At 42.5% G+C, this 144,179-nt stretch overlaps 4 protein-coding genes and 2 pseudogenes across 9 annotated transcripts in view; 3 read left to right on the forward strand and 3 right to left on the reverse strand.

Annotated features, from left to right (window-relative positions):
• LOC118142811 (thiamine transporter 2-like) overlaps positions 1-12,075 on the reverse strand; it is a 21,457-nt gene extending 9,382 nt beyond the window's left edge. Inside the window, 3 exon segments of the mRNA XM_078375641.1 lie at positions 7,102-7,291; positions 11,596-11,662; positions 11,874-12,075. Coding sequence (XP_078231767.1) covers positions 7,102-7,291; positions 11,596-11,662; positions 11,874-12,075 — 459 coding nt within the window.
• A 36,299-nt stretch (positions 12,076-48,374) lies between these two features.
• Positions 48,375-78,764, reverse strand: SLC19A3 (solute carrier family 19 member 3). Of its 5 annotated transcripts, XM_054257999.2 has the most exons (7): positions 75,051-78,764; positions 73,079-73,277; positions 61,017-61,168; positions 57,574-58,402; positions 55,158-55,350; positions 49,741-49,882; positions 48,375-49,169 (listed from the first exon to the last, which is right to left on the reverse strand). In XM_054257999.2, exons 3-7 carry the CDS (start codon positions 61,164-61,166, stop codon positions 48,996-48,998), a joined length of 1,488 nt encoding a protein of 495 aa, XP_054113974.1. In that variant the 5' UTR covers positions 61,167-61,168; positions 73,079-73,277; positions 75,051-78,764; the 3' UTR covers positions 48,375-48,995. The 5 variants fall into 5 exon arrangements, 4 of the variants coding, with proteins under 4 accessions (XP_054113974.1, XP_002749907.3, XP_008997887.4 ...); XM_002749861.7 differs by lacking the exon at positions 73,079-73,277 and having other exon boundaries at positions 78,676-78,764; XM_008999639.5 differs by lacking the exon at positions 73,079-73,277.
• Positions 78,765-78,849: 85 nt separating this feature from the next.
• On the forward strand, positions 78,850-82,212 carry LOC118154817 (ADP/ATP translocase 3-like; annotated as a pseudogene). Its single transcript, XR_008482304.2, has 4 exons — positions 78,850-79,067; positions 79,545-79,662; positions 80,938-81,519; positions 81,551-82,212. The product of XR_008482304.2 is annotated as an ADP/ATP translocase 3-like (transcript).
• Positions 82,213-89,014: 6,802 nt separating this feature from the next.
• Positions 89,015-90,551, forward strand: LOC128932437 (small cysteine and glycine repeat-containing protein 9). The gene has a single exon (XM_054258001.2). The coding sequence runs from the start codon at positions 89,852-89,854 to the stop codon at positions 90,170-90,172; it is 321 nt and encodes a 106-aa protein (XP_054113976.2). The 5' UTR covers positions 89,015-89,851; the 3' UTR covers positions 90,173-90,551.
• Positions 90,552-108,959: 18,408 nt separating this feature from the next.
• On the forward strand, positions 108,960-109,728 carry LOC128932515 (small cysteine and glycine repeat-containing protein 9-like). Its single transcript, XM_054258391.2, has one exon. The coding sequence runs from the start codon at positions 109,026-109,028 to the stop codon at positions 109,371-109,373; it is 348 nt and encodes a 115-aa protein (XP_054114366.2). The 5' UTR covers positions 108,960-109,025; the 3' UTR covers positions 109,374-109,728.
• A 28,687-nt stretch (positions 109,729-138,415) lies between these two features.
• LOC108592089 (high mobility group protein B3 pseudogene) lies at positions 138,416-139,083 on the reverse strand (annotated as a pseudogene).
• Between the last annotated feature and the right edge of the window lie 5,096 nt (positions 139,084-144,179).

The following is a 144,179-nucleotide window of genomic DNA, read 5'->3' on the forward strand; positions in this document are numbered from 1 at the left end:
CACTACAACCTCTGCCTCCTGGATTCAAGAGATTCACCAGACTCAGCCTCCCAAGTAGATGGGATTACAGGCAACCACCACCATGCCCAGCTAATTTTTGTATTTTTAGTAGAGACGGGGGTTTCACCAAGTTGGCCAGGCTGGTCTTGAACTCCTGACCTCAGGTCAGGAGATCTGCCCGCTTCTCCTAAAGTGCTGGGATTACTGGCATAAGCCACTGCACCTACAATGTTGTTTTTTAAACTGGATACTATATGAAATGCAGACGTGATAAAGGGGTTCTTAACCCTCTTAGGTGACCTTTTTAAGAAATTTGCAACTTTCATGTAAAAATGTATAAATGTTTAACTAGCTTAGTCATTACTTGATTTGTAATGTATTTCATATTGATTTTCCTCTCTTATATTCAAATGTTTGTAACCATTGCTGTCTTTTTTACAGGTCTCTCTTTATCAAGTCATCATGTTTGGGAACAAGTGTAACACGGTAGGAATGAAGATGCCTCTTGTGTGGGAGGCTGATGCTCCAAAGGATTCATGCTTTCAGCTAACAGAGGCTTCATCCACCCTCAGTGCTCAGGCAGCATTTGGAAGAGAAGGATGACTGGAAGGAAGAAAGCTACAGTTTTCTTATTGTAGTTATGGGGAAATTGCACTGATCCGTGCATGCACTTTTACCCAGTCTCCCCGGTCACAAACCTGCCAGAACAAGCACTTGAGCTGAAAATACTAATCTGTATATGTGTTAGGCACAGGTTAGCTTTACGGAATTTTCATCTCTACTTCTCAATACAAAACTTGTTTTTCACAACTAGCATTACCCCGCCCGCAGAAATTTTCAAAGAAAAGATGACTCGGTCTATTCTAGAACCTTTTGTTATTCCTGGCAGTGCTACAGTGAAATTGGGTCTAGCGTAATTTATTGTTGGGGTGGATGTAAGTCCTATTGAGTCTGAAAGCACAGCATCAAGTGAAAACTGTTGAACAAATGCTAAGCATAGAAACTCTTCTGTTTATGAACTTGTTGGTTTTCAATAGGCTGCCCTGAGTCTGCTTTTTTCTTCTCAATTGAACACAGCATGGCACAAAAGCCAGCTGTGGCACAGCATACCCCTTGCTGGGCGTGGCGGCTCATGCCTTTAATCCTAGCACTTTGGGAGGCCAAGGCAGGTGAATGATGAGGTCAGGAGTTCGAGACCAGCCTGGCCAATATGGTGAAACCCCATCTCTACTAAAAAATACAAAAATTAGCCAGGCGTGGTGCCACATGCCTGTAGTCCCAGCTACTCAGAAGGCTGAGGCAGGAGAATTGCTTGAGCCTGGGAGGTGGAGGTTGCAGTGAGCCAAGATCATCACACCATTGCACTCCAGCCTAGGTGAGAGAGTGAGACTCCATTTCAAAAAAAAAAAAAAAAGTACTACCCCTACCTGGGGGTGCTGGGCTGAACCGTGACTTTGTTCCTCATTTGAAGGGATTAAGGACTGCTTGGCTAAGCCCATTCCCAGTTATTGACTCAGTGGGACTTGTGGGGAGGGTTTGAAACCCAACTTTTTTGTTTCAAACAAATTCCCAGGTGTTGCTGCTGCTGCTGATTGTGGATCTCATCTTGAGAGCCACTGCGTAGCTTACAGCTGTCTTGGCCAGCTCTTAGGCTGAAGGTTTGAAAGAGGTTTCTGTGGTCGTTTTAGCTGTACTTCCTCCGAGGGTTACAGTAGAGGGCGCTGTGATTATGGCTACTATGATGGAGCGCTGATCAACTCCATACTGAATCCAGATGGAGGTTTTTATTTCGTTTACAAATGTTTCATGTAGGCATTAGTAGATAAAAAAGATTCTCCCACTAAAGAGAAGTTTAAAGTTTTCTCTCTCTCTCTCCTTTTTTATTTTATTTACTTTTTTTTTTTTTTTTTTTTTTTTTTGAGACAGAGTTTCACTCTTTTTGTCCAAGCTGGAGTGCAATGGCACGATCTTGGCTTACTGCAACCTCTGGCTCCCAGGTTCAAGTGGTTCTCTTGCCTCAGCCTCGTAAATAGCTGGGATTACAGGCATGTGCCACCACACCCGGCTAATTTTGTATTTTTAGTAGAGATGGGGTTTCACCTTGTTGGTCAGGGTGGTCTCAAACTCCTGACCTCAGGTGATCTGTCCACCTTGGCCTCCCAAAGTGCTAGGATTGCAGCCTTGAGCCACTGCTCCGGCCTGTCTTTTTATTTTAAAGTTATATATACTTATTAGATGGAGAGCTGAGGCTGTTGAGGTGCACAATTTTATTTCTCATTATTCAGAGGACATTAGAATGAGATAAATTTGCTCTTTGAGCCCACTGTTTCTAAATGTGTTTTCAGTGACTCCAGTTTTGTTAATAACAGAAATAGGGTTTGAGACCAAATAAAACTGGAAACACAGAGTTTAAGTTACACAGACTCCTTTATGGAATGTTCTTCAGAGCCTGTATTTGTACATTGGAAACCACTGGGAGGAGGATGTGGAAGGCAGGACCGCTGTGGGAGGAATGCCTTTCGGGTATTTTGGATAGGAAACATCTACCTTGTCCTGATTCTTCATCTTTTCCATAAGGAATTAAAAACTGGAAGAGAAAATGTGGTGACAGGACTTGTCTCTGGACTGTAGCCCAGGGTACTTTCTGCAGGACCAAAATATTATTATCTGCAGTTCTGTGTGCAATGACAATGTCAAGGTGAGTCAAATGCACATCCTCCTTGGGCCTTGGGTCTTTCTGTTCCACCTGCTGGAATGCTCTTACTCCAGGCACCTGCAGTCATGCCTCATCACTGCACGCAGAGTGCTCAAATACCACCTTATCAAAGAGGACCTCCCAGACCACTCTCCAAAATGGGCCTCCTTGAGTCAGTCTATATTTTTGTAGCTTGCTGTGTCACCACCTGTTATACGCTTAATTATTTTTGTTTGTTTCTTCTCTTTAAAATAGAAGAGCTAGAACAGAAGGGACCTTATCCATCTTGGTGTCTGCTGTATTCCTAGTACTTTGTAGGTGCTCAGTGAACATATACTGGATGAAATAATAGTTTCAAAGCATATAACATAAGATTGATTATTCTATCAGCCAGAGTTCTCCCAATAAATGGAACCAATAGATTGATATATAAGTATACATAACACATTATATATATAATAATGTTAAATATGTTAAAATGGTAAAAACTGGTATATTTTATTAAGTGGTTCTAATGGTACCCAGATAATCTGAACATTATATACATTTATAGAAAAATTTTGTAGGATACAATAAATTCCCGTTCAAACTTTAGCCTGTAAACTTCCTTTAAAAATCTAAGAGGGGAAAATTGTTAAGTACGAGTTCTGAGTTCCTCTTCAAAGAACGAATGTCAGTATGTTCCGTTTGCCTGTTCTTTGTTCTCCATTTTTTTTTTTTTTTTTTTTTTGAGACCAAGTTTCGCTCTTGTTACCCAGGCTGGAGTGCAATGGTGCAATCTCGGCTCACTGCAACCTCCGCCCCCTGGGTTCAGGCAATTCTCCTGCCTCAGCCTCCTGAGTAGCCGGGATTACAGGCACGCGCCACCATGCCCAGCTAATTTTTTGTAATTTTTAGTAGAGACGGGGTTTCACCTTGTTGACCAGGATGGTCTCGATCGCCGACCTCGTGACCCACCCGCCTCGGCCTCCCAAAGTGCTGGGATTACAGGCGTGAGCCACCGCGCCCGGCCTGTTCTCCGTTTTAAAGTTTAACTTCCTTGTTCTTTATGCCTTCTTGTCCCTAGTTTCAATAAACAGCCCCTTCTTAGCTTCTATACTCACACAGAGTCCTTAGTCATCCTCAGTCACCTGCTCTGTCCTCAGTCATCCTTAATCACCTGCTCTGTAACCTTCCTACACGCCGAAACTGCTCACCCCACCACTCCGGCTCTGACCCCTGCTGTATTCATAGCAGCCAGTTGGAATTAGCTTAGACTGTGTTGTCCAACCCTAGCCTATAGGGGAATGACACAGCAGTAGGAACTAGCTGTGTTAGAATAAGAACCCCTTCCCTCCTCTGTTCAGTGGGCTCGCTGTTGCCCCATCCAGGAGTTGCACCCTTCTATAGAGGTAAATTTGCTTTGCTGAGAAAATTTATGTTTGAGTGCTGTTTCTTTTGCAGCACTAAAAATTTGTTTCTAACAATATCCACTTGCACTTCTGGGTGTAAAAGTGCAATATCTGACCAGGCGCAGTGGCTCATACTTATAATCCTAGCACTTAGGGAGGTTCAGGGGGTGGATTTTTTGAGCCAGGAGTTCGAGACCAGCCTGGGCAACATGGTAAAACGTTCTCTCTACAAAATATACAAAAATTAGCCAGATGTAGTGGTGGGTGCCTGTGGTCCCAGCTACAGGACTAGGACTATACCTAGTCCTACACTATACTGAGAACTACATTGTACCTCGTCCTACACTAGACCTACACTGAGGTGGGAGGATCACCTGAGCCTGGGAAGTTAAGGCTGCAGTGATAGCCATAATTTTGCCATTGCACTCTAGCCTAGGTGACAGAGTGAGACCCTGTCTCAAAAAAAAAAAAAAAAATAATAATGAAAGTGCAACATCTAATACTTTCTATAGTTGTTTAAATGTAATGATATTGTATACTCTGGTTTCTCTTCAGATTGTGTAAATCTTTTGCCTTTTAAATGTAATGGTATTTTATTTTTATATACTCTGGTTATGTTAGAGAATATCCTTCTAGGCTTCAGTGACTTTGAATTTCAATATTATTAAGATAGGGGATATTTATACTTATCTGAAGGCCTCTCTGAGAAGGAATTCTGCACTGGGTTTGACTGTAATTAAGGTAACTAACTGCCTTGGAGAATACTGGCCATTTTTATTTTCCATTATCCAAATTTCACAGAAGTGCTTCTCATCATCAGACTGACCTACAGTCATACAGGGAAGGGAATCCAGGCAACATCATCCCAGGTTGCTTCCATAAAGGAAGGAGAAGACTCTAGAAAGTGGTGGTGGTGGTGGTGATGCCAACAGACATGAAGCACAGGACCTTTCAAAGGAGTTTTTGAAGTTCGCACACCTTCCATAAGGCCCACCTTCCCCTCCCCCACTGAGCATCACAGGGTTTCATTGTCTCTCTGGGAGTCACAAGGCCCCTCCTCCCCTGCTGACCTCGAGGCAGTGGGGATGGGGAGTGGAGTGTATGTGGTCTTACATATAAAAGAAAGCCTAAAAAGAAATGTAATGTGCTAAACAACTGATGTGTTAAAACACCTGCCTTCTGATATCCTTAAATGGGAGTCAATCCTGTCTACAGTGAGGGATAAATGTGTTTTGATAAATGCATTTACACTCACTCTCTAGCCACAATCAGCTAGTCCTCTGGGTAATGTCACTTTGAAGGAAGGCTGGATGCTTATTGGGAGAGAGTGAGTGGCCCTGGGTGGAATCCAGCTCTGGGGCGGGGGTGGGCGGCAGCTTTAGGGGGTGACCTTCCAGATCACACTACATTGGATGCCACCATCTCTGCCCTGCACAAGGTGGATCCAGATGAAGGCAGCCCTTTCTGGAGACCCATTAGATGAATTGTTGTGTTCCTTGAAGTAAAGTTATTACTGTTCCAATTTATATCAACCAAACTCTCACTTAAATGGAGTAGGTCGCAATGACAGTCAGAAACTGAATTACACCCACAAAGAACAATGCTGACAAGGAGAAAAATCTGTCAGTGGTTGAATTGGCATTGGCCTCTTCCCATCTACTTTGACTTCAGAGAAAGTGGGGAGATGCTCTTTTCTGTGGGACGTTTCTGAGGTTTCCTAGGTCTTTCCTGTGCAAATAAATGATGAAATGACTGTCTGCAGAGTCACTTACGAGCCTTACAGGAGGTCAGCCGTTTTCTGTGCTCAGAAAGCCCACCCCCTTTTTTCTTCCGTTATATTTCTGTCTTGTCTGACCACGTGTTGTTGCACAACTCTAAGGCTGAACTTGGAACTGAACTTCCAGTCTTTCTTCCTCATGCTTTTCGGAGATGCAGTACCATTTTTGCTGACCTGCAGATGTTGAAATTCCTCTGACTTTTCTCCCCTCTTTGCTTACTTTAGCACATCTGTCCTCTAAATCTGGTGGGAGAAAGTCAGAAGAAATAAGCCTCATAGAATAAACAGAATCTCCCACCTGATGGGGATTTGAAAAGACAACAGGCTTCTTAGAGGCAGAAGGTGACTAAGAGGAAAACATACGTGGAGGTAGATGGTCTTAAAGGAGAAGGGAGATGGAATCAAGTCCCCACACTAACAAGGAGAGTGATAATGCTGCCTTTTCAGATTCTTTTTTTTTCTTTTTTTGAGACAGGGTCTTGCTCTGTTGCACAGGCTAGAGTGCAGTGATGTGTTCACAGCTCACTGCAGCCTTGACCTCCCCAGGCTCAAGCAATCTTCCTACCTCAAACTCCCAAGTAGCTGGAACTCTAGGCACGAGCCACCATGCCTGGCTAAGTTTTGTATTTTCTGTAGTAGAAACAGGGTTTCTCCATGTTTCCCAGGCTGGTGTCAAACTCCTGGGCTCAAGCAACCCACCTGCCTCAGCCTTGCAAAGTACTGGGATTGCAGGTGTGAGCCACTGTACCCAGCCTCTTTTTCAGTTCTTGAGTTCAAATGTCAGCATCATCATTTTCTAGCTATGATCCTGGGAACTTAGATGTGGTACTTGATATTGTCCTTGCTTCTCATTGCTGCCTCCAGATAATTATTCCCAACTCCTTGGGAGAAAATGAAAACTTTTTTCTAATTTGAAACTCAGTCATCTAGAGCACTGTCTCCTCAGTGCTGACATTCACTGACTCCCTGGTCTGTCTTCCTCAGTCATCAAACTCTTTGGCATCAATTCTCCATCCTAGGCCCTGCCGTTATCTTGCAGTTTTAAAATATCCATATGTGACACATCTTGTCTTTCTCGTTCCTCAATCCCCTCATTTCTAGACTCCTTTTCCACTCTACTTCTTTTCCATAGCTCCCTATTCTTGTGGTCACGTCCTGTCCTCCCTCCAGTGTAAGGAAGTGTGTCACCTGGCTCTGTCGACAGGGATCTCGTCTTCTTGCTTACTTGATCATCTTACTTCCACGGGACCATGCTTCAGTGTTATCAGGACATTCTTATTCTCCTCCCAACCTCCCGCCTGTCCTTTCTTCACTTCTCTTATTTCCTCTACAGCAGCCACACTAATGCCCAAAGCTTCGGGGCCTGCCCATGTTTCAGTCACATCCGCATGGAAAAAAAAATTCCAGGTAAAATCTTTGATCGGTTTGCTAAAGAAAGTCACAAAAAAAGCAAAAATAATTATTTTATAAGCTCACAATCACCAGCCTCAAGTGGGATTTAACCAGGCAGACCTGCAAGGTTTCTCTAGGTGTTTAGTTGCTACTCTCCACCTGGACCATATCACACTCTGTCTGGATTTCTTGGTCCTCTAATTCCTCCACTCCACCTTCATTCCCAGAGATTATAAACTACTTTATAGAGAAAAAGGAAGCCACCAAATGCCATCTCTCTCAAGCTTCCAGCAAAATGCAAACTACTGAGACGTCAACCACTATGCGCGGAGGTCTGGTCTGCAGACCCTCACTCAACTACGGATGAATAAATACGCTCTCTCACCATTACAGGGATTCAAGTGGGCTAGGGATGGTTGTCGGCTGCTTTCAGAGGGTGAACTGCAGCCAATCGACCAAGACTCCCTCTCCGTTGTTACATTTATCCAGTGTGAATTTTACAACAGGGGTTCTAAGTCAACATACTTGTGGATAATTAACATGGTTAAAAGAGTGGTTTTATGAATGACAAAAGCTTTAGGTTCTGGGCCCAGAGTAAACACTATTAATGGGTAATTCCCCTTTGATCTCTCCCTGAAAGGGCCACACAGCACAAAGTTTACATGAGTAAACAGCAGAGACAAAGGGATGTGGGGTAAACAGACTTAACTGGGAAAGCCTCTTATCGTCTCTATCTTCCCCCTAACTTAATGGACGTGCTGCCTTTGGCATGTCCCAATAAAACCTTTCAGCCTTCCAAAAAGTCTGAGACTAATCTATAATTTTTCCTGTATTTCTTTAATATTTTGCCAGCCAGCCTGAGTGAATCTCAACAAACTACTCTCCATCTGCCTTCCCTCACCACTTCACCACTCTGTGATACAAGGCAGCTGTCCCTTCTCACTAGGGCCAGACCCTTCATCGGGATCTGGCATTCCTGCTCCTTCCTTCTCTGGGCACACTGGTGCTACATTTTTTTTTTATTTTTACAAAAATAAATATTTCACTTCTTTTACTTAAATTGACCCTCCTTATTTAAAAATTTATTCAACATCTCCCATTTTAGAAAATCCTCTGTTGACCCGGCAACCCTCTTCAATGATAGTCCGACCTCTCTTCCCTTCACCAAAGACAAACCTCCTGAGCAAGTTTTCTGGGTTGATGGTCTGTCTTCTTGCCTCCCTCTCATTTTTTTTTCTTTTTTTTTGAGACGGAGTTTCGCTGCTGTTACCCAGGCTGGAGTGCAATGGCGCAATCTCGGCTCACCGCAACCTCCGCCTCCTGGGTTCAGGCAATTCTCCTACCTCAGCCTCCCGAGTAGCTGGGATTACAAGCATGCGCCACCATGCCCAGCTAATTTTTTATATTTTTAGTAGAGACGGGGTTTCACCATGTTGACCAGGATGGTCTCGATCTCCTGACCTCGTGATCTACCCGCCTCGGCCTCCCAAAGTGCTGGGACTACAGGCTTGAGCCACCGCGCCCGGCCCGCCTCCCTCTCATTTTAAAACTCACCTGAAGGTATCCTATCTCCTAAATAGAAACATTTCTTGCTGAGGTAAAAAAATAACCTCCATGTTTGCAAGGGCAGGGAAAATATTCCAGTAGCCTGTTACTTGATTTCTCATTGGCTACTACTGATCACTTCTTTTTGCTTCAAGCATTCTCTTCCCTGGGCAGCGAAACCCTTTCTGTTTTCCTGCTTTCTGTCTGCCCTTGCCTTATACCGCTGTGCATGCTCATTCTTTTCTAAATAACTGTACTTCAAAAGTCTATCCTTGAGCCGTGTGCAGTGGCTCATTCCTGTAATCCCAGTACTTTGGGAGGCCGAGGTGGGTGGATCACCTGAGGTCAGGAGTTTGAGACCAGCCTGGCCAACATGGTGAAACCCCGTTTCTACTAAAAATTCAAAAATTAGTGAGGTGTGGTGGTGGGCACCTGTAGTCTCAGCTACTTGGAAGACTGAAGCAGGAGAATCTTTTGAATCCAGCAGGTAGAGATTGCAGTGAGCCGAGACTGTGCCACTGCACTCTAGCCTGGGTGACAGAGTGAGACTCCATCTCAAAACAAAACAAAAAAATCCTTGATTCTCTCCTCTCCTCTTTTCATTTTATACCCTCTTTCTAGGTGGTTTCATCACTGTTCTGGCTTCACTTACCATCTATATGGTACTGACACTTTTTTTTTTTGAGGCGTGGTCTCATTCTGTTACCCAGGCTGAGCATGGTGGCATGATCTTGGCTTCCTGCAACCTCTGATTCCTGGCTTCAAATGATTTTCCTGCCTCAACCTCCTGAGTAACTGGGACTACAGGCCTATGCCACCACATCTGGCTAATTTTTGTATTTTTAATAGAGACAGAGTTTCACCATGTTGGCCAGGCTGGTCTCGAACTCCTGGCCTCTAGTGATCTGCCCATCTCAACCTCCCAAAGTGCTGGGATTACAGAAGTGAGTCACCATACCTGGCTTTGTGCTAAGTATTCTTTTTTATTTTTTATTTTTATTTATTTTTGAGACGGAGTTTCGCTCTTGTTACCCAGGCTGGAGTGCAATGGCGTGATCTCAGCTCACCGCAATCTCCGCCTCCTGGGTTCAGGCAATTCTCCTGCCTCAGCCTCCTTAGTAGTTGGGATTACAGGCACGCGCCACCATGCCCAGCTAATTTTTTGTATTTTTAGTAGAGACGGGGTTTCACCATGTTGGTCAGGATGGTCTCGATCTCTTGACCTCGTGATCCACCCGCCTCAGCCTCCCAAAGTGCTGGGATTACAGGCGTGAGCCACCGTGCCCAGCCTGCTAAGTATTCTTTTAATCTTCACGATGATCCCGGGAAGTAGGACCACCCATTTTATAGGCCAGAAAACTGAGGTACAAGGATGTTAAGTAACTTTCCTGAAGTTAGGCAGGGAGAGTCATGCAGGGTGCAGGGATTTGAGGCAGGAAAGGCTGACAGGAGAGCTGGCTGTCTGAACCACTAGTCTGTACCTCTTAAATAAGAGGCACGGACAGAACACATCCATCTGCAGCTCCAACAAAATACTGTGTCAAACCGTCCCATTCCCTCTTTAGTCAGTGAGGAAACAGGAGGCTGGTAAATTGAACAAACAACTCTTTCTGATTACTCCTTGTTTTTATTCCTTTCTGGGTCCTCTTTCTTTCTTTCTTTCTTTCTTTCTTTCTTTCTTTCTTTCTTTCTTTCTTTCTTTCTTTCTCTCTCTCTCTCTCTCTCTCTTTCTTTCCCTTCCTTCCTTCCTTCCTTCCTTCCTTCCTTCCTTCCTTCCTTCCTTCTTTCTTTCCTTTCTTTCTTTCTTTCTTTCTTTTCTTTCTCTCTCTTTCTTTCTTCTTTCTTGCTTTCTCTTTCTTTCTTTCTTCTTTCTTTCCTTTCTTTGTGTGTGAAAAGATTTTAAGCTTCTGATTTGATTTCTTTAATAGTTACAGAACAATTAATGCTTTCTGTTTCTTCCCATCAATTTCATTTAGTTATTTGCTAAATTTTTGGTAGAGTTGGGATCTTGCTACTTCTCCCAGGCTGGTCTCAAACCCTGACTTCAAGCGATCCTCCTGCCTCAGCCTCCCAGAGTGCTGGGATTCCTGGCGTGAGCCAATGGCCAGGCACGGTTAACTATTAAAGTCCGAAGTTAGTCAGTGTACTTATTCTCCTCCCAAATAATTTCAAGATCTTAGTCTGCTTTAGCTCAGGCCGCCGCCTTTCTAACTTAAATGCACTGGTTGTCCTGTATTTTAGTGCTGTTTTTTCTTTCCCCCATGGATGAGAAATTACTGTGGTTGTTTTGTGGTCATTTGACCTCCAGATGACCATGTTTACTCGTTCCTTTGTTCAACACCTTCCTTCTCCAGGTCTCAGACCTTCCCTGTGAGATCATTTCCTTGTTCCTGAAGTACATCTTTTGATGGAAATTCCTTCAGAGAAGGTCTGTTAGTGTTAAATGCTCCATTTTTGTTTTTCTGAAAGCATTTTTATTTCCCCAAAACCTTTGAAAGAGCCTTTCTTTTAGATACAATCCTAGGTTGACATTTATATCCCGCCGTCTTCTGACTTCCACTGGGTTGAGACATCTACTTTTGGTTTCACGCTCATTCCTTTGTAATCGTCCTTTTCTTTCTGGCTATTTTTAGATTTTTGTTATCGTTATTGTTGCTCTTTAGTTTTACCAGGAGGTGTGTAGTTGGAATTTCTTTGATTTTTATGTAACTTGAGTTTTGTTGAGACATTTGAATTTGAGCATTGGCATCTTATATCACTTCAAAAAATTACTGATCATTATCTTTGAATATTACCTCTCCATTTTATCCTCTTCTTCTGTAGTTTCAGTTAGACACTTGTTAACGTTCCTCCACAGAAGCACTATTGCAAATTTCAATGGAAAAATCATTTATTGTGGAGACTATTTCTTACATTACAGGACAATTTATATTCCTGGGTCCCAGATACTAACTGTCATTCAGACGAAAGTGATTTCATACTTTTCCAAATGCCTCCTAAGATAAGGAGCGACATCTCTTCTTGAGACCACTGTGAATAATCTTCCCTTTTTCAACTATGTTTTTTTTTTTACTTTTCATATTTTTAAACCTCTTTGCGTCTCTGTGCTGAATTCTGAGTAATTTATTGAGCTGTTTTCCATCACCAAATTTCTCTTCAGCTGTGTCTAGCAAACTTTTTAACCTGTACATTGAGTTTTTATCTTTAGTTGTTTCATTTTTTATTTCTTCGCCTTCTGGAAATTTGGTCCTTTTGCAAATTTTCTTGGTCACCATTGATAGTCTTGTGTTCCTTTGTCATATTTACATTATCTTCTTTTATTTCTTTGAACCCAATATGTCACTGACTATATAAGAAACTTCGTAGGCTGGGCATAGTGGCTGATGCCTGTAATCCCAGCACTTTGGGAGGCTGAGGTGGGAAAATTATGAGGTCAGGAGTTTGAGACCCACCTGGCCAAACATTTATATCTCGCCGTCTTCTGACCAACCTGGTGAAACCCCGTCTCTACTAGAAATACAAAAAAAAAAAAAAAAAAAAAAAAAAAAAAAAAATTAGCTAGGTGTAGTGGTACGTGTCTGTAATCCCAGCTGCTCAGGAGACAAAGGCAGGAGAATCACTTGAACCTGGAAGGCAGAGGTTGTAGTGAGCCGAGATCACATCATTGCACTCCAGCCTGGGCAATAGAGCAAGATTGTCTCAAAAGAAAAAAAAAGAATAAAAAAAGGAAAAGGAAAAAAGAAACTTCACTCTCATGTGTCACTAAGAAAGATACCCGGATCTCTTTTTTAACAGACAATTGTTCTTATAGTCTCATTCTGTCAAGTAATATATACTTTTTCATTCAATACCTTGAGGGCACAGACAAAGACTTGTTCATCTTCAGAAACTGATGAAAGATCTAATACTTGTTCTTGAGATTTCCCTGTAATCTGAATTGAGGCTTAAACTTTAGGACTGTAGTGGGAGACACCAGGAAGACAGTATGTTAGCTTGGACTGCTGTAACAAAATAACAACCGATGGGGTGGCTTAAACAACAGAAATTCATTTTCTCAAAGTTCTGGAAACTAAGTCCAAGATCAAGATGGCATCAGGAGTAGGTTCTGGTGAGACTTCTCTTCCAGTCTTGCAGATAGCTGCCTTCTGACTGTGTCTTCACATGACCTTTTCTCTGTCAGACAGTAACAGCTCTGGAATCTTTTTCTCTTTTTATAGGAACATGAGCCCTGTAGGACTAGGGCACCACGCTTGTGGCGTTATTTAACCTTCATTATGTCCTTAAGGGCCCTGTCTCCAAATACAATCACATCGGGAGTTGGGGCTTTCATATATGAGTTTTGGAAGGACACAATTCAGTCCATAACAGATGGTAACTCTAACATAATTCAAAATTCAAAGGAAAGTCTAGTTGGTACATCACATAATGTATTTCAACTACACAAGTTATTTCTGTAATTTCTAGAATTCTATTTTATCCATCCATGGCACCATCTTCTTCTTTGCAAGTTAAATACCTTGAGTATGGGTTACACAATGTACCATGAATGATGTTTCCATGTTATTGCTTATCAGAAGGACATGTACTTTCAATTGTGTGTCTAAAGATGGTGATAGTTTGCCTTGAGTAATACACATTTCCCTATCCAGTCAATCTGCCAACCAATGGTGCAGAAGACAACAGGAATATTTAGATACAATCTGTGGATATGATAATGGAATATAGCTAAGTGGCCCACAGATCTCTTCTCTGACCCCAGTCAAGACGTCATGGCCCTTCCTTGAGAACACAGTCTCTATCTGGTTCTCGCTGGTGCTGCCAATAGCCTGGAAGATGGGCTGCCTTCTCCACTGACCCTAGTCCTGCCTGGCTTCCCTGGGGCCCTTGGTTCCCTGATAATTTCACTCCTGCTGTGGTGACACCCTGGTACCTCATCAGCCAGCTCCCTCAGCTGTCCTCTCTGTTCCATTTTGCAGGGAGATGTTCTGGGTCTCTTCCATTCCACATGGGATCTGGGGGAGGCTCGGGGGTCACTCTCTCTAATTGAGCAGGCTATCCCAGAAAGAGGATAAGATACACATCAACATATTTCTCCTACCTCTATTTTCCTTTTTCTTCTTCTCCCCATCTCCTACTGAGTCAGAAGGCATTCATATCCCCTTTTCTTGTATATCACACCTTCTGAGTTTTTTTTTTTAATCTTTGAAACCCGGTTCCTAATTTGTAAATAGGAGCTTTAAAATTTTAGAACATTTTCTTCTAAAAAGTAACTAATGTTTCCAGAGTGGATATAGTGAGAAAGGATTCTAGATTCTTTTACACACACTGAAATAAATAGTAACAAGGAAGTAGCTATTTGTCATGTGCCCCGGGTCACTCCATCATCATCCTCCTCAGGATGGTACATAAAGGCCTCCCCTAGTGGAAGGAGGCATCAGACAGCCACACCTCTCCTGAGTCCTCCCTCCTCACTTCACCTGAGACCTCTCTACTGACACCATGGGTTGCTGTGGCTGTGGTGGCTGCGGTGGTGGCCGTGGTGGTGGCTGTGGCTGTGGTGGTGGCTGCAGTGGCTGTGGTGGTGGCTGCGGTGGCTGTGGTGGTGGCTGCGGTGGCTGTGGTGGCTGTGGTGGCTGTGGCAGCTGCACCACCTGCAGGTGCTACCGGGTGGGCTGCTGCTCCAGCTGCTGCCCCTGCTGCCGCGGCTGCTGTGGGGGCTGCTGCAGCACACCTGTGATCTGCTGCTGCCGCCGCACCTGCAGCTCGTGTGGCTGTGGCTGTGGGAAGGGCTGTGGCAAGGGCTGTTGCCAGCAGAAGTGCTGCTGCCAGAAGCAATGCTGCTGCTAGAAGGCCGGCCTGACTCTGCTTCTAGATTGAAGTGCTGGGTCCTTTCTCCAGGTAATGAGACTTTCCCCCATACCCCTGTCTGCTTCTCTCTCAGACCTCCCTATTTGGTATCACCTGGGTGTCCAGGGACTTGCTCTTTTGGATTCTATAACCCCCTCTTTGAACCCAGTGGTTTAAAATATTTTTATTAAAAAAATCCATATAGAAAATGGCCATTATCAAAATACAACCCCAGACTCATCCTTAAGGATCAGTCCATTTGGCTCGCTGAGCCAGCCAAGAGGGTGATGATACCAAGCATTCTGTTTCCTGGGTATTCACATGGCTTCCATCTTTGTGTTTCTACTTGTCTGCACCTGTGTGGGTACCATTTCCCATCTTTTCTATGAGTTTTGTTTCCAGTCCCCACACAGCTACTGTTTATTTCCCTAATAAAACAATGTCAACAACTCTGAGTGCTTCTGTGTTTATTCTGCCACATCAACAGGGGGCACGAAAGAGATTTCTCTCTTGCCGGGTGTGATGACTCACCCCTGTAATCCCAGCACTTTGGGAGGCTGAGGTGGGCAGATCACTTGAGGTCACGAGTTTGAGACCAGCCTGGGCAACATGGTGAGACCCAATCTCTACTAAAAATACAAAAATTAGTCAGACATTGTGGGGTGTATGTGTAATCCCAGCTATTGGGAGGCTGAGGCACAAGAAGTGCTTGAACCTGCAGTGAACCAAGATTGCACCACTGCACTCCAGCATGGGCAACAGAGTGAGACTCTGTCTCATAACACATAACATAACATAACATAACATAACATAACATAACATAACATAACATAACATAACATAACATAACATAACATAACATACATCATCATAACATAACATAACATAACATAACATAACATAACATAACATAACATAACATAACATAACAACATAACATAACATAAATAGTGGCTTTCCAGGTGGTGGTTACTGCCCCTGTGGGGCGCTTGGCAATTTGTAGAGGTGGTTTTTGGTTGTGCACTACTGGTTCTATTAGACAGGGGCAAGGATAGGAGATCCTGCCATCCACAGGATATCCCCACAGCAAAGACCTGTTATATGACATACATGATTTTCAAAAATCTCTTGGGCATTCAAATAAATGAAGTCCCTGTATGTAATTATTGGAACCTATAATTAACTCCACTCTACATATAAACAGAGTATTGATCACATTAGCTTAGTGTACAATGAAGTTTCTAGGAAAGCAATAGCTGTGTAAATTAAGAGAAGATTGCATTCTGGTTGGTTGGAAATTTCACCGAGCGTGGTCCTTAATTTCAGCAAATCATGTCATTGATTGCCCTCCAGAAAACAGAATTCATTTGCATGTTGATAGACAAGAATCAATTGCATTATTATCATTTCTTGGTATCGTTATTAGTTCTCTGCCTTGTTTTCCATTCTCTATAACAGAGTTATGAAATAGCTCAAAGGCAGTGGAAGGCTAACATCAGAAAACCCGGAAGGATGTACTATAAACAATGCGTAGTCCTCTGCTGGAGACACCCAGAAATATCTTTGCTTATTCCAAATGTCCTTGGGGATTTGAATTAATTACAGTAGATTAGCTTCAGGGATTCTACTAATAGTATGCTACATTGATCTTTCTATGTATATTTTATGCCAGGGCACGCTGCCTTCATTATTTTAGCTTTGTAATAGGCTTTTATACCTAGTTGCAGAAAGTCCTCTCTCCTTCCTTCCTTCCTTCCTTCCTTCCTTCCTTCCTTCCTTCCTTCCTTCCTTCTTTCTTTCTTTCTTTCTTTCTTTCTTTCTTTCTTTCTTTCTTTCTTCCTTTCTTTCTTTCTTTCTTTTTCTTTCTTTCTTTCTTTCGTCTTTCTCTTTCTTCTTTTCCCCAAATTATCCATCTAGTTTTCCTCTGTATCCACATAAGCTTTATGTTCAGAGTTCTGGAGTGCAGTGGTTAGCTTGTTCACCTTACACATACATAAGCTCCTAGGACTATTTCATCACAGGAAAACAGCATCTTTAGACTTTGAAATTATAGAGGAACTCCTAGATTGATGAGTAAAGAATCAACATTTTTACAATAATCAGTGTTGTTATCCAAGGGATGTAAGTATATAATGATAGTTATTCTTAAAGGTTTTGGAATTTTCAAGCTTAAGCAAAAAGCTTTTGCTTCTTTAAATGATTTGATTCTTAGATTAATCTAGTTCAGAGAAAACCATTGTTGGTTTTCATTTTTATAGCTGAGGAAAGCAAAGGTCACAGAAGTTAAATCTCAGTGAGTTGTGCTCATTGAGATTTGCACAATTAGAATGTGGCAAGTGTAGGATTTGACCTTCCACACCAAGGTCTGTGTTCTGTGTCATTACATCAGCAAGTACCAAAGGGTGGTTGCAGATTTATCTGATACTCACGTTTGCTACATTTTAGATTTTGGAGAAAGACTGATTTGAATCACAGTCATCATAAGAGCATCTTTCATTGTGTCTTGCGGTCCTCTAAGAAAATGTGCATTTTTAATATGAACAATACAGAGAGACACAAGACTTCCCCCTGACAGCATTCAAATGAAGACAGGAATCATGATTTTTAATATTTGTTAATATGACTTACTACAAAATGCTGACACTTCAAACTTTGACTTTAATCCCATAGTCTTCTTACCTAGACAGGCATCCAGTAATCTTATAAAAATACTTAAAGAGGCCGGGCGCGGTGGCTCAAGCCTGTAATCCCAGCACTTTGGGAGCCCGAGGCGGGTGGATCACGAGGTCAACTGATCGAGACCATCCTGCTCAACATGGTGAAACCCCGTCTCTACTAAAAATACAAAAAATTAGCTGGGCATGGTGGTGCGTGCCTGTAGTCCCAGCAACTCAGGAGGCTGAGGTAGGAGAATTGCCTGAACCCAGGAGACGGAGGTTGCAGTGAGCTGAGATCGCGCCATTGCACTCCAGCCTGGGTAACAAGAGTGAAACTCCGCCTAAAAAAAAAAAAAAAATACTTAACGAACATGGGTCATTTGGTTTAAAAGGAAATACTTAATGCATTTATACCATAGTCAGCAATAATAATGCTACCATCATTTACATAATCACAAATGTCTTAATTTTTATGTTGTTTTTTCTGTCTGTCACAATCGGAAAATTTACAAAAGAAGAGATAATTGTTTTCCCAAGGCCCTCAAGGATGAAAAAGAATTTGATGCCTGAAGAATAGAAGTGTTTTTTTATTCTTTTTTATTTCTATTTTTTCTATTCTTATTTTTTGATGGTGAGAACAAAGATCTGCTTTACTTCCAATTCCTATTCTTATTTTCTAATAGATAATATTGCTATGTTGCTGTGTTAATAGGTAATCTTGCTGTGTTGCCCAGGCTAGTTTCAAACTCCTGAGCTCAAGCAGTCCTCCTGCCTTAGCCTCCCAAACTGCTGGGATTGCAGGTGCCAGCCACCATGCCCGGCCAAGCATAGGGTTTTGAAATCTACTTCTAGGTTGGGGCCTTCAGAAAACACAGCTTGATAAATTAGATAATGATAAATTATAATGAGATATCAAATGACCAACTGATAATATTTCAGCACTTCAAGGTTGAAAAAAATTTCCTTGGAAAAGATATTTAAAAATTGGAAGAGAAGTAGATATACTTTTGATCAAGCTTCTCCAACCATGGCCCAGGATGGCTTTGAACATGGCCCAACACAAAACTTTCTGAAAACATTATGAGGTTTTCTTTATGTCTGTGTGTGCATCAGCTATGGTTAGTGTTAGGCTATTTTATGTGTGGCCCAAGACAATTCTTTCAATGTGGCACAAGAAAGCCAAATTTGATACCCCTGCTCTACATAATGAAAAATGGTTTAGAGTAGAAAGAAAAATCTGTTCTTTTGATAACACCTATAAACTGTCTTAACATTGGTCATTCCATATGGCATTTTTCTTGGATAAAGAGAGCTACTGGTGAGTACTTGGAGTATGTTGATGGATTGTGCCCATATCGGTCAGAGAATCCTGCGTGCCCTGGTTTGCTGAGTCATGTTGGCATGTCTTTGGGAGTGGTGACAGTGGTGTTATGGATCCTGGTAAACAGACCACTTTAATGTGGGTAACAGACTTTTTGATGAGGTTCGTTGGAATCCATATTTTAAAAGTATCAGATTAACATGAAATATAAAAATGCATCTTGGTACTATAACGTTTCTACTAGAATGTCTGTGTGACATGCCAAAGAGATGCACATGGACCAGAAAGAATCAGCAAATAACCTGGAACTTTGCTTCTTTCTTGTGTCTGATGTTTCCTCTAGTCCTGGCCCACATGAATTCTGACCAGCGATGAGGTGCCCTCTTCCTTTTTTGACTTTGTTTAAGAGGTTATGTATACGCTTCCTATCAGAAAAACTCTATTAATGAGTACAACCTAACCTCTGTAAACGATATAACTGGAAAAACTCAAAATTCATTACACAAAAATTAATTCTAAAGACAGATGAAGTACTATTTGCTTGCTTAACTGATGAGGTTACAAAGACCCAGGATCTGATATTGGTCCATTAGGTTTGAGAACATTATTTCTACAACTCGGCATGCAGTATGCACATATTTTTTTATCCAGGGAAAGAATATTTTTTATATAGAGAATTCAACTCTTCGTATTATGTTGGTGGAAAAGTAATTGTGATTTTTTTCCCATTACTTTTATTTTTTTATTTTTATTTTTTAAAATTTTTTATTGGATTTTAGGTTTTGGGGTACATGAGCAGAGCATGCAAGACGGTTGCGTAGGTACACACATGGCAGTGTGCTTTGCTTTCCTTCTCCCCTTCATCCACATTTGGCATTTCTCCCCAGGCTATCCCTCCCCACCTCCCCCTCCCACTGGCCCTCCCCTTTTCCCCCCAATAGACCCCAGTGTTTAGTACTCCCCTTTCTGTGTCCATCTGTTCTCATTTTTCATCACCCGCCTATGAGTGAGAATATGCGGTGTTTCATTTTCTGTTCTTGTGTCAGTTTGCTGAGGATGACGTTCTCCAGATTCATCCATGTCCCTACAAACGACACAAACTCATCATTTCTGATTGCTGCATAATATTCCATGGTGTATATGTGCCACATTTTTCCAATCCAGTCTATTATCAATGGGCATTTGGGTTGATTCCAGGTCTTTGCTATTGTAAACAGTGCTGCAATGAACATTCGTGTACATGTGTCCTTATAGTAGAACGATTTATAGTCCTTTGGATATATACCCAGTAATGGGATTGCTGGGTCAAATGGAATTTCTATTTCTAGATCCTTGAGGAATCGCCACACTGTCTTCCACAATGGTTGAACTAATTTACACTCCCACCAACAGTGTAAAAGTGTTCCTTTTTCTCCACATCCTCTCCAGCATCTGTTGTCTCCAGATTTTTTAATGATCGCCATTCTAACTGGCGTGAGATGGTATCTCAATGTGGTTTTGATTTGCATCTCTCTGATGACCAGTGACGATGAGCATTTTTTCATATGACTGTTGGCCTCATGTATGTCTTCTTTCGTAAAGTGTCTGTTCATATCCTTTGCCCACTTTTGAATGGGCTTGTTTGTTTTTTTCCTGTAAATCTGTTTGAGTTCTTTGTAAATTCTGGATATCAGCCCTTTGTCAGATGGGTAAACTGCAAAAATTTTTTCCCATTCTGTTGGTTGCCGATCCACTCTAGTGACTGTTTCTTTTGTCATGCAGAAGCTGTGGAGTTTCATTAGGTCCCATTTGTCTATTTTGGCTTTTGTTGCCAATGCTTTTGGTGTTTTGTTCATGAAGTCCTTGCCTACTCCTATGTCCTGGATAGTTTTGCCTAGATTTCCTTCTAGGGTTTTTATGGTGCCAGGTCTTATGTTTAAGTCTTTAATCCATCTGGAGTTAATTTTAGTGTAAGGTGTCAGGAGGGGGTCCAGTTTCTGCTTTCTGCACATGGCTAGCCAGTTTTCCCAACACCATTTGTTAAACAGGGAATCCTTTCCCAATTGCTTGTTTTTGTCAGGTTTATCAAAGATTGTATAGTTTTAGACATGTTGTGTTCCCTCCGGTACCTCTGTTTTGTTCCATTGGTCTATATCTCTGTTTTGGTACCAGTACCATGCTGTTTTGATTACTGTAGCCTTGTAGTATAGTTTGAAATCCGGTAGTGTGATGCCCCCCGCTGTGTTCTTTTTGCTTAGAATTGACTTGGCTATGCGGGCTCTCTTTTGGTTCCATATGAAGTTCATGGTGGTTTTTTCCAGTTCTGTGAAGAAAGTCAATGGTAGCTTGATGGGAATAGCGTTGATTCTGTAAATTACTTTGGGCAGTATAGCCATTTTCACGATATTAATTCTTCCTAACCATGAACATGGAATGTTTCTCCATCTGTTTGTGTCCTCTCTGATTTCGTTGAGCAGTGGTTTGTAGTTTTCCTTGAAGAGGTCCCTTACGTTCCTTGTGAGTTGTATTCCAAGGTATTTTATTCTTTTTGTAGCAATTGTGAATGGCAGTTCGTTCTTGATTTGGCTCTCTTTAAGTCTGTTATTGGTGTAGACGAATGCTTGTGATTTTTGCACATTGATTTTATATCCTGAGACTTTGCTGAAGTTGCTTATCAGTTTCAGGAGTTTTTGGGCTGAGGCGATGGGGTCTTCTAGGTATACTATCATGTCGTCTGCAAATAGAGACAATTTGGCTTCCACCTTTCCTATTTGAATACCCTTTATTTCTTTTTCTTGCCTGATTGCTCTGGCTAGAACTTCCAGTACTATACTGAATAGGAGTGGTGAAAGAGGGCATCCTTGTCTAGTGCCAGATTTCAAAGGGAATGCTTCCAGTTTTTGCCCATTCAGTATGATATTGGCTGTTGGTTTGTCATAAATAGCTTTTATTACTTTGAGATACGTTCCATCGATACCGAGTTTTTTTAGGGTTTTTAGCATAAAGGGCTGTTGAATTTTGTCAAATGCCTTCTCTGCATCAATTGAGATAATCATGTGGTTTTTGTTTCTGGTTCTGTTTATGTGGTGAATTACGTTGATAGACTTGCATATGTTGAACCAGCCTTGCATCCCCGGGATGAATCCTACTTGATCATGATGAATACGTTTTTTGATTTGCTGTTGCATTCGGCTTGCCAATATTTTATTGAAGATTTTTACATCTATGTTCATCATTGATATTGGCCTGAAGTTTTCTTTTCTTGTTGGGTCTCTGCCGGGTTTTGTTATCAGAATGATGTTGGTGTCGTAAAATGATTTGGGAAGGCTTCCCTCTTTTTGGATTGTTTGAAATAGTTTTAGAAGGAATGGTACCAGCTCCTCTTTGTGTGTCTGGTAGAATTTGGCTGTGAATCCGTCTGGACCTGGGCTTTTTTTGTGTGGTAGGCTCTTAATTGCTGCCTCGACTTCTGACCTTGTTATTGGTCTATTCATAGTTTCAGCTTCCTCCTGGTTTAGGCTTGGGAGGACACAGGAGTCCAGGAATTTATCCATTTCTTCCAGGTTTACTAGTTTATGTGCATAGAGTTATTTGTAACATTCTCTGATGATGGTTTGAATTTCTGTGGAATCTGTGGTGATTTCCCCTTTATCATTTTTTATTGCATCTATTTGGTTGTTCTCTCTTTTCTCTTTAATCAGTCTGGCTAGTGGTCTGTCTATTTTGTTGATCTTTTCAAAAAACCAGCTCTTGGATTTATTGATTTTTTGAAGGGCTTTTCGTGTCTCGATCTCCTTCAGTTCAGCTCTGATCTTAGTTATTTCTTGTCTTCTGCTGGGTTTTGAGTTTTTTCAATCTTGCTCCTCTAGCTCTTTCAATTTTGACGATAGGGTGTCAATTTTGGATCTCTCCATTCTCCTCATATGGGCACTTATTGCTATATACTTTCCTCTAGAGACTGCTTTAAATGTGTCCCAGAGGTTCTGGCATGTTGTCTCTTTGTTCTCATTGGTTTCGAAGAACTTCTTTATTTCTGCCATCATTTCATTGTTTACCCAGTCAACATTCAAGAGCCAGTTGTTCAGTTTCCATGAAGCTGTGCGGTCTGGGTTCGTTTCTGAATTCTTCGTTCTAACTTGATTGCACTATGGTCTGAGAGACTGTTATTATGTCAGTTGCTTTGCATTTGCTGAGGAGTGCTTTACTTCCAATTATGTGGTCAATTTTAGAGTAGGTGTGATGTGGTGCTGAGAAGAATGTGTATTCTGTGGATTTGGGGTGGAGAGTTCTGTAAATGTCTATCAGGTTTGCTTGCTCCAGGTCTGAGTTCAAGCCCTGGATATCCTTGTTGATTTTCTGTCTGGTTGATCTGTCTAATATTGACAGTGGAGTGTTAAAGTCTCCTACTATTATTGTGTGGGAGTCTAAGTCTCTTTGTAAGTCATTAAGAACTTGCCTTATGTATCTGGGTGCTCCTACATTGGGTCCATATATGTTTAGGATCGTTAGCTCTTCTTGTTGTATCAATCCTTTTACCATTATGTAATGGCCTTCTTTGTCTCTTTTGATCTTTGTTGCTTTAAAGTCTATTTTATCAGAGATGAGAATTGCAACTCCTGCTTTTTTTTGCTCTCCATTTGCTTGGTAAATCTTCCTCCATCCCTTTATTTTGAGCCTTTGTGTATCCTTGCATGTGAGATGGGTTTCCTGGATACAGCACACTGATGGGTTTTGGATTTTTGTCCAATTTGCCAGTCTGTGTCTTTTGATTGGTGCATTTAGTCAATTTACATTTAGGGTTAATATTGTTATGTGTGAATTTGATACTGCCATTTTGATGCTAAGTGGCTGTTTTGCCCGTTAGTTGTTGTAGATTCTTCATTATGTTGATGCTCTTTAGCATTTAGTGTGATTTTGGAATGGCTGGTACTGGTTGTTCCTTTCTATGTGTAGTGCCTCTTTTAGGAGCTCTTGTAAAGCAGGCCTGGTGGTGACAAAATCTCTGAGTACTTGCTTGTTCGCAAAGGATTTTATTTTTCCTTCACTTCTGAAGTTCAGTTTGGCTGGATATGAAATTCTGGGTTGAAAGTTCTTTTCTTTAAGAATGTTGAATATTGGCCCCCACTCTCTTCTGGCTTGTAGTGTTTCTGCCGAGAGATCTGCTGTGAGTGTGATGGGCTTCCCTTTGTGGGTGACCCGACCTTTCTCTCTGGCTGCCCTTAGTATTTTCTCCTTTATTTCAACCTTGTTGAATCTGATGATTATGTGCCTTGGGGTTGCTCTTCTTGCAGAAAATCTTTGTGGTGTTCTCTGTATTTCCTGCATTTGAGTGTTGGCCTGTCTTGCCAGGTGGGGGAAATTTTCCTGGATGATGTCCTGAAGAGTATTTTCCAGCTTGGATTCATTCTCTTCGTCACATTCTGGTATGCCTATCAAACGTAGGTTAGGTCTTTTCACATAGTCCCACATTTCTTGGAGACTTTGTTCATTCCTTGTTGCGGTTTTTCTCTGATCTTGGTTTCTCGTTTTATTTCATTGAGTTGGTCTTCGACTTCAGATATTCTTTCTTCTGCTTGGTCAATTCGGCTATTGAAACTTGTGCATGCTTCGCAAAGTTCTTGTATTGTGTTTTTCAGCTCCTTTAATTCATTCATATTCCTCTCTAAGTTATCCATTCTTGTTATCATTTCCTCATATCTTTTTTCAAGTTCCTTAGTTTCTTTGCATTGATTTAATACATGATCTTTTAGCTCACAAAAGTTTCTCACTATCCACCTTCTGAAGTCTAATTCCGTCATTTCGTCACAGTCATTCTCCATCCAGCTTTGTTCCCTTGCTGGTGAGGAGTTTTGGTCCTTTCTAGGAGGTGAGGTGTTCTGGTTTCGGGTGTTTTCGTCCTTTTTTCGCTGGTTTCTTCCCATCTTTGTGGATTTATCTTCTTGTTGTCTGTGTAGTTGCTGACTTTTCGATTCGGTCTCTGAGTGGACACCCATATTGTTGATGATGAGGTATTTCTGTTACTTGGTTTTCCTTCTACCAGTCTAGCCCCTTCACTGTACGACTGCTAAGGTCCACTCCAGGCCCTGCTTGTCTGGGGTGCACCTCTAGCAGCTGTGTCACAGTGAGGGATGCTACCAGTTTCTTTTTCTGCTATCTTTGTCCCAGGATGATGCCTGCCTAATGTCAGTCTTTTGGATATAGAGGGGTCAGGGAGCTGCTTGAGGAGACAGTCTGTACTTTATAGGAGCTCAATTGCTGAGCTGTGAGCTCTGTTGTTCATTCAGGGCTGTTAGGCTGCTATGTTTGATTCTGCTGCAACAGAGCTCATTAAAAAAACCCTTTTTTTCTCAAATGCTCTGTGTTGGGGAGTTTGGGCTTTATTTTTGGATGTCTGTTGAGGTGTCCTGCCCAGCTAGGAGGCAGACTAGCCACTGTTTGCCTGCCGAGGCTCAGCCCTGCTGCTGTATGGTTCGCCCTGATGCTGCAGGCTCTGCTGTTCTGCTGTGGTCTCTGCCACGCCCTGCAGCGGAGTCTCTTTGTTGTAGTGGGTTGCCTCAGCAATGGCAGGCTGCATCAGCAGTGGGCGTGTATCTCAGTAAGGACAGGTTGCCTCGGCAACGGCTGGCTGCGTCGGCAGTGGGTGTGTATCTCAGTTGGGGCGGGTTGCCTCGGTAATGGTGGACGCCCCTCCCCCACAGAGCGTCTCGGACCATCTGGACGGGGATCGTTTGAAATCGCGGTTTTGTTCGTCCCACTGGGCTAGCCCAAATGCTCTGTCCCTGCAATCCCCTGGACTAGCCCACTGTCCAAGTCTCATTCAGTCTCAAGTCCAGCCCTCTCAAGTCTCAGGTTGCCGGTTCAACAGGGCACCCAGACAAGCGCGCCCTGTGGGAAGCGCTGGGTAGGGCCGGCCACCGCCACCCTGGCTGCTGATTTCGCCAGGCAGAGGTACTGCCTGGCGTCCTGCGTCTCCTTTATACTTGGGAATTTCCCCGTTCTGTGGGCAACAAAGATCAGTCTGGAAATGCAGCTCCGACTCACCTCTCCACGGATTCAAGGAGAGCTCCAATCCTGGGTTGTTCTCACAGTGCCATCTTGAGTCCTCCCCCCTCCATTACTTTTAATGACAAAAGCTGCAATAACTTTTGCATCAACTTAATACTACCTACGTCTTATATTTTTGCTTTTCTCCTCTGGATTTCAATGAACCAGGATTTTTTTCCCCCCAGTAGATAACTTTTGCTATAACATTCAATATATAAAAATAGAATATAAATAACTTAATGAAATAATATTTTAGCATGAAAATAACAAATTTTCTGATAAATTTCCTGAATATAGAAGAGAAAAAGACAAAGAGAAGATATGAGAAATTGTGATACAAAGTCAACTAGAAATTTTCAAGGAAATGTCTTAAATCTTGATTCTCTTTGGCAAAGCAAATCATTTGAAAAACTTGAGTGGTCTCTGGGGAAAAGACAGCTTGCATGTTAGATTTCTTTTCTAACTTGAGTCTTTTTTTCTCTCATTTTCATTGTTTGCATAGCCTCTCACAGTAAATGGAAACATGCTGATTTCTAAAAAGACATTTAAATTAAGGTTTCTGTTTTTGTTTTTGTTTTTAAGAGTTTTAAGTTGTAGAATAAAGGAGAGAGACTGATCTTGGATTTTCTGGATATGAATAAAAGGAGATCCATTTCAAGTTAAAAACTTGCAAAGAGATGAGTACCAAAATAAGAAGTAATTTCTCTTTGAGGAAAACAAAGTAAAATAAAATTACTTTAATAGTATAAGTTTCACATATTCATATTAATGTATGATTGTGGTTTGTTTATGAAATAGTTTAATGCTGTTGAATATAACCATATCACTCAAGTATCAGACACATCACTTTCTCTATGAACAATCCAGTGTCTTAGGCACACTTAAAAAAAAATTTGTTGAAATATAATTTACATACCATAAAATTCACCCATGTAAGGTGTATAATTTATTTTTAGTATATTCACAGGGTTGTGTAAACATGAATACAATTTAATTTTAGAACATTTCTGTATTCCTTAAAGAAGCACCATACCCATTAGCAGTCAACTGTCCTTTCCCAACTCCTAGTCTTATTTTGAAATTGTTTTGGCTATTCTGAGACCCTTGTATTTTCACATAAATTTTAAGCTTCTCAACATCTGAAAAGACGGCAGCTGGGATTTTGATAAGGATTGAGTTAAATATGAAGATCAGTTTGTTGAGTATTGCCATCTTAACAATATTAACTCATCCAATCCATGAACATGGGATGCCTTTTAATTTATTAAAATCATCTTAAGTTTTTCAACAATATCATATAATTTTTAGTGTACATCTTTTGTTACAGTTATACTTAAGTATTTTATTATTTTTATTCTGTTGCAAATGCAATTATTTTCTGGGTATATTAAAAAAGTTATAGATGTGGACCATGCATGGTGGCTCATGCCTGTAATTCCATAACTTTGGGAGGCCAAGGAGGGAAGATCACTTGAGCAAAGGAGTTCTAGACCAGCCTGGGGAACATGGTGAAGCCTTGTCTCTACAAAAAATACAAAAAATTATGAGGTGTGGTGGTGTGTGCCTGTAGTACCAGCTAGTTAGAAGGCTGAGGTGGAAAGATCACTTGAGCTGGGGGGAGGGGGACAGAGTTTCCAGTCAGCAGAGATTGTGCCACTGAACTCCAGCATGGGCCACATGTGAGTGAGAGTCAATGTCAAAACAAAAATGTCTATCTATCTATCTATCTATCTATCTATCTATCTACCTACCAGATATCTATCTATCTGGCAGATAGATAGATAGATGTGTGAAAACTTAGGCTCAGAAAAATATCTTCTTCTTACGCAATTGCATACAAGAACCGTGTACAAAGGAATTACTCTACCTTGGCTAGGCATTCATGTACTTACATAAAAGTGTCCTTTTTTATTAAGCAGTAACAATTACACCTTAACAATATCTTAGTATTTGCTTCATATCTTTAGACTTTAAAATAGCCTTTAAAGAGGCACAGCAATATGCACAGGAGACCAGAGGTAATGAGGCTTACCTGAACCCAGATTCTCAGTTCTGTCCTCGCTGGTCAGGAAGTCTCAGTGATGACTGGCTGGATTAGTCCTGACACCAGGACATAGCATTTCATGCTGTGGTTTACTGCAATCTAATATCTGACATTGCTCAAAAGCTTAAATCTTATCAAAGAACATTTATGAATTCTCTTATTTATTTTTCTACATTCATTTTTCTTTCTAAAAGTCATACATGAAAACATTATTTTAAAATTTTAAATGATGTAGACAATGCTACTAAATTCCTCCTTACAAGTGTCTCATCAATCCCAGTATACCCCACTGAGGAAATCAGTATTAGCAATTGGATTTCAATCTGATTGATGGTGATTTCAATTTGATTGATAGAGTTTCATTTTCCTTACCTCTTTTCAGGTATAGGCATGTAGCTATGGAAATACAGGCTTTAACTTTTGTGACTGTTGTCCTAAGTAGCACCATATGACGCATTGCTCTGCACTGTCTTGGAGATCATTCCATGTTAGTATAAGATCTACTTAAGTTTTACTAATAGCTTCAAAGCATTCCATGGCATACTATGTTTAAATCTAATCAATCCCTTGTCAATGGACATTTAGCATTGGTTCTGATCTCTTGTCCCTCCTTGTTTGTTACATCCCTTCAGGTAGATGAATGTTTCTTGAGGTTAAGTGTTAATGTGAAATTGCTGGTGTCTTAGTTTGGGCTGCTATGACAAAATACATAAACTGGGTGGCTTATAAACAACAAACTTTATTTCTTACAGTTCTGGAGGCTGGGAAATCCAAGATTAATATCAGCAGATGTGGTGTCTGGTGAAGGCCTGCTTTGCCACAGGTGATGCCTTCTTACTGTGTCCTCATATGATGGAAGCAAGGTTTCCTATTTACAGAACAGATAGAAGTGATAGTAGTGAGATGAGCTACCATATTGCAGGGTCTTTATTGATGCTACATTTTCTCTACTAAATCTTTTGTGGTAGACACAATATGAAAGGGACATAATTCCATAGTAATTGTTTCTTTATATTTTTAGCATCCCCATGGATATAGTATATCACTGTACAACTCCTGGAGAAACATTTTATCATTTAATCAGTGGTTAGTTGCTTAAACTAACCACTAATGTTCCAAACACTCACTGTAACTTGAAAAATGTATTTTGCTGTCATCTGGTTTCAGGTGCTGCTTCACAGTCGTTAAGAAGTGAGTTTGTGTCGTTTGTAGGGACATGGATGAATCTGGAAAACATCATCCTCAGCAAACTGACACAAGAACAGAAAATGAAACACCGCATATCCTCACTCATAGGTGGGTGATGAAAAATGAGAACACATGGACACAGAAAGGGGAGTACTAAACACTGGGGTCTATTGGGGGGAAAAGGGGAGGGCCAGTGGGAGGGGGAGGTGGGGAGGGATAGCCTGGGGAGAAATGCCAAATGTGGGTGAAGGGGAGAAGAAAAGGAAAGCACACTGCCATGTGTGTACCTACGCAACTGTCTTGCATGCTCTGCTCATGTACCCCGAAACCTAAAATCCAATAAAAAATTAAAAAAAAAAAAAAAAAGAAAAGAAGTAGTGAATGAAAGCATTGCTCAATTTCGTTCATTTACTCACTTTGAGGTTAGTTTTTAAAATGGTCACTTTAAGCATTTGGTAGGTAAATTTATGTCTAGAATACTCCAAATTTTAGTGTTGGTAAATTTATTTTTGTTTTGTTTGTTAATGTTCTGGAAACAATTGTAGTAAGATTGTATACACAATTTGTAGATTTTTAAATCCTGTTAGTAAGCATCAAAGCCAGGAGTAAATGTAGAGTGGTAATCATGTAATTTATACAAAGCCTTTTATACTTCTGGTTTTTAAAATATGTGAGACTAAGTGTGAAATTATTTTAACTGCCTCTCATAAAAGGGCATATTACGTATGTTCTAGGTTTTTAGGTGTTTCCCAAAAACCTTCTTAGGTTTCCTAGAAGTGAGACAAATTAATACCAAAATACCAACAAATTGGCAAGGTGCAGTGGCTCTCACCTATAATCCCAGCACTTTGGAAGGTTAAGACAGGCAGATCACCTGAGGTTAAGAGTTCAAAACCAGCCTGCCCAACATGGTGAAATGCTGTCTGTACTGAAAATACAAAAATTAACTGGGCATGGTGGTGGGTGCCTGTAATCCCCACTATTTGGGAGGCTGAGGCAGGAGAATTGCTTGAAACCAGAAGGCGAAAGTTTCAGTGAGTAGAGACCATACCACTGCACTCCAGCCTGGGTGAAAGAGCGAGACCATGTCTCAAAAACAAAAAACAAAACAAAACAAAACAACCCAAGAAACAAAAAAAACCCCCAAAAAACCACACACACAAAACCACACACATGTATCAGACACCAAGTGATCAAATAGTATTTGTACTTTCAGCTTATTTAGTGTTGAAGCAAGCATTTTCTTTTCTAAGTGAATATTAAATTGAATTGATGTTTAAAAAAATCTATGTTGAACCAAATGATAGACCGACTTCTGTTTCGTGTGCATATCATTGTATGTTAACATCCTTATGTGCTGTAAATAGATGCCTACATATTTTGTCAGCAATGAGTGGGTTTTGGGCAAGAGCTATATGAAGATGGCTGTGGATGAAACCCACCTGTCCTGAGCAACATCACGGTGGCATTTGAAATCATTATCTTTGCAATTCCTCTACAGAAATTATTCTTCCGGGTTCTTAAAATCAGTTGTGCTCATATTAAAGAAAACTGTGAAACCCTTATATAAATGCCATCTTGTTTGATAACTAGAGAAGCCAAGAGAGCTGTGATATTGCCCAGTAGTAGATATCATAACTAGATTACTGTCTTTGCTTTAGGCAGTTATCTCTGAGTGTAATAATATGAGTTATCTCTAAGTATAATATATGCAATATAATAATGATAAAGAAATTCACCATTAATGTTCTTTCAGTTGGCAAATAAAAATTACATATATGTATGGCATACAACATGATGTTTTGAAATATGTATACATAGGTGAGATGCAGTGGCTCACGTCTATAATCCCAGGACTTTGGAAGGCCAAGGTGGACAGATCACCTAAGGTCAGGAGTTAAGAGACCAGCCTGAGGTCAGGAGTTGGAGACCAGCCTTGCTAACATGGTGAAATGCCGTCTCTACTAAACGTACAAAAATTAGCCAGGTGTGGTGGTGCACGCCTGCAATCCCAGCTTCTCAGGAGGCTTAGGCAGAAGAATCGCTTGAACCCGGGAGGCAGAGGTTGCAGTGGGCAGAGATTTCACCGTTGCACTCCGGTCTGGGTGACAAGAGCAAAAGTCCATCTCAAAAAAAGAAATATATATACACTGTGGAATGTCTAAATCAGCCTATTTAGCATATGCATTACCTTTTATATAATTTTTTTGTGGTGAGAACACTTAATATCTACTCTTACTGATTTTTGAAGGCGTTCCATATTTCATTTTGACTGATTAATTTTATTTTTTAATTTTTCGTTTATGTCTACTCACGGCAATAGAGACTGATATATTTTAATATAAGTGCATCTTTGACTCATCATCTCACTAAAATAAGCAGCAGGGCTTCTAGTAAAATCCTTCTGACTTAGAATCATTGTATCTGATTTAAAATTACAGCTTAGGCCTGGGCAAGTTGTCTCAGGCTTGTAATTCCAGCACTTTGGGAGGCTGAGGTGGGTGTATCATGAGGTCAGGAGTTCACGACCAGCCTGGCCAACACAATGAAACCCTGTTGCTACTAAAAATACAAACATTAGCTGCTTGGGAGGCTGAGACAGGTGCTTGAACCCAGAAGCAGAGGTTTCAGTGAGCGGAGATTGCACCACTGCACTCCAGCCTGGGCAACAAAGCCAGACTTCATCTCAAAAAAAAAAAAAAAAAATCACGGCTTAGCTCTGCACCTTCTGAATATGTGTATGTATGAAAGTGCATACATGCTGATCATGGTATCTATTTTTATATCAGAAGTGATCTAACGTTGTAGTATAAACATTTCTAGTTATTTCTTTGTTTACTCATTAGGTACAAGGGTGTGGACCTGCCTCGTGATCAGAATGCCGTAGAAATGAGAGCTGTCAGCAATGGGTCTCCACTGCGAATACTCAGGAATGAACAAGGCCATTTTAACTCCATGGTAAGTGTGGTAAGGGGGAAGCCAATGTGAAAGTCAGGGAAGTCACAGTCTACTTTAAATATTAGTTCCTACTTTTTCATAAAATGTTTCCACTGAATACCAAAACATGCAGATACGATTTTCACAGCCGGGAGCAGGGACTCACACCTATAATCCCAGCACTTTGGGAGGCTGAGGCAGCAGATCACTTGAGGTCAGGAGTTTGAGACCACCCTGGCCAACATGGTGAAATGCTGTCTCTACTAAAAATCCAAAAATGAGCTGGGTGTGGTGGCATGTGTCTGTAATCCCAGCTGCTTTGGAGGCTGATGCAGGAGAATCCCTTGAACCTGGGAGGTGGAGGTTGCAGTGAGCTGAGATTGCACTACTGAACTCCAGCCTGGGAAATAGAGTGAGACTCCATCTCAAAAAAAAAGAAAACAAAATACGCTTTTCACTTTATTTCTTATCTTTCTTCTTTCTAAGCTCTAATCAAATTACTAAGAAGCAACAAAATATACAAACAGCAAAAGCTAAAATTCAGTAAGTAAAACTTTGTTTTAAAAGCAGGAAAGATCTAAATAATCCTAGAGGAAGCCAAAGTTAGTTCTAGCTTTACATAGAAAGTTGTTTCACTCACTTGAATCTTTTATAAGATATTTATATAAAATTAATCAAAAGTAAATAAAGAAACTGAGACAAGGGAAAGAATAAAATGTTTATATCTCCAGCATATATTACTTTACTAATATCACTAAAATAAAATTTGTGAAACTATTATGACATTTAAGGAATTTCTAATACAGCAGAAATCTAATTTCACCATGAAGTCTTATGTAGTACTGCCGGCTTCAGAAGTCCTTTTTGATACAGTTCACAGTGTGGCACTGATATGGTGTCAGGTGTAATATGTGATGCCTGTTTCAGACTGAAGGCACATTTTATGATAGGCAAGAGTTTCTTAAAATGCAGCATCTGCCAATCATAATTAAATCTCTGTATTGAACACTTAAATGAAAGTTGTTTCTCTCTATAACTTGATGAGGTAGGAAAAGAGCCTGAGTTGATTCAGATTATAGGACCCTAGATTTATAAGGTAGGAGTAGGCTGGCCGCGGTGGCGCATGCCTGTAATCCCAGCAGTTTGGGAGGCCAAGGCGGGCAGAACACCTTACTTAGGTTACGAGTTCAAGACCAGCTCGGACAACATGGTGACACCCCATCTATGCTAAAAATAAAAAAAAATAGTCAGGTATGGTGGCACACACCTGTAGTCCCAGCTACTCAGGAAGCCGAGGCAGGAGAATTGCTTGAATTTGGGAGGTGGAGGTTGCAGTGAGCCTAGATTACACCACCGCATTCCAGCCTGGGCAATAGAGTGAGACTCTGTCTCAACAAGCAAACAAATTAATAAATAAATAAATTGCAGGAATATTTATTTGTCAGGAAACAATTAGGTTGGCAATAAAGAGTGGTGGAGGCTGATAAAGAATCTGAACTCAAAAAGCTAGGGGAGTGTTATTCCTTTCTTAACTTTCTAAAGGAATCAGAAGATTTAAGAGTTTTCTCCTTTACTTACTGCTGCGAGGGTAAAATAAACTGATTAAAGTAATTGAGTTCTCTGCACACGGCATTAGGTTTGTAATAGGGTTCAATAAATATCTGACTCATTTTTTTTTAAATTTTTTATTGGATTTTAGGTTTTGGGGTACATGAGCAGAGCATGTAAGACAGTTGCGTAGGAACACATATGGCAGTGTGCTTTTCTTTCCTTCTCCCCTTCACCCACATTTGGCATTTCTCCCCAGGCTATCCCTCCCCGCCTCCCCCTCCCACTGGCCCTCCCCTTTTCCCCCCAATAGACCCCAGTGTTTAGTACTCCCCTTTCTGTGTCCATGTGTTCTCATTTTTCATCACCCACCTATGAGTGAGAATATGCGGTGTTTCATTTTCTGTTCTTGTTTCAGTTTGCTGAGGATGACGTTCTCCAGATTCATCCATGTCCCTACAAACGACACAAACTCATCATTTCTGATTGCTGCATAATATTCCATGGTGTATATGTGCCACATTTTTCCAATCCAGTCTATTATCAATGGGCATTTGGGTTGATTCCAGGTCTTTGCTATTGTAAACAGTGCTGCAATGAACATTCGTGTACATGTGTCCTTATAGTAGAACGATTTATAGTCTTTTGGATATATACCCAGTAATGGGATTGCTGGGTCAAATGGAATTTCTATTTCTAAGGCCTTGAGGAATCGCCACACTGTCTTCCACAATGGTTGAACTAATTTACACTCCCACCAACAGTGTAAAAGTGTTCCTTTTTCTCCACATCCTCTCCAGCATCTGTTGTCTCCAGATTTTTTAATGATCGCCATTCTAACTGGCGTGAGATGGTATCTCAATGTGGTTTTGATTTGCACCTCTCTGATGACCAGTGATGATGAGCATTTTTTCATATGATTGTTGGCCTCATATATGTCTTCTTTCGTAAAGTGTCTGTTCATATCCTTTGCCCACTTTTGAATGGGCTTGTTTGTTTTTTTCATTTTATAATCAAAGGCACCAATGATTGGGTCATGTAGTGTTAGACTGAAGATACTTTTCCAGATTTGTGGCTTTATTACTAATCAGCTTGATCATTAATCTAAGAATATATAATCTAACAGAAAAGTGGCACTTCATTGCTTTCACATGCTTTCCAAGTGGCCTAAGGGCCTCTTAATTCTTCAGCTCACTTATCTAACGCAGGCTTTATCTTTACTTTGTGGACACGAGTGTTCTTTAGGACTTTGTAAACTTCCACAGAATTTAGCATTTCTTGTAATCTTTGTATCTAGGTGGGTTTTTTTTTTGTAACTTCTCTGAGGCAATGTTGCAATTTGTTTTTCAAAGCAATAGTTGTGTAGGAATTACTAAGCAGAAACAAAAGACTGGGTGTGGTGGTAAACAGGAAAGATATATCAAAACTTGAGAGGGTATCACTGCTTACTGATCATAAGCCTCAGTATAAGTTTCTTATTCTTATATTCAGACAGCATTATGGTATCTAGCATGAGGTATTTAATACAGTACAATAAATGTTTAATACCTTATAAAATGGTATTCTTAGGAACTGAAATTACTAAGAGAAAAGAATACTGTATAATTAGGAGCTATAACTAATAGGGCGATGATACATATGTAACCGTCATCTGAATGAATATTAAATAACTAGCAAAGCTTGCCCACTTCTGGGGGTATCAGCTGATAAGGTCCCCAAAGCCCAGTCCTCCAGAAGATCCCTGTGGTTTTTCACATGGTCCACTGTGAAGAAATAGCTGGGTCCCCTGAAAGGAAAGAATAAACGTGTGTATTTTACTAGCCAATGTGTAAAATGGCTGCATCCATTGTGGTCAATACCCATACTATAAGAAAACACAGATTTTTTTGCTTGAATTTTGATTTGATGAAAAGCAACCTTGTGTCAGAGATAAGTCTGATAGTTAAAAAAAAAAAAAAGAAAAGAAAGAAAAGCAACTTGATTCAGCTATGCCAGATGATAATAACCTTTTCCTTTATTATTATTTTCTTCTGCTTTTCCTTAATTCTTTGGTGGGAAGCAGCAGCCACGGCCTGCAATGTTTCTGTCTTCTCCTGCATCTTCCTTTGGCTTCTGTGACCTTTTGTTCAGCTACTTATGTGGTTGGCTCCATAGCAAAGGGATCCTTTTCCTGCAGGACACCCATACCACCAAGGTCGGGGCAGTAAGAAGTGACAAGGGGGCTGTCTGTCCTCCTGGACCCTGGCTCATAATGGTGAGCACCAGCTAGTTGTTCCTCTCCTCCCCTTATATCCATCTTTCTGTCCTCACTTCTTGATCTCTGTACTTTAAGCTCCAGCAGAAAGACACAGCCTGGCAGAGAACATGTAGCCAGGTCCTTAGTGGCCTAAGTTCCTGAGGAAGCCCCTGCCTCTGACACAGCAGTCACACCTTACTTTGCTTATTGGTCCCCAGCCTAATACAAAAAATGATGAGGTGTGGTGGTGTGTGCCTGTAGTACCAGCTAGTCAGGAGGCTGAGGTGGGAGGATCACTTGAGCTGGGGGGAGGGGGACTTTGCTTATTGGTCCCCAGCCTAATTCCTTGTAAGTCTGTTTTAACTTACTGGAAGTGCTAGAAACACGTATCTATTCTCTATATTGATTTAATAAAGACATTTTCTATAATTAGGGCTTTATTTTTAAAAAATGTGATAACAATGATTTGTGTTTAAAATAAAAACTGATTTTCTGGGCACTGTGGCTTACACCTGTGATCCCAGTACTTTAGGAGATAGGGGTTAGAGAGGATGTGAGGCCAGGAGTTCAAGACTAGCATGGGCAATATAGCAAGACTCTGTCTCCAAAAATAAAAGTAAGGCTGGGCACAATGGCTCATGCCTGTAATCCCAGCACTTTGGGAGGCTGAGGAAGGCAGAACACTTGAGGCCAGGAGTTTGAGATTAACCTAGCCAACATAGTGAAACCCCATCTCTACTTAAAATACAAAAATTGGCTGGGTGTGATGGCATATGTCTGTAATCCCAGCTACTCAGGAGGCTGAGGCACAAGAATCACTCGAATCCGAGAGGTGGAGGCTGCAGTGAGCCAAGACTCTGCCACTGCATTCCAGCCTGGGTGATAGAATGAGACTTTATCTTTAAATACAATACAATACAATACAATACAATACAATACAATACAATACAATACAATACAATACAATACAATACAATACATTACCTGGGTGATATGGTTTGGCTCTGTGTCCCTACCCAAATCTCATGTCAAATTGTAATCCCCAGTATTGTAGGAGGGGCTTGGTGGGAGGTGACTGAATGGGAGCAAACTTTCCTCATGATAGTGAGTGAGTTCTCATGAGATCTGGTTGTTGGAAAGTGTGTAGCACTTCCCCCTTGGCTCTCTTCCTCCTGCTACCACCATGTAAGCCATGCCTCTTTCCCCTTCGCCTTCCACCATGATTGTAAGTTTTCTGAAGCCTCCCCAGCCGTGCTTCCTGTACAGGCTGCAGAATCGTGAGCCAATTAAACCTCTTTTCTTGATAAATTACTCAGTCTCAGGTTTGCTTCATAACAGTGTGAGAACAAACTAATACCATGAGTGTGGTGCCACACATTATAGTCCCGGAGACGTGAGAAGCTGAGGCAGGAGGATCACTGGAGCCCGGATGAGAGCTGCGTGAGTCATGACCACAACATCGCCCTCTAGCCCGGGCAACAGACTGAGACCTTGTCTCTGAAAAATCAAATAAATAAAAAATACATATGATAAAATAGTTAAAGTGGTACATTAAAAAAACAAACAAACAAAAAGGCTGGGTGCAGCGGCTCATACCTGTCATCCCAGCACTTTGGAAGGCTGAGGTGGGAGGATTGCTTGAGGAGTTCAAGACCAGCCTGTGCAACACATGAGACCTTGTCTCAAAAAAATTTAAAAATCAAATAAATTGAGGGTGACATGAAATACATTTAAAGAATTAAAAAAACATAAATTTGAAAAGGAATAAAAAATAAATATTTACCTCCTATTTCAAACTTGCATGTAGGAACAACAGCAACAAAAAACATCCCAGGGTAATGCCAGATTCTAGAGCTAGACTGGAATTTCACAAGTGGGAGGCAATGAGAAAATAAGCCCAATAAGGTTTTCTTGCAAAATGTCAACAAACATGAGTGTAGAACACTCCAGTTTCTTAGAAAATGTCTTCAAAGACAGAATTGTCAGAAAATAAATGCAGATAGCTGGATTAACCTCTGACTCTTAACATGCGCTTCCCTCTGCCCTCCAAAGGAAATGTAAGAAGGGTCACAGCTGCCTCGGGAGGAGAAGGCAAGAGTGTGACCAAGTGCTATCAACCTCATGACTATTTTAACTCCTCAGCTGAGAGGGAGGATACAAAAGGCAGGAAGGAAGTCCCAAATGGGGAAACTATGATGAAACATTGGAGACCCTCACATCTATTCTTGTTTTTGTTTGTTTTGAGACTGGATCTTGCTCTGTCACCCAGGCTGGAGTGCAATGGTGTGATCTTGGGTCACTGCAACCTCTGCCTCCCGGGTTCAAGCAATTCTCCTGCCTCAGCCTCTAAAGCAGCTGAGATTACAGGCACCTGCCACCATGCCTGGCTAATTTTTGTATTTTTAGTAGAGACGGGGTTTCGCCATGTTGGCCAGGCTGGTCTTAAACTCCTGACCTCAGGTGATCTGCCTGTCTTGGCCCCCAAAGTGCTGGGATTACAGATGACAGCCACAGTGCCCGCCGTCTTTCTGTAGAAGTTCCTTCTGCAGTTTCTCCAGGTCCCAGTGCTGGCTAACACCGCATTGCCACCCTCAATTCACCCTTTTCATTTTCTCTCTCTGTATTCTTCTTTTTCTCTGCTGTCATCTCCATAATCAAATGATATTTGTTAAAAAGTAGTATATTCTGAGGCCTGGCACAGCGGCTCACACCTGCAATCTCAGCACTTTAGGAGGCTGAGGCAGGTGGATTGCTTGAGCCCAGGAGTTTAAGACTAGCCTGGGCCACATGGAGAAACCTCATCACTACAAAGAAAATGCAAAAATTGTCCAGGCATGATAGCATACACCTGTAGTCCCAGTTACTTGGGAGGCTGTGGTGGGAGCATTGCTTGAGCCCCAGAGGCAGAGGTTGCAGTGAGCAGAGATTGTGCCACTGCACTCTAACGTGGGTGATGGGAATGAAACCCTGTCTCAAACAAACAAAAGTAAAACATAAGCAGGATATATAGAATAGGTGCTACAGCTTGATTTTACACTGATGAAATGGAGCCTCAAAGAGTATGAAATAACTTATAAACTTTGTAAGGAATGGAATATGATTGAGAATTAGTTCAATTAAGGTTTAATCACATGGTCCCTTGATAAATGATATAATAAAGTAGAGTTGTGTTCCCTGCTTTCTAATCATTCCTTTTTTTAATAAGAAGTATTTTTGGCTGGGTGTGATGACTCATGCCTATAATTCCAGCACTTTGGGAGGCTGAGGCTGGTGGATTGCCTGAGGGCAGGAGTTCGAGACCAGCCTGGGCAACATGGTGAAACCACGTGTCTACCAAAAATACAAAAATTAGCTGGGCATGGTTGCGGGCATCTGTAATCCCAGCTACTTGGGAGACTGAGGCAGGCGAATTGCTTGAACTCAGGAGGCAGAGGTTGCAGTGAGCAGAGATGGCACCATTGCACTGCAGCCTGGGCAACAGAGTGAGAGTCTGTCTGAAAAAAAAAAAAAAAAAAAAAAGAAGTGTTCTTGAGAGTTACCTCTGAATGTGCACAGATAGCACAGCCACTTTGTAAAGCTGACTTAAAGAATGTTTACTTTGACAAGGTAAAGTAAAAATACCTTACACGTCAGTAGCTTCTCTTGCCTTGTTATATATGTGAGAATTAGAGGGTGATGCCTTATGATTCCAGAAAACTTGAATTATAATATGCTGGGTAGATACAAAGAGACCATCACCTCTTTTCCCCACATAATACTGATCTGGTTTAGGTCAACTCTGGTCACAATATAACACGGGTTGCCTAAGAGACTCAGAAGAGCTTTGGTTCTCATAATCTCAATTTCTAGAAAAGAGAAAGATGATGGACAGAAGAAAACATAGAGGAAGGTGCAGATGCCCATCGCAAATTGTGGCTCCTTTCCTTCCATCTGAATTTAGGGTAGTAGAAGCTGCATGGAGAACCACAGAGAAGGCAGAGCAGTTAAGAAGCTACTGGAAACAATCTACCAATGCCTTCCTTTAAGAGTGGGCGAATTGGCTGGGCACAGTGGCTCACACCTATAATCCCAGCACTTTGGAAGGCCTAGGTAGGAGGATCACTTAAACCCAGGAGTTCAAGACCAGTCTGGGCAACATAGGGAGACGCCATCTCTACTTACTAATGTAAAATTTAAAAAAAGAGTAGTTGAATCGAGGCTCCAGAGGATCTCCTCGGCTGAATTTGGACTGTGCTTGTCTTCCCTTCTGGGTGTGTGTGTGTGTGTGTGTGTGTGTGAGTGTAAATTTATGAGACACAATGTAATTTTGTTACATGAATATATAGTGCAGTGGTAAAGTCAAGGCTTTTAGTTGTAGTCCATCATGAGAATAATATACATTATACACCCTAAGTAATATCTCATCATCAACCCCTCCCAGGACCCCAACCCTTCATGAAATGCAATTCAAGCCTAAAAAAGAATAACATCATGTCTTTTGCAACAACTTGGGTGGAACCGGAAGCTGTTATCTTAAGTGAAATACCTCAGATACAGAAAGACAAATACTGCATGTTCTCACTTACAAGAAGGAGCTAATAATATGCATACATGGGTGTAGAGCTTGTCTTTTCTTTAGACTTGGTCCTTCTTACCCTAGAGCTGACTGAGACGTAACTGTATCTACATTTCTGTTTCTGAGGCAAACTGCATTCCTCCTCAATTTGGCCTTTAGTCTAGTCACCGAGAGTAGTGGCATTTAGGCTTCCAATCAGTGCCATTCTCCATGCATTCTCTTCTTGGCTTTACTTGGAAAAGATAAAACTAGCCCAGTGGTACAAGTCCTCATTTAGGACAGACAAATCGAGTGGATCAAGATGTTTTTCTCATTTTGATTGTAACAAGGACAAGTGGTGGATCGTTTAAATGAGGGAAGGTGATCTCAGGGAGGGAAATGGTTCTTGGAAAAAGAAAGGGTCAGTTTCTGATTTAAGTGACATTTCTATCCCAAAGCAGGTGAAATGCTGCAGCCTCTTATCTTCTCCTACTTGTATTTCCATGACCTGCAGATAGATATATTGGGACAAATCCTGGGAGCAGATGATATACCTTTTGGTATGGCTTAAAAAAAAATGGTGAGAAGACCTCGAAGAATAATAAATACTCCCTTTGGGGAAGTATTTGTTCAAATCTTTCTTTACCTTGTAAGACTTTAATTTTAGGTCAAGGGCAATAGGGTCATCTGGTCAGAATTTACCATTTGAGATACTGTATAGATAAAGCATTTGAGCATCGAATCCCAGCCATCCTCCATTACTTCTTTGGGTGAGTGTGTGGAAAAGCAAACAGGTGAGACTAAATAAGCTTTACTGACATGAATCCTGGTTAAGGTGAATAAAATAATGTGAGTCTTTGTTATTTATTATCCAAGAATCATCAGTGTCTGTCTGTGCGTGTAAACTTAAAATAAGCACATGTTATTCTTTGAGGTCACATTTTTCTCTGGCTCTGGTATTAAAGATGAAAAACTCTTCTTGCTCCTCTGTAGATAGAAAAATCTATATACACAGATGATTACTGTAGGAACAGCCCCAGATTGGCTCAACAAATTTTGGCAGTGATCGATGACTGAAACAAAGCTGAAAGCAGGTAATCAGACTGGCCATTGGAATATCCTTATTAAAAATGAAACGGAGTATATTTTATAAAATTGAAATTTCCTTTCCAAACTCTTTTCTAGTTTCGATCATGGTTATAGGATGATTCTGCATAGTAACTAATATGACTAGTAACTCTTTGTGTGCCTTTTTCTTCATGAAAAAAATTAATGATTATTTCAAAACAGTTTATAGGTCAAGAGTAAGTTTTGTTGACCCACAAGTGGAACAGAGGGATCACTAAAATAATCACTCTGAGATAATGTTTTGCACAGTGCATCTGTGACAGTCTCCTAGGGCGGAATGAAAATGATAAATTAGAGTCCACAAAATTTTTCTAGGAAGGGAAAGCAGCTAATAAGCATGAGGTATCTTAAGTGTTAAACCCTGAAGGAGACTCTCCATTCTTGTCAGTAGAATGGACACACAGTCTATAGCTATTAATAAATTGAAAACAGGTCACCAGATATACATGTTATTTAAAATGTGTTATAAGGTTGGTCAAATTACCTGTGGAGAAGATAATAGACACAGACATGGTAGGCTGGGTGTGGTGGCTCATGCCTACAATTCTAGCACTTTTGTAGGCCAAGGTGGGCAGATAAATTGAGATCAGAAGTTTGAGACCAGCCTGGCCAACATGACGAAACCCCATCTCTACCAAAAATACAAAAAATTAGCCTGGGGCCATGGTGCATGCCTGATTTCCTGGCTACTCAAGAGGCTGAGGCAGGAGAATTGCATAAACCCTGGAGGAGGAGGTTGTAGTGAGCCAAGATTGTACCACTGCCCTCCAGCCTGGGCAACAAAGTGAGACTCAATCGAAAAAAAAAAAAAAAAAAAAAGATACAGATGTGGTAAAAGTTTCTTCTACAGCATCACAGTCCAAGTGAATATAGGTGGACCACAGGGTTATGTCCCTTAATTGAAATAGTTTTATTTCAGATAATCATTGTTTTAATTTTTAATTTTAGAAAAGAAGCATAGGCACCAAAAAAGGCCATATCCCAGGTGTGGTGGCTCACGCCTGTAATCCCAGCACTTTGGGAGGCTGAGGCGGGTGGATCATGAGGTCAAGAGATCAAGACCATCCTGGTCAACAGGGTGAAACCCCGTCTCTACTAAAAATACAAAAAAATTAGCTGGGCATGGTGGCGCGTGCCTGTAATCCCAGCTACTCGGGAGGCTGAGGCAGGAGAATTGCCTGAACCCAGGAGACGGAGGTTGCAGTGAGCTGAGATCGTGCCATTGCACTCCAGCCTGGGTAATGAGCGAAACTCTGCCTCAAAAAAAAAAAAAGCCATATCAAGAAGGAATACCTGAAAATTTACTTTTTTCATTCAGTTCAAGATATATCTCCATTTAAAAATGCACCTGTATTAGTCTGTTCTCCCAGTGCTGTGAAGAAATACTTGAGAGTGGGTAATTTATAAAGGAAAAAGGTTCAATCGACTCACAGTTCAGCATGGCTGGGGATACCTCAGGAAACTTACAATCGTGGCAGAAGGCAAAGTTCCCAGGGCATCTTCTTCACAAGGCAGCAGGACGGAGTGAGTGCAAGCAATGGAAATGCCAGATGCTTATAAAACCATCAGATCACATGAGAATGCAATCATTATCATGAGAAGAGCCTGGGGGGAACCACCCCCATGATTCAGTAATCTCCATGTGGTCCTGCCCTTGACACATGGCGATCATGGGGATTACAATTCAAGGTGAGATTTGGGTGGGGACACAGAGCCAAACATCACATCCTTAAAAAAATAAAAATGAAAATCATCCCTATATATAATTTAAATACTCAAAGGGGAGGGTTGGTGTTCCAAGTTCTAAATCACAATGATTTTGTACATTATTCCATTGGATCTAGTCTACTGCATCTAAAAAAAGACAAGTAACCAAATAATTTTAAATGTTCTAAAAATTCTCAAAAGCTCACACTCAGGGCTCAGCTCAGTGATCAGTAGTTTCTTTTTGTTATGAATTCCTTGCCCTGAGCAGGTAGGGTTGATGGGCCCTCCTGACATGGATCTGAGAATCTGCTCTTTTGGCCTCAACCTCTCTCTGGAACAGCATGCATTTGGCTACTGATCCTTTTTATCTTATTGCTAGTCTCTAAGTGAGTCCCTTAAAAGAGGGACAATGCCACCCTTTTTACTTTAACTTCACTGATTTTATTTTTCTTTAGAATATGGGGTCTCTGTCACCCCGGCTGAAGAGCACAATCATGTGTCACTGCAGCCTCGAACTCCTGGGCTTAGATGATCCTCCCGCCTCAGCCTCCTGAGTAGCCAAGACTACAGATGCATATCACCACACCCAGCAAATTTTTTAAAAAGTTTTTTTGTAGATACATGGTCTCACTATGTTGCCCAGGCTGGTCTTGACCTCCTGGCCTCAAGCAACCCTACTGCCTTTGCCTCCCAAAGTGCTGGGATTGCAGGAATGAGCCACCACACCTGGCCAACCCTCACTGATTGTTATGGTTCCCAGTAAAAGGCAGTTATGTAAGAAACTTTTTGAAATACAAAGATTCTTTAGATCAAAATATTTTCTAGCTACTCCTGAGTTAATCAAAAATATACTTTAAAATTCACAACACTTAATTTCCCTGCAATCCTATAAGTTGACATCGTGCTAATTAGTGGGCTCCTCTAGAGCAGTGTCCCCAACAGTCTCACTCTCCCAGGCTGGAGTGCAGTGGTGCGATCTTGGCTCACTGCAACCTCTGCCTCCCAGGTTCAACCAATTCTCCTGCCTCAGCCTCTGGAGTAGCTGGGATTACAGGTTCCTGCCACCAAGCCAGGATAATTTTTGTATTTTTAGTAGAGATGGGGTTTCACCATGTTGGCCAGGCTGACCTCCAACTCCTGACCTCAAGTGATTTGCCTGCCTCGGCCTCCCAAAGTGCTGGGATTACAGGCATGAACCACCACACCTGGCTTTGTGCACTGTATTTCTGTTACTATTTCATTGTAGTATATAATGAAATAATTGTACAACTCACCATAATGTAGAATTGGTGGGGGCCCTGAGCTTGTTTTCCTGTAACTAAATAGTCCCATCTGGGGGTGATGGGAGACAGTGACAGTTATCACACATTAGATTCTCATAAGGAGCTTGCAACCTAGATCTCTAGCACACAGTGTTCACAGTAGGGTTCCCCTCCTATGAAAATGTAATGCCTCCGCTGATCTGTTTGGAGGCGGAACTCAGGTGGTAATGTGAGTGATGGGGAACAGCTGTAAATACAGATGAAGCTTTGCTCACTTGCCTCCTGCTCTGTGGCCCAGTTCCTAACAGGCCACTAATCAGTACCAGTCCTTGAACCAGGGGGATAGATTTTTCTTTCATGAGTGGATGCAATACTCTCCAGTGTTGAGTATAGAGCAGAATGGTTTTGTAGAAAGACCACAGCTTTTGTAGTCAGACATACTTGAATTCAAATTACACCTTCACTGTTTCCTGTGTGCTTGACTTTGAACCAGTTTCGTATAGCTTATGAACCTCTTTCCTGATTGAGGAAATGACACCCTAAAGTGACTGGTACTTACAGGATGGGTCGTTATTTAAAACAAAAATTTCATTAATGAGATACCAAATAAAAATTTTAATTTAAGGTATCAATGTCAGGTCTACTTAGTATTATTAATGTTTTTGAGATGGGGTCTCACTATGTTGCCCTTGGTGGTCTTGAATTCCTGGGCTCAAGCGATCCTCACACCTCAGCCTCCCAAAGTGCTGGGATTACAGGCACAAGCCACCATTCTGGACCAGGCCTACTTATTTCTTTCTTCTGTTGTTTGTTCCCTTTAATTATAAATGCACATTTAGTAATCAATTCACATTGCCAAAATAATTAAACCATCATAATGGCTGCATAGCAAATCTCCAGCTCCTTATTTTTCAATGTGAATTTATTTCCCAAGAGATTAAATACTTTTTTGTAAAAGTAGTATTTTAATTTAGTGGTAGTTAATTCAGTTTGTACAAGCATCAAACGCCATGAGAATGTGATATCTCCCTCCCATTTCCCATTACACTACAGCAGGCAATCACTGGCATTAGTTTCATTTGTTTGTTTGTTTATTATTTACTTATTTGTGACAGGGTCTTACTCTGTCATCCAAGCTGGAGTGCAGCGGCATGATCTCAGCTCACTGCAACCTCCACCTCCTGGGCTCAAGCAATTCTCCCTTCTCAGCCCTTCAAGGAGCTAGGAGTACAGGTGTGAGCCACTATGCCTGGCTATTTTTGTATTTTTTCTAGAGACAGGGTTTTACCATGTTGTCCAGGCTGGTCTTGAAATCCTGAGTGCAAGCAATCCACCTGACTCAGCCTCCCAAAGTGATAGGATTATAGGTGTGAGCCACTGTGTCCGGCCTCATTTGTCTTTTTAGGCAAGTTATATGCATATATAAGGCAATACAAATCTTTTTCTCCTTTTTATACAAATGCTGAATTGCTGCATTCATTATTACTTTGGTGCTGGACCTTTTTCCACTTGATAGTAGAGCTCTTAGAGTTCTGTGCCACTATTTAAAGATCTTCCTCATGTTTTAGCAGTTAATTTTGTTATAGGTCAATATGGGAATGAATCATAATGCATTTTTGTCCCCTTTCATTGAAATTTAAATTGTTTCCAATTCTGTGTTCTTAGAAACAATACTGTAATGAAAGACCTTCTCTAGAAGTCAGTTCGCAGGCATGCAGGTAGTGTACATGTTTCCAGAGAAGAAATGGGTACGTTTAAAGATGCATACATTTGCAATTTTGAGAATGACAGATTTTCCTTCATAGCAATGAAATGAATTACACTCCCACCAACAATCTTTGAGACTGCTTTGAGGTTAACATATGTTAACCTACTCCTGGAGAAGAGTGTATTGTTAGACTTTTGGAATATTTTCCAGTCTGATAGGTGAAAAATGGCATATCTGTGTAGTTTTAATTTGCTGTATGAGTAAATTGAAGCATCTTTTACATCTCTAAGCAACTAGTATTTTCCTTTCTCTGAATTCCCTGTTCATGTCCTTTGCTCATTTTTCTATTAGGCTGTTGATATCTCTTCTTTTTTTAACCAATTTGTATTGGTTCTTTACAAATTAGAAAAAGTAGCTTGTGGTACTGATGTGAGCTGCAATATTTCTCCCAGATGATAATCTGTCTTTCGGCTTTGCTATGTTTGTTCTTTCATGCGTAAGTTTCGGTTTTTTTTTTTTTGTTTTTTCCTTGAAACGGAGCATCACTCTGTCACCCAGGCTGGTGGAATGCAATGGTGCGATCTCTGCTCACTGTAACTTCTGCCTCCTGGGTTCAAGCAATTATCCTGCCTCATGCTACTGACATTTTTTCTTTTATGACCTCTAGGAATTATTTTGCTTTAAAAAGTTTTGAGGCTATAAAATAACTTACGTTTTTCTCTAGTACTTTTGTAGTTTAACAGTCATTATTGCAGGTTTGAGTCCGCATTATGTCCTCCCCCCACCAAATTGTTTCTATCTTATTAGTCTATATTTTCCCTCCTTTTATGAGGTGCTACCTTTATCATAGTCTAAAATCTCCAAAGACTTGTGGGTTATTTTTTGTTGTTTTTGAAATGGAGTCTCACTTTTTCGCCCAGGCTGGAGTGCAGTGGCGAGATCTTGGTTCACTGCAACCTCTGTGTCCAGGGTTCAAACAATTCTCCTGCCTTGGCCTCCCAAGTAGCTGGGATTAGATTACAGATGCTCACCACCATGCCCAGCTGATTTTTTATGTTTTTAGTAGAGATGGGGTTTCACCATGTTGGCCAGGCTGGTCTTGAACTCCTGACCTCAAATGATTTGCCTGCCTCAGCCCCCACCAAAGTCCTGGGATTACAGGCGTAAGCCGCCACACCTGGCCTTTTGTTTCGTTTTGTTTTAGGAGACAGGTCTCACTCAGGCTGGAGTGCAGTGGCACAATCTCAGCTCATGGCAACCTCTGCCTCCCAAGTTCAAGTGATTCTTGTGTGTCAGCCTTTGAGTAGCTAGAATTACAGGCATGTGCCACACCTGAATAATTTTCATATTTTCAGTACATATGGATTTTCTCCATGTTGCCCAGGCTTGCCTCCAACTCCTAGCCTCATGTGGTCTGTCCACCTCAGCCTCCCAAAGTGTTGAGATGACTGGTGTGAGCCACTGCGCCTTGCCTCCTTTCCACTTTTTGACTTCTGATTTTCTTTGCTTGTCTAATTGTGATGTCTAATACCTCCAGTATAATAAGTTAAAAAAGAAGGATAATAGAGCAGGTGAGGTGATTCACACCTGTAATCCCAACACTTTGGGAGGCAGAGATGGGCAGATCACCTGAGGTCAGGAGCTCGAGACCAGCCTGGCCAACATGGTGAAACCCCATCTCTACTAAAAATACAAAAATTAGCCTGGCATGGTGCATACCCATAGTCCCAGCTGCTTGGGAGGCTGAGGCAGGGGAATGCCTTGAACCCAGAAGGTGGAGTTTGCAGTGAGCCAAGATCGGGCCATTGCATTCCAGACTGGGTGAGAAAGTGAGACCCCGTCTCAAAAAAAAAAAAAAATCAGGTGTTTTATTCCACGCACTCTTTCCATCCATGTTTTCTTATTTCTAGTACTTCTAGAAACCTCCTTTAAGCTTTCCTGTTTTAGATAGACATCACATAGGTGCTCTTTTTTTGGGGGGGGAGGGGGTGATGGGAGTCTTACTCTGTTCCCCAGGCTGGAGTGCAGTGGTACAATCATAACTCATTGCAGCCTCTGATGGCTGTGCTCAAGCCATCCTCCCACCATGGCCTCCGAAGTAGCTGGGCTACAGGCACACACCATGCTGCCCAGCTAATGGTTTAATTTTTTAGTAGAGTCAGGTCTCATTGTGTTGCCCAGACTGGTCTTGAACCTCTGGCCTCAAGCAAAACTCTCACCTTGGCCTCCCAAATTGTTGGGATTACAGGAGTGAGCCACCATACCTGGCCCATAGATGCATTAACACCTCTATAGGATCAAGGTGGAGAGAAGGCTCACTGCTTCTCCCAGGCCACTGAGAAATGACCCAAGTGTCATTCTGAAAACACACAAGAGGATCTGGAGCTATGCTTGAGGTAGACTTTCAGCAGCAAAACTCAGAACACAAAATGAAAAATAATCATTAAAAAATTTAATGATAACACGATCAAAGTATAACTTGTGAATAATGCAGTTATCAGAGTTGAAGAGAAGCCCTTAGAAGCGGGACAAACCTTGTAATTCTCTTAGAGAACTGTAACTTAAACAGAAATATACTTATTAGAAGAGGAAAGAAAATGGCTTGTGTGACAAAAATGTCCCAGGTGTTGACTTCTTTGGTAAAATCAAACAAGTATTTAAGCCAAGCAAGAGCATCAGTACAGCTAGTATTTCTCCTCACAAATGATGAATATCACCTCTAGGATGGCTGTGGTTTTCTTGTGGTTTGGTTCCATGCCATCTGCATGTCCTTACAAGTGATAAAACCCAGAATTTTCCAGTTGCTACTAGTCACAGGAGGTCCCCAATATGGGTTGTTTAATTGTGATGATGGGTCCTGTCAATTGCATCCAGTAAAATTGGGCACATGGAGAACTCATCTAAAACTGAAGTTTTGTTGTGGTTTTGAAAGGCCCATTGGAATCCAGATTTGCAAAGGCATGTCAAGTTATGGCAAAACATATGCCACCCATCTCAAATCCTTCGCTATTGTTGCATAACTGTGAAAGCTACTGCTGCAGTTGATGCAATGAAGTTAGAGTTTTATTGACATGATATTACTCTCTTCCTCTGGGTGTGACCCATCTGGTTTCTCATTTGGAGCCGGGCTCTGTAGATCCTTCTGGCATTTGGTTGCGTAGATAATATACATGCTTCTCATTAAGAAAATTCCAGCAATTACTGCAAAATAGCTCCCATATACTAAAAACTGGAGAAAAACGAATAATTAGCCACATATAAAATATGCCCATCTATGTCAATGATAATATGTCATGATACTGTTGGTTTGCTTGGATTATGGGGTAACTGAGACCCGGGTTTTTAAATATGGGTCATTTAGGTTGAACAATACTCTCCTATCAAGTAAGAAAATGTAAGTAATACAGTGACTAAGAGTCTTGGCTTCAGAGCAGGTTGCTTGGGTTAAAATCATAGCTACTGTCATCAATAGTAAAAAACAAAACAAAACAGAAAAACACTAAATCTCATTGAGCTATCTCTATGTCTTTGTTTCGAGGCCAGTGGAATGCTGTAGTCAATGTCTCCAAGAATAAATTTAAGCAATGAGGTTGCTTTTTACCTGCCTTATCCAGGTAAATGTTGTCTTAGATGCAATTATTGCTTAAAACCTACTTGGTGTGTTATAATACAATAATTAAGGTATTGTATATATTTTTAAGTTTGCTTAACCAAGGAATTCAGAAATTTAAATATTACTTGTTGTAAGGTTGAGAAATCTTTGAGGTGACCTAGTTGAAAACAGAAGTATTGCAGCTTACCTGAATGCTGATTGGCAAGTTGAGCCCTCTCTGATCTACTACAATCACAGTCATGATGGTCTGAATCACCAAGGCAATAAAGGTATTGATTCCAAATACCAGGGCATAGCGTTCCACACTCAGATTAACTGCAATCTGAAATCTATCGTTAAACATAAGCATTTTAATAATAATAATACACATGCGTGGAAGTCTTAAAAAATAGAAATAGTGGCCACAGGGGTATTTGTGTCACCCACCTCCAGCTCCAGGTAGTCCAGCAAAGATAGAGTGAGAGATTGTCTGGGAGAAAGTATGGGAAAAGAACAAGTGTCTCTGTCTGGTAATCCAGAGAATTCTTCTGGATCTTATCCAAGACCACCAAAGCAGTACCTCTAAGAGTCTTCTAGAACCACAGTGTTACTTGGCTTGGGGTGCTCCCTAATGTAGATTTGGTGTAGATCAGAACACCCAAATCCTTCTGAATACCTGGAAAGCCTTCCCAACGAGGACAGGTACAAAAAAGCCCAGACAGCAAAGACTATGATAAACACAACTCTTCAATGCTCTGACACTGATGAACATCCATAGCATCAAGCTCATCCGGGAAAACATGTTCTCACCAAACAAACTAAACAGACATGTTAGATCACAAAACAACTCTTAAAACACATTCAAAAACTGGAAATAATTAATATTAAAGATTGTCTCTGGCCACAATAGAATAAAACTAGAAATCAACAACAAGAGGAATTTTGGAAACTGTAAAAACATATGGAAACTAAACAATATGCCCCGAATGACCAGTGAGTCAGTGAAGAAATTGAGAGAAACTGAAAAATTTCTTGAAACAAATGATAATGGAAACACAACATGCCAAAACCTACAGGACACAGTGAAAACAGTACTAAGAAGGAAGTTTACAGCTACAAGTGCCTACATAAAAAAGGAGAGAGGCTGGGTGTGGTGGCCCATGTGTGTAATTCCAGCATTCTGCAAGGCTGAGGCAGATGAATCACTTGTGCTCTGGAGTTCTAGACCAGCCTGGGCAACATGGTGAAACCCCATCTCTATCAAAAATACAAAAAAATGGCCAGCTGTCATGGTACACACTGTGGTCTCAGCTTCTCAGGAGTCTGAGGCAGGAGGATCACTTGAGCACAGGAGGCAGAGGTTGTAATGAGTAGAGATCACAATAGTTCACTCCATCACTCCAGCCTGGGCAGCACAGTGAGATTCTAGCTCAAAAAAAAAGAAGAAAAACCTCAAGTAAATAACCTAGTGACACATCTTGAAGAAATAGGAAAGCAAGGGTAAACCTAACCTAAAATTAGTAGAAGGAAAGAAATAATAAACATCAGAGCAGAAATAAATGAAACTGAAATGAAGAAAACAATACAAAAGGTCAATGAAACAAGTTGAGTTTTTAAAAAGATAAAATTGACAAACCTTTAGCCAAACTAAGAAAAAGAGAGAAGACCCAAGTAAATAAAACTAGAGACATTACAACCAATACTGCAGAAATTCAAAGGATCATCAGTGGCTACTATGAGCAAGTGTATGCAATAAATGGGAAAATCTAGAAGAGATGGATGAACTCCTAGGTACAAACAAACTACCCAGATTGAACCATGAAGAAATCCAAAACCTGAGCAGACCAACAACAAGTAATGAGATTGAAGTCATAATAAAAAGCCTCCCACTAAAGAAAAGCCCAGGACCCAATGGCTTCACTGCTCAATTCTATAAAAGCCTACTATTCCAAAAAACAGAGGAGGGAATACTTCCAAACTCATTCTACCCTAACACCAAAACCAAAGACACATTAAAAACAAAAAACAAGTACAGGTCAGTCTCTGAAGAATATTGATGCAAAAATCCTCAACAAAATACTAGCAAATTGAATTCAACAATACATTAGAAAGATCATCTATCATGACTAAGTGGGATTTATCCCAGGGATGCAAGGATCATTTAACGTATGCAAATCAATCAATGTGATACATCACATCAACAGAATGAAGGACAGAAACTATGATCATTTGATTGATGCTAAAGAAAGATTTGATGCAGTTCAACATCCCTTCATGATAAATGCCCTAAAAAAACTGGGTATATAAGGAACATACTCAACATAATAAAAACCATATATGACATACCCATAGCTAGTTTCAGACTGAATGGGAAAAAACTGAAATGCTTTACTCTCTAAGATTTGGAAGATGACAAGGATGCCCACTTTTACACCTCTATTCAACATATCACTGGAAGTCTTATCTAGAGCAATCAGACAAGAGAAAGAAATAAAGGTATCCACATTGGAAAGGCTGAAGTCAAATTATCCTTGTTTGCAGATGATATAATCTTACATTTAGGAAAACTTAAAGACTCTTACCAATAAGAATATTTATTTAGAATGAATAAATAAGATCAATATATTTGCAGGACATAAAATCAACATACAAAACTTAGTAACATTTCTATATGCAGAGAACAATCTGAAAAAGAAAGCAAGAAAGTAAGCCTATTTACAATGGCTACAGATAAAATAAAATACCTAAGAATTAACTAAAGAAGTGAAAGATCTTTACAATGAAAACTATAAAACACTGTTACAAGAAATTGAAGAGAGCACACACACACACAAATTGAAAGATACTCCATATTCATGGACTGGACGAATCAATATTGTTAAAATTCCCATACTATCCAAAACAATCTACAGATTCAATGCAATTATCAAAATGCCAATGATAGTATTCAAAGAAACAGAAAAAAGAATTCTAAAATTTATATGAAACCACAGAAGACCCAGAATAGCCAAAGATATCCTAAGCAAAACAAAACAACAACAAAAAAACAAAACTGGAGGAATCACATTACCTGACTTTAAATTATACTACAGAGCTATAGTAACCAAAACAGCATAGTTCTGGCATAAAAACAGACATTTAGACCAATGGAACAGAAGAGTGAACCCAGAAATCCAATAGTGAACCCACAAACCTACAGTAAACTCATTTTGAACAAAGGTGCCAGGAACATACATTGGGGAAAAGACAGTCTCTTCCATAAATGGTGCTGGGAAAACTAGATATCCATATGAAGAAGAATGAATGAAAGTAGACCCTTATCTCTCACCTTATACAAAATCAAGTCAAAATGGATTCATGACTTAAATCTAAGACCTCAGATTATGAAACGACTACAAGAAAACATTGGGGAAACTTTCTGTGACATTAGAGTGGGCAAAGATTTATTAAGTATCCCACAAACACAGGCAACCAAAGCAAAAATGGACAAATGAGATCACATCAAGTTAAAAAGCTCCTGCACAGCCAAGGAAACAGGCAACTGACAGAAGGGAAAACTGCAAACTCCCCATATGACAAGGGATCAAAACCAGACTATCTAAGATGTTCAAACGAGTTTATAGGGGAAAAAAATCTAATAATCAGGTTAAAAATGAGCAAAAGAATAGATGTATCTTTAAAGACATACAAATGCCAAACAGGTATATGAAAAGGTGCTCAACGTCATTGATTAGAGAAACGTAAATCAAAACTACAATGAGATATTATCTCAGTTCAATTAAGATGGCTTTTATCCAAAAGACAATAAATGCTGTTGAGAATGTGCATCTCCGCCTCCCGAGTTCAAGTGATTCTCTTGCCTCAGCCTCCCCAGTAGCTGGGATAACAGGCACTCACCACCATGCCCAGCTAATTTTTGTATTTTTAGTTGATATGAGGTTTTACCATGTTGGCCAGGCTGGTCTCGAACTCCTGACATCAGGTGATTCACCTGCCTTGGCCTCCCAAAGTGCTGGAATTACAGGCGTGAGCCACCATGCCCAGCAATGAATATTTTTTTTAATCCAAAGAAATGGTATAATCCTACTTTAACAAAATCCTCACATTAAAAAAAAGCAACCCAAGATAAATTATTTTGATTTATTAATCTGAAACACTTCTGTGAAGAAAATAAACATATCAACTAATTTTTTTTCCTTTGTCAGATGATTTTTTTCGGAGTGCTCATATTTCTGTGTTGTGAATTGTTTATGAAACATTTTTTTTCACAAATTAAAAGCAAAACTTGTTGAAGCTTTTGTCTCCACCTCTTTCATGCAATTTGAAATTCAAGTGTTTCTCACCTTTTTTGGTTAATAGCAAAGCATATTTTCTGCAGTCAGCTTTAGCTGTACTTACATATGAAACAAGATGGTTTTTAAATCATTTTCTTAAAGAGAAAATAGAAGCAAAAATAATGGGAAACTCTAAATCTCAGAAATCATTTTTAGAAAATAATTAAAAACTAGACCTGGCATAGTGGCTCACACCTATAATCCTACCACTTTCAGAGGCTGAAGCCAGCGGATTACTTGAGCTTGGAACCAATTACTTGAGTTTGAGACCAATCTGGGCAACATAGTGACACTCTGTCTCTACAAAAATGAAAATTTAAAAAAAATTAGCTAGGCATGATGGTGTGCACTGGTAGTCTCAGCTACTCAGGAGGCTGAGGTGGGAGGACTGCTTGAGCCCAGGAGATCAAGGTTGTGGTGTGCTGTGATTGTGTCATTGCACTCCTGCCTGGGTGAGACCCTGTCTCAGAAAGAAAGAAAAGAAAAACTACTTGATTCCATATATGACTGCAGCTAAAGGTTTCTTGTTATCTTTGCATCTACTTTTTTTTATATCCAACTTGTAAATAACTTTTCTGAGAATCTTTTGTGTCACAAAAGTCTGTGCCTAGAATTTCACAAGTAACCAAATGAAAGTAGGGATGAAATCTAAGCCTAACTATTTAAAAGCAGATGATGTCACATCTCATGTGGAAAACTGATGGAAATAAATCAAAACTTGACAATGGTGCTGGATATGGTGGCTCACAGCTGCAATTCCAGCACTTTGGGAGGCCAAGGCAGGTGGATCACTTGAGCGCTGGAGTCTGAGATCACCCTGAGCAACATGGTGAAATCCCATCTCTACAAAATACAAAAAATTAGCTAGGCATGATGGCACATGCTTGTTGTCCCAGCTACTCAGGAGTTTGAGGTTGGAGACTCACCTGAGCCTGGGAAGTCAAGGCTTCATTGAGCCGTGATCGCACCACTGCACTTCAGTCTGGGCAACGGAGCAAGAGGATGTCTCAAACAAAACAAAATAAAAAGAAAAACCTGACAATGTATCATCGCTTTTGATTTATAAACCTACAGAGCTTTCTTACCTTGATGACTAAATGTATGTTGTAGCAATGTTCAGAGAGCAAATAGTTAAATGAAAAGCTGGCTTAGTTGTGTCTAATTTAATGAAAAGTAGTCAACATTTAATATTGCAATTGACTAAAATCCTTCTGAAATTCTTAGAGAAAGTTCAGGAAGACAGAAGAGAGTGGAATACTGTTCAGTTTTAGGAGTGGTTGGTAAAACTTACGCTGCTATGGTTATAAGAAGCATATAGCTTGACTTGAATATCAAATAGCCAGCGTAGCATGCCCAGATGTTGGCTGTGTAATGCATGAGCAATAGAGAAGCGGCATTGACAACTGAGAAGACCGCCAGAGCCAGCTCTCCCAGAAGGTCCCAGTTGACTTTCACAAAACCCACTGCAAAGGCAGCCACAGCCCCTGAAAAAGAAACACTGAAGACAATCAAATATAATGACTTCACATGCAAGAAGTATCAACACCCTCTCTTAATAACCCAGGTCTCGGGTAATTCTAAAAGATGAATATATTGCCTTCGCAAAATCGCGTGATGGACCTGAATGTGGATCTATCCTTTCCTCAATCATGTTTTCTTTTGGCTTTTCTTTTCACTTGCTATTTTTTTGGCCATTTAGTCATCACACTTTTTACTGTGGTATGTATCAGCTACATACCAGGCACTGTACTCTGCAGAGGGGCCAGAAAGATTCCTAACCACAGCAGCGTGGGGAGGAATGATGCATTAACCCAGTCACTCAAAACAACGTGCGGGAATGGAAAAAGATGAAATAAGTTCTCTGGGAATACACCTGGCCTATTTGCCTTTCTTTTCTCAGTTTTGTTGTAAGTCTTTTTCAGTGATGAGTACTAGATGTGTTGCAATAATAGTTTTAGTCTTTTTTCCTTGTTCCACCCAGTTTTAGTCTTTATTTTTAATCTTTAGTAATCTTAGACCAGGCATGGTGGTTCATGCCTGTAATCCAAGCACTTTGGGAGGCCCGGGCAGGTGGATCACCTGAGGTCGGGTGTTCAAGTCCAGCCTGACCAACATGGAGAAACCCTGTCTCTACTAAAAATACAAAAAATACACACATATATATATATACAGCTGGGTGTGGCGACATATGCCTGTAATCCCAGCTACTTGTGGGGGCTGAGGCAGGAGAATAGCTTGAACCCAGGAGGCTGGAGGTTGTGGTGAGCCGAGATCATGCCATTGCACTCCAGCCTGGGCAACAAGAGCAAAACTTTGTCTCAAAAAAAAAAAAAAAGTAATCTTAGTCTTATTTCCAATCTCTACCCTCAAGTCTTCAACATCTGACCTAATTTACTTGAGAAGCTTTGGGTGAAAACATCTATATTGACTTACAGAGTTCAAGAAATTGAATAATTGACAGTAATTAGGGGTAGTACGTGCTGTTCTCTTTAACAAAAATAAAAGGTATTTAGGGCACAGCACAGTGGCACACTCCTGTAGTCCCAGCACTTTGGGAGGTCGAGGAGGGAGGATCACCTGAGGTCAGGAGTTAGACACTAGCCTGGTCAACATGGTGAAACCTCGTCTCTACAAAAATACAAAAATCAGTGTGGTGGAGTGCGCCTGTCATTCCAACTATCTGGGAGATTGAGGCAGGAGAATTACTTGAACCCGGGAGGCAGAGAGGTTGCAATGAGCTGAGATCGTGCCACTGCACTCCAGCCTAAGTGACAAAGCAAGACTCTGTCTAAAATAAATAAATAAATTTTTAAAAAGGTATTTAGATTTCAAATTACTACGCTAACATTTTATTAGCTTTCCCACATATGATCATGACTACAAAGGAAAACAAAAAAAACTATTTTCCCCCGACAAATTTGGAATATGGGAGCAGTAATTTCAGCGAAGCAATTCTGGCACAGTCCTGGTTTTCAGGAGTTAAATCGAAGGTTTCCAAAAGGGGGACAATAGTACAATGAAGGTGACATGAATTTCTTCTAAAACTTTTTGTAAATGAGGGTGGGGCAAATTCTCACTTCCTAAAAATATCTTCAAAGTCTCATTTGACATTTAAGCTTCCATTTACTAGGAAATAAATATTTATTGTAGATTAAACTTCAAAAAGAGATTTCTTTCTGATATTAAAATCCTGACTTACACAACTCTTCCACCCCTCATTTAAATATCGTGAGAAAGCTGCTTTTGAAAGTTGCTGGTATATAGCCTACAATTATTATAGGTGCATCCTAGTTAGTTCAAATCCTGTGTTAACAAGACTCTCAGTGAGAATTTGGAATCCTTAATTTGTTTTCTAAAATAATAAAAACATACACACATATATTTACATATTTTGATATTAAAAATAATGCTAAAAGAACAGGGCATGCTATTAACCCTTGTGCCAATGATGAATTGGAATCTTAGGGATTCAACTAGAATTTCGTGGTTTGGTGCTAAGTCCTGAGCTCCTAAGAGTTACCTGTTGTAACTACAACACAGTAGAAAGTCATGGTTTTCTTATTTTTCCAGTGACTTTCATTTTTGATTGAAAACAGTTATTCTGCCTTCTGAACAGAGCCTAATTTGCTGCCATGAGGTTCAGTACCTTGAGAAATGGGCTTAAGGTGGTAAAGTCAACAGAGGAAGAGAAAGTGACATTTGCTTACCTCCAAAGGTTGCAATAGCTTCTACTGCCCCATTATAAATGGAAGAAAGTTGGGATGGTGCCTTGTAATCCCACAGGATTTGAACATAGTTCACAACCTGGTTAAAACCTGCTGTAGCGAACGCCCACCACAGAGACCAATACAAAAGACGTTTTGAGGAGTAGCACTCCTTCAAATCTTGGAACCACTGCACAAAAACTTCCAAAGTCACATTGCCTGGTTTCAGGCTGTTTGGCTGGCAGTCATTCCGCTTCCCTGAGGTGCTGGGCATTTCTGATGTGGGTTTCTGCTCTTCACAGCCCTGTGCTTCACCTTCATGAGTTTCCTCTAATACTGCACTCACGCTTGATGACTTCTTTCTTTCTTTGCTAGGTTTTGCATGAAAAAACATGCTCTTCTTGGGCATTGGTAGGAAAAGTGAGCAAATGAAGGCTACGGAGACAGAAGCCAAGGATATGACGTTGAGGTAAAAGTACGACAGGTTCGCCAGGGATACCAAGAGTTGGGCCAGCACGGACCCTGCTGTGTAGGCGACCAGCGTGATGCTCCTGCAGTAGCCACTCACTCTCTGATAGTGCTCAGGGCTGACCGCACTGTATATGTAGGCATAGTAGGCCACCTCGGCAGCAGTGACCATTCCGTAGAAGAACTCTACAACCTGCATGGTCTTCACTCCTTGGCCAAACAAGAGCAGCAGCCAGGTAATGATGAAGCTAATGCCTTGGCAGATGATGACTGGCTTGTAGCGGACATAATCGGTGAGGACAAACACAGGCAGCAGCAGCACCAGGTAGGAGTATGTCCAAACGGGGAAGATCTCATTTGTCAGCTGCAATGGTGGTAAACTGCATGACATGACGTGCTAGTACTTTACTAAGGTACCTGTGCTTTGTACCTCAAATTCTGCATCCAATGAGAAATTATTTGCATTATGGAGAAACATAACGAGAAAACCAATTTTCAAGGAAATCACTAAGAAAAGATAGTCTCCTTTCCCATTGGTAAAAACCAACTAATTTATACACTTAGATATATCCCAGTAGAAGAATATATTGGCTTAGTGTGCAATAAGAATTATATATTAAGTTTACATAGTAGGTACAGGCCGGGTGTGGTGGCTCATGCCTGTAATCCCAGCACTTTGGGAGGCTGAGGCGGATGGATCACCTGAGGTTAGGAGTTCAAGACTCACTTAGTCAACATGGTGAAAGCCCGTCTCTACTAAAAAATACAAAAAAATTAGCTGGGCATGGTGGCAGATGCCTGTAATCCCAGCTACTTCTGAAGGCTGAGGCAGGAGAATTGCTTGAACCCGGGAAGTGGAGGTTGTGGTGTGCCAAGATTGCACCATTGCACTCCAGCCTGGACAAGAGTGAAACTCTGTCTCAAAAAAAAAAAAAAAAATAGCATGTACAGGTGAGTGAGTAGATGAGTTAAAAAGTTTTTGGATGCTTCTAAGTTTTTCAGATTCTTAAAAAAATACCGTTTCTTCTTGTTCAAATATTAATATTAGATAAGACTACGATGTTAAAAGAATCCAACAGCCTTTATTTTTGTGTGACCTATCACTGCATCAAACATTTCAGCCCTTCCAATGTTTGGAAAGATATGGGAAGACAAGGAAAGAGTAAATAACTTTGCCAAATTACAGACTGGAAGCAAGTAATATACCTCATTTTCCTTCCTGGGCAAATGTGCTAGGTTCCCAACCTTCCCCCTGCTCCCCCTAACAATTCTGCTGATTTGTCTGTGCCTCAATTTAAGATGGGTCATCTGAGGCATTTAGACAGAAATGCATGGGAATCTTAATTTTCATAGTAGGAAGGACTGGCATTGCTGATCTGTGGGGCATGATGGGTGAGTGCAGCAGCCTCTCAAATCACTGAACTTACCCACCTTGACACCCGTATCACTGAGGTTGCTGGAGAAAGTTGGAGGGCACAGAGCAAAGACCACACAGCTGAGCTGCTCCGTGGAGGGAGGGTCTATTAACTGGTCCATAGTTGCTGCAGAAGCAGACCCCCATGGATTCATTGAGTTGCTTCTGCTCCTGCATCTGTTCTTTGTTGTCTTAATTGTGGCATGCTTCAACCTGAGAAACTCTGAAACAGGGCTGTCCCTAAGTGATCTGATACTACAGAATAAGCTTGCCTTTCTGTCCTTGCCACCTCACCACCGGAGGCACCAATTAGCCTTGTAGATGAAGCCACACAATTTACATAGTGTTGTCAAGGCTAAGGCTGGAGATTGTAAAATCAGCCCAGGGTAGTTTTGCCGTTAGGTCAGTGCATTTTCTTGTTGTATTTGTTATAAAGAAATATGAGGCCAGGGGTGGTGGCTCATGCCTGTAACCCCAGCACTTTGGGAGGCCAAGACGGGTGGATCTCTTGAGGCCAGGAGTTCAAGATCAGCCTGGCCAACATGGTGAAACCCTGTCTTTACTAAAAATGCAAAAATTAGCTGGGTATGAGGGTCATGCCTGTGGTCCCAGCTACTTGGGAGGCTGAGGCAGGAGAATCGTTTGAACCTGGGAGACGGAGGTTGTAGTGAGCCGAGATCATGCCATTGCACTCCAGCCTGCGACACAGAGTAAGACTCCATCTCAGAAAAAAAAAGAGAAAAAAGAAAAAAGAAAGGCGTTGATCTTTTAAGTAAGATAATCTGGGGCTGGGCGTGGTGGCTCACACCTGTAATCCCAGCACTTTGGGAGGCCGAAGCGGGTGGATCACGAGGTCAAGAGATCGAGACCATCCTGGTCAACATGGTGAAACCCCATCTCTACTAAAAATACAAAAAATTAGCTGGGCATGGTGGCGCCTGCCTGTAATCCCAGCTACTCAGGAGGCTGAGGCAGGAGAATTGCCTGAACCCAGGAGGCGGAGGTTGCGGTGATCTGAGATCGCACCATTGCACTCCAACCTGGGTAACAAGAGCGAAACTCCATCTCAAAAAAAAAAAAAAAAAGAGAATCTGGCATTCCAGAGAAGGAGGCGGGGGCTGGGAGATAAAGCTGTTAAGGGCTCACCTGCTGGTAAATGGTGTCATAAAGAAATACCACAGTTCTTTATGAGATCCTGCTTATTAGCAGCCTGTGAGTTTATTTAGATCTAGATCCTGTGCCTGAGAGTGATGCTGTTTTAGGATTAGTATAATAGAATCAATGGAGACCTGGGAGGTTCTCATCATTAACACAAATGTTAGAACTCTATGCAAGTCAAAAATCTGATAACACATGTCATGTGCTTTAGCTGCAATTTTTTGCAAGTATGAAGGGAAAATAGTTTGAAAAGTTCTATTATATGACAAATATTATAAAAATCAGGCTCATTAAGCTCAATGTATTCCTCTTATTTCAAGTTGAGTGAAGCCCTGAATCCTTGTTCAAGTCCTGTAAAACTAAAACATAAACACACACATTAAGATACGTATATATGTTCACTTACCTCTGCACTGGTCAGGTTTTTATCTGGTCCAGATAAATATGGGATAAGAAATGGTTCTGAGGGTCTCATCATGGAGAAAAATCCAAACATGCAGAGGATCACAGTGGGGTAAATCCAGGAATTGCTTGGTGAAGTTTTATAACAATCCATGGCTGATCAAATGGAAACAAAGAGAAAATTAAGTGATGTTTATTCTTTTTAGCATCTTCCATGCGATGAAAAACGAATTGTTGTTGTCGTTAAACAAAGTCTCACTGTGTTGTTCAAGCCAGAGTGCAGTGGTGTGATCTCGGCTCACTGCAACCTCCACCTCCCGGGCTCAAGCGGTTCTCCTGACTCAGCCCCCCAAGTAGCTGGGATTACAGGTGCCCACCACCATGCCTGATAATTTTTATTTTTAGTAGAGATGGGGTTTCACCATGTTAGCCAAGCTGGTCTTGAACTCCTGACCTCAAGTGAGGAAATGGCTTGAAATTCAAGCTTTAGAAATAAAGCCCAATAGAGGATCTCATTTATCACTGCACAGGAACAATAAACACAAAACAAACCCAACAACCATTTCATGGTGGCTATATTTGAAAACATCTTGCCTTCTCATGTGAATTATCATGTGCATGGAAAATTCACTAATTCCTCCACATTTTAGCTGAAGCTTTACCTTGTTGTAACTCTTAGAGATTTTTGAGGGTCCTGCATGTGGTTAATTTCTCTCAGATAATTTATAGGAAGAAAACTAATTTGCTGTATGATGCTTTTCTGCATACTGTCTCCTTAAATCTACATAATAACTATAAAACAGATATTTTCCCACATTCTCAGAGGAGCATATGGAAGAGCCAAGATGCCCAAACACTGGCTTCAAACCACACGTTCAAGATCTGAATCCAGGTCTCCTTATTCTCATCAGGAACCTTTCACCCACTCCACTCTTCCTCATTCTGTAGGCCCCCTCAGCTGCTGGTATTAACCTAAGGACAACCACAGTGAGGGGAAAAAATGTGTATTTATAAACACATTCATACTTAAGATTATGGTTTCATAAATAGAGCTTTTAGGGTCAATTACAGTTTGAAAGCAGGAGAGCGGGAAAAGCATTCTCATTTGAGAATAGCAAGTCACCTGGGTGGAATTCCAGGAATCCAGTGGGTGGGGAAGGTAGGAAGGGGTTGGAAGGTAGGAAGGACCTACTGGGTGACATCATTGCGGCTTGCCACTCACCCTACTCTTTCCCAAGGTGACCCCAGACAGCTGCATAATTCCTCTGTTAAGTTTTACAGGGTAAACGCAGTTTATGTCAACAAAGCCCTTGATCGAGCAGTGGAGAGGTCAGAGCAATCAGATTTTGAAACCAGGATTACCGCAATCGTGAGTAATGCTGACGATGTGAAAATTTTGCCAAAGGCAAATTAGAGTGACTTCACCTGCTTCCTTAGCCCAGCAAAGAGGGCTGTTTCTTCTTCCTGGAATGCTGCTAAGTTTACTGGCGATTTCTTTGTTGTTCGCGATCTCAGAGGATGGCTGTCCTGGACGGGTAATGACTGAGGCTTGGTCATCTTCTGAAGAGTGGTCTTGCTGGGGTGGCATCTGCTGACCATGATGGAGACATCCAGAGGATCCTCTCCATCTTTGCCGACCATGGATTTGTTCACTACATCCAGGTCATCATCTTCTCCATGCATCTGAGACCTAGGCCTATGCCATGATGATCCGCAGGCTGCTAAAAGCCTGCCAGATTATCTATCTCTTTGTTTCTATGGTTCTAATAATGATGTCCAGATCGATTTAGTTGTGAAGGTCAAGCAGAAAAAAACTTACATAATACATGCCCTATTAAAGCACAAGCCTAGGAAGGCAGAGCAGGTGGCTTGGTTCACTGCTTTGTCTTAAGTGCCTAGCATAGCACCTGATACATAGCACTCAAGGAAGATGCTGAAGGAATTGAATAAACAAGCAACTATAGCCTACTTGAAGAAGGATAAGGGTGGAAAGATAGAAGTGTCAGGTACAGGCAAGAATCCAGAAGTTAGGGAAGGCAATCTTACAGAAGGAAGCGTATGAGTCACGCCTCACCACTGAGAACAAGTGTAAAGGCTGTTTGCTTTTCCTGAGGGCATCATCTCACTTCCTAGCTTCATCCCTTAAGGAAGAAAGATCCTCAACTCTGCAAGTGCTTTGCCATTTATGACCAGGACTATGATAATTGAATTACTTATGCAATCTTTTAAAATAATTTTTACATTTGGAAAATGATTTAATTTTTCTTCTAGCATTCTGTGAGGCATAGAGAGGTTGCCACTGGATAGATGGGGAGATGGAGGGCAAGAGGTAGTAAGATTTGTGCTGGTTTTTACCTTTAATGTCAGAGCCTAGACTTGGCCTCAGTTTTCCTAATTCCAAGTTCAGCTATCTTTCCTCCTACACTCTGTTGACAGAGCTTGGCTATATCCTCAAAATTCCCATTTTAAACTGAGCATGGCGCCCAGTGCTTTGGGAGGCTGAGGCAGGAGTGTCACTTGAGTCTGGGAGATCAAGGTGGCAATGAGCCGTGATTGCACCAGTGCACTCCAGCTGGGGCGACAGTGAGACCCTGTCTTAGAAAAAAAAAAATCAAATTTCAGTTTATTTTAAAATAGTGATTTTCATATTGTTGTGTTAAGGAAATTTAGTATGGGTTTGCAAACAGGATGATGATGATGATCATCATCATTATTATTATTCTGAGATGGAGTCTTACTCTGTTGCCCAGGCTGGAGTGCAGTGGTGCAATCTCCACTCACTGCAACCTCCGCCTCCTGGGTTCAAGTGATTCTCCTCCCTCAGCCTCCGGAGTAGCTGGGATTACAGGCACCCACCATGCCCAGCTGATTTGTGTGTTTTTAGTAGACACAGGTTTCGCCATGTTAACCAGGCTTGTCTCGAACTTTTGACCTCAGGTGTTCTGCCTGCCTCAGCCTCCCAAAGTGTTCAATTACAGGCATGAGCCACCACGTCCAGCCAGGATTTTTTTAGTAGTACAAAAAATGTTAACTATCAGAATGCATTGCAGAGAAAGGCTAAGCTTTTTTTCTGAAACTTCTGTGTGGGTCAGCAATATATAAATACACATATGTGATCATAATGTCAACTATGTTACTATGGGACACAATACTAAGTTAGAAATTGTAGAGGAAGACTGGGCTCAGTGGCTCATGCCTGTAATCCCAACATTTTGGGAGGCTGAGGGAAGACAATTGCTTGAGGGCAAGTGTTCAAGACCACCCTAGACAACAGAGCGAGGCTCTATCTCTTAAAAGAAAAAAAAAAAAAGGACATACACATTCATGTATCTTTATAATACAATGATTTCTCTTTTTGGGGTATATACCCAGTAATGGAATTGCTGGGTCAAATGGTATTTCTGCTTCTAGATCTTTGAGGAATCACCACACTGTCTTCCACATGGTTGAAGTAATTTACATTCCTATCAACAGTGTGAAAGCATTCCTTTTTCTCCACACTTTGGTCAGTGGGAACTGAATGATGAGAACACATCGACACATGGGGGCAAACAGCTCTGGGATCTGTCAAGGGAACAAGGGGGAGGGGGGCGGAGAATAGCTAATGAATGCTTGGCTTATACCTCGGTGATGATTTGATTTGTGCAGCAAATCTCCATGCCAAACATTTACCCATACAGCAAACCTGCAGGTCCTGCACATGTACCCCAGAACTTAAAAGTTGTTGAAAAACAAAGATTTAGCTTGCTGTGGTGGAGCATGCCTGTAATCCTGGCTACTTGGGAGGCTGAGGGGAGAGGATCATTTTAGGTCAGGAGTTCGAGGCTGCAGTGAGCTATGATCATGCTGCTGCTCTCCAGCTTGGGCTATAGAGTAAGACCTTGTCGAAAAAAAAAATGCAGAGGGGAAAGGAGGACTAATTAGGAACCATGTCCCACTTGTGTTGTCTGGGAGGATCACATCCCCCACAACAAAGTATTATTCTAGAATGGTCCATTCTTTTATCATTTTTCCATTTATCATTCCATTTTGACCTCATAATATTATCTGCCTCTAAAAAGAGCTCTAAACTTCCCTTTGCTTCCATTGCTTCTAAGGTGAGGACGTGAATTGACTTGATTTTCTGAGTTCATACCTGTGAAAGCCAGATGTTTACCTTTCCCCTTCATTTTCTGTGTATTCCAAATCACAAGATAATGCTTTTAAAAGTTGCTCCTGTGGCAGTAATCCTCACCCATTACTATAAGCTCCACCACTTTTTAAAAAGGTATAAGAACACCGTATAAGCAGTAGATTAAAAAATTTAAAAAGGCTGGGTGTAGTGGTTCATGCCTGTAAGCCCAGTGCTTTGAGAGGCTGAGGTGGGTGGATCACCTGAGGTCAGGAGTTCAAGACCAGCCTGGCTAACATAGTGAAACCTCGTCTCTACTGATAACACAAAAATTAGCCAGGCATGGTGGCGGGCATCTGTAATCTCAGCTACCTGGGTGGCTGAGGCAGGAGAATCACTTGAACCCGGGAGGTGGAGGTTGCAGTGAGTCGAGATTACGCCACTGCACTCCAGCCTGGGCAACAGAGAATGACTGTGTTAATAACAATAACAGAAAAAGGCACGTTCTCCAAACAAAAGTCAGCCTATCAGGCTCTCATGATTTGAAACATGCAGTGAAGATGCTGAAGTAAAAAGAAAGGGTGAATTCATCAGCTGCTCCTTTTAGCAGAGACTCGGAGCAGCTAAATCCACAACAGACCTTACGTTGGTGGCATTGGACACACAGGAGAGTTTGCAGTGGTACAGTGTTAGCTACAACAGCGGACGGTGGAGGTGAACCCTGAGCTTTGGCCTTGGCTGCACTCCGGAGCCACAGTGATCCTGGGCAGGTCACAGTCTCCCTGCTCCACCTGCACAGCAGAACAGAGTGCACCCACCCCCTGACCCTGTTGCAGCATACCATGTGGGCCCTGAAGAAAACGGCCACGGACACTGTAGGGATACACAGAGGTGCTGATCCAGCCAGGACTTTTGACTTGGAAAAGTGGCCACTTCAATTGCTGTGGAACTGATGTGTTCTTTTCTTCTTTTGCTGCTAGGAAAATGAGCACTTTTTGCCCAGGCGCGGTGGCTCATGCCTATAATGCCACTACTTTGGGAGGCCAAGGCAGGTGGATTGTTTGAGTTCAGGAGTTTGAGACTCGCCTGAGCACATGGTGAAACCCCGTCTCTACGTAAAATATAAAAATTAGCCAGGCATAGCGATGCGCGCCTGTAATCCAGCTACCTGGGAGGCTGAGGTGGGAGGATCACTGGAGACTGAAAGGCAGAGGTTGCAGTGAGATGAAATGGTGCCTTTGCACTCCAGCCTGGGCAATAGAGCAAGACCCTGTTCTCAACAGATATAAAAATATATAAAATAATTTTTAAAAATAATAAAAGTAATTATTTTCCATGTTGTGAAAAAAGCCACAGCTGTCCCACCAGGGATGCTTCACTTCATACTGTTCAGCCTCCAGCTTCTCTCAATGCCTATTTTTTTTTTTGGAGACAGAGTCTCCCTCTGTCACCACATTGGACTGCAGTGATCTCAGCTCACTACAACCTCCACTTCCCTGGTTCAAGTGATTCTCCTGCTTCAGCCTCCCAAGTAGTTGAGATTACAGGTACCTGCCACCATACCAGGTTAATTTTTTATATTTTTAGTAGAGACGGAATTTCACCATTTTGGCCAGGCTGGTCTCAAACTCCTGACCTTGGGTTATCCACCCACCTTGGCCTCCTAAAGCCCAGGATTACAGATGTGAGCCACCACACCCAGCCTGAATCTCTGCTTTGAGCCCATTGCCACATATTCCACATAAGGCCACACTGCTTACTGCTGCCTCCCTTCTTTGGGGTGTGTGGGGTGCCACAGCCATTTGAAAAATAAATCTTGCTAGCATACCTAATCCTACTTCATTTGAAAATGCTTTTAGGTTCTTTTTTTAATCTCCCATAAAATTTAAAGTTTACTTGTATTTTGACTATGAATGAATTTGGCAGAAATGGCTCCTCATGATTTTTGTTTTTATCTACCTTGTAACCTATTATATGTTTGCAAAATTTCTTGTACTGCAGTCTATTACATGCTTGTAGTCTTTTGGTATCAGAGTTCAATTTTTTTCTTTCTTCTTTTATTTCAATTATTACCACGTTATTGGCTTTTCCATTTTTATTTATTTCTTTTTTTACATTCTTTTTTTTAAAATTGCATTTTAGGTTTTGGGGTACATGTGCAGAACGTGCAAGATAGTTGCATAGGTACACATGTGGCAATGTGATTTGCTGTCCTCCTCCCCTTCACCCACATCTGGCATTTCTCCCCATGCTATCCCTTCCCAGCTTCCCCCTCCGCTGGCCCTCCCCTATTCCCCCCAATAGACCCTAGTGTGTAGTGCTCCCCTCCCTGTGTCCATGTGTTCTTATTGTTCATCACCTGCCTATGAGTGAGAATATGCAGTATTTCATTTTCTGTTCTTGTGTCAGTTTGCTGAGAATGATGTTCTCCAGATTCATCCATGTTCCTACAAAGGACATGAACGCATCGTTTTTGATTGCTGCATAATATTCCATGGTGTATATGTGCCACATTTTCCTAGTCCAGTCTATCATCGATGGGCATTTGGGTTGGTTCTAGGTCTTTGCTATTGTAAACAGTGCTGCAATGAACATTTGTGTGCATGTGTCCTTATAGTAGAACAATTTATAATCCTTTGGATATATACCCAGCAATGGGATTGCTGGGTCAAATGGAATTTCTATTTCTAGGTCCTTGAGGAATCGCCACACTGTCTTCCACAATGGTTGTGGAACCATTTACACTCCCTCCAACAGTGTAAAAGTGTTCCTATTTCTCCACATCCTCTCCAGCATCTGTTGTCTCCAGATTTTTTAATGATTGCCATTCTAACTGGCATGAGATGGCATCTCAATGTAGTTTTGATTTGCATTTCTCTGATGACCAGTGATGATGAGCATTTTTTCATATGTTTGTTGGCCTCATGTATGTCTTCTTTTGTAAAGTGTCTGTTCATATCCTTTGCCCATTTTTGAATGGGCTTGTTTGTTTTTTTCTTGTAAAACTGTTTGAGTTCTTTGTAAATTCTGGATATCAGCCCTTTGTCAGATGGGTAAACTGCAAAAATTTTTTCCCATTCTGTTGGCTTTTCCACTTTTAATCATCTCCTTAAATTGTTCTTTCCACCTGGCAGCCAGGCACATTGGCTCATGCCTATAATCCCAGCACTTTGGGAGGCTGAGGCAGGAGGATTGCTTGAGCCCAGGAATTTGAGATCAGCCTGGACAACATAGTGAGATCCTGTCTCTATTAAAAACAAAACAACAAAACAACAACAACAAAAAAACCCCCAAAAACCAAAACTTTCCAACTGGCCAAAGGCTACCCTTCTTTCATAGACAAATGCCTTAACAGTTGATTGTTAAGTGTCCAGTTGACTTTTGATACTAACTCTGAAACTCCCAATTTTCTTCTAGTGACTACAAGATAAGTTCATTTGTCATCCTAATTCTGTAGTACAGAAAAATTAAGGGTTTTGTTTATGTATTTTTAGTGGGAAACAAAACAATTACTTCATTGCCAGGATCCCTTTTGGAGTGAGTTACAAATGAAGGCTGGAACTCACATCTCCGGGGTCTGCTGCTCTATTTCCTTCAGTGAGCCTTAACTCAAAGAGTCATTATACAGATTAAGCTCTTTCCATAGTTGTACACACACCAATGTTCAAGTATTGTTTGTATATGCATTGGGGAATCATACTGGACCTAAGCTAATTTGGACCTCATCTACATTTCAGACACGGATAATGCCCTATTTCTTAATCCATGGGTTGTTTGTATCTACCTCTAAGTGGACATACTTAAAATTCCTATGTCCACAAATATTTCCAAGTATATTTTCCATTTTTGTAGGATAAGCAACTATTAAAAAGCAAGAACTGCAGGAACTGAGGCTGGGCACTGCGCCTCACACCTGTAATCCCAGCACTTTGGGAGGTCGAGGCAGGTGGGCGACTTGAGGTTAGGAGTTCGAGACCAGCTTGGCCAACGTGGCAAAACCCCTGTCTCTACTAAAAATAGAAAGGTTAGCCCAGGTGTGGTGGCGGGCACCGGTAATACCAGCTTAGGAACCTGAGGCACAAGAATCACTTGAATCTGGGAGGCAGTGGTTGCAGTGAACCGATTGTACAAATGCACTCCAGCCTGGGTGACAGAGGGAGGCTCCTCCGTCTAAAAAAAAAAACCAATAACACACAAACAAAGAAAAAAGAACTGCAGAAGCTGGCATACACTGGTGGGCTTCCTGAAGCCAGGGTGATTTTCTAGCTAAGGAGGAGCCTTATTTGGTCAGATTCCTCCACCCATACACACTCACTTGCCCACCCAAGCATGGAATTCTCCCACAGCCAAAGCATTCGGAGCTGTGGGGCTCCCTGAGGTAGCAGCCAAGGTGGCCTGATACAAGCAAGTGACTCCCTCCAACCTGGTTATGCAAGTTTCCCACAACCGACAGCCTGGGGAAGAACAAGATACTGAGTGAGTGGAAAGAAATCCCTTGATCAAGTCCTGGTCCATGTTTGTTCAGATGATACTGCCAGAATTTACCCAGATGCCAGGAATTTGAAAGGACATTACAATAGTGGTTCCCAACCTTCTTGGCACCAGGGTCCCGTTTCATGGAAGACAATTTTTTCATTAAACAACAGGGGAGGAGTTGGGGGAATGGTTTTGGGATGAAACCGTTTGGTCTCAGATCATCGGGCATGAGATTCTCACAAGGAGCTTGTCACCTAGATCCCTTGCATGCACAGTTCTAGGAGAATCTAATGCCGTCACTGATCTGGCAGCAGACCGAGCTCAGGTGCTAATGCTTGGTTGCCAGCCGCTCACTGTGTGGCCCATGGGACCCCTGACAGGCCAGGGGACCCCTGATTGAGATCACCACTCTCCTCCCACTTCCTGCCCACTTCTTTCTACTAATTTTTTCAGCCATCTCAGAGAGGGCAGTCATCTGAGAAATGGGCTAGCCTGATTTTCACAATAGGATAGACCTTTACTACAGTCAAAACACTTATTTCAAACAGAAGAGCAATACATTGGTAATTACATTTTTGCCAGATGCCATCTTTACAAACACTGGGTTCGGTGGCTCATACCTATAATCCCAGCACTCTGGGAGGCTGAGACGGGTGGATCACTTGAGGTCAAGAGTTTGAGACCAGCTTGGTCAACATGGCAGAAACTGTCTATACTAAAAGTATAAAAATTAGCCAGTTCAAGACCAGTCTGGGCAACATAGAGACCCCATCTCTCTAAATACTTAAAAAAAAAAAAAAAAAAAAAAAGAGTCTTACAGAGCATGATCTTTAGCTTCCTCCCCCCAAGTTTTTAGGCTACCTAGGGACTCCACTCTAAGCTATCTTATTAGCATAAACATTATCAAAGAGGCTCATTATGAATAAAAAGACACCTATCCCTCAGGAATTGTCAAAAGTTTTAGCATAAAGACTAAATACATTTTATGTTATATCACAGTTTTTTTTTCCAAAAAGCCCACCTTTCCGCCTTTCAACACTGCTAGGAGTCAAGCTCCTCCCCAGACAGAAGCAAACTCAAAGTCTGATTACCAAAAACAAAAATATTTGCTTTTAGCTGATATCAGAATAGATCAACTAATTATGCCTTTTAATCTGCTTATTACTAAAATAGAAGAGAATATAACTTTGAGTAAAACGTTCAAATAAAGCAAAGGGCTGCAGTCAGCCTAAGTCACGGCAAGATGGCCCTGAAGGAAGACATAGGGAAAGAATGCCAGGGGCTCGCTGCAGTCAGAATCAGAGGGTGGTGGCCAGGCATGGTGGCTCAAGCCTGTAATCCCAGCACTTTGGGAGGCCGAGACAGATGGATCACCTCAGGTCAGGAGTTCGGGACCAGCCTGGCCAACACGGTGAAACCCCGTCTCTAATAAAAATACAAAAAATTAGCTGGGCATGGTGGCAGGTGCCTGTAATTCTAGCTACTTGGGAGGCTGAGGCATGAGAATCTCTTGAACGCAGGAGGTGGAGGCTGCAGTGAGCCAGGATTGTGCCACTGTACCCCAGCCTGGGTGACAGAGCAAGACTCTGTCTCGAAAAATAAAATAAAAAATTGGAAGGTGAGTCCACCAACTTCTAGGGAGCTATTGTATTCTGGCTGTAATTTCATCTTATTTGAAATGCATCTTATTGATCAATTCCTCACTCTATGTACAAGAACTAATTTCACATAACAAATACTAACACCACAGCGTGCCATCCAGAAGGAAACAAATCTTCGCGACCTCGGGACTGGCACATATTTGAAATGATAAAAAGAATCTTAAAAGAAAAAAAAATGATAAAGTGGATTTCTTCAAAAAGCCACATCTGGTTGTCAGGAGGTACTGTTAAGAAACTGGATAGAAAGGAGAGCAGGCCCCATGGCTCACACCTGTGATCCCAGCAATTTGGGAGGCTGAGGTGGGTGGATTGCTTGAGGTCAGGAGTTTGAGACCAGCCTGGCCAACATGGTGAAACCCCATCTCTACTAAAATTATCAAAATTAGTCAGGTGTTGTGGAGCAAGCCTGTAATCCCAGCTACCTGGGAGGCTGAGGCAGAAGAATTGCTTGAACTCAGGAAGTGGAGGTTGCAGTGAGGATTGCGCTACCGCACTCCAGCCTGGGCGACAGAATGAAACTCTGTCTCAAAAAAGAAAAAAAAGTCACATTAGCCGGGCATGGTGGTTAACGCCTGTAATCCCGTAATCCCAGTACTTGGGCAGGCAAAAGCGGGTGGATCATGAGGTCAGGAGTTCTGAGACCAGCCTGACAAACATGGTGAAACCCTGTCTCTACTAAAAATACAAAAATTAGCCGGGCATGGTGGCGGGCACCTATAGTCCTCGATACTCAGGAGGCTGAGGCAGGAGAATGGCTTGAAACCGGGAGGCAGAGGTTGCAGCGAGCCGAGATCATGCCACTGCACTCTCCAGCCTGGATGACAGAGAGAAACTCCGTCAAAAAAAAAAAAAAAAAAAAAAGGCGCATCCGCTTATTAGGAGGTACTGTTAAGAAACTGAAAAGGGACCAGGTGCAGTGACTCATGACTGTAATCCTAGCACTTTGGGAGCTGAGGCAGGAGGATCACTTGAGCCCGGGAGTTTAAGACCAGCCTGGACAACATTTTTTTGGTCTGTAGAAAAAAAAATACCAAAAAAAAAAAAAACAGTAAAGCAAATAAATTAGAAAGGGAAGCCATAGACTTAAGAGAAAACAGTCATAATACCAACATCTGACAAAAGAATTGTCTCCAAAATATAAAGAACCCCTGCAACTCTGTGAGAATAGATGAACAAACCATTTAAATACTTTGCAAAACATGTGGTTGGCCAAGAGCACATGCAAAGATGCTCAGTGTAAGTCATCAGAAATTCTAAGTTAACACTATGAGAAAAAACTAACAGTAGAACGGCTACAGAGGCAAGTGTACCAAATGTTGGCAAAGATTTAGAGCAAGTGAATTCATACGCATTGCTCATAGGAATGTAAAATGGTATCAACCCTTTGGAAAACCATTTGGCAATCCGTCCAAGAATGCTCATATATTACTGTTAGTGAAAAAATGAGAGGCAACTAAATGTCCATTAAACAAGGAATGAATGAACAATGATACATTTTGGCAACCAATACTAATTAGGAATAAAAAGGAGTGAACTATTGCAAATACTTGAATGAATATTTAAAAAAAAATGCTGTGCCAAAGAATCCAGACACAAAAATGCATGATTTCATTAACATATAAAGTCCTAAAATATGCAAAACTTATCTGTAGTGATGGAAATTGGATCAGTGGTTGCCTGGGGTGGGGGTACAGAAGAGAGTGATGGCAGTAGAGCACAGGGGAACTTCCTGGGGTGACCAAAACACTCTCCACCTTGATTGTGGTGATGGTTACAAACATTTGTCCAAACTCATATATTAATACTATATACACTTACATTATACATTTGCTTGTTTGTAAACCATACTGCTATGGTTTGAATATCTGTCCTCTTCAAAACTCATGTTGAATCTTAATACCAGGCCCGGTGCAGTGGCTCTTGTCTATAATCCCAGCACTTAGAGAGGCTGAGGCAAAAAGATTGCTTGAGGCCAGGAGTTCAAGATCAGACTGGTCAAGATAGCAAGAACACAGTTCTGCAAAAAATTAAGTAAATTAGCTGGACATGGTGGTACATGCCTGTAATCCAAGCTACTGAGAAACTGAGGAAGGAGGATCCTTGAGCCCAGGATGTCAAGGCTGCAGTGAGCCATGATTGCACCATTGCATTCCAAGTTGGGCTGGAGAGTGAGACTCTACTGGAAAAAAATTTAAAAAAGAGGTGGGGCTTTTCAGAAGTGATTCGATCATAAGGGCTCTGTGCTTATGAATGGATTAGCCCATTCATGAATTAATGGAGTCAAAGGTTAATGGATTAATGAGCTATTATGGGAGGGGAACTTATGATTTTCTAAGAGAAAGCCCTGAGTTAGCAGCCTTAGCCCTTGGACCATGTGATGCCTGCGCTGTCTTGGAATTCTTTACAGTCCATACCAGGAAGAGGGCTCTCACCAATGTGCCCCTCAACCTTGAACTTCCCAGCCTCCATAACTGTAAGAAATAAAACACTAGGTCAGGCACGTGGCTCATGCCTGTGATCCCAGCACTTTGGGAGGTTGAAGAGGACGGATCAGCAGGTCAAAAGATTGAGACCATCCTGGCCAACGTGGTGAAATCCAGAATTAGCTGGGTGTGGTGGTGCATGCCTGTAGTTCCAGCTACTCAGGAGGCTAAGGCAGGAGAACTGCTTGAACCCAGGAGGTGGAGGTTGCAGTGAGCCAAGATTCCAGTCTGGCAACAGAGTGAGGCTCCGTCACCAAAAAAAAAAAAAAAAAGAAAGAAAGAAAGCCATTTTCTTTATAAATTTCCCATGTTCAGGTATTGTTATAAGCAACAGAAAACAGATTAAAATAAAAAGACGTACTTCAATAAAGATAATTTGAAAATAACTCCCTGAAACATGGAAGAAAATAGACCAGACTCAAACATTATCCTGCATGCAAGAATCTAGACACAAAAAGGAAGGACATAACCATAAAGATTTCGTTTATGCCAGGTCCCAAACAGTCAAAATGACTTCATGCTTATAGAAATCACAAAATGCGGCTGGGCACGGTGGTTGACGCCTGTAATCTCAGCACTTTGGGAGGTTGAGAGGTGGGTAGATCATGAGGTCAGGTTTCCAAACCAGCTTGGCCATCATAGTGAAACCCCCATCTCTACTAAAAATACAAAAATTATCTGGGTGTGGTGGCTTGTGCCTGTAGTCCCAGCTCCTCGGGAGGCTGAGGCAGGAGAATCACTCCAACCTGGGAGGCAGAGGTTGCAGTGAGCTGAGACCATGCCATTGCACTCCAGCCTGGGTGACGGAGTGGGACTTCTCAAAAAAAACAAGAAAAATGAAAAAGAAATCACAACTGTGGTCATCCTGGAGGCAGGGGTAGGTGAGAACTGATGGTAAAGGGCACAGGGGATCTTTCTGAGTTGATGAAATATCCTGTATCTTGATGGGATATAGTTACATGGGTGTATACAATTATAAACACTTAAAATCTTTGTTTGCATGTAGATTTAAAAAATCAACTTAAAAAAATGCATTCTACTCTCCCTCCTCCAAAGCATTTTACAGGGCTCAACTCTCTCTAGCTCTGGACTTCTAGCGGTGCAATGACTAAGGTTATTTTAAATTCCACATCAGGGAAAGGCCTCCATATAATAGGAAAACCAAACAGGACCTTTGAAATTGAGTCTGTCCCAGAAAATTTCTGTTGAAATCATGCCCATAAAGCAAAGCTCGGACAGGCCAATAAACCTTGTAAGTTTGGCCACATATAACATTCTTCAATTAATACAGATAGAATAAGAGTTACCTGTTTTTTTCTGTGCCCAGCATTTCTTTCTTTCTAGAACCATGCTGGTTTCCTGCCTTCAGATCCAACTTCTTCTCCTTCCTGCTGCCCACCACTATGAAAACCCCAGGCACAACACCCCTTCCTCTCCCTGGCGTCTCTCGTCTTCCTCCTTCAGAGACAGCTGCCAAGAGCAATAGCTTTATACGCAGAAGCCCATCCTCTTCTGGTGGCTTTACGTACTGGAGCCAACCCTCTTCTGCAGCCAATGTCATTTGAAATCCCATTAAAAAAAAAAGCAGACACCCAGATTCAGATCTTTCTGAAACACAAGTGATTAGAGAGTTAATAACACCTTCCTCTGACTATTCTTTTTTTTTTGAGACAGAGTCTCCCTCCATTGCCCAGGCTGAAGCACAGAGGTGCAATCTCCACTCACTGCAACCTCTGCCTCCTGGGTTCAAGTGATTTTCCCACCTCAGCCTCCCAAGAAGCTGGGACCACACACAGGTACCCGCCACCAGGCCTGGCGAATTTTTGTATTGTTAGTAGAGACAGGTTTCACCGTGTTAGCCAGGCTGGTATTGAACTCCTGACCTCAAATGGTTCGCCTATCTCAGCCTCCCAAAGTGTTGGGATTACAGGCATGAGCCACCTTGCTATGCCTTCCCCTAATTATTCTTACTAAAGTAACCTAATTTAGCTTTCCGTAGAGTGCTAAGTGATCCAGACTCTCAAAAAACTGCAAAGTAGCCCTATTTATAATCCTTTATGTTAAACTCCACCCCCTGACCAAAAACAATAAATCTTTGCTGAAACAAAGCACTCCACACAACTTCCAAATATCCAATATATGGGTCAGCATCCAATAGAACTAGGCCCAGATATCCAATATATGGGTCAGCATAGTTCTGTTGTTTGTTTTTGTAAGAGCAGAAACAAGTGATTTATTTTTTATTTTTAGTAAAGATGGGGCTTTGCCATATTGACCAGGCTGGTCTTGAACTGGCCTCAAGCAATCCGCCTGCCTCGGCTTCCCAAAGTGCTAGGATTACAGGTGTGAGCTACCATGCCCGGCCTAAATGATCTTTAAGATGCTTCAGATTTTATTTTTTCATATATGGTACCATCCTTTTTAATTTGTGCGAGGTGCTTCTGGTAAATTAATCACTCCCTTCCACATTCTGTTTATTCTCTATGTTTATATTCAGATCAATCTGGTATTAGGTGCAGCAGGAAGAATATGGGTAAGAAAACCACAAAGCTTATGGGAGCAGCTTAGAAAGTCAACTGACCCTAGCCCGGGCAAAGTAGCGAGATCATCTCTATAAAAAATACAAAAATTAGAGGGTGTAGTTGCTCATGCCTGTAATCCCAGTACTTTGGGAGGCCCAGGTGGGTGAATCTTGAGGTCAGGAAATCGAGACCATCTTGGCCAACGTGGCCTCTCTACCAAAAATACAAAATTAGCAGGGTATGGTGGTGTGTGCCCTTTAGTCCCAAGTACTTGGGAGACTGAGGTGGGAAGATTGCTTGAGCCCAGAAGGTCAAGGCTGCGGTGAGCGGAGATCGCACCACTGCACTCCAGCCTGGGCGACAGAGTGAAAGAAACCCAAAAACCAAAACCAACATGAAAACAAAAAACTAAAAAGGAAAGACCATCTAGTCACTGAGATGCAGTGGAAGTATCTGATTAGATACATTGAGAGAAGGTGGGATTGCAGGGAAAAGTTTGGGTTAAACTAAAATAAAGGGGAGCCACGGTGGCTCAGGCCAGTTGTCCTGGCGCATAAGAGGTCAGGCCAGCCTGGGCAACATAGAAACTTCTCATCCATTTAAAAAAAAAAAAAAAAGAGTAAAGAAAAGAAAAATTAAGAATCATTGGAGCTATTTAACAACTCTGTAAATTTTAACAACCGATAGCAATGTAAAATACTTTATTATCTATAGACATGCAAATAAGGTTATCCGGTGAAGGACAAGTCTTCCTTTCCCAGTGGAAAGCCAGTTTCAATATTCCCAGACTATATTTCAATATTCAATATTCCTGATCTACAAACATACCCATTCTTTGGATTCTTCTTTAATCTGGCTATAACAGCCTCACCAGTTTCGTCATTAAGGAGTCCTGGGACTCAGAAGCCGATACCCCAAAATACGGGTCTTCGACATGCTGGAGGTCAAGGTTTCTCTGACCTTCCCTGCTCCCAACTCGACAAAGCCTTTATCTGCTTAAGATCCAGACCCACCAAAAGGAACAATTGTTTATTTTCTCTTTCCTGTAAGACTAAGAATATACCCACACCTGAGCAGACCCTTTCACAGATAATGTAGCTTCTTCTCTCCCCTGACCCATTCATTCTCCCTAGCAAGCACCTCAACAGAACTGCTCTTCTCCTCCCTTCCATAACCTGCCAGACTGGTCTAGAAGCTTCTGACACATGTTGCAGGGTGGGGTAATCAATCACTCTGATTCTGTGTGTGTGTGTGTTGCATAGATGTGTATGCATTTACCATTACATGACCTTAAGAGTCTTGTTGCTCTATTACCAACAATGACTGAAGGAAATTGGTATTTTTGTCCATTTTAGCTACTACTAGGATAATCTTATAAGTTATTTGGAAAGTTATGTTTTTGGTCCATTTAATATACGTGCCTCAATGAAAAAACACCTTTTGCCACAGGGGACACCAATGTTTCAATATTCATAGGAGCAAAACACATGAGAGTATTTTATTTTATTTTATTTTTTTGAGGCAGAGTCTTGCTCTGTTGCCAGGCTAGAGTGCAGTGGTACGATCTCGGCTCACTGCAACCTCCGACTCCCAAGTTCAAGCCGTTCTTCAGCCTCAGCCTCCCGAGAAACTGGGATTACAGGCACCCACCACCACGCCTGGCGAATTTTTGCATTTTTAGTAGAGATGGGGTTTCACCGGAGGGCCAGGCTGGTCTCGAACTCCTGACCTCAAGACCTCAAGTGATCTGCCCTCGCAGCCTCCCAAAGTGCTGGTATTACAGGCATGAGCCACGAGCCCAGCCTGAGAGTACTTTTAGAAAACATTATTTCTTTATCCTTTTCAAACCTGAAGCACTTCAAAAGTCCCAACCTTTGCGACATTGATTTGGTAAATAGATGTCACGTTGTTATTTGATGACTTAGGTATCCTTTCCAGCAGTGTTATTGTAAGGTGTAGTGTTTTCTTTTAATTTCAATTAACTAAATTTCAAGTGGTTCCCCCCAAACCCCTGCTCTCTTAAATTCAAACTCATCTCTATTTTCCTCACTAGGAAAGACCTTTTTTCCATCCTTGGATTGGAATTTGGAATTCTGTGCTAAAATGCCTTTCAGTTAAAATCTGTGAACGCGAGTTATAACCCTAGGAGGTGCCGGCACTTTACGAAAATCGTGGTTTTGTTTAATCTGCTTTCCCAGAAGGCTGCGAATGGGAATTCCAGACAAACCCACTTGGGTGAGTCACAGCACGCGAGCTGTGGCCTCCTCACGCGGCTCGGAGTGTATAGCCCAGGCCCGCGGATCCAGGAGCCCGCCCCCAGCTCTCCAAACCCGGGAAGAGAGAAGCGACATTGCTGAGAGCAAGGGATGACGGTGCTCCTTCAATTAATTCGCCCCCGAGGTGTTCTTACCTACACAAGGGGGTCTCTGTTCACCAGATCGCTCACTTGCGGGACGACCACGTACCCGCAGCTGTCGGATGGATCCAGGCGCTCTTGATAGGGGCGGGGGCGGAGCCTGCCTGGCCTGGAGCCCGGGCCACGCCCCCACGTTTTGCATATGCGAGTCGGGGCCTTCAGACCTTTAATCGCAGTGGGGAAGCCCAGGTTTCCAGGAGCCGGGACCGGTTTTCTGGGCGAAAACAGTCAACTCCGCGGAAAGGAGCAACTTAAGTAATACACTGACATTCAGCATAATGAAGCAGGATGGCCTGAATCCAACGTCGATCGTTTGCTCTATTTATAAATATGTCCTTTCTTGTGAATCCAAGGCTGGCTGTGACCCCCACTCTACACTGAAGAAAGTGAGGCAGAAGGAAGCAGGCCTCCCCTTCCCCTCCCGTCCTCCTCCCCTCCTTCTCCCCTCCTTCTCCCCTCCTTCTCCCTTCCTTCTCCCCTCCTTACCCTTCTCCTCCACCTCCTCTCCCCTCCTCTTTCCCTCCTCTCCCCTTCCCCTCCCGTCCTCCTCCCCTCCTTCTCCCCTCCTTCTCCCTTCCTTCTCCCCTCCTTACCCTTCTCCTCCACCTCCTCTCCCCTCCTCTTTCCCTCCTCTCCCCTTCCCCTCCCGTCCTCCTCCCCTCCTTCTCCCCTCCTTACCCTTCTCCCACCCCTTTTCTCCCCTTCCCTTCTCCTCCCCTTCCCCTTTTGCTCTACTTCCCTCCCCTCCTCTCTTCCTTTCCTTCCTTCCTTCCTCTCTCTGTTTCTTTCTTTCTCTTTCTCTTTTTCTTTTTTTCTCTTTCTCACTCTCTCTTTTTCTTTCCTTTTCTCTTTCTTTCTTTTAGACAGGGTCTCACTTCATCTCCCAGGCTGGAGTACAGTGGTGCAACCCCAGCTCACTGCAACCCCGATCTCCCAGTCTCAGTGATCCTGCCTCAGCCTCCCGAGTAGCTGAGCTTGCAGGTAGATGCCACCACGTCACATTATTTTATTTTTGTGGAGACAGAGTCTCACTATCTTGCTCAGGCTGGTCTCGAACTCCTGAGCTCAAAGAATCCTCCTGCCTTGGCCTTCCAAAGTGTTGAGATTATAGGTGTGAGCCACTGCACTCAGCCTACAAATAGTTTATATACTAATGTGAAACTTCTTATTAAAAAGAGGATTAAAAAAAAAAAAGTATTACAAAGTACTTTTTGGTTAAAATGGAAAAAAGATTTTTATTTTTGTTCTTCTCTTTGTGGAATTGAAAACCACCCCCCTGAAGATAAACACTGCGTGGCTTCTAAGGGCTACTAGCAGAAGTGAAATGGATTAAAGACCCCCAGGTGTCTTGGTTTTCTGTCCTACAGCTCTGTCCCGCATTTTCTGTTTTCATTCTCCTGTGATTTGTGAAAAGTCCTGAGCTGAACATCAGGTATAGGAGTTCCCTGGTCATTGTGCCACAAGGAGCCCTTGCAAATTGCTGTGTTCTCCCAGAGAGTATTGTGAAATTTCCTTAAAGGCTGAAGGTGTCATGATTTCCTCCACACCTCTTGATGAGGATGAGTTCAAATTGGATCTTGAGAAGTTTACTCTGATTCTCTAATATCTCATAAGCCATAGTCTAAGTCACAGAGAGGTATTGAGGAATTCATTTATGCATAGAAACATAAATGACACATTTGCAGATTAAATGGACATGACATTTGAGTTTGATGCCATACAATTGTGTGGGGAGATGGGTGTGGATGGGGTCATAGATGAGAAAAGATTGGCAGTGTGTTGATTGTTGTTTACTTGGGTGATAGTTCTTAGAAACTGATTGTACTGTTTTTCAGTTTTGTATATATTTGGCATTTCCCATAACACAAAATATTTTAAAAATCATTTATTCTTACTGGGCACAGTGGCTAATGCCTGGAATCCAGCACTTTGGGAGGCCAAGAAGGGTGGATCGTTTGAGCCCAGGAGTTCGAGACCAGCTTGGGCAGCATTGTGAGACCTTTTCTCTACAAACATACAAAAATTAGTCAGGCATAGTAGTAGCATGCGCCTGTAGTTCCAACTGCTTGGGAGGCCAAAGTGTTATGTTGGCTTGAGCCTAGGAGACGGAGGTTGCAATGAGCTGAGATCATGCCATTGTACTCTAGCCTGGGTGACAGAGCCAGACCCTGTCTCGAAACAACAACAACAACAAAAACCACACACACAAAATAATTTATTCATTAAGAAGTTATTTATTCCTTTCGGTCCCGGCAGCGGCAGGACTGAACCAGGGACGCCTTCCCTTCGTTTTCAGTGCCCGCTCCAATGCCGGCCCTGCCACCATCACGGAACAGGCCGTCATCTACTTTGCCAAAAGCGTCCTGGCAGGAGGCATGGCCGCCGCCATCTCCAAGACCGCCGTGGCCCGGATCCAACGGGTCAAGCTGCTGCTGCAAGCAGCACAAAGGCATCGTGGACCTCATCGTCCGCACCCCAGGGAGTAGGGCGTGCTGTCCTTTTGGAGGGGCAACCTGGCCAACGTCATCCGCTACTTTCCACGCAAGTCCTCCACTTGGCCTTCGAGGATCAGTACAAGCAAATCTTCCTGGCGTTAGGGGGGTGGGGCGGGGGCAAGCACACACCTTTAGTTCCAGAGGTACTTTGCAAGTAATCTGGCTCCCTGTGGTTCGGTCGGCGCGACCTCCCTCTGCTTCATGCACCCCCGGGATTTCGCCAGAACCCTCCCGGCAGCCGACGTGGGGAAATCCGGCACGGAGCGCATGTTCCAAGGCCTGGGAGACTGCCTGGCGAAGGTCACCAAGCCCAACAGCGTCCGGGGCCGGTACCAGGGCTCCAGCGTCTACCCGGCCACGGCGTCTACCTCCAGTGCAGGGCATCATCATCTACCCGGCCGCCTACTTCTGCGTGTACTACACGGCCAAGGGCATCCTCCCTGATCCCAAGAACACGCACATCGTGGGGAGCTTGATGATCGCGCAGACGGTGGCGCCCGTGGTCGGTGTGGTCTCCTACCCCTTCCACCCGGTGCAGCCGCGGAGGATGATGCAGTCCCGGCGCAAGGGAGCTGACATAGGTACACGGGCACCACCGACTGTTGAAGGAAGATCTTCAGAGACAGGCGGGCAAGGCCTTCTTCAAATGTCCTCAGGGGAAAGGGGGGCGCCTTCCTGCTGGTCCTGGACGACGAGCTGAAGAAGGTCATTTAAGGGACTCAGTTGCCTCCTTTACACACACATCAAGGGAACCAAGAGAACCACGTAGAATCCTCAGCCATGCGGACCATTGACCTTCGAGAAATTCCAGTCGTCTTTTTCCCAGCCGGATCCTCCCTGTAGATGGCCAGGGAAGGCTCTAGAAAAGGGGTGCCTTGTGATCCAACCATTGGCACCCAATGCCATGTCTTGATCACTGGGGGAAGGGAACCATGGTGTCCTGACAGGCCCACAGGTGAAACACTCCAATACTCAGACCTAGAGACCAGATATTTGTAGGACCCAAGTCGTGTTTAAGTATTTATTTAAAACAAAAGAATTATGTTTCCCATTTGTACTTTAACAAAAATTATTTATTGAGTACCTGCTATGTGCTCGACACTGTCCTAGGTGCTTGGGATATATTTGTGAACAAAGTTAAAAATCTCTGCCTTGTCACTTACATTCTAGCTTGGGATGGGGTGTGTAGAGGGAATACCAAATAGTAAACACGATGAGGTAGTGAATTTTATAGTGTGTTAGAAAGTGTTAAGTGTGTGGATTTAATGGAAATGGTAATCCCATAAAGAAGTTGATGGAGAAGAGGACTAAGCCCGAGACTTGGGTCTCCAACTTGGGAAAGAACCTGCAGGGAGGCTGAATGAGAGAAGGAGGAGAGGGAGCCGCAGTGTCTTAGGGAGTTGCTAAACACCGTGTACCTCTCTAATACACTTCCTCTTGCACTGATACTCAACAATGTGGCTGCAATTATGTCCATGAAAATCTATTTGAGGTGGAGCGTAGTGGCTCATGCCTGTAATCCCAGCACTTTGAGAGGCCAAGGTGGGTAGATCACCTGTGGTCAGGAGTTTGAGACCAGCCTGGCCAACATGGTAAAACCTTGTCTCTACTAAAAATGCAAAAATTAGCCAGGCGTGGTGCCTCGAGTAATTAGTAAATTAGTCTGAGCACCCCTGTAATCCCAGCTAGCTACTTTACAGGCTGAGGTAGGAGAATTGCTTGAACCTGGGAGGTGGAGATTGCAGTGAGCTGAGATTGCACCACTGCACTCCAGCCTGGGCAACAGAGAGAGACCCTGTCTCAAAAAAAAAAAAAAAAAAAAAATCTAGTTGAATAATTGATATAAGAGTGGAGAAAAGTGGCTAGGGAAAGAAAATCTCACATTAGTAAGTAGGTGAATTTATCTGTTTCACTCTTAAATGTTAACTCTTTGAAGGCTAAGATTTGTTTATCTTTAGCTTTCTATCTTGGCCTAATATAGAGCAGTCATATATTTGCAGAGTAGATAAGTAAAAAACAGGTGGAAAGTTAGTGTGAAGCTGTGACTTGCCATGCTGGACCATTCAACACTTCCAACCATAACTGAGTTGCAGATGTTGGAGCTCATAAACTGATGCCCCAAAATACGATGCCTGGACATACTGAACTGCAGAAGCCTAAAGGTCTCTTTGACTTCCCGACAAGGTCTCCTCCGAAGAAGCTGAAGTCCCTTTGTCTGCCTCAGATCTAGACCCACCAAGGGGCACTATTGTTTTTTCTTCCCCTTCTTGTAAGACTAAGAATGTAACCACACTTGAACAGACCCTTTCATTGTCAAAGAGAACAGACTTTCAAATTAATCTCAGTTCCTGATCCTTTACTGTCATGGTAAAGTATCTCCACTCTTATATCAATTATTCAACTAGATGAGAATAGAAGCTTCTGAACCCTGTTGGGAGGTGGGCATGCACTGTGCTTCTCCTAGCGCAAACATCAATATATTTGTCTGCCTTTTCCTTTCTTTTCTTCTCCTTTTCTTTTTTTAATTGCTCACAGTAGAGTGCAGTGGCACCATCTCAGCTCACTGCAACCTCTGCCTCCCAGGTTCAAGCAATTCTTGTGCTTCTGTCTCCCGAGTAGCTGGAATTACGGATGTGTGCCACCACACCTGGCTAATTTTTGTATTTTTAGTAGAGATGGGGTTTCACTGTGTTGGCCAGGATGGTCTCACACTCCTGGCCTCAAGTGATCTGCCGGCTTCAGCCCCCAAAAGTTCTGGGTGTATGCCTTTTCTCTAGTGAATTTACCTTTTCTGTGAGTTGGTTTTCAGTGAAGCTTCAGGGGTGGGGGTAAGGGGGAAATTTTTTGTTGACCCCAACACAGACCGACATCATGGGAGACAAGATGTGTAGACGAGCCCAGGAATTCCTGTGACGCTGATGACCAAAGTTTGGAATTGATTTCCAAATTTCTATCTTTATTATAAAATTTGCTACAGGATAGTGTGGGACCTAGCACACACTAACCGAAACCCATTTAAAGATCATGCATGATCTTTACATATCACCCATGTCTTTTGCTCTGTTGGCCTCACTAATGCAATGTACACATCCTACAGAGCAAGAGATGGCTGAGAATATGGAGAGATTATTCTTTTTATTAAGGAAGAGTAGTTTTTTTTTTTTTTAACAGGGACACGGAAACAGGAAAGAAGTTAGTGAATGTACAATATGAAACAACAAGAAATCCATCATAAGGAATTTCTTTCAAAAAAGGTATTAGGTTTCACGATTTTATTTTGTTAAGCTCATAATACAAAAAGATTTTTGATGTGGGTGGCTGTGCTTCCACACTTCTGTTGATAATATATGCTAATCTTTTTTCTTTTTCCCAATGAAGACAAGATTACAAAAATGACAGAGAATAATAGCATAGCAGCACAGTAGCATAATAGCATAATGCTAAGTCCTGATACAGGGAGAAGAAATGGAAGCAGTCATACCACCACAAAGGAAGAAAAACAACCCTGAGACTTCAGACCACAAGGGACAGGATGAGCAATTCCAAGACATCCAGGTAGATGAGGCAGGACAGAAGCAGAAAGGTAGAGTGGAGGAAAGTTTCACCAAATTCTGTGAAGAAAGCCTCAGCATTTCTTAGGCTAGAGGCCGAGCCAGGCTGCCCCGCCTAGCAGCAGCATTGCTTCTGGCAGCAGCACTTTTGCTGACAGCATCCTTTCTGCTGACAACAGCCCTTCCCACAGCCACAACCACATGAGCTGCAGGTGCGGCGGCAGCAGCAGATCACGGGTGTGCTGCAGCAGCCTCCACAGCAGCCGCGGCAGCAGGGGCAGCAGCTGGAGCAGCAGCCCACCCGGTAGCACCTGCAGGTGGTGCAGCTGCCACAGCCACCGCAGCTGCCACAGCCACCACAGCCACCACAGCTGCCACCGCAGCCACCACTGCAGCCACCACAGCCACCACTGCAACCACCACAACCACAGCAACCCATGGTGTCACTAGAGAGGACTCAGGCAAAATGATGAGGGAGGACTTGGGAGAAGTAAGGATGTCTGATGCTCTTTGCTTCAGGGGCTCTTATATACCCCTTTCAGGCCTAACATGTGGCAGGTGGCCACTTCCTTTTTCCTCCAGCTTCCCTGGAGGAATTTCACAAGACCCTGAGTGTATTTCCTCATTGAACACCTCTGACCTCATAGAATTGCTTATTTTCACATTTCTTCCTCAAGTTATGCTTTCTAATAAAAACAGCATGTTTCTTAAATATTTAGTGTTTTTTTTTTTTGAGACCCAGGCTAGAGTGCAATGGCGGGATCTCCGCTCACCGCAACCTCCACCTCCTGGGTTCAAATGATTCTCCTGCCTGAGCCTCCTGAGTAGCTGGAATTACAGACACATGCCTCCATGCCTGGCTAACTTTTTTGTATTTTAGTAGAGACAGGGTTTCACCATGTTGGTCAGGCTGGTCTCAAACTCCTTACCTCATGATCTGCCCACCTCAGCCTCCCAAAGTGCTGGGATTACAGGCATGAGCCACTGTACCCAGACTAGTTTTGTTTTAACCTAGCAGTTTTGAAGTGTGATCTATGAATCTCATTTGATGAAAGCCCATCTCAGCCTGGAGAGAATCTTTCCCTTGGTTTTCCCTTCCTCTAAAGGAAGTCTTTTCTGTCTTCAGGTGCTGTCTGCAGATTGCAAGAGAAGGCGAGATCCCACATGGAGAAGCAAAGCACTCAAAGCATCACATGCCAAAAGTTCCCTTGGCTAACATCTCAGAAGACTTTCTCATCTGTTTTCAGACTTACTTTTGCTATTGATACATAAGTCAAAATATGGGAAAGATATCCATCTGGAGTTGATTGTCACAATGTATTTTTAAGTGAGCTTCCCACACTGGCTCATGTTTCCCCCTCTTATCCTATACTCATGGAGTAGTGGTTGAGGTAGCCAAGAGCCTCTGCCACCAGCTGATTTCATGTCCCTAAAAAAGCCATGGTCTCTATGTAACCCAGTTTCCTTAGCTTAGAGTAAATCATGTATAATCTTTTAAAAGACTTTATTTTTTAGAGAAATTTTGGGTTGACATCAAAACTGAGCCGAGGGCTGCGCACAGTGGCTTATGCCTGTAATCCCAGAACTTTGGGAGGCTGAGGCAGGTGGATCACTTGAGGTCAGGAGTTTGAGACCAGCGTGGTAAACATGGTGAAACCCCATCTCTACTAAAAAATACAAAAATTAGCCAGGCATCATGGTGGGACCTGTAGTTCCAGCTACTCTGGAGGCTAAGGCAAGAGAATTGCTTGAACCTCGGAGGCGGAGGTTGCAGTGAGCCAAGATCAAGACCAGTGCACTCCAGCCTGGGTGGCAGAATGAGACTGAGTCTCAATAAAGTAAACTAATATCTGAGCCAAAAGTAGAGAGTTCCCATATACCCCCATTCTCCCCAACACAGTGTCCTTCACTACTGACATCCCATGCCAGGGTGGCACATTTGTTACAACTGGTGAACCTACAATGACACATCATAATGACCCAAAGTCCATGGTTTTCATCAAGGTTCACTCTTGTCTTCTTTCATTACCCTGGGTACTTAGCCCCTTCAAAATCATATGTCTGGCTGGGTGTGGTGGCTCATGCTTGTAATCTCAGCACTTTGGGAGGCTGAGGCAGGTGGATCACCTGGGCCAACATGGTGAAACCTTGTCTCTACTAAAAAAACAGAAATTAGCCAGTATGGTGGCTCATGCCTGTAGTCTCAGCTATGAGGGAGACTGAGGCATGAGAATTACTTGAACTCCGGAGGCAGAGGTTCAACAGCCTGGGCAAGAAAGACTTGGTCTCAAAGAAGAAAAAAAAAGAATCATATGTCCTAGGAATTGTCTCCAAAAAATTAAGAGAACGGAAGATCTCATGTAAAGTCCTTCAGCAACCTTCAAGGACTATTCCTAAACTTGCATCCTTTTCCAGAGTGCTATGATCTGGGGTATTCCCCCTTGCATTTCTGTAGAGCAGTGGATCTCAGTGAGGGACAATTTTGCCCCCAGAAGACAATCAACAACATCTGAAGACATTTTTGCTTGTTATAACTGGCAGAGATGTTGTCATAACCAGTGGCTTGAGACCAGACTGCTCGACAACATTCTACAATGTGCGGGACAGTCCCCACAACAAGGAACTGTCTGGCTGAAAATGTCAGTAGCCCCAAGCATGACAAGTCCTGGCGTATTTAGTGTTTTTTTCTTTCTAAAGCGTTTTCACATCCATTATTTCAAAACAATATAATTGCCTGAGATTTGCCTTTAAAAAATTATTTCCCAATTAGGTAACAAAGATGCATTGTGCCCATGCCAGGTAAAATGTTCTGGACTGGGGCCTGGCATGGTGATTACACCTGTAAGCCCAGCATTTTTGGGAGGCTGAGGCAGGAGGATCGCTCGAGTCCAGGAATTTGAGACCAGCCTGGGCAACATAGCAATACCAGCATCTCTACAAAAAATAAAAAAATTAGTCAGGTGTGGTGGCGTGCACCTCTAGTCCTAGCTACCTGGGAGGCTGAGGTGAGGACCACTTTAGCCCAAGAAGTTAATGGTGCAATGAGTCATGATCATGTCCAATCTGTGTGACAGAGTGAGGTACTGTGTCCAAAAAAAAAAAAAAGAAAGAAAAAGCCTGTGCTGTGCTGGAAGATTCTGTAGCTGAACAATTTGAGCCATGATTTGGCCTGTGATTTAGAGCAGGAACTAAGGCTGGGGCTGGGGGTGTGGTCAGGCCATCTCTATCAGACTGTGTGAAATTGAGCAATATGGGTCACGTCAGTTTATTTCAAACATGTCCTGGGTGCTAATCAACAAAATATATGCACATGATTAAAATAATTCCACAGTTCCTTCTCCCGTCTCACCTTCTCTAGTCCACTAAACAGACGCAGCATTATCCTCCTGTCAGCTTCTCCTGGGAGCTGCCTCCGTGTTTCTTATTAATTTCTCTATTTCTTTTCTTTTTCTTTTTCTTTTTTTTTTTTTGAGACAGAGTCTCGCTCTGTCACCAGGCTGGAGCGCAGTGGCACGATCTCGGCTCCCTGCAACCTCTGCCTCCTGGGTTCGAGCGATTCTTCTACCTCAGCCTCCCGAGTAGCTGGGACTACATGCACATACCATCACACCCAGCTAATTTTTGTATTTTTAGTGGAGACAGGCTTTCACCATGTTGGCAAGGATGGTCTCAATCTCTTGACCTCACGATCCACCTGCCTTGGTCTCCCAAAGTGCTTGGATTACAGGCATGAGCCACCTCGTCCGGCCTATTCCTCAATTTCTTAATTGCCAATGCTAGTTTCTGTTAAGATGGATGGAAATTTAACTTTCTTGTATCATTCCTAATATATTTGTATTACTAGTTCTTGTGATATCCAAAACCAATGGTAACTTGATTATTATAATATAAATATTGCTCACTTGAGTCAAATAGTCTACTATAATTACATTTCCTGAAGCAGTCTTATTTTTCTTAAGTATTGGATTTAATTCTTTCTCTCTCTCTTTTGTAACTTTTTGCTTTTATATATTTTGATCTATTTGCTATTGTCAGCAATATAATGTTTCATGTAGATTTTCCTCTTGGACAGCAATTGATAAAACTTTTCAAGCAGCCAAGCTTATTCTTATTCTACTTACACAATGCTTTCTTATTTTAAATGCCATGTGAATTGTATGAAAAAAAGATGAATCACTGTGAAGGTTTACTTGTGTTTTATAAGCACTCACTGAATGTAATTTATTTATTTATTTTTTGAGCCAGGGTCTCACTCTGTCACCCAGGCTGGAGTATAATGGTGTGATCTTGGCTCACTGCAACCTCACCTCCCAGGTTCAAGCGATTCTCCTGCCTCAGCCTACCAAGCAGCCGGGACTACAGGTGCACAGCACCATGCTGGGATAATTTTTGTATTTTTAGTAAAGATGGGGTTTCACCATGTTGGCCAGGCTGGTCTCGTACTCCTGACCTCAGGTGATCCACCCACCTTGCTCTCCCAAAGCGGCAGATTACAGACGTGAGCCACCGTGCCTGGCCAACACAATGTTAGATATACCGAATAATGAAACATAGAGCCAGGCTTTATAACTGTGTAGTGGGGAACAAAACCTTCCATTCTCAGGTCAACAATCCCCAGTGAGAGTATCTGGCTGCTTCTGCAGTTGGCAATGACATTTGTGCCCAAGACACCTGTCATTTCTCCAGTCTGGTAAGATACCTTCTGGGCACTAAAGGAATACCCTCCTGATAATGTTTATTTGTTGTTCAAACATTGGACCATCCATTCAAGCACTGCTGCTGTACTGTGTGGGCTTTCTGAGAGTGCCCAAGACTGTTGATGTTACCCCCTTTCCCATGGATCTCAGGAGGGCTTACTGCAACTTTTAGGACATTTGACTCAGAAAACAAACAAAACAGGTAATCTCATAAACCTAGTTCCCATTCCAAAGGGCAGTTAATAATATATTATGAAATTCTCCCATGGCAGTTGACCCAAACAATAACAAGGAAGTGGTCACGTGTTTACCTCTCCTCTCCCAAGAGTTGGTACATAAGGGCCTCCCCCAGCAGAAGGAGGCATCAGACCTCCTCACCTCTCAAGTCCTCCTTCCTCACTTCTCCTGAGTCCTCTCTACTGACACCATGGGTTGCTGTGGTTGTGGTGGCTGTGGTGGTGGCTGCGGTGGTGGCTGCGGTGGTGGCTGCGGTGGTGGCTGCGGTGGTGGCTGTGGCAGCTGTGGCGGCTGTGGCAGCTGCACCACCTGCAGATGCTACCGTGTGGGCTGCTGCTCCAGCTGCTGCCCCTGCTGCCGCGGCTGCTGTGGGGGCTGCTGCAGCACACCTGTGATCTGCTGCTGCCGCCGCACCTGCAGCTCGTGTGGCTGTGGTTGTGGGAAGGGCTGTTGTCAGCAGAAGGGCTGTTGTCAGCAAAAGTGCTGCTGTCAGAAGCAATGCTGCTGCTAGGCGGCCCCTGGCCTCTGGGAAGATGCTGCAGGTAACTAACTGTCCTGTTGGTAAACTTTTCTCTCTCTCCTACCAGTCTTGCTGATTTGAAAGTCACAAGAAGTTTTATTCATATTCCCTGGTCTCTGAGATCCTGGCTGCACATGAAAACCACCAACACAAACCTTCTCTGTCAATCACCAATCAAAGTATGAGCCCAATGGAACAGAGGGGTATTTTCAATGCTATGTTTTCTCGAGATTTTACTATTGAAATGTGTGTTGCTATTCCTTTCTCCTTCTTTCTGTAGCTTCTGTATCTTGCATCTCTGCTCCTCCTTTCTGTTTCTGTAAACCTGAGATAATATCTTCCCAATAAAGCACATAAAATTGGTATCAAATACTCATGGACATCTCTCTTTCATTATTTTAATGTGTCTAAAGGAAAGATGCGATTACATCTAGAAAAGTAAGACTCCCTGTGTTTGTTTGTGATGGATTTAGAATAACCACTAATAAACCAGGTGTGGTGGCTCACACCTATAATCCCAGCACTTTTGGAGGCCAAGGTGGGCAAATCTCTTGAGGTCACGACTTCGAGACCAGTCTGGCCAACATGGTGAAGCCCTGTCTCTACTAGAGATACAAAAAAATAGCTGGATGTGGTGGTGCGCACCTGTAGTCCCAGCTGCTTGGTAGACAGAGGCAGGAGAATCACTTTGAACCTGAGAGGTGGGGGTTGCAGTGAGCTGAGATAGTGCCACTGCACTTTAGCCTAGGTAACAGAGTGTCTCAAAAAAAAAGAAAAATAAAAGAAAAAGAAAAAAGAAAGAAAGAAAAGAAATCATGAATAACATGTTCCTAACAGGTTTTCACACACTGGTAAAAGTTTGGAGGCTTCAATTATCCTCTTACCTGAATTAGAAAAAGGATTCAGAAAACTGTATCAATGAGCTCTCATTTCATCACTTTCTCTACCCTTATATTCAACTTTTCTAACAAATTTTAACCTCAGCATCTACAGTCAGATGAAATTCAACACCTAAAGCTATTTAAGCTATTTAGGTCTTGGTTACTTTGGTTTTGGTTCTATTAACAGACTAAAATTTGATTACAGCTTAATGAAATTATCACCAGTACTAGTGAACAGTCCTTCTGGCAGATTATGGTCACAAAATACTAATGTGGTCATATTTGAATAAATCTATTAGTAAAAGTTGTGACCCATTAAAACACTTTATCCACTTTAATTATATTCTCTTTTCTTTCTTTTTCCTTTTTTTATGAGATAGAGTCTTACTCTTGCCCAGGCTGGAGTGCAGTGGTGCAATCAATCTTGGCTCACTGTCACCTCTACCTCCCAGGTTCAAGTGATTCTTCCACCTCAGCCTCCTGAGTAGCTGAAATTACCAGCACCCACTACCACACCTGGCTAATTTTTGTATGTTTAGTTGAGATAAGGTTTCACCATGTTGGCCAGGCTGGTCTCAAACTCCCAACCTCAGGTGAGTTGGCCTTGGCCTTCCAAAGTGCTGGGATTACAGGCATGAGCCACTGCACTCAGTCAATCAGAATATAATATAATTAATTATATTCTATCACAAGTAAGTAAGAATATTATAAGAAAAAAATACAGAGGGTCACAAGGGGTGGCTTTCATAACACATCTGTGAGTCTCCTGAAAGTGAGACATATGGTGTCTGTTGAAAAATCCATCTTCTGAATGTAGTTAGTGTGCTTTGTTTTTCATGAGATATCCGTTAAGAATTTTGAGCCTAACTCTGTTCTCTGTTGAGATGGAGAAAGAGGCAGAAGGGTTCTCCGTGGGGTCGGCTGCCACCCTGGGCCTGAGAAAGGTGATTTACTAATTCTTGCTCCTGGACCACAGAGGTCCCTTGTCTTTCTCGTCTATTCTTGGAAGCACTCACAGAAAGCAGATACTTTAGAAGTACTACAGTAAAAGAGCTGTAGAAGAGGCTACTGCAGGGGCAAGTTCAAAGTCTACATCAAATGGTAACAGCACAGACACTTCCAAAGAGAAGCTGTTGCGAGGGTTTCACAGGCTCAAGGAAAAATGGGCACTTCTTGCCTGACTCACGTGTGTCTCCATATGGACCTAAGAGATGAGGGGCTACAGTATAGTTATTTCTTGTGATTATCTGTCAGTTTCAGCATCAATATGTGGATCAAAAGAACCAGGTAATAATATAAAGCAGATGAATTTGCTTCAGCATGTATCTGGCAGTCACAAACTTTGCATCAGACACTGTGGTGGGTACAGCAGGACAAGCAAAAATGAGCAAGGGCTGGGACCACATCTGCACTAATGGGGGGGATTGGATCTGACTGATACAGTCTTTAGTGCTGAGCCTAACAGCAAAACCAAAAATATGCATCAGTAGTGTAATATTTTTATAGGTACATTATATTCACTCATTTTACAAATATTTATTGAGTATCTAAATGCACTAGGCACTTTTCTAGGAATCAAGAATGCTTTAATGAACAAAACAGATACAAATGCCTGTCCTCATGGGCCAGGTGCAGTGGCTTACACTTGTAATCTCAGCATTTTGGGAGGCTGAGGCAGTCCGATTGCTTGAGCTCAGGAGTTCAAGACCAACCTGAGTAACATGGCAAAACCCCATCTCTACAATAATAATAATTAGGCATGGTGGTGCATGCTTGTGGTCCCAGCTACTGGGGAGGGGCTGAGGGGGGAGGATCACTTGAGCTTAGGAGGTTGAGGCTTCCATGAGCCAAGACTGCACCACTGCACTCCAGTCTGGACCACAGAGGGAGATCCTTTTTTTAAAAAAAAAAGTATTAAAAAAAGTCTGTCCTCATGTAACTAGTAACCTGGTCATGGTGGGAAGTAGACAACACACATCATAAATAAGTATTTTATATGGCATGTTAGAGACAGAGAGACAGAACATACAAGTGAACAGTGGCCAGATCATATATAGAAATAGATCTCTGACCTGTGAACTGCAGCCAACATCCCAGGAAACCAACCTATTATCTATCCTAACCAGCCTATCTGCCAGCCTACTTGCTACAGTCAGACTTATAGGAAGTCAGACTGCTATCTCTTAAAAACAGTCCAGGAAGCCAAATGAGGACCATTGGCCCCAAATGGCCAGGACTTGATTAATAACTGACAGTTTCTCTAATTCTTATCCCCTTTTTCCAATTTAGGACCAGTTAGAGAGAGTTGAATATGCACTCCTAACCAATCATGTAAGATGCCCCACTTCTAGTTAGTCTGTGTACAACTTCCCATGCCAATAGCTTCTCATCTGGGCATACCTGAAACTTTCCCTTTTTCCAGTATGAAGCTTTCCCACTCCTCTGCCTGCCTTTGAGTGTTCACAAAAACACAAGTGATGCTGTGGCAAACCGTCACTTTGCTATGGCAAGCACAATTAAATAGCCTTTATCTGTACTACTTTTGTGGGTTGTCATTTATTTCCACAAGACTCAGTAATTTCATTCCTAAGTGTGTGTAAATTCTATAGACACATACAAGAATGCTCACGGTAGCACTGTCAAAAATAGCAAAAACCTGCAAACAATGGGACTTCCTATCAGCTGGAGAGTAAATGAACAGAAATGGAATGCATCAGAAATGGAATATATCAGACAAGTGAATGTAGTAAAACCATGTTCAAAGAAACACAAAGGAATAATGAATGCAAGCTTTTTTTGTTTTTGTTTTTCAGACAAGGTCTTATTCTGTGTTGGGAATAGATACTTGGTGGTGCCACAAAGAAAAATCAGCACTGAGAAAAAGGATCTTTCAGGAAGCAATTTTTACTTCCTGGACTACAGGAAGAGTACTCTCGCTAGCCATTTCGCTACAAGAGCGCAAGGAACAAATGAAACAGACACATTTTTCCCTTATGCGTGTGGGACCACCCTTACTGCTGTGTCTGATCTCTGTTGGCTGGAGCCAGACCTCACAATCTAAACTAAAACCCGATTGGCTAACAATTTAAAACTCTTCTAAACAGGTAAAAGTAATGGAGAGCTGGGACATGCCTGTAAGCACATCTAGTACAGATATCTTGGTTAAAGTACAAGGATATAAAATGTACTACGTGCCTATAAGCATGGCATGTTTAACAGCCACATGGGATAGGGCTTAGCAAAGTTATTAGCACACTTATTCTTTAACAAGAAAGGAAACTTTAAAAAGGAACTTTTCTACCTCCCATATTCTATTGCCCAGGCTGTAGTGCAGTGTCACAACTATGGCTCACCATAGCCTTGATCTCTGGGGTTCAAGTGATCCTCCTGCCTCAGCCTCCTGAGTAGCTGAGACTACACATGCTCTACTATGCCTGGCTAAATTTTAAGTTTAGTATAGACTAGGTCTTGCTATGTTGCCTGATCTCAAATTCCTGAACTCAAGCAATCCTCCTGCCTCTGCCTCCAAAAGTGTTGGGATTACAGGTGTGAGTCACCACTCTTAGCTGAACACAAGCTGTAGGGCAAGGACAACCTTGGGTGTAGGAGGGCAGAAGGACAGGTTGGGCAGTGAGGAGCCTTAAGTTAGATCATACTGTCAAGGTCCTGAACTGTTACATCATTAAAATAATTAACAAAATTCCACTCAGAGACCTAATTTGAAAGTCAGTAATTACAAAGATGACAGGTGGATAAATTTACAATGACGGGGAGAAACCAGCATAAAAAGGCTGAGAATACTCAAAATCAGAATGCCTCTCCCTCTACAGGGGATCACAGTTCCTCATCAACAAGGGAACAAGGCCTGATGGAGAACGAGTGCATTCAAATAACAGAATTAGGCTTCAGAAGGTGGATAATAAGAAACTTCTGTGAGTTAAAAGAACATGTTCTAGCCCAATGTAAAGAAACTAAGAACATTGAAAAAAGGCTTGACGAAATCCTAATGAGAATAGACAATTTAGAGAGGAATATAAGTGAATTAATGGAACTGAAGAATACGATAGGAGAACTTCGTGAAGTATGCACAGGTTTTAACACTCGAATTGATCAAGCAGAAGAAAGGATATCAGAGGTCAAAGACCAACTTAATGAAATGAAACAGGAAGACAAGATTAGAGAAGAAAAAGTAAAAAGGAATGAGCAAAGTCTCCAAGAAATATGGGACTATGTGAAAAGACCTAATTTACATTTGATAGGTGTACCTGAATGTCATGAAGAGAATGAATCCAAGCTGGAAAATATTCTTCAGGATATTATTCAGGAAGACTTTCCTAACCTAGTAAGGCAGAACAATACTCAACTCCAGATAATATAGAGAACATCACAAAGATATTCCTCAAGTAGAGCAACCCCAAGACACATAATCATTAGATTCACCAGGGTTGAAATAAAGGAGAAAATTCTAAGGGCAGCTAGAGAGAAAGGTCAGGTTACCCATAAAGGGAAGCCTATCAGACTTACAGTAGATCTCTCAGCAGAAACCCTACAAACTAGAAGAGAGTGGGGGTCAATATTCAATATCCTCAAAGAAAAGAATTTTCAACCCAGAATCTCATATCCAGCCAAACTAAGCTTCATAAATGAAGGAAAAATAAAATTTTTCACAAACAAGCAAGTACTCAGAGATTTCATCACCACTAGGCCTGCTTTACAAGAGCTTCTGAAAGAAGCACTATACACAGAAAGGAACAACTGGTATCAGTCATCCCAAAAACTTACCAAAAGGTAAAGAGTATCTTCATAATGAAGAATCTATATCTACTAATGGGCAAAATAGCCAGCTAGCATTAAACAATAATATTAAACTCACAAATATCAATATTAATCCTGAATTTAAATGGATTAAACGCCCCAATCAAAGACACAGACAGGCAAACTGAATAAAAAGTCAAAATACATCAGCACGCTGTATTCAGATCCATCTCATAAGCAAGAACACACAAAGACTCAAAACGAAAGGTTGGAGGAAGACTCACCAATCAAATGGAGAGAAAAAAAAAACAGGAGTTGTAACTTTTGTCTCTGACAAAATAAACTTTAATAGTAACAAAGACTAAAGGAAACAAAGAAGGACATTACATAATGGTAAAAGGATCAATGCAACAATAGGAGTCAATGATCATAAATATATATGCACCCAATATAGGAGCACCCGGATACATAAGACAAGTTTTCGATGACTTATAAAGAGACTTGGATGCCTGCACAAAAATAGCAGGAGCCTTTGACACCACATTGTTAATATTCGACGGATCAACGAGATAGAAAATTAACAGGGACATCTATGATTTGAATTCAGACCTGGAACAAGTAAACTCAGTGAATATTTATAGAATTCTTCACCCCAGGTCCACAGAACATACATTTTTTTCAGTATCACATTACACCTATTTTGAAAGTGACCACATAAATGGAAGCAAATCACTCTTCAGCACTTGCACAGCATTTCACAGATTTAAGTGAAATATTGGTTGGCTGTTTGTTTATTTTCTTTCCTTATTCCTTCCTGTCTCCGCTGTTAAGCACAATTATCGGCATAAAAGAGGTTTTTAATACCTATTTTTAGATTGCATTCCAGCCTGGGCAATAGAGCAAGACTCCTGTTCTCCCTCCCCCTTTCTCTTTCTCTTTCTTTCTTTCCTTCATTAAAAAAAAATTAACAAATTAAATAAAGAAGGCTAGATTTAAAGTGTTCTTTTTGCTGCATGCAGTAGCTCAAGCCTGCAATCCCAGCACTTTGGGAGGCCAAGGCAAGTGGATCATAAGGTGAGGAGTTCGAGACCAGCCTGACCAATATGGTGGAACCCTGTATCTACTAAAAATACAAAAAAATTAGCCAGGTGTGGTAGCATGTGCCCGTACCCCTGTTACTCAGGAAGCTGAGGCAGGCGAATCACTTGAATCTGGGAAGCAGAGGTTGTGGTGAGCTGAGATCACCCCATGTACTCCAGCCTGGGTGACAGAGCGAGACTCTCTAAAAAAATGAAAAGTGTTCTGTGAATCAAAAGGGGACAGAAACCATTGTTTCCTGTACCCCTTAAAAATGGTATATGTTAAAATGTAACCGTTATGAAAAAAAAATAGATCACAGTATGAGAGATGCGGATTGAAGGAAGGGTGGGTGGGATTTCAATTTCAAATTGGGTGGTCCAAGTAGGACTCAGGTAGAACCTGACATTCCATCAAAGACCAGAAAGTGACGAAGAAGTGACTATCCAGTTATCTGGAGCAAGAATATTCCAGAAAGTGGGAAGGGAACAGTGAGAAAGCAATTCAACCATCACCAACTGAGTGGGAGTGTCTGGAGTACAGAGTTCAGTGAAGTAGTGGAGAGGGCGTTGCTGCATTTCTCGGAGATAATTTTAGGTCACAGTAAACCAGCTTTGACTGTGAGTGAAGCAGGGAAGCTGGGAAGGGATCACCTGCCTTCTTTTATAAAAGGATTACTCCAAATCGTGCCTTGAGAATTGACCACAGGAGGGGCCCGGGTAGGACCTGCACCACCTTGAGGAAGTTCTTGCTGGGTGTGGGTGAGGAGGCCTGAACCTGTGGGTGCAGGTCATGTCAAGTGGATTTACTGATAAATCCAGTGTAGGTTGGGAGAGCCGAGGAGGCACCAATGTCTTTTTGGCCTCTGCAACCAAAAGGACAACGTTGCTATTTACTGAGCTTGGCCAGGCATGGTGGGTGTGCACTTGTGGTGCCAGCTACTCAGGAGGCTAAGGTGGGAGGACTGCTTGAGCCTGGGAGGTCAAGGCTGCAATGACCTATGATTGCATCACTGAACTCCAGCCTGGGAGACAGAACAAGACCTGTCTCATCCCCAAAATAAAGCGTACATCTATCTGCAAGAAAGCATGTGCTTTTGGGGGGTGTGAGTAGGGATTGCTGGTAGGAATTTTTTGTTTTTGTTTTTTGAGATGAAGTGTCGTTCTGTCGCCCAGGCTGGAGTACAATGGCATGATCTCGGCTCGCTGCAATCTCTGCCTCCTCGGTTCAAGCAATTCTCCTGTTTCAGCCTCCTGAGTAGCTGGGATTACAGGCCTGCACCACCATGCCTGGCTAATTTTTGAATTTTTAGTAGAGACAGGGTTTCACCATGTTCATCAGGCTGGTCTCTAACTCCTGACCTCGTGATCTGCCCACATCAGCCTCCCAAAGTGCTGGGATTACAGGCCTGAGCCACTGTGCCTGGCAGGAATTTCAAGAGTTCAGTTTCTAACATGTAAAGTTTAAACTGTTAACTGTCTTCCCCTATAATTGTGTCCCCTGTAAAACCTTAGTGAGAGCAGAAGAGGTTTTTGTTGTTGCTGTTGCTTTTTGAGACGGGGTCTCGTTCTGTCTCCAGACTGGAGTGCAGTGGCGCGACCTCAGCTCACTACAACCTCTGCCTCCTGGGTTCAAGTGATTCCCCTGCCTCAGCTTCCTGAGTAGCTGGGACTACAAGCGCCCGCCACCACGCCCGGCTCATTTTTTAAATTCTTTAGTAGAGTTGGGGTTTCGCAATGTTGGCCAGGATGGAGGAAAGGTTTTATATGAAAGTTGAAAACAGCATTCTTCTTAGATATAGAGCCATCCATTACCTCCAAGGTGCAGTTCTTATGATTTGGGTCCACAGGCAGGTATTTGCCCCTTGTTTATACAGAGGCAGACACGGTTTCCATTCAGTTATGTCAATTTGAAACACATTTCTGCTGTATTGATATGGAGCCGTTAGGATAGATGTGTTTTTTTTTCTCTGCTTAGACTCAGGTGGCTCCTTGCCTGGAGGGTGGGCGTCGTGTGTGCTTGTGTTGAAACTGATGCTCACAGTGGGTTTGGAGTACTGATTCCAGGTCTCTACAAAAGATGCCACGGTTTGATTTTAACCACCTGCTGAATGAGGGACCGAAATCACAAACAGGACAGAGTTTGACACATTTCAACAAAGAAGTAATATTCATATCTCACACATGCAATGCTTAAAATAAAATACTCCAAGTATCGGGAAGTAATAATGTTGGTTTCTTGAGTCCTGAGTAATTGTCCAGCTATGAACTTGAGCAGGGGCAAGCCTACTCTGGTGTGGGTAGGAGTAGGGAGACCCTGAAGGGAGCAGCTGTTCTGGCTGTCCATCACGTGGACTGGAGGCAGATCTGGGAACTGAAGAGGGGGTGAAGCCCTGCCCAGGTTGGGGAATCCTCCTCCTGTCATTGCAGTTGAATTGTGGTTCGTGGCTGGACTCCAAGGGGAGCAAAGCTGCTTGAGGGTGTTCCTTGGGAGTAGGGAGCTGGTTGGTGCTGCCCAGCAGGTAGCACAGGTTAGAGGTTTAAGTACTTGTAGGAGGCACCCAGAGGTTGTATTTGGCCATGATTTTAAATTACTCTGGGTTGTCTTTGAACCTTTAGTAGAGACTTGCAAATAATTATGATCCGGGTTCTGAAAGGTTGTAGGGAATTAAAGGAAGATCCTGCTCTGCTTTTGGAATGGAGCACAGAGAAGGGGAGCTAAGCTGGAATGGGGTGAAAGCAGTGGACGCCAGGAGAGTTGGTCCAGCCCAGCAGACCTGGGACCCCTGAGAGTTGATGGCAGAAAGACAGCAGGCTCCCTGATGAAGAGGCCAGAAGCAAAGGAATGCCACAGGAGATGTGGTGAGGTAGGGGGTACTCTCTGCCTGCCTAGATGTGTGACCTGGCACCCTAGGAAACTTTCAGAGGAAGGTGAGCTCAGAGTACATAGTGTAGAGGTCACTATCAGAGGAATAAGATCCCGGCAAAAAAGCTGGGAGTGAATCTAGTCACCATTATTGAATACTTTTTTGTTGAACTTAGGGATAGACTGTCGCTATGTCACCCAGACAGCAGTGCTGTGGCTTGATCATGGCTCACTGCAGCCTCAACCTCCTGGGCTCAGGTGATCCTTTTACCTCAGCCTTTTGAGTAGCTGGGACCACAGGTGCATGCCACCACACCTAGCTAATTTTTTTGTAGAGATGAGATCTCACTATATTGCCCAGGCTCATTGGGAAAATTCAGTGGAAATTCGACCCTACTCTATTTTACTTTTAATTAATTATTTTTTGAGACCGTTTCACTCTGTCACTCAGGCTGGAGTACAGTGGCACAATCGCGGCTCACTGCAGCCTCTACCTCCCAGTTTCAAATGATTCTCCTGCCTCAGCTTCCTGAATAGCTGGGATTACAGGTGCATGCCACCATGCCCAGATGGGGTTTCACTATGTTGGTCAGGCTGGTCTTGAACTCCTGACCTGAAGTGATCTTCCTTCCTCGGATTCCCAAAGTGCTGGGATTACAGGTGTGAGCCACTGCACCTGTCTTAATGTCTTTTAATCTGTAGTTCCTTCTCCATCTCTCTCTTTCTCTCTCCTTGAATTGTGTTTTTCCTGGAGAGTTTTCCATGGTAAAATTTCGGATTTTGATAATTGCATCCTCGTGTAATTAAATCTAGAGGCTAAGATTCAGTTTCTATTTTTGGACAAGAAGGCTTTATGGGCGGTGTTGGGTTCTTCCACCAGGAAGCATGTAATTCTGATCGTCTCTCATTGAATGACATTGGCACCTGCTGTTAGTCACTACCTACATCCATTAATTCATTAGGGTTGCAGAATGGTGATTGATATTCTATTTTTTCCTCATTTATCAGTTGGAATACTTCTATAGAAAGAAAGGTGGGCTGGGTGGGGTGGCTCACACCTATAATGCCAGCACTTTGGGAGACCGAGCTGGGAGGATCACTTGAGCACAGGAGTTTGAGATGAGCATAAGCAACATAGTGAGACATTGTCTCTAATAATGTTTTTTGTTTGTTTGTTTGTTTTTTGTTTTTAAAAGAAAGAAAGAAATGTCACCTCCTCAACTCTTTGCTTACTCTGAGGTACGGTTCATTTAGGAAAGGCAGAATACATGACTGGTTCTCCTCCTACAGTTAAAAATATCTATTTTAGGCCGGGCGCGGTGGCTCACGCCTGTAATCGCAGCACTTTGGGAGGCCAAGGAGGGTGGATCATGAGGTCAAGAGATCGAGGCCATCCTGGTCAACAAGGTGAAACCCCGTCTCTACTAAAAATACAAAAAAAATTAGCTGGGCATGGTGGCGCGTGCCTGTAATCCCAGCTGCTCAGGAGGCTGAGGCAGGAAAAGTGCCTGAACCCAGGAGGCGGAGGTTGCGGTGAGCCGAGATCTCGCCTTTGCACTCCAGCCTGGGTAACAAAAGCGAAACTCCATCTCAAAAAAAAAAAAAAAAAAAAAAAAAAATCTATTTTAAAGTAGTGTGTTAATTTCTTGGTATCTTCCAAAGATGACTAATGAGGATTTTCTAAAAATTTGCTATTATTATGAACTGATAGATTTCACAATACTTTATGTGTTTTAGCTCATTGCAGCTATTTTTCTTTGTGATGCTGAAATTGCACTCTTTATATGAACCCATTATCCTTTGGTAGCTTCCTTGTTTTCTGGTGTGATAAGATATTGCAGGGCTATCCCATACATTTGATGCCGCAAGTCTGGACTCTTTTACTTTTTATTTTTTGAGGCGGAGTTTCACTCTTGTTGCCTAGGCAGGAGTACAATGGCGTGATCCCAGCTCACTGCAACCTGTGCCTCTCACGTTCAAGCGATTCTCCTGCCCCAGCCTCCTGAGTAGCTGTGATTACAGGCATGCACCACCATGCCCGGCTAATTTTGTACTTTTAGTAGAGAAGGGGTTTCTCCATGTTGGTCAGGCTGGTCTTGAACTCCTGACCTCAAGTCATCCATCCACCTTGGCTTCCCAAAGTGCTGGGATTACAGGTGTGAACCACCCTCTGCACCCAGCTGGAATCATTGTTTTTCTTTTTCTTTTGAGATGCAGTCCTGCTTTCACCCAAACTGGAGTATAGAGGCATGATCTTGGCTTATTGTAACCTCTGCCTCCTGGGTTTAAGCAATTATTGTTCCCCAGCCTCTTGTTGTAAGTGGGACTTCAGGCACATGCTACCACATCTGGCTAATTTTTTATATTTTTAGTTAAAGATGGGGTTTCTCCATGTTGCTCAGGCTGGCCTTGAACTCCTGACCTCAAGTCATCCATCCACCTTGGCTTCCCAAAGTGCTGGGATTACAGGTGTGAGCCACCACGCCTGGCCTGGAATCCTTCACTTTTGTTCTCTTTTCTCTTGAAACAGAGTCTCATTCTGTCACCCAGGCTGAAGTGCACTAGTGTGATCTGGCTCACTGTAATGTCTATTCCCCATATTCAGGTGAGTCTCCTGCCTCAGCCTCCCAAGTAGCTGGGACTACAGGTGCCCACCACCATGCCTGGATAATTTCTGTATTTTTAATAGAGCGATGTTTCACCATGTTGGTCAGACTAGTCTTGAACTCCCGACCTCAACTGATCTGCGCACCTAGGCCTCCCAAAGTGCTGGGATTATAGACATGAACCACCGCGCCTGGTGTGGAATCATTCTTTTTTCAAGAAGCTCTTATTTATGTATATATTTTGAATGCCTGATTCTTTATTTGCATATTTCACCATGTGAATTTATAAAAGTTCCTTGCATATACAGTTATTAATCTTTTGTCCTGTATGCATATATATTTTCTCTCATTTCAGAAAATTTGAAGTTTCATTTTTGTCAGAAATTTAAACATTTTATAAGTCATATCCATCAATTTTTTTTTCTGTATGAGTTTTGGTATTGGTGCCATATTAAGCAAGGTATTCCACAGCCCAGGAATAGAATTATTCTCCTATATTTTTTATAATACCCTTATGGTCTTACTTTTTTTATATTTCAGTACTTGATCTCTGTAATTTATGGGGAGCTGGCACGATGGATGGGTTTCACTTTTAAAATCATTTTATGCCATACTATAGTTGTGCAAGGTGTTATCCTTGATGGAAGCTGGACTAAGTAAGTGGGAACTCCCTATACTATTTTTGCAACCAAAAATCTATTATAATTTCAAAATAAGCCTAAGACAAAAACCACTGAGTATAGTGGCTCACAGCTGTAATGTCAGCACTTTGGGAGACTGAGGCATGAGGATCACTTGAGGCCAAGAGTTTGAGGCCAGCCTGGCAACATAGTGAGACCCTGTCTCTAAAAAAAAAAAAAGAAAAAAATTAAAAATTAGCTAACTGTGGTGGTGCATACCTGATATTCTACCTACCTGGGAAGATTAGGCAGAAGAATTGCTTGAACCCTGGAGTTTGAGGTTGCAGTGAGCTATGATGGTGCCACTGTCACTCTAGCTGGGTGACAGAGTGACACTCTGTTTCAAAAAAGAAAAAAAGAAAAAAACCCATTTTGTCATTTTGTTGTGGTTGTGGTTGGTATCCAACTTTATTTTTCCAGATGGTTAGCTAAATGTTTAATTGCTTAGGTGGGTGGATATGAGGTAATTTACAGAAGTTATACACGTAATTGGTGATTATGTGGTCACTAAGAAACAGTTTCTGAAAAGCAATATTTAATAACAAGGGTAATTGTAGATGATTAAATGTTAAGTTAAAAACCAGGATACAAAATTATATATTCACAATACTTTTAATTTTGCCATATAAATTCAAGGAAATAGCCGGGCACGATGGCTCATGCCTGTCATCCCAGCACTTTGGGAGGCTGAAGTAGGCAGATCACCTGAGGAGTTCGAGACCAGCCTGGCCAACATGGTGAAACCCTGTCTCTACTAAAAATACAAAAATTAGCCAGGTGTGGGGGTGGGCACCTGTAATCCCAGCTACTTGGGAGACTGACGCAGGAGAATCGCTTAAACCCGGGAGGCGGAGGTTGCAGTGAGTTGAGATGGCACCACTGCCTGAGTGACAAGAGCGAAACTGCATCTCAAAAAAAAAAAAAAAAAAAAGAAAGAAAGAAGAAAAAACAATAGATTAGCAATGGTGAAATCAGGTGGACATCATGTTAATTGGGTGATAAAATTTAACATCACTAGAAATGGGTTCAACTGACATCATACACCTGTTGATGGGATACACCGAGAAAACACATCTGCCATGTGATATTTCTGCAGAAATCTTTCACCAGAACCTGACCATGAGGAAGCAACCAGTCCAATCTCTGTTGAGGACTAATTTGCAAAACAACTCACCACAACAGAAGTAAAATGCTGGAAGAACGTTCTAGACCAAAGTTTAATGAAAATACATCCTTGATTGGATCTAACATGAAAAATTATTTAAAATGCAATTGCAAAGTATAGGACATTCTTGGGATAATTTGGGAAGTTCCAGACTGGTTAAACATTCCATAAAAATGTGTCAATTTTAAATCTTTTAAGTGTGATAATAGTATTGTAGTTCTGTGGGAGAATCTCCCTTTTAGGAGACACTTACTAAAATTTGTAGGGGTAAAATGCCAGTTCTTCAACTTACTGTCATTCAAATGAGAGAGAGAAGGCTGGGTGCAGTGGCCCACGCCTGTCATCTTAACCCTTGGGAGGCTGAAGTGGAAGGATGGTTGGAGGCCAGGAGTTTGAGACCAGTGTAGGCAATGTAGCCAGACCCCATCTTTGCCAAAATATAAAATAAAATAAAGTGAAATAAAATGAAAGGACTAAAACAAAAAGTATCACAAAATGTTAACAACTGGTTAACTTAAGTAAATGGTATGCAGGATTTTTTTTTTTTTTTTTGAGACAGAGTCTCACTGTCGCCCAGGCTATAGTGCAATGGCATGATCTCAGCTCACTGTAACCTCCGCCTCCTGGGTTCAAGCAATTCTCCTGCCTCAGCCTTCTAAGTAGTTGGGATTACAGGCACCCACCACCATGCCCAGCTAATTTTTGTATTTTTAGTAGAGATAGGGTTTCATCATGTTGGTCAGGCTGGTCTTGAACTCCTGATCACAGGTAATCCGCCTGCCTTGGCCTCCCAAAATGCTGGGATTACAGGCGTGAGCCACCACACCTGGCCTAATTTATATTTATTTTCTAAATTCGGAAAAAAAATTTAGAGGAGAGAAAAAACATTCAATTTTCCCTACCTTTTTTTTGTTGTTGTTTGTTTGTTCTTTAGAGATGGAGTCTCACTCTGTCTCCCAGGCTGGAGTGCAGTGGTGCAATCTTGGCTCACTGCAACCTCTGTCTGCTGAGTTTAAGCAATTCTCCTGCCTCAGTCTCCCGAGTAGCTGAGATTACAGGTGCACGCTGCCACACCCCAGTAATTTTTTGTATTTTAGTAGAGATGGGGTTTCACCGTGTTGCCCATGATGATGTCAAACTACTGTGCTCCTTGCATTCTGCCTGCCTTGGCCTCCCAAAGTGCAGGGAATACAGGCATGAGCCACTATGCCCGGCCTTTATTTTCCCTACCATTCTTTTTTAATGTTCTATGTCAATTTCCATAATCTGATGTGAAAACAGGTAGACTTGGGAAAGAGGTAGAGGCAGCTGCTGATGTCTAGATATGGCACCTTCTGAAATGCTTGGGAAAGTGCTGTTACTATCCATAGCGTGCATTTTGGGATAACCCTCAACTCTGTTGTGAATGTGTTCTGAGGTAGGTGTCTCATCTTGGTTGTGTTTCCCTGGGAATCTAAGCAATGATTGTAGATATGGTCTCTAATTCTCTGAGCAAAGATGTTCTGAACATGACCTATAGGAATTTTGAAGACACACTGGGTGCGGTGGCTCATGCCTGCAATCACAGCACTTTGGGAGGCCAAGGCAGGTGGATTGCCTGAGGTCAGGAGTTCAAGACCACCTGGCCAACATAGTGAAACTGTATCTCTACTTTAAAAAATGCAAAAATTAGCCAGGTGTGTTGGTGTGTGCATGTGGTCCCAGCTACTCGGGAGATAGAGGCAAGAGGATCACTTGAATCCAAGAGGAGGAGGTTGCAGTGAGCTCAGATTGTGCCACTACACTCCAGCCTGGGCAACAGAGCAAGACTCTTGTCTCAAAAACAAAACAAAGCAAAACAAAACAAAGGAACGCTGAAGACTTGCAGAGAATAAGATTAGGGTGAATTAGTTGATGAAAGCCTGAGCTAACTGGAGCCCAAGAATCCCCTCATATTTTCCCAAAATTACTTCACTTTCAGCCTACAGGAACCCAAAGACATTGAGGTTTCTGGCCTATTGAAAAATCAGACATCTGCATTTTACAGAGTGAAGAGGGCAGCCATCATCATGCTGTTACTGCTGCTGTTTTTGCCTGAAAACCCCCAGGTGCCCCAAAGCTATTGTGTGTGTGTGTTGGAAGACACATGGGTCCAGCAAAGTAGAAGAATTAGGAGAACTGCTCTCCCTGGTTAGGGATTTCTGAGGTCATTAATACTTCCTAGCTGTGATGTCAAAAGCACACTGCAGGCCGGGTGTGGTGGCTCAAGCCTGCAATCCCAGAACTTGGGAGGCTGAGACAGGTGGATCACCTGAGGCCAGGAGTTCAAGACCAGTCTGGCCAACATGGTGAAACCCTGTCTCTACTAAAAATACAAACATTAGCCATATGTAATGGTGCAGGCCTGTAATCCCAGCTACTTAGGAGGCTGAGGCATTAGAATCACTTGGACCTGGGAGGCAGAGGTTGTAGTGAGCTGAGATTGCGCCACTGCACTCCAGCCTGGGCAACAGAGTGAAACTCCATTTCAAAAAAAAAGAGAAGAGAAGAGCACAAAAACAAGGTCCCCAAGTAAAGTCCAGAGACAGCCATCTCTAGGTGAACCTGGTGGCATGGGCCTGTAGTCGCAGCTACTCAGGAGGCTGAGGATGGAGGAACGTTTGAAGCCAAGGAACTTGAGGCGGCAGTGAGCTATGATTGCACCACTGCACTCCAGTCTGGGTGACTGAGCAGGACTCTGTCTTAAAAGATTAAAGAACGACAAAAAACAAAAAAGACAGCCATCTCATACAGCAGGTCAGACAGGTCAGGAGGTAGCAGGAACCAGCTGACGGAGTCTGGCCCTTATGTCTCTAACATGGGCATCATAGACATTTCATGAGTGTCTCATGCAGGATGCTGGGCAGCCGAAACGGAGAGCAGGAAGAACCCTCACAGCCCCACACCTGTGAGAGGTGTATTAAGGGAGGGTGTCTTAAGGCTTTCTTCTGCTTTCAAAAAGTCAGCTTATAAAAGGTGCCAGCCGGGCATGGTGGCTCATGTCCGTAATCCCAGCGCTTTGGGAGGCCGAAGTGGGCGGATCACCTGAGGTCAGGAGTTCGAGAACAGTCTGACCAACATGGGAAAACCCAGTCTCTACTAAAAATACAAAATTAGCTGTGTGTTGTGGTGGGTGCCTGTAATCCCAGCTACTAAGGAGACTGAGGCAGATGAATCGCTTGAACCTGGGAGGTGGAGGTTGTGGTGAAAGAGATCGTGTCACTGCACTTCAGCCTGGGCAACAAGAGTGAAACTCTGTCTCAAAAATAACTAAATAAATAAAAATTAAAAGAGGTGCCAATTGTAAAACCATGGACACTGATGTCCTTGGGGGCAGACAGCCCCCACAGAGCCTGATGGCTGTTGATCAGAACCTGCAGTGTCAGTTCCAGGAGGGACTGCAGGGTCCCCACAGCATGGGCCTCTTCTGGGAGTGGCTGGAGAACAGAGATGAGCTGGGCAGGCCTTAAACTCTAGAGAGAGTCAGGCAAGAACCTTACCCTGCTGACTTACACCCACGGGGCACCTGGGGCAGGAAATGGAGGTCTGACAGGTAGAGTCAGTTGCACTGAATGAGATCATTCCAAATAAACATTCCATTAGTGTGTGGTCCCGGAAGGCCAGCCACCAGATGTAAACTTTGTTGCTTTTGTTTTCCCAGTTATTTAACAGATAAACAACAGACACCTCACCCTTGGCAGATGACTTAGGAGTAGGCCCTAAATAACTGTATTTTTATCATTTCATACAGTATAATTTTTTTGTAATTTTTAATAATAAAGCAATTCTTCTGGTGAATGAAAAATCCCAAACAGCTAGAAAAGAGAGTATGTTTTAAGGTGAAATATAACGTGCAAGATAATATATTTAGAAATGTCTACTCTGTTTCTCTTTTTTCTTTCTTTCTTTTTTTTTTTTTGAGATGGACTTTCATTCTGTCACCCAGGCTGGAGACGAGGTGCGATCTCAGCTTACTGCAACCTCTGCCTCCCGGGTTCAAGTGATTCTCCTGCCTCAGCCTCTGAGTAGCTGGGATTACAGGTGTCTGCCACCTCGCTCAGCTAATTTTCTGTATTTTTAGTAGAGACGGGGTTTCACCATGTTGGCCAGGCTGGTCTCGAACTCCTGATCTCAGGTGATCTACTTGCCTTGGCCTCCCAAAGTGCTGGGATTACAGGTGTAAGCCAGCCTTATTTCTTTTTATTCAGACTTTCACTAATTATTTCAAGAAGGTTTTTGTTTGTTTTTTATAACATAAGAGTGTGATGAATTCTGATAGAAAAACAATGTTTTGTCTAGCCCATGACAGTGGAGAACTACCAATGGAAACACAAAATTTTACCTGGCCCTGAATTCAGACTCTCATGGTTATAAAGAAATGAAGATTATTCTTAAAGGTTTTAGGCATTTATTTAACTCCAAAGATACCTATCGCATATTTACAATGTGTCAGGCACTATTTTAAGCCCTGGAACAGAAACTATACACATGTTTAAGTTCTTGAGGACACAAACGTCTTCGAAGTGTGTTCTCATCCAAACATAGGTTTAAAAGATGAGTAAAAGTTAAATTTAGCAATATTAGCTTGTTAAGATGTTCACAGGGCAGGGCGTAAGACAACTCATGAGATCTTTTATGAGGATTGGGATAAACAACAACAAGGAATGGGTCACACATTTGGGCCTGGCTTGCTGGAGTTGCTATATAAGGGCTTCCCTGGACAGAGGAGGCATCATACCTCCTCATCTCTCCTGAGTCCTCCCTCCTCACTCCACCTGAGTCCTCTCTACTGACACCATGGGTTGCTGTGGTTGTGGTGGCTGTGGTGGTGGCCGCAGTGGTTGTGGTGGCTGCGGTGGTGGCTGCAGTGGTTGTGGTGGCTGTGGTGGTGGCTGCGGTGGTTGTGGCAGCTGCGGTGGTGGCTGTGGTGGCAGCTGCACCACCTGCAGGTGCTACCGGGTGGGCTGCTGCTCCAGCTGCTGCCCCTGCTGCCGCGGCTGCTGTGGGGGCTGCTGCAGCACACCCGTGATCTGCTGCTGCCGCCGCACCTGCAGTTCATGTGGCTGTGGCTGTGGGAAGGGCTGTTGCCAGCAGAAGGGATGCTGCCAGCAAAAGTGCTGCTGCCAGAAGCAATGCTGCTGCTAGGTGGGCCCCCGGCCTCTGGGCAGGGGCTGCAGACACTCATGCTGTTGGTAAGACTTCGGGTCTGCAGGTGCTACCCTTGCTGCGGCTTTCCTCCATCTCCTCCCGTGTGCTCCCTGCTGTCTCCCTGTCACCTGGACTTCATGATAGTTTTCTCTTTGGTTTTCATGCTCTGTAGTTTAAATCATTCTTTCTATTATTAAGGTAGTTACATGGACATTTGATACAATGCCATTCAAAGACAAAGACTCAGGACATTTTGAGTTTTGAGCTCAGCAAAGCAGGATAATGATTTTTACCATGTTTTCTTCTTTGAATTCTTTTCTATCTGTGCATTAGTTCTTGTGTGTTCCAAATACTCTCTGTCTTTTCTGTGGCCATAGAGTCTTTTCTAGGTGTTCTCCTAAAATTTTTATTTTTTTGTTTTTAACTTTTACAAATTCTTGGTCTTTAGTGCTCTAATTTTGATTACATCAAACAAAAATATTTTTTCCCTTTGTAGTAACTCATCTATATTTTTAATTTGAAAAAACTGATACATAATAGATATAGATATTTGAGGGGGTACATGTAATAAATTAATATATTTCTATAATATGTACTAATTAATTCAGGGTAATTGGGATATTCATCACTTTAAACCTTTTTCTTTTATTCTGGGAAATTCAAATTATTCTCACTGTTTTGGAACAGGTAATAGATTGTTGCTTACTATAGTTCACTATTTACCAAGCACTAGGTCTTGTTCCTTCTAACTATATTTTTGTACCCATTAATCAACCATTCTTCATCTAAAAAATTTCATAATAAAATGCAAAAGTGAACTCTGAACAGTGTTCCTTAGTTTTATTCATACAGATACTTTTCATCAAACTATCATTAATTATAATTTTCCATGGGCTGGAGACCATCAAGAATACACACATGATTATGCCCTCATGTGGTTTACATTCCATTTATACACAAATAACCACAAACACGAGGTAGAATAATAACGAACATGTTAAAAGTTCTACATTGATGTGCACGTCATGGGCAGGAAGACCACATTGCTGGGTGGGGAATGGGTGTAATTCAGAGGAATTCGGATCACTTCAAGAAGGAAGGGACATTTGGGAGTGAGTTTTGAAGAAATGACAGATGGAGGTGGTTTTGAGATGTTTTGAGAAGGGCAAAAAAGTGAGAATGGAAGAGTTCAATTCATACAAATCTTGAGTCTGACCTATAGTATACTAATATAAATGGCTAGAGAAGTCAGCAATGACAGGAAGACAGTCCTAACATTTGGAAGGCTGAGGGTTTCAGAATACGTTAAAAGCCAGGTGTTCTGGCCAGGTGTGGTGGCTCATGCCTGTAATCTCAGCACTTTGGTTTTTGGGTTTTTTTGTTTGTTTTTTAGACAGAATCTCAATCTGTCACCCAGGCTGAGTGCAGTGGCACAAACTTGGCTCACTGCAACATCTACCTCTTGGGTTTAAGTGATTCTCCTGCCTCAGCCTCCTGAGTAGCTGGGGTCACAGACCTGCGCCACCATGCCCAGCTAATTTTTGTATTTTTAGTAAAGACAGGGTTTTTGGCCAGGCTGGTCTTAAACTCTTGGCCTCTAGTGATCTGCCTACCTCAGTCTCCCAAAGTACTGGGATTACAGGTGTGAGCCACTGGTCCCAGCTGTCCCAGCACTTTGAGAGGGAAAGGCACGAGGACCACTTGAGCCCAGGAGTTCAAGACCAGTCTGGGCAACATAGTGAGACCTGGTCTGAACATAAAATACAAAAATTAGCTGGGCACGGTGGTGTGTCCCAGCTACTTGAAAGGCTGAGGTGGGTGGATCACTTGAGCTCGGGAGGTTGAGGCTGCAGTGAGCTATGATAGTGCCACTGTACTCCAGCTTGAGTGACAGAGTGAAAAGGGAATAGGCATTCTTCCAAGCACATACATGTGTCATGCTGTACAGAGAGGGAAGTGGCACAGAGAAGTTATCAAGTAACTTGCTCAAAGTCCGTAACAGCTGCCGGGGGCCCTGCACACACAGCAATGCTATGGGCCAAGGAAGGCTTTTGAGAGAAGACACTTACCTGGGCACCAAGGCGCAGCATTCACTGGTTCACGGGGAGAACAGATTGGTGTCAGCCATCCTGGGCAAAGCAATGAGGACCCAATACAACAGCAGAGTGGGAATGGCAAGAGTATTTGTGGGAGTTAAAGGAGTAATACAAAACCCAGTAAATGAGGGGGACTTCTGCAATGACAAAACAAGCAAGATGCCAATGGTGATTTAACAATGCCCTGGGACTTCTATTCTTCTTTTCTTAGAGATTTGAAATTGTACAAGGTAGCCTGTCTTATTTTTATTTTAGTTTATCTTATTTTTTCAAACAGGGTCTTGCTATATTGCCCAGGCTGCAGTGCAGTGATGCCATCATGGCTCACTAAAGCCTCAACCTCCTGGGCTCAAGCGATCCTTCCACCTTGGCCTCCTGAGTAGCTGGAATCACAGGTGCATGCTGCTGCACTTTTTTTTTTTTTTGAGACAAGAGTCTCCCTCTGTTGTCCAGGCTGGAGTGCAGTGGTGCAATCTCGGCTCACTGCAACCTCTGCCTCCGGGCTTTAAGCAATTCTCCTGCCTCAGCCTCCTGAGTAGCTGGGATTACAGGCATTAACCACTACACTCAGCTAATTTTTGTATTTTAAGTAGAGACAGTGTTTTACCATGTTAGCCAAGCTGGTCTAAAATTCCTGACCTCGTGATCTGCACACCTTGGCCTGCTAAAGTGCTGGGACTACAAGCATGAGCCACCTGGCTCAGCCCATACTTTTTAAATTTTGTGGTAGAAGCAAGGTCTTGCTGTGTTGCCCAGGATGGTCCTGACCAGTTGGGCTCTAGTGATCCTAACATGCTTGGATTATAGGTGTGTGCTCCTGTGTCTGGCCCCTTTAAAATTCTTATTACATATGATCAACTAGGTGAGGAATTGACCACTTCCCTTTAAGTTGTTTGTTTCATTCTGTAAGATGTAGAGGGAAAGCGAGTTGGCAACCTCCGCCTCCTGGGCTCAAGCAATCCTCCTGCCTCAGCCTCCTCAGTAGCTGGGGTTACAGGCATGTGCCACCATGCCTGGCTAATTTTTGTATTTTTAATAAAGATGGGAGTTTCACCATGTTGGCTATGCTGGTCTTGAACTCTTGACCTCAAATGATCTGCCCACCTCAGCCTTCCAAAGTGCTGAGATTACAGGTCTGAGCTACCGTGCCCAGCCTGCTTTTAAAATTTTATTTACTTATTTTTATTTTTTATATATTTTTTGAGACAGTTTCTCCCAATGTAAATGCAGACATTAAAAAAAAAAAAAAGAAATAAAAGAAAAATTCAGCAGCTCATGGACAAAAAAAAAAAAAAAAAAAAAGAGAGACAGAGTCTCCTTCTGTTACTCAGTTGCAGTGGTGCAACCTCAGCTCACTGCAACCTCTGCCTCACAGGTTCAAGTGATTCTCCCACCTCAGCCTCCCATGTAGCTGAGACTACAGGTGTGTGGCACCACACCTGGCTAATTTTTGTATTCTTAGTAGAGACGAGGTTTCCCTATATTGGCAAGGCTGTTTCTGAACTCCTGACCTCAAGTGATCTACCTGTCTTGGTCTTCCAAAGTTCTGGGAGTACAGGCATGAGCCAGTCACTGTACCCAACCAAAAATTGCTTTTTTAAGTCAATTTAAACAAATCCTTCCTTCCTTCCTTCCCTCCCTCCCTCCCTCCCTCCCTCCCTCCCTCCCTCCCTCCTTCCTTCCTTCCTTCCTTTTTCCCTCCCTTTCTGGCCTCCCTGCTTCCCTTCCCCCTCCCTCTCTCCTTCCTTCCTTTCTTCCTTGCTTTTCTCTTTTTCTTTCCTTCCTTCTTTCCTTTCTTTTACCCTCCCTTTCTGGCCTCCCTGCTTCCCTTCCCCCTCCCTCTCTCCTTCCTTCCTTTCTTCCTTGCTTTTCTCTTTTTCTTTCCTTCCTTCTTTCCTTTCAAGACAGGGTCTCACTGTCACCCAGGCTGGAGTGCAGCCTTGATCTGGGATCAAGCGATTCTTCTGCTTTGGCCTTCTAGCTAGGACTACAGGCATGTGCCACCACGCCCACCTAATTTTTAAAAATTTTTTGTAGAGACAGAGTCTTGCTCTGTTGTCCAGGCTGGTCTCAACACTGTGGCCTCAAACAATTTTCCTAACTTCACCTCCCAAAATGCTGTACTTACAGGTGTGAGCCACTTCCTACTTATCTTTTGCATTAATTTTAAGAACATCTGGATGCAGACTGTAGACTAATGACACACATTATGGGGATCACAGGGTTTGGCACATGTATAGTTTGCCACTAAATATTGTTAGAATGAGCAAATGTTATATATATTATATATACCATATCTATACAGAGGCTGGGTGTGGTGGCTCATGCCTGTAATTCCAACATACCAGGAGTCTGAGGTAGGCAGATCATCTGAGGTCAGAAGTTTGTGACCAGTCTGGCCAACATGGTGAAATCCCATCTCTAATAAAAATACAAAAAGTAACTGGGCATGGTGGTGCATGCCTGTAATCCCAGCTACTTGGGAGGCTGAGGCGGGGAGAATTGCTTGAACACCCAGAGGCAGAGGTTGCAGTGAGCTGAGATTATGCCACTGAACTCCAGCCTGGGCAACAGAGCAAGGTTCAATCTCAAATAAAATAAAACCATATATAAAATGGAGGTTTTATATATATATGTGTTTCTATTATGTTACTTGTGTTCAATATAGTATACAGGGGTTTATATAGGCATAGAATATCTTTAAAAAGATACTCAAGGCAGGGCATGGTGGCTCATCCCAGGATTTTGGGATGCTGGGACTGGAGGATTGCTTGAGGCCAGGATTCTGAGACCAATCTGGGCAACATAGTAAGAGCCCATCTCTATTCAATTAAAAAAAAAAAAGCTACTGAAGACAATGGTAAGGGAGGGAAACTGGTGGCTGAAAGATGGGGTGAGGGGTGGAGGAAATTTGACTTTTCACTCTTTGACCTTTTTGTACATTTAAAATTTTGTATTAATTTTTTTTCCAGGGAAAAACTTACAATGACATTGGTTTATGCAGAAATAACCCAACCCAAGAAACTGCCTGGAAATGTATGATTAAGGAGTTACAGGAACTCTCCCCCCACAACTCAAATCTGAATCAGTTGACCTATCACCTTAGGGAGCTATGACTGCAATGAATTTAGACTGAAGAATTTAAAATTAGTATGGATTTTGAAGAATCAATTAAAATGATCTGTCATCACCTTAGACAAACTTTTTCTTTTCTTTTTTGAGAAGGAGTTTTGCTCTTGCTGCCCAGGCTGGAGTGCAGTGGCATAATCTCTGCTGACTGCAACCTCTGCCTCCAGGGTTCAAGCAATTCTCCTGTCTTAGTCTCTCAAGTAGCTAGGATTATAGGCATGTGCCACCATGCCTAGCTAATTTGGTATTTTTAGTGGAGACGGGGTTTCTCCATGTTGGTCAGGCTGGTCTTGAGCTCCTGCCTTCGAGTGATCTGCCTGCCTCGGCCTCCCAAATTGCTGGGATTACAGGTGTGAGCTACTGCACCTGGCCCAAACATCTTTTAAAACGGCGCAGATAATATATGAATGCAAGCATGGCATTCATTTGAAGCATATTATTTAAATAATAAAGAAGTATATGGAATGTAAAGCAAGATGTGTCTTCATCTAACCCGCAATCCCATTTCTGTTCCTATAGTCACAGTCGTGACAGGAATGGGCTGGCCACCAGCAAGACTAAGTCATCAGAGTGGGAACTTTCAGCTCTGCCCCCTGACCTCCAGGGAGGGGACCAGGACTAGAGTTGGAGCTCTATCCAACTTTTGAACGAAAAGATTCTGACAGCTTCTGGGTTGGTGAATGCCCCAACTACCCAGGGACAGAAACTATGGCAAATACAGATACTTCCACATTTAGAAACATATCCCATAGCTTTGCTTTTTTATAGCAGTGGAATCAAGAGGTATTTATTTTCCAGAAAGCTGATTCTTTTTCAATTAGCATTACGCCTTAGAGCTCTTTCCAGGACAGTTTGTGTAGATCTACTTTATGGTTAGTTCTTTTTCTTTTCTTTTCTTTTTTTTTGAGACACAATCTTGTTCTGTTGCCCCCAGGCTGGAGTGCAGTGGCACAATCTTGGCTCACTGCAACCTCTGCCTCCCTGGTTCAAGTGATTCTCATGCCTCAGCCTCCCAAGTAGCTGGTATTACAGGTGTCTGCCACCACACCTGGCTAATTTTTGTATTTTTAGTAGAGACAGGGTTTCATCATGTTGTCCAGCCTGGTCTCTGACTTCTGACCTCAAGTGATCCTCTTATTTCGGCTTCCCAAAGTAATGGGATCACAGGTGTGAGCCATCGTGCCCCACCAGCTCTCTCTTTTCGTTAGGGCTTCTCAATCTTCTGACTGTGCAGGCTGGATAATTCTTTGTCGTAGGAGACTGTCTTGTGTTTTCCAGTGTTAACTAAAAGGTGTCTGATAAAACCTCAATCAGTTTAGAAGTTGATTTTGCCAAGATTAAGGATGTTATCGGAAGAAAAAAAAACATGGAATCACAGAAACAGCCTGTGACCTATGCCTTTCTCCAGAGATAAATTTGAGAGCTTCAATATTTAAAGGGGAAAAGTGAGCTGGAGGGGCAAAAGGGAGGGTATGGTAATCCACATGTTGCAGGAGAAAGGAGTAGGTGAGGAAATAGTCAATTACGCATTTGTCTTGTCCTCAGCAAATCAGCACTTTTCATAAGATAAGGTGGCCGGGGGCAGTGGTTCATGCCTGTAATCCCAGCATTTTGAGAGGCTGAGGTGGGAGGATCACCTGAAGTTCCAGACCAGCCTGGCCAACATGGTGAAACCCCACCTCTACTAAAAATACAAAAATTAGCTGGGTGTGGTGGTGCATGCCTGTAATTCTAACTACCTGAGAGGCTGAGGCAGGAGAATCACTGGAACCCGGGAGGTGGAGGCTGCAGTGAGTCCAGATGACACCACTACACTCCAGCCTGGGCAACAGAGTGAGAAAAGAAAAAGTTCCCACCCTCTAATCACTTAGTCTTGCTGGTGGCCAGCCCCATCCTGAGGCCATCTAGGGCTCTACCCTAAGTCACCTCATTAGCATAAACTCAGGTAGGATTGAAAGGGGTGTCTTATAAATAACAAAAGACACTTTTTTTTTTTTTGAGATCCGCCCACCTTGGCCTACCTCTCTAAATATTCAGGACTTTAGATTCCTGAATAGTTCTCTATGATAGATGCTAAAACTGGATTTCCCCGGTTGAAATTTAAATTCTGATAGGCTCACCTAAGTTGCTACAAATTGATCTCCTGCTAATGGCATCTGAATTGCCCGTTTCTCACTCTTGCTGGCTCTGGGTATTTCTCATGCCTATCTGAAAGGAGCACGGGGCACTGCCTTGAGTGTCAGGGGTCCCAGGCTCCTTTCCTCATGTAAATTCCTCATCATTGCTTCTTTTTCTGGCAATTGCTTGTTCATAGGTTATTAAGCAAAGTTATCGAAACTCTGTGTTACTTTCCTCATCTGTAAAATGGGGACAGTAATATCTTCCCACAACGTTGCTCTGGAGAGATAACCATGCATGTCACTCACAGAGAGTTTTGCGAGGTGCCTGGCCCAGGCCCAGGGGATGTACTCTGTGATGGTGGTGCTAGTGCTGTTGATAACTAACTCCTGTGATTCATGGGAGGAATGGCCTTCCTGGCACTGACCGAGAGCAGAGTTTGAGGGGCAAGAAGTGGCAGGATCCCATCATACCCACAGATGGCCTCGACTCTGTGGTCTTTTTGCCAGGCTCGTCTCTGCAATAAATCTGGACCCATCTGGCTCAATGCCCGCAGATGCTAAGGTTATTCAAATTCCATTTCTTTTAATCCAATCCTGACCAAGGAAAACTTTCATAGTCGTTAGGTCTCCTACTAAGTAGAGTTTATTTTAATTAACTAAATAATTTAGTAATTGCTTTTCAAAGGGTACCCTTATCAGAGGATTTAAGAGTGGCATGCCTTGGCAGTTAGTTTAAAGAAAGAAAAATTGCGGCCGGGCGCAGTGGCTCACGCCTGTAATCCCAGCACTTTGGGAGGCCGAGGCGGGTGGATCATGATGTCAGGAAATAGAGCCCATCCTGGTCAACATGGTGAAACCCCATTTCTACTAAAAATACAGAAAATCAGCTGGTCATGGTGGCACGTGCCTGTAATCCCAGCTACTCAGGAGGCTGAGGCAGAATTGCCTGAACCCAGGAGGCGGAGGTTGTGGTGAGCCAAGATTGCGCCATTGCAGTCCAGCCTGGGTAACAAGGGCGAAACTCCATCAAAAAAAAAAAAAAAAAAAAAAAAGAAAGAAAGAAAAATTGATCACTTCTGGACTAAGTGCCTTGTTTGGGCTTCGTAGCCTGAGTCACTGTTTGAGGCCTGAATGCCTCTGGGCCTCCCTCTAACTCCACTGAGTTCCTACACGGACCTCAGGTGCAGTGCTCAGATGCAGCTCTTCCAAGATGCAGCCACTGTCAGGGCCCAGCTGGGTACCCTACCCATCAGCTTTGCTGGGTGCATTTGTACTCTGTTCCATGCTTCTTTAACTTTGGCATGAGGAGTGGGTCAATGGTTTTCATGTGGATATAGGCATTTCTCCTTTGGAATTTATGGTCATTTGAAGGCTTCTGTGCTTCTCTCTCTCAGTCTTTTTTTTTGAGACTGAGTCTTGCTCTAATGCCCATGCTGGAGTACAGTGGTCCAGTCTTGGCTCACTGCCATCTCTGCCTCTCAGGTTCAAGTTATTCTCCTGCTTCAGTCTCCCAAGTAGCTGGGACTACAGGGGCCCACCACCGTGACCAGCTAATTTTTATATTTTTAGTAGAGACAGGCTTTTACTATGTTGTCCAGGCTGGTCTTGAACTTTTGACCTCAAGTGATCCACCTGCCTTGGTCTCCTAAAGTGCTAGGATTACAGGAGCGAGCCACAGCACCCAACACTTTCTTTTTTCGAAAAATAGAGACGGGTTTCACATGTTGCCCAGGCTGGTTTTGAACTCCTGGGCTCAAGCCATCCGCCTGCCTTGGCCTCCCAAAGTGCTGGGATTATAGGCATGAGCCATTGTGCCCGACCCTGTGCTTCTTTTTACCACAGCCTATAAGCCCTGATGTAATCTAGTCCTCAACTACCAGCTTTCAGTGCCCACTCTGCGCTGGGCTGCAGCTCATCTCTTCTCAGTCTTCCTTGCCTCAGAACCTTTGCACCTACCGTTTCATCAGCTTAGAGCACACTTCACTCATATTTTGCACTTCCAGCTCCTTATCCCTCTGTCAGGTGTCATGGAGGTCTCTGTCCCCATGTGGTCATCATTGCACTCCTTACACATTGACATTATATGTATTGCCATTTATGATCTGTTTTCCTCCACATTTGGTGCAAATATCATTAAAGTCTGTCTGGTTTAGTGCTGTATCCCCAGGGCTGGAACTAGCCTATGGTAATCAATGCAAATTAGTAGAGTTGAGATCCAAGATTGCTGATCTCTAACAGCTCGGGATTGTAGCTCCCAGTGAAAGTGCAGAGAACGAGAGGACGCCACACTTTCAGATGAATTTTCATTGCTCACGGACCAGAAGATTCCCAGTGGACGGGCCCCACAGGTCTCCAGTGCGACTCTTGTGGCCGGTGCAGCGGTTTTGCCGGCACCTCAGGGCGGCAGCTCTTCATGCAGAGTAAACGGGAGGAGATTCCCGGGCAGAAGAGCACCATCAGTCTTATCACTGTTGTTTTGGCCGGTGCAGTGGGTTGCTCGGATTCCAGCGCTGGGAATCAATAGACTGGGCGTCCACTCAGAAACCCAACTAGAAAGGCGGTAATTGTAAAGATGACAGACGGATAAATCTATAACAAAGGGAAGAAATTAGCCTAAAAAGGCTGAGAATACCCAAAATCAGAACCCCTCTCCCTCTACAGAGGATTACAGTTCCTCATCAGCAATGGAACAAGCCCTGATGGAAAAGGACTGTGTGCCATTAATAGAAGTAGGCTTCAGAAGGTGGATGATAAGAAACTTCTGGGAGTTAAAAGAACTTGTTCTAACCCAATGTAAAGAAAGTAAGAACTTTGAAAAAAGGTTTGACGAAATGCTAACAAGAATAGACAATATAGAGAGGAATATAAATCAACTAATGGAATTGAAAAACACAACACGAAAACTTAGCAAAATACGCACAAGTTTGAATAGCCGAATTGATCAAGCAGAAGAAGGGATATCAGAGGTCGAAGACCTACTTAATGAAATAAAATGAGAAGACAAGAATAGAAAAAAAAGGATAAAAAGGAATGAGCAAAGTTTCCAAGAAATATGGGACTATGTGAAAGGACCTAATTTACGTTTGATAGGTGTACCTGAATGTGACAGAGAGCATGAATCCAAGCTGGAAAATATTCAGGAAAACTTTCCTAATCTAGCAAAGCAGGACAATATTCAACCCCAGGTAATACAGAGAACACCACAAAGATATTCCTCAAGAAGAGCAACCCCAAGGCACATAATCGTTAGATTCACCAGGGTTAAAACAAAGGAGAAAATACTAAGGGCAGCCAGAGAGAAAGGTCAGGTTACCCACAAAGGGAAGCCTATTAGACTTACAGCAGATCTCTCAGCAGAAACCCTACAGGCCAGAAGAGAGTGGGGGCCGATATTCAACATCCTTAAAGAACAGAACTTTCAGCCTAGAATTTCATATCCTGCCAAACTAAGCTTCACAATTGAAGGAAAAATAAAATCTTTTATGAACAAGCAAGAACTCAGAGATTTTATACCACCTGGCCTGCTTTACAAGAGCTTCTGAAAGAGGCATTACACACAGAAAGAAACAACCAATATTAGCCTTTCTAGAAATATACCAAAAAGTAAAGAGCACCAACATAAAGAAGAATTTTCATCAATGAATGGATAAAATAGCCAGTTAACATCAAATGGCAGTAACCCTAAATTTAAATCGACTAAATCCCCCAATCAAAAGATACAGCCAAAACCTAATGGTATGCTACATCCAGACCCATTTCACATCCAAAGATACACAAAGACTTAAAACAAATGGATGGAGAAAGATTTACCAACCAAATGGAGAGCAAAAATAAATAAATAAATAAAAAGCAGGAGTTGCAGTTCTCGCATCTGATAATTAGATTTCAAAGCAACAAAGATATAGTGGTAAAAGGATCAATGCAACAATAAGAGCTAACGATCCTAACACCCAGATAAATAAGATTCATAAAGAGATTTAGACCCACCGAGACAGAAAATTAATAAGGATATCCAGGACTTGAACTCAGATCCGGAACAAGTAAACTCAATGAATATTTGTAGAGCTCTCCATTTTAAATACACAAAATATACATTCTCCACCTTAAATACACATTGATCAGCCATTATTAATACCCATTTTTAGAATAAAGCTACATTCCCCTTCTCTCTCCCTCTGTCTTCCTCTTTCTTCCTCTCCTTCACTTCTTTTTTTTCTTTCCCAAAAAACAGTAATTCATACTTAGAACCCATAGTGTTATCATATATAAATGTCTTTTAATTTTATATCTATAAAATTTCTTAAAAATCCCTTTACAAAAAAAAATAAATAAAAATATAAAAACAGAACTAGAATGATCTAAGGTCTGCAGAAATTGGATCAGCAGTGCTAGCCCTCAATCACACAGATACTGGGGCCTGGTGTGGCCTTCAAGGCCTTCCCAAATCTTAGGCCAGCTCTTTTTCTAAACTGAGTTTTTAAAATTCTCCTTCATTTGAGCCATGTTTACATTAACCCCCACTTTCTTTCTTTCTTTTTTTTTTTTGAAAGACAGAGTTTCGCTCTTATTGCCCAGGCTGGAGTGCAATGGCGCAATCTCAGCTCACTGCAACCTCTACCTCCCGGGTTCAAGTGATTCTCCTGCCTCAGCCTCCCGAGTAGCTGGGATTACAGGCATGTGCCATCACTCCCAGCTAATTTTGTATTTTTAGCAGAGATGGGGTTTCTCTGTTAGTCAGGCTGGTCTTGAACTCCCCATCTCAGGTGATCCACCCGCCTTGGCCTCCCAAAGTGCTGGGATTACAGGCGTGAGCCGCTGCGCCTGGCAACCCTCGCATTTTCATCCACCATCTCTGCCGGTTAGACTGTTTGTTTCTCCACCTGGAATACACTTTCTGCTACCCTCAGGCCAGCTTTCAGCATGTGGGATGCTGACAACTCCACGAGTGTAATTGACATCTCCATGTGGAGGCTGTGCAACCTCATGATGCTATTTTATGAGTTGGAGAGAGTCCAGATAAGAGGCCTTGCTGGGTGAGCCTGAAGCAGTTGAAGAAGAAGATCAAAGTGTCCTTGGTGTCCTTGCCATTGTCCTTGTTCTGTGCCTTAAGCTGGTGCATGGGGGAAGGCTCAGGCCATCTTCCCCTAGGTTCACTGGCTTGGGTATTCCTTTTCTATTTCAAAAGCTACTCCAGGAGACGTTTTGCTAGCAGAAGTCAGTTATTAAAAGCTGTGTAAATGTATTAAAGATGACAGGTGCCAGGCACATGTTCATTTAACATTTTACTCTTAACTGGGGACTGTGTGCCTTTGAAGGAATGTCAGGCACAGTTCCTAGTTGGGGCTGGAGCATTTTTGTGATGTTCTGTGCAAGTCTCGGTCTAGAGAAGAAAGCTGGCTGCATGGATAGCGTGAAGAATACTAATCCACTTGAGTAATAATTATGCAAAATCAGGGTTCACGGCCCGCTAGGTAATCATCCAACATTTCTGTGCTGACTCTTGCACATAGAACAGGAGAGTGAAGTATGCCAGGTCCAGGAGAAGGCAAAGTTCAATAATTAGCTATAAATATAACTTTATAGCCATTTCCCCAGACTAAAGGGCAAAGTTTAATAACTGGCTATTAATACAACTTTATTGCTATGTCTCCAGACTGTTTTTATAGTGAGGATAATGGCTTCTTAAATGATTAACAGTTGATAGCTACAGCTCTTTGTCTTTGAAAAAGCACATGGTATTTTGTGGAAATGTGCATATGTGTGTTTGTATCATAAGTCAAACATTTACAAATAACACAGAAAGTCCCTTGTTTTCTTTTTCTTGCACTTAGTCTTTTGCATCTCACTTACTTCTTTTTTCTTTTTCTTTTTTTGACACAGAGTCTTGCTCTGTCACCTAGGCTGGAGTGCAGCAGTGCCATCTTGGCTCACTGCAACCTCCGCCTCCTGGGTTCAAGTGATTCTCCTGCCTCAACCTCCCGAGTAGCTGGAATTACAGGTACCCATCACCACATTCGGCTATTCTTTTTTTGTATTCTTAGTAGAGATGGGGTTTCATCATGTTGGCCAAGCTGGTCTTGAACTCCTGACCTCAGGTGATCCACCCATCCACCCGCCCTGGCCTCCCAAAGTGCTGAGATTACAGGTGTGAGCCATGGTGCCTGGCCACATCTTGCTAATTTCTAAGGAAAACTACTGAATGGAGATCACTCTCCTGGCATGCACATGTGGGTATACAGTACCTCCTGTCTGAGAACTAACCAGGACTGACCCTGCTTAGCTTCCTCAATCAGATGAAATCAGGCATGTTCAGGGTGCTATGGCCATATACTGTACAGTATCTTATATAAGATATAGCACATGTTATGTAGATAAATGATATTCACACACAAAAAGAAATACCCTCCCGTCCATCCCATAGTTTTTGGGTTTGCCTACCAGCTCTCAGAGTGGAGAACTGAAGAAAACCCAGAAAGACAAAATCAATTTATATTGGAAGGTCAAGGAAGGGTTAGATTAGGAAAAAAAAAAAAAAAAAATAGATCCTGAGAGAAGAAAGCCAAGACTGAGTTCTTTGGGAATTTGGGGGTAGTTTTGGAAGCCTGGGGAGAGATTAGGACCTCTGCGGTGCTCTGATGGGGAGGCACACCGAGAGACCCAGGGAGGAGAATGTTTACGGTGCTTTTCTCTGGCTTCTATAATTTGCTGCCCATTTTGAACTTTGCTAAGAGAGTGCAGTGAAGATTCCTATTGCTTGTTATTGTTTTCTTGGTTAACTGATTTTGTTTCTTTTTCCTTTTTTCCTAGAAAATCATGAAAAAAGGAATATAGCTATGATTTTGTTCTGAGATATACCACAGGCAGCATAGTTTTACACAGACTGCACGCACCTGTCTCGACTTACATCATTTTTTTTATTTTTAGGTTTTTTTTGAGATGGAGTTTTGCTCTGTCGCCCAGGTTGGAGTGCAATGGTGTGATCTCGGCTCACTGCCACATCCGCCTCCCGGGTTCAAGCGACTCTTCTGTCTCAGCCTCCCGAGTAGCTGGGATTATCTGTGCACGCCACATCATGCCCAGCTAAGTTTTTGTATTTTAGTAGAGAGGGGGTTTCACTGTGTTGCTCAGGCTGGTCTCAAACTCCTGAGCCCAGGCAATTCACCTACCTCGGCCTCCCAAAGAGCCGGCATTACAGGCATGAGCCACTGTGCCCAGCCTTGCTTTTCTTACTTATTATTGTAGTACTGCATGTCATTTCTATGTCCACACATACCTTTTAACATTTTTTTTTGCAAATTTTTCCATCTTATAGATTTACCACAATGTTTTTCAAATTTCTAATTTAATTTATTTTATTTTTTGGAGATGGAGTCTCACTGTCACCCAGGCTGGAGTGTAGTGGTGCCATCTCAGCTCACTCCAACTTCTGTCTCCCAGATTCAAGTTATCCCCTGCCTCAGCCTCCTGAGTAGTTGGGATTACAGTCACGTACCACTAATTTTTGTATTTTTAGTAGCGACAGGGTTTCACCATGTTGGCCAGGCTGGTCTTGAACTCCTGACCTCAAGTAATCTGCCTGCCTCAGCCTCCCAAAATGCTGGAATTCAGGCATGAGCAGCTCACAATTTTTTTTAAGATGGGGTCTTGCTATATGGCCTAAGCTGAACTTGAACTCTTGGGCTCAGTGACCCTCCTGCCTGGGACTGCCAAGGAGCTGGGGCTACAGGTGCATGCCATTGTGCCTGGCTCCCACAATTTGTTTAACTATGTCACCAATAATGGGCATTTATGTTGTTTTCAGTTTTTTGATATTGTAAACAATGCTGCAATGAGCATCCTTGAACATATAGACATATAGATTCTACCAGAAACTACCCTTCAGGAAAAGATTTGTGTTTTTTGTGGTGTTTGTCAGTGAAAGCACTACCCCAGGATCATGTGGCTCTGGAGGTCTCTGTGTCATTAAGTAACCCCCAAAACCTGCAGCATACGTTTTTAAGTTATCTCAGTAATTCCCTCCTCTTTCATAATTAGAATTGGAGTGGAGGAAATTAAACAATATGCATGAAATAACTTTATTCTTTACCTGTTCCCTGCTTAATATGTGATTTCTCTTAGTGGCTGGAAAAAGAAGATAGCCGCTGATTTATCTGCTTCAAGCAACAGGACAATATGCTTACCTTAAATCGCAAAATGACAATGGTCCTGAAACACAATCCATGCTGCCGCAGGAAGAGGAGAGGCCTGAGACTGTGAGGAGAGGGACAGAGGCCAGTGATCAAAACAGCTCTGAACAGTCCCCTCTGTTGGGAAAACTAAAAAGCAAAAGATTTGAACAGGTAATTCACAGATGGGGCAGTACAAATGGCCAGGAAACTCCTCAAATAACTTGGAAAACATGAAACCCCGAGGATAGTATTAAGAGACTGCTTCAAAGTGAGCTTTCTGCATTCGTGGTTAAAATATGAAAGATTAATCAGTCTTCTGTAAGACACTGGCACACAGAAAAATAAAACAAGTGGCTTGTATTGAGCTTTCACCGGGAGACTTTCTGAGCACTTTTCAAATAGTAGCGGGTAAAATCCACACAACTTTATGAAGTAGATTGTTATTATCTCCATTTTGTAGATTAAGAAAACAAGGCTCACAGAGGCATTCCGTGTTTTGCCCAGGGTAATTCAGCCCTTGGCAGAGCTGGCATTTGGGGTAGACAGCTAGGCTGCTGTGGCTGAGCGCTCAAACACTGCCCTGTGCTACCACCTGGTGGTCAAAGGCGATACCGCAATGATGGAGGTGAGCCTAGACCAGTGGGGAGAGGTCCGTCCACGTGGCTCCCTGGAGGATGTGGACTTGAAGCAGAAGTCAGGAAACACATTCCAGGCAGAGGGGGCAGCACTCGCCAGGGCATGAGAACAGCAGTTATTGATCCATGCATGAGGAACAAGAGACAAGTGGGAATGATAGCAAGAGGAGTAAAAAATAAAATAAAATAAAAAAGAATTTCTTTCTTCAAAAAGGAAAGAAGGACATGCTAGGAGATTGAGGTCAGCTGGGACCAGATGATGGGAGACCTCCTAGTCAGGGGCTTGGACTTTATTCTGCGGCTGATGGGAAGTCACTGAAGAGCTTTTATTCATGGCAGTCGGCCGGGCATGGTGGCTCACACCTGCAATCCCAACACTTTGGGAGGCCTAGGCAGGGGAATCGCTTGAGGCCAGAAGTTCCAGACCAGCCTAGGCAACATAGTGAGATCCCCGACTCTACAAAAATGAAACACTGCACACACACACGTGCACACACACAGATTAGCCAAGTGTGGTAGCATGGCTGTGGTCGCAGCTACTTAGGAGGCTGAGGCGGGAGGATTGCTTGAGCCCAGGAGATTGAGGTTGCAGTGAACCTTGCACTCCAGCTCTCAAGACTGGGAGACAGGGCCAGACCTTGTATGTAAAATAGATGAGTCATAATCAATCAGTCATGGCAGTGATGTGGGGAGAATTGTCTTTTGTAAAAAGTCCTTAGTGACTGTGAGGGAATTGGATGTAGGGGACAAGGCCGGGGGCAGGAGGCCAATGCGGAGCTGCCTGGAAGGACCCGTGAGTCCCTGAGCCACCCCCAGCAGTGACCGAGCGAGGAGAGCACAGGTTCAAGAAATATTTAGGAGGCAAAGCTGTCAGCACTTGTCAAGTGAACCTGATGCGAAATGTACAGAGCAGGAGAAGCAGGCTACAGACACCAGGAAAATGGTATTGTTCCAACCACTCCTTGTCTGTTCCAACGCTGTACAGCAGGATCCTCAACCAGGGATCATTCTGTCCCCTCAGGAGACAGCCAGCCGTGTCTGGGACAGTTTTGCTGGTCACAGCAGACTGTCGGGGTGGCAGTGCCAGAGGACGCTGCTAAATCCCCTCGGTTCACAGGGCAGGCTCCATGGGATGGGAATCCTGGGCTCAGGGAGCGGCTGCCTGGATCCATTCTGGTGGTGCCAGCTCCGGGAGGCGGGAATGGAGGAGGCCCTGGCCCACAGAGTGTGCTTTTACAGAAACAAGCCCTGGTGCTCTGGGCAGACGTCCGGGAGTCTCCCACAGATCTCTTACCCTCCATGGGGCCCGGTTCCTCCCAGGGTTCCCCTGCCCCAGTTCCCCCTCCAGGCTCCAGAGGGCTGAAAACTGCATTCTGCAGCCCATGCAAGGTTACTGTCTTACTGCCTGGAAGGCACTGGATACATTTGCAGGCTAAAGGCAGTGTGATTTCCCTCAAGCAGGCCTTAGTTTATTCTAAGGGCACAGGCGTCTCTCCTTCCCCAGAGTCTCCTTTTCAGGAGCTTCAGGGCCTCTAGGCTTCACAGACTGCAGCTTTACCTGCCCCTCCCCAGCAGGATGGTCTTGAGGTCCATACCTGTGATGGAAATGTCAGAGGCATTTGTACCAGAGTGACTCCATCTTGAATAGGGGCTAGGTAAAATGAGGCTGAGACGTACTGGGCTGCATTTCTGGGTTAGACATTCTAAGTCATAGGATGAGATAGGTGGGCACAAGGTACAGGTCACAAAGACCTTGCTGATAAAACAGGTTGCAGTAAAGAAGCCAACCGAAACCCACCAAAAACCAAGACGGTGATGAAAGTCACTTCTGTTCACTGCTCATTGTATGCCAATTATATGCTAATTATAATACATTAGCATGCTAAAAGACACTCCCATCTGCACCATGATAGTTTACAAATGCCATGGCAATGCCAGGAAGTTACCCTATATGGCCTAAAAGGGGGAAGACCCCTCAGTTCTGGGACTTGCCCACCCCTTTCCCAGAAGACTCATGAATAATTCCCTTGTTTAGCACATAATTAAGAAATAACCATAAAAATAGCCAACCAGCAGGCTTTGGGGCTGTCACCGTTCTTTAGTTTCTATTTTTTGTATGTGTGATGGAGTCTCACTCTGTCTCCCAGGCTGGAATGCAGTGGCACTATCTCAGCTTACTGCAACCTCTGCCTCCTGGTTCAAGTGATTCTCCTGCCTCTGCCTCCTCTGGAATTATAAGAGTGCACCACCATGCCCAGCTAATTTTTGTATTTTTAGTAGAGATGAGGTTTCACCATGTTGGCCTGCTGGTCTACAAACTCCTGACCTTAGGTGATCTGCCCACATCGGCCTCCCAAAGCACTGGGATTACAGGTGCAAGCCACTGTGCCCAGCCTTGTTTCTTTACTTCTCTGATGAACTAATAAACTTTCACTTTACTCTATGATTCTTTCTTTTGCGAGATCCAAGGATCCTCTTTTGGGGTCTAGATTGGGATCCCTTTCTGGTATCAGAAGGTCAGGCAGGGTGCAATTTAAATATGGGGCTGGCTACACAGTTTTCTACAGTTATTTTTCATTAAAGGAAATTATTTCACATCTGAGAGGAGAAAGGATTTCTCATTCCTGCAGGTTCTGGTGGTGTGCTGCTCACTCCTGCTGCCACTCCTTGGATCCCACCCGTCTGGGCATCCAACCCTTGCACAGCTTTCGACCCTCATTTGTTTCTTATCAGCCATCTCAGCCTCTGCCAAGGCACAGGCTGGGGCCCTACTACTGTGTCTGTGTGACTTGGGTTTCCTCAACTGTTGGAAGGCAAGAGTTAGTCCCTGGCCAGAGTTGAGGGGAAAGAGGTCACTATTACCCTTTCCTGGTGAGTTCTGAAGCCCAGGGTCCCACATGGTCTCTGCAGGTGTCTGGTAAGTGGGCCTTTCTCAAAGATGACGCCTTCTCAATGTACCCTTGTGGAAGGGGCAAACTAGCTCACTGGGGTCTCTTATAAAAAAGGCATTAATCCCGTTAGTAAGAGTGGATTCCTTATGACTTAATCACCCCCCAAAGGTGCACCTCTTAATGGCATCACATTAGGGATTAAGTTTCTACATGTGAAACTTTGGGAGGATACAAACATTGAGACCACATGATTCCTTTTCTGTTAAAGTTCATGGGAAGAGTTGGTGGGGTGTGGTGGCTTACGCCTGTAACCCCAACACTTTGAGAGGCTGAGTAGTGAAATCCCATCTCTACTAAAAAATACAAAAATTAGATGGGCATTATGGTGCTTACCTGTAGTCCCAGCTACTTGGGAGGCTGAGGCAGGGGAATTGCTTGAATCCAGGAGCCAGAGGTTGCAGTGAACTGTGAGATCCCACCACTGCACTCCAGCCTGGGTGACAGAGTGAGACTTTGTCTCAGGTTAAAAAAAAAGTTCATGAGAAGAATTGATACTGCTGGATACTGTTGATGTTTTTTATTTGCTTCTGATTTAAAAAAGTATCTATGTTAGTTAAATAAAACACAAAATTTTGTTTAGACAGGAGGAATAGATTCAAGCGGTCTGTTGTATATTAGAGTGACAAGAGTTAATCACAATATATTGTATACTTGAAAATTGCTGAGAGTAGATTTCAAGTGTTCTCAACACAAAAATGATAAGTATGTGGGTTAATGCTATATGTTTAATAGCCCATTTAGGTATTTCACAATGTATACATATAGGAAAACATGTTACACACCATAAATATATATAATTTTTACTTGTCAATTAAAAATAAATAAAACAATAAATAAGTAAGAGTATACAAAAAATTGCTTAGAAATTGTTCCTATGAAAACATGTTCTAACCCAGTGCAAAGAAACTAAGAACTCTGAAAAAAAGTTAGGTGAAATGCTAACTAGAATAACCAACTTAGAGAAGAATATAAATGACCTTATGGAGCTGAAAAATACAGAATGAGAACTTTGCGAAGCATACGTAAGTTTCAATAGTTGAATCGATTAAGCAGAAGAAAGGATATCAGAGATTGAAGATCAACGCAATGAAATAAAATGAGAAGGCAAGATTAAAGAAAAAAGAGTGAAAAGAAATGAAGAAAGCCTCCAAGAAATATGGGATTTTTTGAAAAGACCTAATCTACATTTGATTGGTGTATCTGAATGTGACAGAGAGAATGAATCCAAGCTGGAAAACACTGTTCAGGATATTATTCAGAACTCCCCCAACCTAGCAAGGCAGGCCAACATTCAAATCCAGCAAATACAGAGAATACCACAAAGATAATCCTCAAGAAGAGCAACCCCAAGGCACATAATCATCAGATTCACCAGGGTTGAAATGAAAGAAAAAATGCTAAGGGCAGCCAGAGAGAAAGGCTGGGTTACTCACAAAGGGAAGCCTAACTTACAGTGGATCTTTCGGCAGAAACCCTACAATCCAGAAGAGAATGGGGGCCAATATTCAACATCCTTAAAGAAAAGAACTTTCAACCCAGAATCTCCTATGCAACCAAACTAAGCTTCATAAGTGAAGGAGAAATAAAATCCTTTACAGACAAGCAATTGCTGAGAGATTTTGTCACCACCAGGCCTCCCTTACAAGAGCACCTGAAGGAAGCACCAGACATGGAAAGAAACAACCAGTACCAGCCACTGCAAAAACGTACCAAATGGTAAAAACCATCAACACAATGAAGAAACTGTGTCAACCAATGGGAAAACAACCAGCTAGTATCAAAATGGGAGGATCAAATTCACACATAACAATATTGACCTTAAATGTAAATGGGCTAAATGCCCATCAAAAAACACAGACTGGGAAATTGGATAAAAAGTCAAGACCCATCACTCTGCTGTATTCAGGAAACCCATCTCACGTGCAAGGACACACATAGACTCAAAATAAAGGGATGGAGGAAGATTTACCAAGCAAATGGAGAGCATAAAAAGAGCAGGGACTGCAATCTTAGTCTCTGATAAAACAGACTTTACACCAACAAAGATCAAAAGAGACAAAGAAGGGAATTACATAATGGTAAGGGGATCAATGCAACAAGAAGAGCTAATGATCCTAAATATATACGCACCCAATACGGGAGCACCCAGATACAGAAAGCAAGTTCTTAATGACCTACAAAGAGACTTAGACTCCCACACAATAATAGTGGGAGATTTTAACTCTCTGCTGTCAATATTAGACAGATCAATGAGACAGAAAATTAACAAGGATATCCAGGACTTGAACTCATATCTGGACCAAGCAGACCTAATAGACATCTACAGACTCTCCACTCCAAAGCCACAGAATATACATTCTTCTCAGCACCATGTCAAACTTACTCTAAAATTGACTACATAATTGGAAGTTAATCACTCCTCAGCAAATGGAAAAGAATGGAAATAATAACAACCAGTCTCTCAGACCACAGTGCCACCAAATTAGAACTCAGGATTAAGAAACTCACTCAAAACTGTACAACTACATGGAAACTGAACAACCTGCCCCTGAATGACTACTCGATAAATTATGAAATGAAGGCAGAAATCAACATGTTCTTTGAAACCAATGACAACAAAGACACAATGTACCAGAATATCTGGGACACATTTAAAGTAGTGTCTAGCGGGAAATTTATAGCACTGAATACCACATGAGAAGCGAGGAAAGATCTAAAATCGACACCCTATCATCACAATTAAAAGAACTAGAGGAGCAATATCAAACTCAAAAGCTAGCAGAAGACAAGAAATAACTAAGATCAGAGCAGAACTGAAGGAGATAAGAAAACCCTTCCAAAAATCAATAAATCCAGGAGTTGGTTTTTTGAAAAGATCAACAAAATAGATAGACTGCCGCCTAGACTAATAAAAAAGAAAAGAGAAAAGAATCGAATAGGTTCGATAAAAAATGATAAAGGGGATACCACCACCAATTCCACAGAAATACAGACTACCACAAGAGATAACTACAAACAACCCTATGCACATAAACCAGTAAATCTAGATGAAATGGATGAATTCTTAGACACTTACACCCTCTCAAGACTAAACCAGGAAGACGTTGGATCCCTGAATAGAACAATAACAAGGTTTGAAATTGAGGCAGCAATTAATAGCCTACCAATGAAAAAAGTCCAGGTCCAGATGGGTTCACAGCTGAATTCTACCAGGTATACAAAGAGGGGCTGTTTCCATTCCTTCTGAAACTATTCCAAGCAATACAAAAAGAGGAAATCCTTCCTAACTCATTTTATGGGACCTACGTCATCCTGATACCAAAACCTGGCAGAGACACAACTAAAAAAGAAAATTTCAGGCCAATATCCATGATGAACGTTGATGCAAAAATCTTCAATAAAATACTGGCAAACCAAATGTAACAGCACATCAAAAAGCTTATCCATCACAATCAAGTAGGCTTCATCCTGGGGATGCAAGGCTGGTTCAACATATGAAAATCTATAAATGTAATCCATCATATAGACAGAACCAAAGACAAAAACCACACGATTATTTCAATAGATGCAGAGAAGGCCTTAGACAAAATTCAACAGCGCTTTATGCTAAAAACTCTCAATAAACTAGGTAATGGTGGAACGTATCTCAGAATAATAAAAGCTATTTACAACAAACCCACAGCCAATATCATACTGAGTGGGCAAAAACTGGAAGCATTCCCTTTGAAAACTGGCACTAGTCAAGGGTACCCTCTCTCACCACTCCTATTCAATATAGTATTGGAAATTCCAGCCAGAGCAATCAGGAAATAAAAAGAAATAAAGGGTATTCAATTAGAAAAACAGGAAGTCAAATAGTCTCTATTTGCAGATGACATGATTGTGTATTTAGAAGACCCCATCATCTCAGTCCCAAATCTCCTTAAACTGATAAGCAACTTCAGCAAAGTCTCAGGATACAAAATCAATGTGCAAAAATCACAAACCTTCCTATACAACAATAACAAACAGCCAAATCATGAGTGAACTCCCATTCACAGTTGCTACAAAAATAATAAAATACCTAGGAATACAACTAACAAAGGACGTGAACAACCCCTTCAAGAACTACAAACCACTGTTCAAGGAAATAAGAGAGGGCACAAACAGTTGGAAAAACATTCCATGCTCATGGTTAGGAAGAATCAATTTCATGAAAATGGCCATACTGCCCAAGGTAATTTATAGATTCAATGCTATCCCTATCAAGCTACCATTGACCTTCACAGAACTGGGAAAAAAAACAGCTTAAACTTCATATGAAACCAAAAAAGAGCCTGCATAGCCAAGACAGTCCTAAGCAAAAAGAAAAAAGCTGGAGGCATCATGCTACCTGATTCCAAATTATACTCTAAGGCTACAGTAATCAAAACAGCATGGTACTGGTACCAAAACCAAGATATAGACCAATGGTACAGAACAGAGGCCTCAGAGGTAACACCACACATCTACAACCAACTGATCTTTGAAAAACCTGACAAAAACAAGCAATGGGGAAAGGATTCCCTCTTTAATAAATGGTGTTGGGAAAACTGGCTAGCCATTGCAGAAAGCTGAAACTGCCTTCCTTACATCTTATACAAAAAATAACTCCAGCTGGATTAAAGATTTAAACATAAACCCTAACACCATAAAAAACCTAGAAGAAAACCTAGGCAATACCATTCAGGACATATGCATATAGGCATAGGCAAGGACTTCATGACTAAAACACCAAAAACATTGGCAACAAAAACCAAAATGGACAAATGGGATCTAATTAAACTCCAGAGCAAAATAAACAATCTGTACAGCAAAAGAAACAATCATTAGAGTGAACCAGCAACCACTAGAATGGGAAAAAATTTTTGCAAGCCCATCTGACAAAGGATCTATAAAGAACTAAAACAAATTTACAAGAAAAAAAACAAACAACTCCATCAAAAAGTGGGCAAAGGGTATGAAGAGACACTTTTGGAAAGAAACATTTATGCAGCCAGCAAACATATGAAAAAATGCTCATCATCACTGGTCATCAGAAAAATGCAAATCAAAACCACATTGAGGTACATCTCACATCAGTTAGAATTGTGATCATTAAAAAATCTGGAGAGAACAGATGCTGGAGAGGATGTGGAGAAACAGGAACGCTTTTACACTGTTGGTGTGAGTGTAAATTACTTCAACCATTGTGGAAGACAGTGTGGCAATTCCTCAAAGATCTAGAAATAGAAATTTCATTTGACACAGCAATCCCATTACTGGGTATATACCAAAGGATTATAAATCATTCTATTATAAAGACACATGCATATGTATGTTAATTGTGGCACTGTTTACAATAGCAAAGACCTAGAACCCACCCAAATGCCCATCGATGATAGACTGCATAAAGATAATGTGGTACATATACATCATGGAATACTGTGCAGCGATTAAAAAGGATGAGTTAACGTCCTTTGCAGGGACATGGATGAATCTGAAAACCATCATCCTCAGCATACTGACACACAAACAGAAAACCAAACACCGCATGTTCTCACTCACAAGTGGGTGTTGAACAACGAGAACACATGGACACAGGGAGAGGAACATCACACACTGGAGCCTGTTGGGAAGTGGGAGGCTAGGGGAGGGATAGCAGGAGGTGGGAGACTGGGGAGGGCTCACATTAGGAGAAATATCTAATGCAGGTGATGGGTGGATGGAGGCAGCAAACCACCATGGCATGTGTGTACCTATGTTAACAATTCTGCAAGATTTGTAAATGTACCCCAGAACTTAAAGTATAATTAAAAAAACTTTTTTAAAGAAATGGTTCCTATGAGATTTATTGTTTATCAATAACAATACACTTTAGGTTTATTTATTTATTTTTTGAGACCGAGTCTCGCTCTATTGCCCAAGCTGGAATGCAGTGGCACCTTCTCAGCTCACTGCAATCTCCTCCTCCCGAGTTCAAGCGATTCTCATGCCTCAGCCTTCTCAGTGGCTGGGACTATAGGCACATGTCACCATACCTGGCTAATTTTTATATTTTTGGTAGAGGCGTGTTTCACTGTGTTGGCTAGGCTGGTCTAAACCTCCTCATCTCAAGTGATTTGCCTGCTTCAGCTGCCCAAAGTGCTAGGATTACAGGTGTGAGCCACTGTGCCTGGCCCTAGGCTCATTTATTAATGTGAAAATTCTTTAGGCCCTAGAAGCATATGTTCTGGATAGAGTGTAAACAGATTCTGAGTGAGACTTCAGGGGCCAAACTGGAGGGGTGGGGCTCGCCCTGTGCTCTGTATCCACTCTGATGCTTTCAACTTGACAAAAGTTTGTCTTCATTCTTTTATCTTTAAATAAAAACACACTGGGGCTCACCATGTGGAAATGAATCGCATTTACCACCCGAATTACTTTCCTTTTGTGTTGAATCTAATAAATACAAATTTGGCAGCTTAAGACAGCATGTTGATTCTCTTACAGTTCCAAAGGCCAGAAGTCCAGAACCAGGCTCACTGGGTTAAAGTTAAGGTATTCACAGGGCTGGTTCCCCATGGAGGGTCTCAAGGGAGAATCTGCCTCCTTGCCTTTCTGGCTACTGGAGGCTTTGTGCATTTCTTGACTCAAAACCCCTTCCTCAAATCATTTCAATCTTTGCTTTCATTGTCGCATCTATTTCCTACTTTCCTCCTCTGTAGTCAAATCTTTTGTTGCCCAGGCTGAAGTGCAATGGCACGATCTTGATTCACTGCAACCCCCACCTCCCAGGTTCAAGCAATTTTTCTGCCTCTGTCTCCCTAGGAGCTGGGACTACAGGCACGCACCAACACACCCAGCTAATTTTTTTTTTTTTTTTGTATTTCTATTAGAGACAGGTTCCACCATATTGGCCAGGCTGATCTCAAACTTGGGACCTCGTAATCTGCCCACCTTGGCCTCCCAATGTAGTCAAATCTTGATCTGTTTCTAAACTATGAGTTCACTTTTGATTACATTTGAGTCCCACCCTGACAATCAAGAATACTCTTTCCATCTTTCGATTAACATCTTTAATCAGTCTGGGCGAGGTGGCTCAGCACTTTGGGAGGCTGAGGCGGGCAGATCACTTGAGGCCAGCAGTTCAGGACCAGCCTGGGCAATGCGGTGAAACCCTATCTCTACAAAAAGTACAAAAAAATTAGCTGGATATGGTGGTGAGTGTCTGTAGTTCCAGCTACTCAGGAGGCTGAGGCAGGAGAATTGCTTGAATCCAGGAGGCAGAGGTAGCAGTGAGCTGAGATCACACCACTGCACTCCAGCCTGTGTGACAGAGTGAGACTCTTGTTAAAAACAAAACAAAACAAAACAAAAACAAACCTTAATTACATCTGCAAAGTCCATATGGCCATGGAAGGTAACATTCACAGGTTCCAGGGAATAGAACATAGATCACTTTATTGTCCATTATTCAGCCAACCACAGTCCATTCTCCTTTAACACAAATTAGATGGCTCATTGGATCATGTTTAGTCTGGGGCAAAACATCATAGAATCAGAAAATATTTGCAAAATATAAAGCTGATATAACTTCCCTCAAAGCAAATGTTCTGGCTTCAGGAAGTATCATTTGGTCAAAGAAAATGATTCCTTTATAATTATTGAGGAATTCAACCTAGCAAATAAAACATCTGTTTGCCGAAAGTACATTTTATTTGAATAGCAGCATTTGTTTGTTTGAGATGGAGTCTTGCCCTGTCACCCAGGTTGGAGTGCAATGGCATGATCTCGGTTCACTGTTACCTCTGCCTCACCAGTTCATGTGATTCTCCTCCCTCAGCCTCCCAAGTAGCTGGGATTACAGGTGTGCACTGCCACGTCTGGCTAATTTTTGTATTTTTAGTAGAGACAGGGTTTCACCATGTTGGCCAGGCTGGCCTCGAACTGCTGACCTCGTGATCCCAAAGTGCTGGGATTACAGACATGAGCCACCATGTCTGGCCTTAAATAGCAGCTTTTTATTATAATTCATATTTTAATTTTATGTAATACCAGCACTTTGGGAGGCCGAGGCAGGTGGATCACTTGAGGTCAAGAGTTTGAGACCAGCCTGGTCAACATGGAAATCTCATCTGTACTAAAAATACAAAAATTAGCTGGGCATGGTGGCATGCACCTATTATCCCAGCTACTGGGGAGGCTGAGGCAGGAGAATTACTTGAACCCAGGAGACGGAGGTTGAATTGAGCTATTACGGCATTGCACTCCTGCCTGGGCAACAAGAGCAAAACTCTGTCTCAAATAATAATAATCATTGTTATCATCATTATAATATATAGCAATAATAATAAACGTAGCAATAATAAACATGACTTCTGCTAGTTTTCTCCAGGATTATATTATAGGTGTTTTCCCTCGTGTTTCCTCATTTCTGGGATTTCTTTCCTTCTCCTTGTTTATCTGATCATGAATCCATTGACTAGGCTTGGTCAAAGTTCTGTTTTGTCCACAAGAGCTCCACAGGGAACACGTTTCTGCTGAGGAGAGACTGCTGGGTTCTGGAGGAGTATTTTACCTCCTTGCTGGAGACAGTTAATGACCTTCAACTACATGGTTGAAGACGTCCTGCAGGCAGAGGCATGTTTTAAAACGGGTGAGTCTAGTTTTCTTCAGCAGTGACATGAATCACAGGTGATCTGCTCAAATGCTAACCAGCTAACCTCTCTGGGGCCAAATGCTTGCCGTCTTTAGCCTCTGGTTCTTCATTATAAAGTGAAGGATTGTGCCAGGCTATCTGTAGCTTCCCTCCCTTTTCTCCCATGCCAGAAATTCTTTTGTTTGTTTGTCTGTTTTTTTTTGTTTTTTTTTTGAGATGGTGTCTCACTCTGTTGCCAGACCAGAGTGCAGTGGCTTAATCTCAGCTCACTGCAACCTCCACCTTCTGGGTTCAAGTGATTCTCCTGCCTCACCCTGGGAATACAGGCATGTGCCACCATGTCCAGCTAATTTTTGTATTTTTTTTTTTAGTAGAGAGGGGTTTCACCGTGTTGGTCAGACTGGTCGTGAACTCCTGACCTCATGATCTGCCTACCTCAGCCTCCCAAAGTCCTGGGATTACAGGCATGAACCACCATGCCTGGCCAAGCATGCTGACATTTTAAAAAATGCAATATTGTTTATTTAACTTCAAAAACATTTCGGCATTTTAAACATACAAAAAAAAACAGGACTTTGCAAATCATGTTTAAGTACAGAAGCTTCTTGAACTTTCATTGATGCAGTAGTTCTTCACTTTGCTGACAATGAAGAATTCTATGGTTTGTTTAAAAATAGTTTAAAAATTACTGCACTTACTTAAAACAAACAAAAATAAACTTCTCAAGTCAGCTGTCCCCCCTTCGTCAACAGCTAAGATGACAGCAGAATGCTGTCACCACATACAGAAAGAAGACAACCTAAAGCCAAATGAATGCCCACTGCGGTCAACAGGTCCAGCCTCACAGTGCACGCCCTGAGCTACAGCCCCTCCCAAAGGCATCTTCCCCACAGCCTCAATGCCAAGCAAGGAGCATCAAGAGTTTGTCTCGGTTGTTTTGTTCTTTTTACAAACTATAGATATATATAGTTGATAACTCAGGATTTCTAGCCAATTACCATATAGTTAACACCACCTTACAAATACCTCAAATAAAAAAAATGCCAGAAATATCTTTAAATGCCTTGTCACACTAACAGCAAAGTGCACAGAGTGAGGAGAACACGAGAGCACCTTTTCCCTTAAAAATGTTTGGAAAATGTACAACTTTGATCAGTTTCAGGATGCTCCAGACACCCATGGCCACTTCACGTAACCCACTGACAATCTCTGGAGCACTTTGAGAGACTACAGTATGCTCGTGATCAAGTTTTATAATTAAACCTAATGAGGGAAACGGACACTTCTCAAATAAGAGATGTGTCAATTACGACACTCCCCTAAGTATTCACAAGGAGAGAGAACAGTTTCTTTATTCATCCTCCTCCTTCTTCTCCCCTCCTCCTTTTATTTCTCCTCATCCTCTTCATCTTCTTCATCTTCCTCTTCCACCTTTTTCCAGGCAACTTTAGCAGGACCCTTTGCACCATCAAACTTTCCTTTTGACTTACATTCAGCAACATCCTCCTCATACTTCTCCTGCAGCTTTGCTGCCTTCGTGATGTAAGGCTGCTTTTCGCAGTCATTTAGGTTATTCCTATCACCCAGCTATTTTTGCCACATCTCCAATAGATATGCCAGGGTTTGTGGATTTGATCTTGGGGCGAAATTCTGAACAGAACAGGAAGAATTCAGATGGTGGCCTTTTGCGGGCATTAGGATCCTTCTTGCCTCCCTTAGCTTCTTCCTTCATTTCCTGATCATAACGCACTTTATCCTCCTTCGCCATTTCATCAAATTTAGATTTCTCTCTCCTGGACATTGTCTTCTACCTCTCAGAGCATTTCTTGGAAAATTCTGCAAAATTGATAGGAACCTCTAGGTTTTTCTTCTTATGTTCTTCTCTGCACGTCTGCACAAAGAAGGCATAAGCAGACATCTTGCCCTTTGGTTTCTTGGGGTCACCTTTAGCCATCCTGACTGTATTGTTCACGAGTCTGGGCAGCACAGCGCATGGCATGTGGCTCAATGCTCCCGAGCCTCGAGACAGCTGCTTCCACGAGAGCCGCCTCCATGCCGGCATTCTTATAAGTTAAGTCTACTCTTAAAAGTTTCTCCACTGGCTGGGTGAAGTGGCTCATGCCTGTAATCCCACACTTTGGGAGGCTGAGGCAGGTGGATCACTTGAGGCCAGGAGTTTGAGACCAGCCTGGCCAAACGGTGAAACCCCATCTCTTAAAAATGCACAATTAGCCAGGTGTGGCAGCTCCTGCCTGTAATCTCAGCCACTTGGGAGGCTGAGGCAGGAGAATTGCTTGAACCCGGGAGGAAGATGTTTCAGTGAGCCAATATTGTGCCATTGCACTCCAGCCTGGGCAACAAGGATGAAAGTCTGTCTCAAAAAAAAACAAAAAAACAGAAAAAAAAGAGGCTGGGGGTAGTGTCAGTGGCTCGCGCCTGTAATCCCAGCACTCTGGGAGGCCGAGGCAGGTGGATCACCTGAGATTGGGAGTTTGAGACCAGCCTGACCAACATGGAGAATCCCCATCTCTACTAAAATACAAAATTAGCTGGATGTGGTGGCGCATGCCTGTAATCCTAGCTGCTCAAAAGGCTGAGGCAGGAGAATACTTGAACCCGGGAGTCGGAGGTTGCTGTGAGCCAAGATTGTGCCACTGCACTCCAGCCTGGGCAACAAGAGCGAAACTTCATCTGAAAATAAAAAGTTTCTCCATTGTTTGGTGAAGGCCTCTGAGTCATTACTGAGGTCCTTCTCTGGGCAGTTTCCTCCTCAAGATCTCCAGAATCACAGGAACAAGCAAAGTGCAAAGCAACCAAACCAGAAAATAAAGGAAGAGATGGTATTTGAACTGCAGGAGTCGTATTTATTTGCTCCTTTTTCCGTGTCACAAAGGGGCCAGGTCATATTGTGTGATGAAGTTTGTACTTCTCAGTCACCTGGGCAAGTCGTGTAAACCAGGGGTCCCCAAACCATGGGCCACAGACCACTACTGATCCATGGCCTGCGAGGAACCAGGCCACACAGCAGTAGGTGAGCAGCAGGTGAGTGAGTGAAGCTTCATCTGTATTTACAGCCACTCCCTATTGCTCACATTACTGCCTGAGCTCTGCCTCCTGTCAGATCAGCCGCAGCATTAGCGTCTCTTAAGAGCCCAAACCCTATTGTGAACTGCAGGATCTAGGTATCTCCTTCTTTATGAGAATCTAATGCTGGATAAACTGTCTCTGTCTCCCATCACCCCCAGGTGGGACCATCTAATTGCAGGAAAACAAGTTCAGGGCTTCCACTGATTCTATGATACGGTGAGTTGTGTGATTATTTCATTATATTACAATGTAACAATAGCAGAAATAAGGTGCATAATAAATGTAATACACTTGAATTATTCTGAAACCATTCCCAGTCAGCCCCCAACTGGTCCGTGGAAAAATGGTCTTCCACAAGGGCAGTCTCTGGTGCCAATAAGGTTGGGGACCACTGGTGTAAACCACACAGTTCTCCCCACTGGCCAAAGGTGGAACCAACTTCCAACTTTCACTCGCCACATGCCATCATGAATGTGTATATGGTGTGTGCCGGGGATTGCTTTGTACCTTAGGCTGTCACTCAAACAGTGTGCTAAATGGGGCTCTACTAGGTCCACTGTCCTTCTTCCCCAAGGGTTCTGACAGCGTCAGGGACACACCTAGCTTGCGTGCATTTATATGGTCATCATTTTCTCCTCTCATCATACCCAAGTTTCTGTTGTTTTATAATGCAAAGCACTTCAGTATTCTCTTTTGTTTTCCTGTCTTTGCACGTTTACCACTTATGATGACTTTTTTTTTCTTATGAAAACAGTTCCCTCTCTGAGTATTTCTGGCAGCAAATGTTAAGATTATGAAATATTTACTCTCTGCATACTCAGCTCACCTATAATAGTAAGAGACAGGGAGAGAGGTCTTGCTAAGGGGAAGAAGATCTTGGGTTCTAATACAAATGCACTCTTGCTTTGAAAGCCTGACTTATCTTTTCTCTGTATCAAATAGGACAAAGTAAACAGCTTATAACATAATAAGTGGAGTTAATTTTTCAGTGACAGGTAGCTATCATCTCCAGTTTCTCCTTTGGCCCTCTTCTTGTGTTTATGAATGCCTCTTCTTTCAAAATAACAATAAGTTACTATACCCTTTTTCCATATTCTAACATTTGGCCTTTTTCATCCAAGCCGATATAAACCAAAAGAAGTTTGTGGGTTACATGAAGATCATTAGAAGACCCGGACTGGAGTCCCGATTCCCCACTCACTCGATAACCTGCCGTGGAAGAGTCATTCAACAGATGTGCGACCCCGTTTCATCATCTGAAACTCGAACGGTTGTGCTAGGTGGCCTCTGCAGTGTCTATTAAAATGTCGCCAAACTCTAAGTAGGTCATTTTTTGTAGTGGACTTTTCTACATTTAAATTGATTGTAGGAAGACTTTCAAATCTAGGTGAGCCAGTCTTAAAGCAGACCAAGAATACAGAAGAGGAAATGATGACGAGTTGGCTGTTTTCCATTTCTTAATTTTAAAAACCAAAGTCCTGGTACTGTCTATCAGAATTTCCATTAATTCATGAAAAGCACACTGGGCTTCTCATCTTTGTCTCTCGTTGACTGACAACCTTTCATTTTGATGCCACCCAGTATTACAGGAGTTTTCCATGTTCTTAACCTTTCTGACGGTCTGGCGAAGCTGTGTGTATGCTATCAATACTGATTTCCAGGAAATATTGATTTTAACATTTTATCGTTAGTGTTGCAGTGTTTTGTCTGCTCTGATACACACTGGAAAATATTCTCTTCCACACTTTGAAAACTGGTGTGAAGAGTGATGCTAATGGTAAAGGTCTTTCTTTTAATGAAAAGACTCATGCTGACATTTACACATTTGGCTTCAACTTTTTCTTCCTGCCTATGTGCTGACAGGTGCAGTCTCAATCCACATGATTCATTTTCTGCCTGTTGTTCTTCACTTTGTGTCACTTTAAATGAGCCACTTGCTTAAAAAGAAAAAGATACAAGAGTATGTGACTATAAGTTCATGGTTTCCGTCTGTAGGTTTTAGGTTGCTAGGGGGTGGTTTGACCTTTTAGACAAGTCTGGTAAAATGCAGATGGGATTATATAATGTTTACAGTAGCATACAATTGAAGCTGCAAGGTGTGTGTGTGTGTGTGTGTGTGTGTGTAAGAGGTAGAGTTAGAAGTGAGTAGAAATCACCCTTGGAAACAGATCCTGACTCAAAGGAAAGCTAAAGCCCACAGTCTTGCAGTATCTCAATTTTCTCTGGATGCTTTCAGGGAAGAATCTTTCTTTTAAAAAAAAAAAAATTAATTAATTAATTAATTTTGAGACAGAGTCTTGCTCTGTCACCCAGGCTGGAGTGCAGTGGTGCAATCTCGGTTCACTGACACCTCCGCCCCCTGGGTTCAAGTGTTTCTCCTGCCTCAGCCTCCCAAGTAGCTAGGATTACGGGCGCTCATCACCACACTCTGCTAATTTTTGTATCTTCAGTAGAGACGGGGTTTCACCATGTTGGCCAGGCTGGTCTTGAACTCCTGACTCCAAGTGATCTGCCCGTGTCAGCCTCCCAAAGTGCTGAGATTACAGATGTGAGCCGCCACACCTGGCCCAGGAGCCACATTTCTATGTATTACGCTCCTTGTGTCTACCTGGTCCTGCCTGGTCTCTAGCCCTGCAGTCTCCTCTGCGTGGTTAGGATTCCCGGATCTCCAACTGCCGGCCCGGCATTGCTCCATTTTAAGGACAATGTTCAATGTTGAGTGTTAAGATGGATTTAAAAAACACTACCTTGTTATTTATTTATTTTATTAAAATAAATAAGATTCCCTTCACCCTCTCTAGCCACCATGGTGGTCCAGAGAAGAGTGAAAAATGCCTCCTTCCAGATAATGTGCTAGGACTCTGACCTCTAGCCCCTGGCTCAGCCTGACCATGCGTCCTGCTGTGATTTCTGGGCTTCTGGGCTTCTGCCCTAATGCTGGGGCCAAGGCCAGGTCTCCGTTCTGGAGACAGCCCTGCCTGATTCTCAAAGTCACTTTGCTCTCCCCCCAGGGACCTCAGCCTGCCCGGAAAACTGGGCACCATGACGGGGCTCTGTTACTCTCTGTTCATTTCTCTGCATCCCTAGCCACTTCATTGAATAGGTTTCTTCATAGATTCTTGTCTTCTCTGAGGACACTCCGGTTTCTTAAATCTTGAGCATCCCAACGTCATGTTCTTTTGCCTGAATGATCTACAGCTAAACTCGTATAGCTCCTACTTTCTGTAGCTGCTGTCCACTCCACTTCTGTCTCACCTTAGGTCCTGGCTTCAGTCCCCGGTCTGCCTTGTCCCATGGTGGTCTACTGAGGCCGAGGTGCTGTGTGTGAGACACAGCAGTGCCACTCAGGAGTGTCTTGCACACGGTGGATGTCCAAGACTCTGCTGCTCAAGTTGGAGCAGGCAGCATCAATATGCTCATCCTCCCACGTTGTTGCTTTATTTGATTTTATTTTGTTTTTTGATGGAGTTTTGCTTTTGTTGCCCAGGCTGGAGTGTAGTGGCATGGTCTCGGCTCACTGCAACCTCTGCCTCCCGGGTTCGAGCAATTCTCCTGCCTCAGGCTCCTAAGTATCTGGGATTACAGGCACTCGCCACCATGACTGGCTCTTTTGTATCTTTAGTAGAGATGGAGTTTCACTACATTGACCAGGCTGGTCTCAAACTCCTGACCTCAAGTGATCCGCCCACCTCAGCCTCCCAAAATTCTGGGATTACAGGCATGAGCCACTGCACCTGGCCTCTCCCACATCGTCATTCTGTACTGTGTTCTTGCTGAAGGAGCATGAATTATTTCCATCTGGGCTCTGGGACTTACTAGCTGTGTGGCCTGTGGTAGGATGTACATTTTCCTGTGCTTCAGTTTCTTCATCTGTAAAGAAAAATGGTGTGAATACATTTACCTCTCCCAGTTGTCGTATGGATTGATTTAGAAGGTTTAGATACCTTCACTGTTCACAAGAGTCCTGTGATTCTAGTAT

The sequence above is a fragment of the Callithrix jacchus genome, chromosome 6, assembly GCF_049354715.1.
Source record: "Callithrix jacchus isolate 240 chromosome 6, calJac240_pri, whole genome shotgun sequence".
Classification (NCBI taxonomy): Eukaryota; Metazoa; Chordata; class Mammalia; order Primates; family Cebidae; genus Callithrix; species Callithrix jacchus.

What these genes read in the sequence shown, in the direction of transcription:
- SLC19A3 (XM_008999639.5), bottom strand. Translation starts at nt 75,093, where the DNA reads ATGGTTCTAGAAAGAAAGAAATGCTGGGCACAGAAAAAAACAG. An exon ending in CTGGGCACAGAAAAAAACAG is followed by an intron (nt 61,169 to 75,050) that starts GTAACTCTTATT and finishes CCATTTGATCAG; the next exon opens with CCATGGATTGTTATAAAACT. An exon ending in AAAACCTGACCAGTGCAGAG is followed by an intron (nt 58,403 to 61,016) that starts GTAAGTGAACAT and finishes CCACCATTGCAG; the next exon opens with CTGACAAATGAGATCTTCCC.
- LOC128932437 (XM_054258001.2), top strand. Translation starts at nt 89,852, where the DNA reads ATGGGTTGCTGTGGTTGTGGTGGCTGTGGTGGTGGCTGCGGTGGTGGC.
- LOC128932515 (XM_054258391.2), top strand. Translation starts at nt 109,026, where the DNA reads ATGGGTTGCTGTGGTTGTGGTGGCTGTGGTGGTGGCCGCAGTGGTTGT.